Below are 144,179 nucleotides of genomic sequence, written 5' to 3'. Positions count from 1 at the left end.
TTACTTCAAGCTGTCTGAGTTGCATCACGAGTAGGCAGATTGCCTTGTGTCACTTGGAGGTCAGAAGGAGGTCAACAAAGTTTTCTTCCAGGACAAGGTTCTTGGCTATTTTCTACAGGGCCAAGTGCAGAATGATGAAAAGTATGTTGTGCTTATTTGTGACCAAGGAATGAAGAAAATGCTGAAATATGCTTTTGCAGATTATTAGGGAGATGCAGTGCATTGGCAAAAGCTGCCAATATAATTAGAGAAGATATCTTGGGATCTGATAGACTTCACTTTGATGCCACCTTCCCACCGAACTGTTTAAATAACTCAGAACCAACTACATTAAACATGCTTGTTTCAATGTTGTTGAATGGGTTTGGCATCAACAGCCTTGACTCACACTAATCTCAGGAAACTCTTACTATCTCCCAAACATTCATGTTCAACTGCAAGAAGACAACAAAATCTGTGGTACAATCCTGCCATTCTTTGCCATTTGAACCGCCACTTCCATTGTACATAGGGCTGAATGTGCACACCCTGACACGCTTAAGAAAGTTGATAACTCAACTGCACCATTTGGGGATTAGTGCCAGTTACCACAGCGTAAGGTGGAGAATAAGCTAGCACCTGCTGTTTCCCAGAAAGCACAGAGAGAAGGAGTTGTGTTCCCATCTAAATTTGGAACTGGGCTTTGCACAATTGGTACACTAGACCATTTTGATCACGACCCTTCAAACACCACTGCCAAGGGTTTTTTCAATGGCACAGGGATCCGCATCTTTCAGCCACCATCAATCTCAAACCCAGGAAAGACCAGAGAATCTATCACTCTTCCTTCAGAGGCTGAGACAAAGAACTCAACTTTGCCTGACAGCTTCACCACTGAACAAGCAGTACTGCAAGAATCTACAGTTGTGGTGCCAAAAATCAACATGACAAAGGTAGTTGTGGGAGATATGGTGAGAGCAATGAGGCATGAGAAACTGTGGATCGAATCATCTCTCCAACTGAATGAGAAGGAGAAGCTAGCAGAGAGAGACAGTCTGGCATGGTCAGCCTACCATGCTTCCCAACAGACAGAGCCATCCTTGAATGCCATTTTTCACAGCTTCTGCCTCTCTTCTATGAGAAGGCAGCTTCAGCAGCCTAGATCAAGCATGCCATGGATGTTGCTCGTCAGTCAACAGAGTTCCTCGATCCCTTGCAGAACCCAGTAGTTGCAGTGGATGCTCCTTTGTTTGAGTTGGCAAAATACATACAGTGGGAATGGCCTAAGATGCATGCAGAAGACAAGTTTGTGGTGATGTTCAGGGCCTCCATGCAGAATTAGCTGTATGGAAAACCATTGGCGTCTACCTGGCAGGCTCTGGATAGACAAAAGCACTGACACAAGCAGGAATTACATTGTCCGTAACACCAGATAATTTTCTCAGTTGCTCACATATCAACAGGACAAGACGTGTTCACCAGGGATGTGCTGCTGTTCGGAAGAAATTTTAGAGAGATGCATTTCTTATATCAAAGCCCTCAGACACTGAGGAATCAGAAGAAGCATGGAGACAGGAAACGGTCAGAAAGAGCCCAACATTTGCGTACTGGGTTGCCATCATCAGGCTTGAACTCCTTGGTCTCCTCCTGGTCAGAGCTCATTGAGAAGCGGACTTTGTTTTGTATATAGAGTCACTGAAAGCCCTGATCCCATAGTTCTTCACCTTGGAACATCAGAATTATACCTGCTGGATCCCTATCCATACATTGCAACACGGAGAACCTGCCACCATCCATCTTGGAAGAATTTGTAAAAATATGGCCACTGGGTTGTTCGTAACTTAACAAACAAGTTCTCAGCCATGCATATTGATCAAGCTCATGAACAGAACAATGAGCTGGTCAAAGGTTCTAGTGAGGCAGTTGGACTCACTGAAAATTGATCTGCGTTCAGAAAGCGGATGCCCATACATTCAGAAATACTACTGGGCAGCACACCTTTCGGCCATAAACCAGGGTACGTACAGTGGTGGGGATGATCCCGGTTAAGGGATGGACAGGTGGCTCCTCCCAGGGGGAACTTTGAGGCTGCGCTCTACTCTTAACCTAACAAATATCCCCTCATGGGACCTACAAGTCACTCTGTTCAACTCTGGCATATTGTGAGCCGCAAACTGGGATGGGCTGACAAACTCACTTGGCTACCCCGCTCTGGGTCTCCGGAAAGCTGGGTACACTGGGTCGCACAAAAGGGTTTCGCAACTGGGACCTGATAGGGATCTCCCGTATAAAAGACCTATGGGGGCCCAATGGTAAGGTGATATTTGCCTCACTACAGCAAACATACGACTTAGCGCAAACGGAATACTTTCGATACATACAGATCAGACACTCACTCCAGTCTAACATTCCACCCGGAACGACACTCCCGGAGTCCTCCCCCCTAGAGGACAGACTGCTTGACGGCCATCTACCGGAGGAGGCTATCTCCCTCACATAAAAAAGCTTATACACCGCACCCTTGACTCCTTACTTGCACGTAGTAGAAAGTGGGGGTCTTGAGATTGATGACGAAGAATGGAGAGAGGCACTTTCCTCCCCCAAAATTCAGGCTGATACAATTGAAAATATTACACCGAGTTAACATCTCTGGTACAAGACTAGTATTGATGGGTAGGAGTGGGGACCGGCTTCATAGGAGACAGTATGGGGAGGTGGGGACGTTCCTTCACATAATATGGGAGTGCCCTCTAATACAAGCCTACTGGAAGCGGGTGCACAACTGTATGCGTAAGGTCTGGGGGGTTGCGTCATAGGTTGATTTATTTAATCTTTTATTCCTTGTTCTTCTTTTCTCTAATTTTTTCCTTGGTGTGCTTCCTTGTCCATGATCACTCTCCTTCCTTGTTTCAGAACGTCCAGATATTTCCGGGGATGATAGTTCTTGGTCTCTTCTTTTGTTAACTTCACTTGTCTCACTAGCAGTCGAGATCCCTGTCTCATACATGTCTACATCAGACTCTTCAGAGTTTGTATCAATTCCTAGCGACAGTGGTTTATCAGGTGGGGGATTCAGGATTACTTGTCCATCGACTACAAGATTGTTTCTTGCATTTCCCCCGTCCAGTACTGTTGACTCCTGTGTTATTACCGCCTGCCTTAGCCCTTTATTTGCCCCAGTTTTGGGCACTGGGCTAAAAATATTTAATATGCTAGGCTGTGATGCCATTGACTCCCCCGTCATCTTTGCATTTACTTTTAGTTCTTTGATGGTTTGTAGGCGTTTTGCTTTTTTCATCACTAATTCCATCTCTTCAGTGTCTTCATAGTCTTTCTCCTGGTCCTTATGTTTCTCTTTAATTTTCTCTTTCTTTTTATCTGATTCCATGCCACTGCCTTTGCCTTTAGCCGCTTGCCTGTCGCTTTTTTTTCCTTTTTTAGTTTTTCTTTGCTGCCTTTGTCGTCCTCTTTCCCCTTCTCTTTTTCATTCTCATTCTCTTTAACTCTCTCCTTCCCTCCATCTTGTTCCTGTTCTTTATTTTTTATGTCTTTGGCTTTGGTCCCTCTTGTTTCCCGTCTTTGCGGCATTGGTTTCAAAGTATGGCCCCTGTCCTCTTCTTGCACCTTCTTGTTAGAAGTATTGGGCTCATCAGACTCAGGCTCTTCATGCTGTTGTACCTCCCATATATTCGGTCGGAGCATGGAAATATCACTGACCTGGTTCTGATCCTGTAAAACGCTTATCACCTCCGGAGTACTTTCTTGAAGATCTTCCATCCTTTTTATATCCGTTACATTCATCTTGTCTATCACTTCTTGCCCTAGACTTTGCTCATTGTTCTTTTTTTCGTATCTTTGTTTAACTGGCTTGATCTGGTTAAGGTATGGAGTAGTTAATCCCTGCCCTGTTTTTACTGAATTTGGTATGTTTGAGATGCCACAGATGCTCAGACTTATGTGTCGTTTAATTCCGTTTCCTTGGACTTTGGGTTGACAGAGAGGACACAGAGAGCTGAATCTGCTATTAACAACCTCACAGTGACATTTACGGTTATATTGCTTCTGCATATATTGTGTATATTGCCTATCGCCACTTCGTGGAGTTTTAAGAGGTTCCTGGGTCGTTATCACTGTTACTGCCACCTTTATGACCGTCTTATCAAATATTAAGTACATTTTTCTTTCTCCGAGGAAGCACTTTCCGTTTCCAGCAATACTCTTCTCGCATTCTTTTTTTTAAATTTTTGGAAGACCTTTATTTATAGAAAGTCGTACATACAACCTAACAAAAAGCCAGAGGGCTCACGAATGCAGTACATTTCAACACGACAACGGGCATATGATCAATTACAAAAGCATTGAGGTCTAATTTTCAAGGTTGTTTCTGAAGGATAGACAGGATCAGGATATCACAGAACAACGAGGTAGTTCCAGCTTCATAGGGTCAGGATAGACAAATATACATTGTGAATATGTGCCTTTAAGACTAGAGCCCCCTTCTCTTCTTTTTTTTTGTTTCCCCTCCCAGCTTGTACAAATAGCCACTGTCAGCCTCCGACCAAGTGATTGGTAGCTGAAACCAGGGGCAAAGGTCAGATCCTTTCCAGACGGCAGGGCAGAGCAGTAAAGGCGGGGCTGAGCAGAGAAAACGAATGTCAAGGCAAATTTCTTTCTATTTGCTGCGTTTTACATCAGTTTATAGGGTTATCGCGTTTTAGTGTCTTAGGGCCAGATGTAGGTGGCCGGAAATAGCCATTTACCGACCGGTAACGGCCGAATTTGGCCGTTACCGACCGGTAAATGGCCATTGACATGTAGGGGCCCTTAAATCTGCCATTTTCGGTAATTTTACCGATTAGCTACATATAGCCAATCGGTAAAGTTACCGAATCGGTAAATTTACCGATTCCGTAATATTTACCGATTCGGTAAAATTACCGAAAATGCAAGATTGAAATGTGGGTAGCCAATTTTCCATTGGCACATGGCTTTCAGAATCGGTATTTTACCATGGAATACAAATCCATGGTAAAATACTGATTCCTGTGTACATGCACATCTGTGCATGCACATCTGTGCATGTACACATGTGCCATGTGCCAGACAGACGTGCCCTTAGGGCATGTCTGTGTGCAACATTGCACACATGCCCGTTTTGGGGGTGCTAGAGGGTGTCAAAGTGACACCCCCTGCACCCTTGACAAATTCGGTATTTACCGATTCGGTAAATACCGAATCGGTATTTGAATTGAATCCTATGGACTTCAAGGCCCATAGGATTCAATAGCAAATACCGATTCGGTATTTACCGAATCGGTAAATACCGAATTTTAAGGAATCAGTAAAAAATCCAGATGTTGGTACCTACATCCCATTTACCGATTTTGAAATACCGAATCGGTAATATTCGGTATTTCAAAATCGGTAAATGTGATTTACCTACATCTGGCCCATAGTGTCTTGGCCCTAGCCTTAGTCTTTTTTTTTAGATATCCTGCTGCAGATACCTTGTTTGCTATTGAGTTATCCGATGCATGTTTTTTTTTCCCCGCTTAGAACCTGGTGCTCCTTACTCGCTCCGTGTGCTCACACCCCTCGCGCCAGCACCTCACCTTCACCTTCAGCTTGAGCTGATCAACTGAAGCGGCACCGATTAATACTTACAAGCCGGGGTAGATATTGCATGGAGAAGTGAATGGGTGAATGGGCGAAGGCAGCTGCCGTGGCAGTAAGTCCGTATCTTTTTCTTCTGACAAGCTGCTGATGGATTGCCGGCCTCCATCTGTCCAACTCGAGACGACGCCCAGAATCACAGAAAAAAGGGAAAAAAAACGAAAAGCTTTTTTTTGTGCCAGTACCGTACCGGAGAATCTCAGAACTCTTCATGAGAGGGTTCAAATAGGGCTCAATGGCGGATGTTGGTTAAAGTCAGACAATCAATGTCACTCGAAGCATCAGATAAGGTCCGGAAGGTGGGGTGTGCTTTTTCCGACTTTACAGCACCCACCCGAGCTCTGAAAAATAGTCAAGTCTTCTTTTTCTTCTCCTCCTTTCATCAGCCATCATAAGTCCCCGTTTTTTTTTCTCCCAGGTTTTAACCAAACTCAATCATCTTTATGTTCTCGCTGGAGGAAGAACGGGTTTTTTCACTGCATTTTCCCTTGATTTCCCTCTGCTCTCACGCATAGCTTATCAGGGGGAGAAGGAGAGATCTCAGTCTGCGACTGCTCCCATCGCACCATCTTCCACCAGTAATCCCCGTCACATTGTGGCTCATGAAATAAATCAACCTATGACGAAACCACTGATCAAGGAAGCAACACAGAATTGACTGATCCTCGGAAAAATTAAAATCTAAAATAATAATAGAAACAACGAAGACTCAGGAAAGTGGGGAGGAATCAATTGCGGACATTTCTGAATATGACGAGGCAGGAGAGGCAAACGAACCATCTTTGAAAGAAATATTGACTTCAATAAAGAAGTTACATAAAGATGTCAAAAAGGATACTCAAAAGCATCATTTAGCTATTCAAACGCTCCAAGGGGCGGTAAATAAGGTGGGTAGCACATGCCTGGCAATCTCTGAAAGGATGGGATCAGTTGAGACACGAACTGACCATTTAGAAAAGGATGTCACTTATCTGCAAAAACAGGAAAAAAGGCAAGAAGGCGCTATTCAGGACCTAATGATAAAGGCGGAGGAACAGGAAAATAGAGCACAGCGGAACAATCTGCGTTTCCTGGGGCTCCCAGAAGGTGTTGAAGATCACGACCCAAGGGGATACTTAATTAAACTCCTCAAATCATCTATGCCCGAACTGCAAACCTGGGACCTAGAGAAAGAAGTCCAAAGAGCCCATCGTTTTCCCCTGACTCAACCTAAAAAAACTCAGAATCAATCTAAATATCCAAGGGCAATGTTGGTATTTTTTGGAAATTTTTTACTTTGGGAAACCATATATGATTTAGCTCGCCCCACAAGCAAGAAAGAATACAATGGTAGTACATATTTTGTAAGACCAGATTTTGCCCACGCAACCGTGGAAAGGAGATGGAGGCTGAGGCAGCTATTTAATTCCTTTGAGCAGATTGGTGCTAAAGTGTATTTACAAAACCCGGCAAGACTGAAAATAATATTCAGAGGATCTACTTGGAGCTTCACTAGCGAAATACAAGCAGAAAATTATCTTAAAGAAATCTCGGAGACTGCAAAAAAACAGACCGGGAATATGAGCAAGAACGATTTCGTTTCCTATGTGGATCAAATAATAGTTGTCAAAATAAGAATGTTTAGTTTGTGTAAAATGAAGTGAGAAAAATAACAATCATTACCTACAAGTGAAATAATACACGAAAACTTTTCCCAGCGGAGTAAAAAGAATCATTGATCACAAAGACTTTTCTATGTATGTAAATAATACACTCACGCACGGCTGGGGGGGGGAGGGGCACTGAGGCGCTCTGACCATGGGCGCCCACACCTGGATCCGGTTTGGGGAGGGTGGGGGGGGCAAGGGTCAAGGAGGAAGGGGGGGGAGGGTTGAGGGGTGGGATTGGGTGGTGGAAGGGTGGAAAAACGAGAAAAAAGGAAAGTGGTACTATTTTGGACAAAGATTAGTTGAGAAGGACAATAACATGATTACATGATTTGGGATCTGAGCGATGAGATATATAAACAATTAAATGGCAAGCATTAGAATATGCACTATTAATGCGGGGGGACTGAATGACTAGAGGAAGAGGCAGAGACTGGCATTCTTAGTAAGGCATGAAAGGATTGATATTATCTGTATACAAGAAACCCATCTCCCATGGTCAAAACGCAATCTACTTTTACTGGGTGGCTTTGAGTTAATAGCTTGCTCTACACAGACGTCTACAATTCGAGGTGTAGCTATACTGATTTGAGTTCCCCTAGGTAAAGCAAGGAAAGTGAAGGCGGATAGCAATGGGAGATGGGTAATTGCTGACTTAGACCTCGGTTTCTCGTTATGTGTGGTGTACGGCTCCAATCAAGATGAGCCTGAAGGGGGAGGAGCCTAGCCTGCAGCCGAGATGGCCGCCTAGCTCTTCGGCTCCGCCGGCCCCGACGCCCTTCGCCGAGATCCTGGTAAAATCCTGTGCCTCCGAGCATCACGCTTACCTGCGCTGCACTCCTGACCACGATGCTGTGTCTCCGGTCGAAAACGGACCTGCCACGGCGGAGTTGAGCCTCGGTCACCATTCCGGCCTTTTGCAGAGGGAGCAGCCGGGCCATTGTTTGGTGGGGACGGCCGGTGGCGACTACGACGGCAGCAGCCGCTGCGGAGAGGGAGGAGCCGGTGCAACGGACCTGGAGCGCGGCGCTGGTGGATTCTTCACAGTAGCCTTTTCCCTGTTCAGCAGCCCAGCGCGACTCGCTCGCAACATTGTTTCTGGCTCCTGCTTCATGTATCCCGGCCCAGCAGAAGGGGGCCGGGATCGCTTCTTTGTTGCAGCTTGTAGCAGCGGTCGCCATCTTCTGCTACGGACGCCCTGATCTTGCCGGTGGGTCTCCCTGCGCTACAGTTACTCCTATCCTTACAGCCTCTTCCCAACCGGCTGTTCCACGTTTCCTGCACCATCGGGGCCTCGCAGAGATTTCACTATTCTCCAGATACCGATGGCTGGTGTCGGGGGCTTGCTTCCCGGGGCGCTCAATGGTTGTTTACTTAAGATGGCGGACACGGCAGCACCCTCCATCCTTGCTCCACCGCTGAGGCTCTGCGACATCCTGGCTGCACTGGGGGACCTGCGATCGGCCTTCCGCGACCTTACTGCTGAATTGGGGGACCGGCTTGAGGGGGCCCTGTTGGCTGGCCATGAGGATTCTCCAGTGTGGCGTGTTAAGCCATAGCTTCAGCCGACTGTCGGTGGATCATTCGAATTGGGGCATGGGGCGGTGGCGGGGGGACGTGTCCCAGAACCCGCTGCGGTACTCCTCGGTTCTTCTCTGGAGGAGTCTGACAATACTGCTTCCTTGGTACGGCCGGGGCTCGAGTCTCCGTCGTCGCTTCCCCCATCCCCTTTATCCTTGGGTGCCACGTTCTCGAGCATCCTCCTGGACTTGCTTCCTGTGCACCGGCCGGCTGCTACTTTGGATCTTGTACATCGTCCTGCTTCCTGTTGCTCCAACCGTGGCATGGAAATGGTGTGTCCTTTGGTTCCTTACAATCAAGCCTCACTCCAGTTTGCCTTGTCTCCTGCACCTCCACTTCTACAACGGTCTCCATGGCGGTCCATTTCGTCCAAGCTGGCGGTACTGACACTGGTTTCTGTTGGACTGCAGATTCGAAGGGGTCAAGGCTGATGAAGGGGACTTTCTTGTTGCACACTGGAACATATAAGGCTGGGACTGGGACTTGTGACTGCTGGAGGTACTTGTGGAATGGGTGTTAGGTTGGGGCCTGGGGTTGGGTGACCGCGGGTAACGATTTTGCTTGCTTATATAAATCCTTGGCCCTCCTCCGATCAACCGTGACACTCTATTTCTTTTTCTTCTCTTATTCTTCTTCTACATTTCGGGTACTCTTCTGGGGCGACAGACACACTGCTAGGGGGGGGGTAGGCCGTAGCCTCTGCATGCGTGTAGGGTGGGGGGTAGATTTCCTTGTCGGTTTTTTCTTTCTATGGGCCTCCTTTTTCTTTCTTCTTTCTTTCTCTCTTCTCTCTTTCTACTCTTACCCTTCTAGCTGGCTCTTTCCTTTCTTCTTTCTTGGGTCTGTGGGGGGAGTGGGTGCTTATGGGTAGCGTTTGGGGATCGCCATTTGATATGCTTCTTTACTATCCTGATTTTATTCAGCGCGATCGCTTGCCTTACGGATAATGCTTGCTGACCCTTCTTGTGATCGCTGCCCAGTATAAGTCCTAACTGCATTGCTCTGATTCAGATCCTTCCAGACCTGTTGCTACGGACTCATTTCAGAACTTTATTTAAAAATTAAACCTCATCATCCTGACGCTTAGCGGCACGATTGTGTATAACGTAACATGGTCTATTCGTTGATTTACTGCTTTGTCGCTGAGAAGTGTAATTGCTTGCTGATGTGCTCTTTATTGTCGAGGCCGGCCTGAGGGTTGTAGGCCCGTATTTGTCTGCACATACTGTTCAATAAAGGTTTTCCAAAAAAAAAAAAAAAAAAAAATGAGCCTGAAATATTCGACTTTTTAGAAACCGAACTTGTGGGTGGGCTACACCGTTGATAATAGCTGGGGATTTTAATATTTCGGCTGATTGGGTCGGATCTGAATCATATGCAGGTCGGAAACCCAAGGTCTTTCAATCTATTCGATCTCTTCTAAGCTCTCACGGGATGCTCGATGTATGGGGGGCCAAAAAAACCCTGGATTTTGGATACACATACTTCTCTAATCCTGCCCAAAAATACACAAAATTAGATTACTTCCTGATCTCGTCCTCTGAGTTATCGAAAGTAGACATACTTAAACTTCCTAAAGTGGTTTCTGACCACAACCCATTAATTCTATCATATAGTATATGTCAGAGGGAAAGAAAAAGTAATTCCTGGTCCTTTGAGAATAAGCTCCTTAGTGATAAAAGATTTATAGATCATCTGAAATTGGGTCCCACAATTCTTTGCAGTAAATAGGTACAGTGCGTCTAGAAACACAGTTTGGGAAACTTTTAAGGCAGCATTGAGGGGTGAAACTATTAGCTGTTCAGCAAGATTAAGAAAGGAAGATAGAAATAAGATTGAGGGTTTAATGAAAGAGTTAGTAAAAGTAGAAGAACAACATATGACAGATATAATCAAAGGGGTTAATACCACTGCAAGCCAGGGAGCTTTACTGACAATCAAAGCTGCACTGCAGATTGAAGTAACTATGAAAGTCACAGGAGAATACCAATCAAATAGGGTTAAAAGATATGAGACCGGTGAGCAGGCAGGGAGAGCACTTGCCCTCAGGTTAAGGCAGAAAAAAACAAGAAACACTAATTATGTATAGAAGAGGATGAGATCAGGTATACAGAAAGAAAGGATATTTTAAGAGCATTCGAAAAATGTTATCAGCAGCTGTAGGAGCAGGAAGAACCTACTAAGAAACCAGGGGAAGGAATAAGAGATCGGGGCCCACTTTTAGAAGACTCAATCAAAAAAAAAATTGGAAGAAGAAATTACATTATTAGAAGTATCAGTCGCATTGCAGGAATTGGCCTCAGGTAAAGCTTCAGGTCCCGACGGGATACCTTTAGAAGTCTATAAAACAATAGAAACCGAAATCACTCCGCTTCTGGTAGATTTGTTTAATGGGGTTATGTGTACAGGATCAACACCCGCCTCTTGGAAAGAAACAAATATAGCAATCTTCCATAAAAAGGGGAAACCGGCGGAAAAGGCGGGGTCCTACCGACCCATTTCACTAATAAATTCCGATACTAAGCTTTATTCTAAAATTCTGGCAAAGAGGCTGGGTAGGGTAATTGCCGATCTAGTATCCCCATGGCAGCATGGGTTTGTCCCCGGTCGGGGTACAACGGATCATACCTGTAGGGCAATATCTTTGTTTGATGCCCAGGCTGCCGTGGGGGGGGGGGATGTCGCTATGATCCTGCTCGACGCAGAGAAGGCGTTTGATCGTGTGGACTGGAGCTTTCTCTGGGCTATTTTAGAGGCGAGGGGATTTGGTCCCAATATTATAGGGGCCCTTAAAGCCATGTATGTAGAACCAACAGCTAAGGTAACAGCAATGGGCGAGAAATCAGGGGTTATACATATAAAAAGAGGGACTCGGCAAAGCTGTCCCTGTTCCCCTATTCTATTTGCGCAGTATATTGACCCCCTTATACAGTGTATTCTTGACTGCCCAGAGGTAGCCCCAGTGATATGCAATGGTTATTCAAGTTAAATACTGGCCTACGCTGACGATCTTGCAGTGTTAACAAATAATCCACAACAAACTCTTCCTATTCTAATTCAGATGACTAAACTGTTTGGGGAAGAGTCAGGCTATCTTCTAAATGAAACAAAAACGCAGGTTATTTGTTCTAAAAATATACTCAAAACTGATTATAGATTCGTCGACTCTGCCATATATTTAGGGGTAAAAATGAATGCCAATGTTGAGAAAATTGTAAGCGAGAACTATCTGCCACTTATTAAGGATATTGAGAAGGAATTAAAAAGAATAGATGTGCTACACCTCTCATTAATAGGAAGGGTAAATGCAGTTAAAATGCCTATGTTCTATAGAGTTCTCTACTTATTTCGGGCCATCCCTTTAGCAATAGAGGACAGGATCATGAAACAACTTAAATCTATGTTTATCAGATTTGTATGGCAATATGGCAGGGTAAGGCGATCTACAAACTTAATGGCACTGCCCAGAGAAAGGGGTGGGATAGGATTGCCGAATTTAAAGTTATATCATTGGGCCTGCTTGCTAACCCAAATGACTACTCTATTTCAATCTATTTCAATCTACATCTGTACCTGATATAACACCTGGGTTTGTAGATCAACAATGCCCGCCCCAGATTTATAGGATGCTATTGGGTGAAAAGACTATGTATTTCAGTGTGAATTGGAACAAAGCTTTTATAAAAAAACAAGATTGAAGACACTGATTGGCGCATGGAAGGTTTGGAAAGAAATTATGAAAATGTTTAATATCCCGAAAATCAATTCCTATCTGCAACTGTATAATTCATCTCTCTTTCCTCAACTAAAAAATGATAATAATTTGCTGATGTGGAAAAGGTTGGGGCTTAGATCCTTGGGAGATGTAATGGAAGAGGGTGAAATTCTGGGGTTCGAAATGTTGCAGGAAAGATTTGGTATTCCAGACAGTCAATGGCTGGTTTATGGTCAAGTCACCAGGGCAATTAAGGCAGTCAGGCCACAGATTTCACATACAGCAGATTTTCCACTGATTGAGTTATTAAATAGAGGTTGTAGGAAGATTAAGATTTTATATAATTGCTTATTGGACCAAATCCCGGATGATATTGAAAAGGTTGAGTCTAACTGGTCGACAAAATTAGGAGATTCTGATGTCGACCTCGATCTCGCTCTCGTATTGAATAAAAAAATATTCCGGGCATCAAACCTTCGCGCACAACACTATAAGACTATTTTTAATCTTTACCATACACCCGCGAAGATATTTGCCTGGGGTCTAAGCGAAAACGATAATTGTCCCAGATGTAATGAAAGTCAGGCTGACATTATACATATGTTTTCTTCCTGCAAACAGTTGGAAAATGTTAAAAAAGAAATAATTAAATTTATGGAGGGGCTGCTAGGTCAGTCCATCGACCTATCCCTTACTTTAATTTTACTGGGTACAGACTCTAAGTTGGTTTTAGGCGAGGCTGAAAGAGATCTAATGTTTTAATCTGTTGCTGTACTTAGAATTTTAATTTCTGCGGCGTGGAAAGCTACGGACCCTCCATCCTTTCAGATGTGGCTCTCGAGATTTCTAGGAATTTATAATATAGAATCCCGCCTCTATGAATATAAAGGCATGAGGCAGCGTAAGGAGGGTATACGCCTATGGGCTCCTGTAACTAATTGGAGAACAGATTGAAATGGATAAAAACTTTGTTCGTTTCCAAATAACTGAAACTGATTTCTAACCCTATTTATCTATTTATTTTTTCTCGTTCCCGCTACCAAGATGTATTCAAAAATGTATGTAAATATACAAAATGTTTTTTTTTTAAAAAAGGTCTGGGGGGGGGTTGACTTGCGACCCGAAATTAAAAGGTGCCTCTTGAACATCTGGGGGCCTACAGACTTGTCCGCAAAAGGCAGAATATGGGCAACGCTTGGACAGGTAATTGCAAAACGCAATATAACACGCCTATGGGGAGCGGAAACACCTCCAACGCTCAGTGCATGGAAGAAAAACATGGACTGGTGCATGCTGCTAGAGAAGACAGTCTATGTGGCCCAGGGTTGTCCCCGGAAATGGATGGCAATTTGGTGGAAATTGAATAAGTACCGTGGAAACCTGCGTGAACCTCCCTTGATCCCTTGCCTTGATGAACCATTAACGCCTTAATGATTTATGTATTGCTACCATCTTGTGCGCTATGACATCGGAAGAGGTATATTTATATAAGATTCTGTGGAGGCAACACTGTAATAACGTGAATCCCTGTGTGTAAAGACCAACAAGTTTAATTTTGAAAATAAAAAGAGTTTAAAAAAACGGATGCTAGCAGGTCCTGAACAAGCACGGCTGCTAACAGTTTGAAAACTGTTGCATCTTGGAAAATGCAAAGCATTGTCACCAGGAAGAAGGCTTCGGAACACAAGAGAGCATCAAGCAACAGGTGCTGAGCCTTACAGAGACTGGACAATCCCTTTTTACATGTAACTGAAGATCTGCTGACTTTGGATTCTCATGAATGCGTCAAACATCTGTAATGAATGCTGTGCGTACGATCAAAAAGTTTGGCGAACAACAGTGCAAGGACTACTGAAGGCAGTACTCATAGACTCATTGACTGTGAAAGGTCTATTCATGACCCAATTAGGAAGAACTCCCTCTGACTGTTCAAGTCTCCTGCTCTGAAAATCATTGGCAAACAAGCATACAAGATTGTAAATCTTAAGACAGATGTCAACCTTTTTTCAAGACTGTACATTGTCACACAACACTGGGAGTGTGATATGAATACTTTCCTGAGCCATGAAAACCACCCATTTGCACCTTCCCTGTTTGATAAAGAAAAGCTTAGTTTTGGGAATAAGTCTGACCTAATGACATGTTTGGTAAAGACATCAGAGAAAGAACTATCAAACCCACTTGAATTCGATGACAATGATGCAATTCCATTGTTGGACAACTTGGAAGAACTGGATGAAGAAGACCCATCAACAGAGGTGAACGTTCGGGATCTTGCTCCTGAGCTGATGTCTGGAAGAAACACCTGTGAACACGGATGTAGTAGTGATTCAGACAGGAAAGTTTCACCAGTTACCAGACTTTTGTCCCAAGGTCAATATCTGAGTGCATTCAGTACAGGGAGGAATTTTCCCTACATCCTCATTAATGTCATTGCTCAGATCTTGGGAAAGGAGAATTCTACAGCCTTGCTGGTGTTTCACAGCTTCGCTGGCTGACACTGGCTCTGCATTCCTTAGAAAGGGAAAGAAATCAAGATGGATGGCCTAGAAATCTTATCCGAAAGTTACAGCAGCCTTCGCCAATATTGCCAGGGATTCATTCAGAGCAGTGGACATTCAGAGTGACAGCTTCTGAATTATTGTACCAGAGAACAAGCCAACTGGAGTCAGTGAATGAATCCCTCAGAGAAATGTTTTATTTACAAAACAAAACAATGTAAGCCATCCCACCGTCACAGTCTGTTCTTCTTGAATATACATAGCGCGCTGTTTACCAACCAGTGATCTGGTCGACATGTGACGTAACTCAGCAGGAGCTACCCACTGTGGAGGGATGGGGGTGGAAAATGGACTGAGACAGTCAGTGTTGGACCCCACTCTGGACAGCACTACCAGTGTCATCTGAGGCATATGGTGTACTTGTCAAGTGAAGATACAAAGCTGCAGCTGGTTGCACAGGCAAGAGGGCTTGCAAGAAGGCGTCGTGGACCTGCACTGAACTTTGCAAGTGCAATTTCATCATAAACTGAGCTCACAAAAGGATTTTTTCTAGGACGTTTTAGGAAACACACAACATTTCTGCAGATTACAAAGTGCTGATTTTACTTTACATTATTTTAAAGTTAATTTGACACAGTAGAAATCAAAAATAAATTAGTTCTATATATAGGAGGTCTTGTTTTACTTTTCCTTTGTGTCCACTTCTGAAGTCAATAACAGAAGTATTAATGCTTACCCTGTTCCTTGTGCCTGTTGCACAGCCAGATTTCTGGAAAATGTCAAGTGACGGGATCCATGAGCACTGATAGCATGAATCCTACCAAACACTATTAGTATATAACAAAACAAATTCCTCTCACAGTTTGGTGCTTTTGTCTAACCCGTCCCCTTGTTCATGTTAAGGAACCTCACTACACCCTCAAGCGTAATCCTCCGCTTACAACCCAGAGGTTGAAAACAACTCTACCAGCAAACTGCTTTTGATATGCAGCCTAGTGAGGTGATGCTTGTTTTTTAATCCTGCCATCGCCTGCACAATGGACTGGGAAAAGGGGTGGGCCATTGAAATAATTTTTAAGGCAAAGTTCAGCATGCCCACATTTTTTTGTAACTGATGTAAAGTGACTTTTTCTTTTTATAAACAGTCCACCAATGCCCGTGAAAAATCATTCACCTTGCTCAAAGGCAATCGTGACACTCACTCAACAAAGTCCAGTTCAATGCCCAAGAATTCGATTTTTGTTGCTGGCCCAACTGTCTTACTTACGGAGCAGAGGTCCTAAGCGGCCATCTTGACTCAACGCGTGGCTCCTTCCCAGGGCATGAATATTTTTTCAGCCAGGGAACCAGGGCCAATAAATCAATAGGTGAGTGCGATTTTGGAAACAACTGGACCTCATTCCTGCTTCTTTGGTCCCCCGTCTTTTGATTTTTTAAAACACCTAGACTCTGGGTGTGAGGAGAGCCCGCAGAATGAGCACGCGTCTTTGAACTTACTGGAACCACTGGGTCTGGTGCAGGTCTTTCTATTAAAAGCTCAGCATGCTCCCTTTTTGCTGCCCGCCCACCCCCCCCCCCCCCCCCGGTGTGGGGTGTAGCTGGCCGAAAGGACTGCACCTTAGGTGCATCCTTGCCCTGGTAATTCATGTGTTTTAACCATAAAATCATATCCACCTGGTCCCATGCGAGACCTGGGTCAGATGCTTTTACCCTTCTAAAGGCTTTGTCATATTCCTTCCAACACATCCCTCCATACTCATCATGGGCACACGTAAACCTGTTTTGGTAACATACCAACTCTGTGCTTAGTCCTGAGAATTTCTCTATTATTACCGCATAGAAGTTCTCAAGGATTAGTTACTTACCTGTAATCCTAGTTCTCTTCCAGGGGTATACTCATTAAAGTCATAAGCACTGAATTATCTCCGCCCATGAGCGGGAACCCGGAACACATAAACAATATACATATATATGTGTAAATATAACCAAAAGTACATAGTACTAACCAATTATCTATACTACTATTATAAAGCAAGAAATTTGAACCTTTGAGGCGGGTAAACCCGGGAACCACAGCGCCAGTCCACACACCCGATACATCATTGTAATCATCAGGGTGTGCAGATGGACATAGGCTATATAAACTATAAAAATATGCGTTATTTAAAAAATGTACCTTAAAAAAAAGTAGTCCCTTCGAAGTAGCGCTGGTGCGCGACCTGCTTGCTGACCTCAGGAGCATGGGGAGGAGCGGCGTCCAGGAGCACGAGGAGGAGCGGCGGACATGGCGCGGGGGAGGAGCGGTGACCAGCGGCGGACAGGCGGTGAGGACTGGCGGACAGGTGGGAGGAGCGTTGACGAGCGGCAAGGAGCGGCGGAGAGGTGAACTGAGGAGCACGGGGGAGGAGCGGCGGCTGAGGTAAGGCTCCGGGGGACCCACGGACAATGTCGGGGCAGGCGGGGGTCGGGGCAGGCGGGGGTCAGGGCAGGCGTGGGACGGGGCAGGCGGGGGACGGGGTGGACGGGGGCCCAGGCTGCTGGACAATGTCGGGGCGGGCGGGGGTAGGGGCGGGCGGGTTCCCGGGCTGCTGGACAATGTCGGGGCGGGCGGGGGCGGGGAAGCCTGATTGCTCCCGGACAAGGTCGGGACGGGCTGCTAGTACACATATACATGTATAATAACCATAATATGCAGCCTAACATTAATACATAGGCTAATCAAACCAAATCTTACACACGTTCTGAAGCATGAAAATATGCTATATATAAATGCAATAAACAGGCATGAGCCTAAAATGCATTTCATAACCATGAAAAACCTTTTATTTTCATCAAAGAACCTGTTGTAAACAGTTATTAGCCTAAAAGGCTGCATATGAAAAAATGTCTGTGTACAGAAAATCAGACTGGCACCTTGCCTTTAAGGCCCCAGAGAATCTGCACACTTTGCCTTTAAGGCCTCCAGGAGAACTCTGTTCCCATCATGCCCCACAGGTGACAGTTAGGTCAGTTCTTTTGTACGGTACAGTAAACTTTTAGCAGGAATCTGCACTTAAAAACCTTCATAACACATATTGAAACGATAAACCTCAATGCTACTGCTCGCCCGGGGAGGCGGGAGGGTGCTTATGACTTTAATGAGTATACCCCTGGAAGAGAACTAGGATTACAAGTAAGTAACTAATCCTTCTCTTCCAGGGGATACTCATTAATAGTCATAAGCACTGAATAGAGTAGCGAGCTCATACCCACCAGAAGCGGGCGAACAGATAAAAGCATAGCCACACTTTTATATCATAGTGTTTAACTAGAATTAGCAAACAAATTTGAGTGATGCTTGTCCCACTTGTGCATCAGTCTGCGCATCAGAATCCAAACAGTAATGGCGTGTAAACGTATGCACTGAATGCCAAGTAGCTGCTTTACATATCTCTGACATAGCCACATTCCTAAGGAGAGCTGTGGTAGAAGCTTTTCCCCTCGTAGAATGAGCCCTAGGTCTACCTGATAAAGACTTGTGGGCTAGCTGATAAGCCAGTAAGATACATGACACTATCGATCTAGAAATGGATCTCTTGGATGCTGCCAAACCAGTATTCATAGGACCATAGTTCACAAACAGACGGTCCGTGTGTCTCAAAGACTTTGTCTTATCTAAGTAAAATTTCAAAACCCTTTTCAGATCTAATGAATGTAAAGTCCTTTCTGCCGGACTCGAAGGGTTCGGAAAGAAAGTAGGCAATGTTATGGATTGGTTAATATGAAAATCCGACACCACCTTAGGTAGGAAAGCAGGATGAGTCCTGAGCACCACTCTGTTTCCATGAAAAACTGTGTACGGTTCATTGCAACACAGAGCCTGGATTTCGCTCACCCTACGAGCAGAAGTAATGGCCACCAGGAACGCTACTTTCCAAGATAGGTGTTGCAAAGACGCTTTATGTATGGGCTCAAATGGGGGACCCATTAACTTAGTCAACACCACATTAAGCTCCCAAGGTGGAGAAGGAGACCTGACTGGAGGATACACCTTCCTTAACCCTTCCAGAAAATCCTTCACCACAGGCATCCGAAAGAAAGATATCTGTGTTGGCGATTTTCTATAAGCAGTTATTGCAGCAAGCTGGACTTTGATGGAACTAAACTGCAAACCAGATTCAGCCAGGTAAAGAAGATAAGGCAAGATCACCTGTTCTTGAAGATGAATAGGGTCAAGACCCTTACTCTGACACCAAAGGTAAAAACGTTTCCACTTAAATCCGTAGGATTGTCTTGTAGAAGGCCGCTTTGCCTCCTTAAGGATGTTCATACACTCCGGATTCAGCTGTAAGTGCCCGTACTGGATGACTTCAGGAGCCATGCTGCCAAGCGCAGGGAGGGCAGATTGGGATGAAACACTCGCCCCTCCTGTTTGGACAGAAGATCCGGGCGACATGGCAATCTCCTGTGTGGTATTATTGACAACTGGAGGAGATCTGGGAACCACCACTGGCGTGGCCATTCTGGGCAAATCAGTATCATTCTGGAGTGGGTCTTGTACAGCCAATTGATCACTGCTGGTATCAACGGTGTCGGTGGAAAGGCGTACAGCAAGTTTTGACACCAGTCTATCAAAAGGGCATTCCCTTGAGACCCTTTCTGGTGGAACCTGGACGCGAAGACGGGGCATTTTGCGTTTGCCGCGTCTGCGAACAAATCGATGTCTGGTGTTCCCCAATCCTGGAAAATGCTGTGCGCGACGTCTTCGTTTAGAACCCAGTCGTGCGCTTCGACGAAGTCTCTGCTGAGGTCGTCCGCCTGTGAGTTGAGACTCCCCGGTAGGTGAATTGCTGTTATGGACAGGTCTCGTGCAAGTAACCAATGCCATATGGTCTGGGCTTCTATGGAAAGAGTCCTGGATCTGGTACCCCCCTGCTTGTTTAAGTAATAAATTGTAGTTGTATTGGCTGTTTGCACCAGGAGGGACCGAGTCTGTAGCGATGGAGCCAGGGACTTAAGAGCAAGATGGACCGCTCTGAGTTCGAGTAGATTGATGTGATATCCTCTCTCGAAGTCTGACCATAGCCCTTGTACCTGAAGAGGGCCCATATGTGCCCCCCAGCCTTGGAGAGAAGCATCTGTTATCAGAGTCTGCGTTGGTGGGTCCTGATGAAAAGGGACTCCCTTCATCACGTGTACCTTCTTCATCCACCACCGGATGGAATCTCTTGCAGACTGTTGGAGATGAATTCGATCCTCCCAGCATCCCGTCCTCTGTTTCCACTGATCTTCCAGACACTGTTGTAGAGGACGCATCTGCAAACATGCGTTTGGCACGATGAAAATGCACGACGCCATGGACCCCAGGAGAGAGGACACTTGCCGAACAGTCGGACGTGCCGACTGAAGAAGAAGCAAACACTTTGCCTTGATGGATGACCTCCTCTCCTCCGAAGGTCACACGTTTTCTTCTTCCGTGTCCAACTGAGCACCCAGGTAGTGGATCTTCTGGGTGGGGTTCATTATGGACTTCTTGTAGTTGACTTGCAGACCCAACTTGCACATGAGTTGGAGGCATATCGACAGATGTTCTTCTAGAAGCGTTGGGGATGAACTCTTCAGAAGCCAGTCGTCTAAGTACGGATATATGAAAATCTGCCTCTTTCGAAGACAAGCTGCCACTACCACCATACATTTCGAAAATGTTCTGGGAGCTGATCTCAGGCCAAAAGGAAGCACTGCGTACTGATAATGACGAGCCGCTACTTGAAACCTGAGAAATTTGCAATGTTTTCTGGATACCGGAATATGAAAAATAAGCGTCCTTCAGATCGATGGAGCACATCCAATCCCCCTGGTGTAATTGAGGGAAGATCTGGTGAAGAGCCAGCATTCGAAATCTCTCCTTCCGAATGAATTTGTTCAACCGTCTCAAATCCAGAATGGGTCTGAACTCTGTAACTGGACCTTTTTTCTTTACGAGAAAAAATCGAGAGTACAGGCCTTGACCTCTCTGCTGAAAGGGAACTGGCTCTATGGCCTTCTTCTTCAGAAGAACGTTCGCTTCCTGTTGTAAGCGCTTTATATTCCACTGTACCATCTTTAGAGGACGCATGACAGGGGGTGGCTTCTTGAATCTCAAAAGGTACCCGCTCTGAATGATACCCAGCACCCATCTGTCCTTTGTGATCGGTTTCCACTCGTCCAGATAACACACAATACTTCCTCCAACCGGAGTGGGACACGGTTGTAGAGGAAGCCTCCGTTCATTGTTTTGGAGGCTGCTTGGTAGCAGATGATTGCTGCCTATTTCCATTGCCTCTGCCTCGTCCAGGTCGTCGCTGTTGGAATTGCGACCTCTGTTGATTCTGGCCTTGATTTTGCGAAGACCAATTCGTCTGTTGGCTCCTCTGCTGAAAAGATCTCTTGTCATAGGGACAAAAATTACCCCGACGTTTAAATTCTTTCTTCTTCTCAAGGCCTACGGCCTTAAGAGTGTCCAACTCCACTTTCATTTTAGACATCTCGTCGTCTGCGTGAGATCCAAACAGAGTCGACCCATTAAACGGTAAATTTACCATTTTCCTCTGAGCCTCCGGTTTTAGCCCCGTAATGCGAAGCCAAGCTGTACGTCTTGCGCAAACACTGTGTGAATAACCATGAGCTGACAGGTCCGCCGCATCAGCAGCCGCGCTAATGCTCTGGTTAGCCACCAATCCTCCTTCTTCCACTATTTCCAGGAAGTCTTTCTGATCCTCCTTAGGGAGTTTATCTGCAAAACGAGCCACTGAGTCCCAGAGCAGACGACCTAATAAGGCTGCTGCACTGGCCACTCGCATGACCGACCCGGAGGTATTGCACATTCTTCGCCCCAAGGAATCCATACTCTTACTATCCTTTTCAGGTGGAGCAGAAGAGGTAGATGCTGCAGAATGCGCCTTTATGACTGCCGCTACAATCAGTGAGTCTGGTGGTGGGTCAGAACGCAAAAATATTGGATCTTCTTCTGGAGCCTTGTACATCTTCGCAATCCTAGAATGACCTGAACCCACCGAGGCCGGAGTTAGGAATGTTCTCATCGCTGGTTCTATCAACCCGGGCACTAACGGCAGAAGAGGCCTGTCAGTCGTCTTGTGATGCAGGGTTTCAAAGATGACTGACGTTGCTACTTGGGGAACTGCCATTTTGATGTTGAATTTACTCGCTCCACGACATAACACATCATTAAATGTGCTCAAGTCATCCACAGGAGACACTCTGGAAGGAGGAGTAGACGATATAGTTGGAGAATAGTCTCCATATGAAGATCTTGAAGAAGACGAAGATGATTTAGAAGATGGAGTAGGGGTTCTACGTCTTCTCTGAGGAGTTGCCGATCGCTGCCTCCTACGCTCCCTTGAACGTGATTTCTCTCTCACTACGGATCTTGAGCGTGATCTTCTATGCATCTCAGTCCGAGGAACCGGAGCTCTCTCCCCCATTATCGGACGCATCTTCCAATGTCTTAGACTTTCTAGCCACCTCGGTGACAAGTTAATAGGCCGTTCTGAATTCTCAGGTGAAGCTTCAGGTGACACCTGCACAATATTCAGCCCTGCTGAAGACTTGGAAGCTCTGGAAGCTGCACTGTGTTCAGAGACCAATGAACCAGAAGGAGTCCGTTGTCGGGGCACCAATTGTCTGTCATCTGACACTTGCCCTGAGGTTGAGCCCGAATGAGCCACCACAGAAGAGTCCTGGTGCACTATATCCTGCCCCACTGCAGATCTGTCCTCTTGCTGATCATGCGAGGAAGTCTCCACTATAGGTTCGGGACATATTTCTGACCTCGACAAAGACCTAATTGAGGTCCGAGAGGCTGGTCTTGATAGTCTCGACGCCGACCTGTGTTCAGGTGGGGGAGACCTAGACACTCCATGCTTCGAGCCCGAAGCAAGCCATCGCCATTCTTCCTCTCGAAGTCGACCTTTTCCTCGACGACGATGTACACCTCTCTCTCGACCTCAGTCTATCCTTCGACATCGATCGATGACTCCCTTTCGACGTCGACACTTTACCCTTCGACGTCAACACACGATCCTTCGACGTCGGACGTCTCTCTTCCCTCGACCTCTCACGATCCTTCGCCGTCGAACGTTGCACTCCCAACGTCGTCCTTACTGCAATCGACACCAATTGTCTCGACGTCGAAAAGGATTTCGACGGCGACTGCCGAGACGCTGAACCTTGCCTCACCGGCGAAGACCTAGACGTCGACGGAGCCCTCTTCGACGCCAACTTTGCTGACAGCGATCTGGTTCTTGACGTCGAGCGCACCTTTTTTGACAGCGACGCTCCCTGGAGTCGATGTTTCTTAGTTCTACCTTCTAGAGACCCTGATCTTCGACGTTTAGGTTGAGAAGATGGCTTGGCAGATGGTAACAAGCCTTTGGAACTCTTCTCACCACGGTTTTCTCTCTCCAGAAGTCCCAGCAACCTCATTTACTCCCTTTCTCTTAAAGTCCTATTTGAAAGGTTGAGGCAGTGATAACACTCTTCCACCTTATGAGAAGCTGGAAGACACACCACACAAACAGAGTGTGGGTCAGTTTTTGACATCTTCTTCCCACAGGAAGGGCATTTGTAAAATAAAGGTGGCATTTTGAGTAAAAAACACCAACAGTTTAGTCCGAAAAGGATAATAAACCACCACCAAAGCTATATTTTGCCAAAAAATGACAAGAAAAAACCAACTTCTGACAGAAAATACTACAAATGAGCAGAGCTCAAGTTCCAGGTTCCTCACAGAACAAGCCGGAAAAAAGAACTGACCTAACTGTCACCTGTGGGGCATGATGGGAACAGAGTTCTCCTGGAGACCTTAAAGGCAAAGTGTGCAGATTCTCTGGGGCCTTAAAGGCAAGGTGCCAGTCTGATTTTCTGTACACAAACATTTTTTCATATGCAGCCTTTTAGGCTAATAACTGTTTACAACAGGTTCTTTGATGAAAATAAAAGGTTTTTCATGGTTATGAAATGCATTTTAGGCTCATGCCGGTTTATTGCATTTATATATAGCATATTTTCATGCTTCAGAACGTGTGTAAGGTTTGGTTTGATTAGCCTATGTATTAATGTTAGGCTGCATATTATGGTTATTATACATGTATATGTGTATAATTGGTTAGAACTATGTACTTTTGGTTATATTTACACATATATATGTATATTGTTTATGTGTTCCAGGTTCCCGCTCATGGGCGGAGATAATTCGGTGCTTATGACTATTAATGAGTATCCCCTGGAAGAGAAATGCCTTTATCCAATTAATCAGTGTTTCATCAAACCTTCTTTCTAGTTGGCCAATTGGCCCAATTCTGTGGGTGTGCCCACTCCCTACCTTCTTGGCCTCCTCCTTTTCATCCTGGTCTACCAACAAGGAAAATATGTTTACATATTCACAGTTCCAAATCTGCTCTTTCACATCCTGTGCACTGTGCCTAGCCAAATGCTCTCTGTTGGAGCGCACGTCCCCCAGACCCAACATTGGCAACAATTCCGCTGTACCGGTAGATGTACCTGCGTCGTCAGGTTCTGCTGCAGACTTCACTGGGGATTTCAAATCAATAGCGGTGTTCCCTGTTGTTTTAACAAGAACCTCAACCGGTGGCGATACCACCTGTGTTGCCTTCTCAACTTGTGCTATCCTGGAATCACTGCCCCAGCCTTTGCTAGCCATGGCACCAATGCCGCTAGGTTGGCTACCATGTCCTGCTGCCCTAGAGCTATATTTGGAGCGGCTGCAGCTAAAGGCTGCGCTGGTATCGCTGGCACAGGTGCCTCAGGACCCGGGAGGGCAGGGACAATAGACATTACTGTTGGCACTAGTGCCTCAGGGCCCGGTGTGGCAGGGGCGCTAGTTGCAGGTATGGTTATGGGCAATGGGGCGATAGGCATAGGTATTGCTATTGGCAGAGGAGCGCACGGGGTACGGATGGCTGGGACTACCGGCTCTAAAAGGGGTATTAGTGGCCCTGCTGGGATCACTGGGACAGCCCCCCCCCATTTCTCTGCTTTTGTTTCGTTTTACGCGGTACCGGAGGAAAAGCATCCCTGGGTGCCACATTAAGGCACCTCGGCCTGTCCTCCTCACTCATCCACCCTTCTGGTGAGGCCCGCTTCGGTCTGGCTCAAATCGCACATGGTGCGCATCATAATCTCCATCCTTACCTCCATCCTGGATGGAACCTGCCCTCTCTTTGCTTTTGGCGCCACTGCGCTAAACCCCTTGCCTAAAACCTACAGTTCACCCCAATGAACTAGTCCTGATACCTATGCACCCAAGCACGCCTCTACTGCGCACAAGTAGTACACACAGAATGCAAGTATTGACCTATATAACACGCTACCCAATTCCCTTCACACATAGACTTAGACTGACTCTGCAGCACAACACTGGTAGCGGAAATGCCCAAGCAATATCAATATCACATTTTTGAGCACACTCTTGTGCTAAGCAGCAGGTTCCCCACAATACCCCCTTACCTTCCTACATGCAGGACCCCAGAATGCAGTTAGAACCAAAGCCAATCCCACACATTCAAGAATGTAGGGCAGGTGAGGATATCCGCCAACCCGAGTTGCTCCTGGACTGTGCTTTCCGGTCCTGCGCGAGGAAGAAAAAGGGTGTAGCTCCTTTAGAGCTCCTCTAGGCCCCGGCTCCACTCTTGTCTTTCCTTTGTGAGCCTGAATAGCCTGTGAGGAAAAAAAACAGTAACAAGGGGTTAAATTCCCCATGCCCTTTCCACGTGAGGCAGAGACTTCACTAATGCGGTGAAAATGCGCCGGTCAAATCCTTCTGCAAATGTGCCTGGAGCGTGTGCAGATACCCCGGACTGCCGGCCCAAAAAACGCTCCGCTTTGGTAATTATATGCTTCCTTGCTGGCCGCTCCTGTGATCTAGGAAGCGTGCACAAGCCAAAATCCCTTCGCCTGTAGTGGGGAAAATAAAGCGAAATAATTATTTCCAAAATGCTCCTGCCCCGTGGGCAGAGGCTCCGCTATTCGGCCGAAAACACCACAAACAAACCTTCCTCGACATCGCTGCCCCGAGCCCTCACGTTGTGTGCTACACCTGCAGAAAAGCAAAAGGAACAAATCCTAGAACAGGAGGCTCCCTGGAGACCTCCGGGCGCTGGAGCTGGCGTTGGGTGTGCTGGGGACTTCCTGGCAGAGTGGTGGAAAAAGAGACTCTCCTTCCGCTCTGCCGGGGCTTTTAAAGGGGATAAGAACCCCTGAGCCGGCTAGAACTGGTCCCAGCTAGGTCCGGGACCTTTGTGTTACGTTTGCCCCGGAAGCACTTCAATCGCTTCTGGGGCAAAGGCCACTTAGCCAATAAACAAGGGTGGGGAGAACAGGATGCCCGCGCGTCACAGCGCGGGCCCCCGCCCTCCACCATTGTGAGGGACATTGCACTGGGGACCGGCACAACCACCATATTGGCTGCGTAACAGAGTTCCCCGGTGTCACCTATGTTCTAGCTTGGCGGGATTTCCCAAGAAACCAGTCACTTTATGTACAATGTTAAATCTTCAGCCCATACAAGGCCATCACAAATTTGGAATGTGTTCGGTCTGCAATTCCACTGAAGAAGGGATGTTGTTCACAGAGGGGCAGACATTGGCGCCACAATGAGTTTACAAATTGTAAATCTAAGAATGTGGTGTATGGCATCACGTCTGTGTAGAAAGATCTACATTGGCAAAACCAGCCAAGAAGTACGCCAGCGTATTGTGCACCATCGTTCTCGCCTCACAAATAAGATTCTGACTGCTCCAAAGGTGGAACACTTTGTCTCTCTGAAACATACACACAATGATTTTACTTGGACGGTTTTGTCCCTGATAAAGAAAAACAGCCAAAGAGGAGGTGACCCTGAAGTTCTGTTGACCCAGAGAAGGGCTTTTCTTATTATGAAATTTGATACAGCTTTGAAAGAACTTAACGAGCTGTCTGAGATAGCAAAATGTTAGTTTTTTTTTAGAAAAAAAAAACACCCCGAGCAATTGTAAGTACAAGTTCCAGAATGCATTGCAAGTGAGGTCAGTAGTGTTTCCCTGTGGGCGAGGTGGTCAGCTGTTTTTAAGAACCGCCCCGCTGCTTACTGCAAAGATTTCCAGTGTGATTGATTCAACCGTGCTCCCTCGCTCCAGTGATTGGACTCAGGCAATTGATATAGCTCCAGCGTTTTCAGCCGTCTAAACCAGAAGGTTGGGTGATAGAAATTAGATAACGCGACACCAAAGGGGATGATGGATGGAGCGTTGGAGCAAATCAAACACTCACCTCCAGTCAACTGATCTGGGTTTAATCCATCATAATTCTTTAGCTCACTCCACCACCCCAGTTCAGAGATGGCCATATGCAAATCAGTCTGACCCTGTGCCTCATGGGAACAGTCCAGCCCGAACTGCCAAGCCATGTCTTTCCTGGACCGGAAACAAGCATCCTGGTTTCGGTTTCTGGCTAATCAGCCGTCATCAGCCAGGCTAGCCTGAATCCAGTGACAAAATGAGCAAGGGACCCATGTTTGGGCATACCCTGCCAACTTGGGGCGAACAAAGCGATACCAAAGGGGATGATGGACGGAGGGTTGGATCAAATCAAACACTCACCCTCAGTCAACTGATCTGGGTTTAATCCATTATCTTTCTTTAGCTCACTCCACTACCCCAGTTCAGACATGGCCATATGCAAATCAGTCTGACCCTGTGCCTCATGGGAACAGTCCAGCCCGAACTGCCAAGCCAGGTCTTCGCTGTACCGGAAACAAGCATTCTGGGACCGGTTTCTGGCTAATCAGCCGTCATCAGCCAGGCTAGCTTGAATCCAGTGGCAAAGTGAGCAAGGGACCCACGTCTGGGCATACCCTGCCAACTTAGGGCGAACAAAGTGATACCTTTGCCACTGGAATCAAGCTATCCTGGCTGATGAGGACTGAAAGCCCGAACCCGGTCCTAGGATGCTTGTTTCCAGTCCAGGGAGGACCTGGCTTGGCAGTTCGGGCTGGACTGTTCCCACGGGGCACAGGGTCAAGACTGATTTGCATATGGCTGGGTTCAAACTGAAATGGCATGGTGAGCAAAAGATGGATTTAGGCCCAGATCTCTGTACTGGGTTGAATGTATGACATTGTTCTGCATTCTGTCCATCAACTGTTTTTTTTGCAGAAATGAGATGGGAGGAGCGACTAATCTGTGCCAACTGAGGGTGGCGAAGCTGCACTAACGAAATCCGCCGCTTCGCAAACAACTTCAAGGTAATGAGCGGTTAACACTGTTGAGAATTAACATTTCGCCACACTATGTTTGTAATCACCGCCACTTTAACTTCAAGGCTGAGTGATACGAGTGTTATTTGAGCTGGTCTTTTCATTGTTTGCAGGGTGAGCGATTACTCCATTACAATTAGGTCGGCGAAGCCGAACTAACGGAAAGCAGCGACTTTCAAATAGCTTTAATGTAACAAGGAGTTTTTAAACTTGACATCTCGTCTTCTGCTGTGTGCGGACTGCATCTTTGTATTTAGAATGAATTACAATTAAATGCCCGAGTTAGCACATATTAATTTTTTGGTATCGGTCATTTTAGAATTGGAAGGAACAGAGGATCTACATTTATTGAACTATATCCTGCTTGCACTAAGACTTGGAAGGTACGAAAGTAATTTCCATTCATGAAGTCAGCAGACTTCAGTGGCCTAGACATGAGTCAGAATCCGACGAGGTGCCTTTATCGTTTTTAGTATATAAACACAACAATGGTCCCTGGCAAGAAACTAGATAAGTGCCAATGAATATAGACTCAATCAGTACTATATTGGTGAAAACGTACCCAGCCGGGCAGAGGTTTTCAAAGTTTATATTTCAGTCAAGAAAATGTCAAACATATTAACACCTTCAACAAATCACGTAGGTGGGGCACAAGCCTGTACCCAACCACGAACATACATAGACAACAACATATACAAAGGGCTTGCAAGGCAAAACCAACAGTCTCTGTAAAATTCCAATTTAGAACAGAGAATTACTTGTGGGTACCATTACATAATTATACATTGAGAGTTCCAAACGTATATGGTACACAGTGGGTCGACGACGTTTCGGACCCCCTTGCTAAATAATGGGGTCCATCATCAGGACAAAGCAATGGTTGCCTTTTTTAGTTTTAAGCCTCTTTAGCCAAAATAATGCTGGGCATGCTCAAATAAGAGCGCGCTGGAGGTTCGTTATATCCGGAGAGTAAGAATCCGGGGTGTGGGATTCTTCAGGGGTTAATTACACGTTTCAAGGGTCCAGGGGCGGAGGAGGATCGTTCCGCTTGTACCTTGTGAGCCGGAAATTGCCGGGAGCGCCGGATCGCGCTGGGGTCCTGGAACCAGGGGGGGAGCCGGATCAGTCGGCAATGCTTGACTTCCTGGTCCGCCCCTGGACCCTTGAAACGTGTAATTAACCCCTGAAGAATCCCACACCCCGGATTCTTACTCTCCGGATATAACGAACCTCCAGCGCGCTCTTATTTGAGCATGCCCAGCATTATTTTGGCTAAAGAGGCTTAAAACTAAAAAAGGCAACCATTGCTTTGTCCTGATGATGGACCCCATTATTTAGCAAGGGGGTCCGAAACGTCGTCGACCCACTGTGTACCATATACGTTTGGAACTCTCAATGTATAATTATGTAATGGTACCCACAAGTAATTCTCTGTTCTAAATTGGAATTTTACAGAGACTGTTGGTTTTGCCTTGCAAGCCCTTTGTATATGTTGTTGTCTATGTATGTTCGTGGTTGGGTACAGGCTTGTGCCCCACCTACGTGATTTGTTGAAGGTGTTAATATGTTTGACATTTTCTTGACTGAAATATAAACTTTGAAAACCTCTGCCCGGCTGGGTACGTTTTCACCAATATAGCACTGATTGAGTCTATATTCATTGGCACTTATCTAGTTTCTTGCCAGGGACCATTGTTGTGTTTATATGATAAGCTCCCCGAGGTCCCTCGCTGATACCAATTGGGGTCCCCTTGTTGTTTAAAATATTTATCGTTTTTAGGTCTCGTCTGAGCCAGCGCATGCCCTGCTCTGGCGATACATTTAGTAAGTGGGCTTTTAAAATTCAGAAAACACGCTTTTGCTGACCTCAAGCTTGCAGTTACACGCGCGCAGCCGCCATCCGGCTTTCTATAATGGCTCATTAAGCCATACAGCGCACAAATGACTTTGATATCCATGCTCCTCCACCCCCTTGCTCTCACTACCCTCTCCCTTCTCCCCCTCCCTCTTTCTCAATACCCCCTCTTTCCTCGTCAGTTACCAGGAGAAATTTGGATGGCCGATGTTTCTTATTGCATTACAGTATATTTTTTTAATACTTTGGCTACAGCTTGTCATGTTTTGATTCCATGGCCTTCTTCCAAATTGTGTTTTTCAAACGCATGAGCATTTCAGTCCCAGAGTCTTCCGAATGGATGAGTTGTATCCTTCACAGTTGATTTGTGGAGTCTCTTTCTTTCATTTTCCTTTTCAGCGTTTCTCCCTGTCCGCTTGTTAGCCCTGACACTTCTATTGTAGCAACGCAGTCCGAGCCCTTCAAGGCTTTCCAGACTGCTACTTTGGCCCCAGGCCTGCTCCTTCACTCGGCAGGCGGGTAATTTCCATGACCTCACCCGGGTCTGGTCTTACATTTTTGGCCCTCCCAGGTTCCACTGCAGGACGTTTCAGAAGTATGGCCTCAGGACGGCTGCTATGTTCCTGTGTTGTTCATTGTGCCGGTAGGCCCCGCCCACTGGTGCAGCCACTTCAGGCACTTCCTGGTTGCTGAGCAACTGGGGGTTGGCGGCGTTATCGCATCAGCTCCTCGCAGCCATGGCACTCCGACTGGTGCGCTCAGCACCAGCCTATGGACGCATGCTGGCTCAACAGCAGTTCTCCCAAAATCGGTGCACTTACCCCGCACTTGGCAATTGCACAAACTAGTCTACCAACCTCCACCACTCACCACGCACTTTCACTGTGGAGGGCATCGCACGTCACCAGAGATGCACACACTCACCAGCTGCCGGGGGGAGGGCAGAGAGCACTTCCTTAACAAGCTATCCCCTCCTGCTGCTCCACACACCAAGGGCCCTTTCACCAGCACTTGTCACGTGCCTCCCAGCACAGTACAATCAGGAAGAAAGCATTCACCACGCGCTTCAGCCCCAGGAAGTCAACAAGCCTCACAAGATCACTGGGGGAGACCAAAGGGATGCACACAGGTAGGCCAGCACAGGTGTTTCCCAGGCAAAGCGGTAGTCCTTCCAATAGCCCAACAGGCAGCAGTTCAGTCCCCTGAATGCCATTCATTGAACGATTACCATATAAAATTCAGGATCACTTTGGGTTTGTTGACAACACATTATACTAGTTGTGTCTGTTTGCCTTTCTTCTTCAGTATCAGAAAGCCTGATATAAAAAATGACAATGGTTGCTTACTTTCAGCATTTCATACTTACCGTGGCTTCTCAATTAACTCCACATAGAGAGTTCAGGGTTCTGTGGGTTTGTTACCAAGCCTTCTATTACTTTACCCCATCTGCTTTGAAAAATGCCTTGCAATAGTCCCTTTAGTTCCGTTTTCATCATGGTATTTCGTCCTTCCTGTCCCTAATTTTTAGAAAGCATGATCAGAAAGAGAAGCATTATCAGTGCACGCAGTGTTACTCTGGAACAAACTGGACCACCACTTTTGAAGATCACTATGCCTTTGGATAGGCTTTGAGAAGTCTTCTCCTCGCAGCCTAAGTTTATGTTATATCAAGGCCTATGTGAAATCTGGTCAATTTAATAGCACCTAGGTGCCTTCTTTATGACACTTGTACATTCCTAAAACACATCAAACATTCCCGTTATGTAAGGCTTTCTTGCACAGAGAGGCGGTATCAAAGGCGCTCATAGAGAGCACATATGCCAACAGTAATTGTCCATGTATGCAGAGGAATTTATCGGCAAACTACTTATTCACACCGACAAGCATTGGCATAGCCAATAGGACTCGTCTTTGGGACCTTATAAGTGTTTAGCCATGCAACAGTTGGTGTTGTTGCACCAAGGATATTGTGCTGCATACCTAAATACTTTTAAGGTCCCAAATGCGAGACCTATTGGCTATGCCAATGCTTGTTTATTTTTGTAGCCCTTCACACTCAGACGATTGAGAACTACTATTCTTCACAACTAGTGGATTCATTCTACACTGTTTTTAAGGTAGATTTATTTCCATTTATATGAAGCTGTCTCATACAAGGTTGAGTTAGTCATTAGACTACATTATTTTTATTTGTTTTTTGTAGTGCTTGCGACCATGTCAGAGTCCTGAAGAGAATCCCAAAACGACTAGGGATTTGAAACAAGTTGATTTTTTAGCACGGGGGACTTCTAATGGGGCTTGCTATGAGGAATGAGCCAAATTGTGTTTCCCTTTTCTAGGCAATACCTTGATACTGTGTAACCCCCTATGCTCAAATCACAGACAGGAAAGCAGGCCGTAGCCTGGTACGAGTTAGTGTCCGCCGAGTGTCTATTCTGAAACCTAGGACTGGTTTAGCGGTTTCGTGTTTGCATATGTACTCTTTAACACAAATGTTTTTTGTAATGTCATGCGTTTTATGTTATGATAAGTTTCGTTTGACACTGTACTAAATCAGTTTTGTATTATATTTTGTTTTCCTTTCAAACATGTGCGTTTTATCTCAAGACATGTATGACTAAATGGAACTGTCTTATGTATGAAAATAATCCAAATTAAGCTGAATAAAGCTTGGAACCTTAGAATTGTTGGTCTATTTTTTGAATATAAATAGAAGTCTACCTGGACATTTTGTTAGTTTCCAATAGTATAGTGGTCCTGTCCAGGTGGCTTAAGGCCCAAGCCTTCCTTGTTTACACTGATAATGGGTGCATTGCCAAAAACGATTATATTGCCACGACTTAGAAATATTTCATGGGTATAGCAGGTGGTAAATTTGCAGAGAGCTGGACAGCGTCCTGTCACTGCTGTAGCATGGGAACAGAATAGTGATCAGAACGCTAAAGATACTAGAGGTTAAGGGACGTTTGTAGGTCTCAAGTTATGAAATATACCACCTGGCAGCACATATCCAGTGGGTATCAAAGTGGTTTAAGGACACACCTCCACCTGAGATTGAATGGACAGGTCAGGGGTATGGGGGAAACAGGAGGTAATGACAACACACCTTGGTATGAATATGTGGGTGGTTTGTGCAAAGCTGGTACCTCGAGAATATCTACTGAGCTGATGGAATCCAACAGTTTCCCACCCGGGGCAAATCCTGTATCATGGCAAGCTTACTGGCATCATGCATGCAAAGCCCAGCAGTGTTAACTGAGCCAAGTAGGAATCACGCGTTGCATGCCCTGATGACTCTTGACAAGAGAAAAGCGATCACACAGTTACACAAGTTGTCTCAATCTGATCTGGAGGTTGACTTATCCCCATTAAGGGACAAGTGGGCTTGTGACTTGGGTCAAGTGCCACTGGAATCAAGCTACAGCTGACTGATGAGCCCTATGAAGGGCAACCCCGGTATTGGAACTTGTGTTCAGGTTCAGAAAGGACCTGGAGGTTCGGGCTGGACTGATCCTATTAGAGAAGGATCAAGAATGATTTTAATATGGCTGAGTCCAAACTGAGCAAGCATGGTGTTCAAAATAATGAACTAGGATGAAGCCACCGAGTAATTACCAGTGTCATAGATTAATTAAAAAATTCCATTCTTCAGTTTTTGGTATACTTCAGTACCACACCCTAAGAGACTAGTATGCCTGATGTTGGTCCCATGCACACTGTGCCCCTGGAACCAAGCCATGCCAAACTGATGAGCCCCAATAAAGGCAAAACCGGTCTTGGGTTGCTTGTATTCCGGTTCAGGAAGGACCTGTCTGGCAGTTTAGACTGTACTGTTCTTACTGGAGCAGGGTCAAGACTGATTTGCATATGACTGGGTCTGAACTGGGATGGACTATTGCGCAAAATAATGATTGACTAGGATGCACCCTGTAGCAATTACCAGTGGCTGAGATTAATTCAAGCATTCCATCCACCATGTTTTTGTATACTTGGGTCAAGAATGGTCAGAACAAAAATTGACTTCTGCATTACAGTATCCAGCCCAAGTATGAAGTAATGTAGGATTTAAATTGCAGCAGTATAACTTCCTACACAGAGCATACCTTACTACTAAAGAGACTAGTATTGATTTACTTTAACACCACGTTTGAATCGCTCAGGTGCCAACAGGAGGAGGCTGGTTTCTCCCACTTGGCCTGGCTATGCCCAATAATAGAGGACTATTGGAAGGATGCAGTGGAGAGGGCAATGGGTAGACCTGGTCTGCTAAACCTCCAGTTCTAACTGCTGGGTCTCTTACCTCTCCCTAGAGAAAGGTGGGCAATAGATCCATTGCTATGACCCTATGACTGGTGGAGAGGCATCACCAAGTCATGGAAATAAGCACAAAGCACTAGCAAAGTGCAGTGGGTCAACGCTGTATAGTACTGGGCAAATGTAGAAGCAGAATCACTTGGATTAGAGAACAGCATTGAACAAATACACACAATTGGAGTTAAAACGTGTTTCTGTAAGTGCATCACAACCTAAATATTTTCTCTTAAAAAGATATTGATTGCATTTTTGCTTTTATTATGAATGTGGTCTAAAAGACCTTGGGGCATATTTATCAAAGTTTTGTGCCCCCCTTGCTCCACACAAGGTAACACAAGGACAATGTAGAACCTAGATGAGATCACCAAGCCCACGCAAGGCTGCCTTGCCTTGTAAATCTTCAGTAACCGCAATACAAAGCAAGTCTCTGCCTTGCATTACTCTGCCCCAAGGAGTTGTTCCAAGCGTGGGTGTTCCCAAGCATGCACCCTATGGATTTTGACACATTCCCAATTTACCAGGAGTGGTAGATGTGGGAATGGGTCAAAATGCTATGCCCTCCCAGAAGAGGCAAAAAAAGGGGCGGAAAAAGCCTCAAATGGTTGTTGTGTGCAGGAAGATGTTCCTTCCTGCACAAAAACGATTCTGCATGCAAAGCAAGCACCCATGAACCATGGTGCAAGAGTCCCTGTATTGGCGCTAGGCAGACAAAAGAGCCCCAGCATTAGGAGAGACTAAGGGGCATATTAGCAACGAAATGCGATAAATATCGCAATCCTCGTTTAGCGAGGTTTTTATTATAGCTGTCTATCGCTGGATTACATTGCCCTGTTAGCACCGTATTATCAACACGCCGCTAACAGGCGATGTAAAATCCAGCGATAGAGGTGAAAACCTGCGATAGCAGGAGAAAACCTACGATAAAAAAATAACGATATGAAAAACCTTCCTAATACTCAAGTGTAGACTTAACCATCTTTCCAATGGGAGGTGGATTGACGAGTTGAGTCATTTTTTTCAGGTGTTAAATACATGCGAAAAACGGGGCTTAGCGTGACGTTTCGCTGTGCAGGTTCGGGCTGCATTGATGATAGTGCAAATGTGTGTTAATGACTATTTACATGGAGTTCAGGTAAGGAACGCCTACTTTGCATGCCATTAGCGATGACTATCGCCGACATGCAAGGCGATGGAGAAAATGCCAGCTATCGCTTGAAAGCTTGCGCTAACGCATGTTAGTGCAGGCTTGTGAATAGGGCCATAAAAATATTGCTGCTTTTCCAGAAAAAAGTGCCGCAAACTTGCCGATATTTCACTTGATAATATGCCCCTAAAACAGTTTGATCTCAGACTAGAGCTCTTTTTTAAAGTTGAGAAACACATTATCAAGATTAATGAGTTACATAGCTGGTTCTCAGTATCCAAAATGTTGCTGGAAAGGAAGTCCCTCGTGAGAGCAACAGTTACTGTGATACCTCTAGTGGAGTAGACTCTAGGCTAATACAGGAGGTCTCCAGAGTGTCTTTCTTGGGAATGTAGCAGTACACAACAATATCAAATCACGTTATGAAGTCTCTTTTAAATGCACTAAAAGTCGGTGTAGGTAGCTCCACATTTTTCTGGATTTCCAAAATAACTCATTTTTTTTCAAGGTAGGTAGTACTCTAATGAGAGCTTGTTGACCCTTTTGGCAGAGGCAATTCCTAACAAAAAGGCACACTTGCCTTCGTAAAACATAAGCCTACATGGCCGATTTAATTTGCTTGTACTTGTAAGTTTCTTGTATATGAGCACGGTCAAAAAGAGATCCCACTAAGGAACAGGGCTTTTTAGAGGGCGTCCATCTAAATAGCACCTGCCACATCATTAATCAAGAAGAGTTCAGAAAGCAATTTGAAATTAACTCAGAGGCGGCCAAAAGTTGCTTGGGGTAAGTATGCCTTAATTCCAGTTGTTTGCAAATTGGAATCAGATGTCAGAACATCCAAACGAGTACTATTTTTAAGACTCACATCCTTCTTTAATGAAAAGTAAAATACACGCACAATCATAATGATGACTATGTATGTTAACTCAGAATATGCCCGCCTGTACTACATATGCTAGTTTTTCAGGATCACATCTCAAAAGCTCACAGTATTTAAGAGAGGTGAAAAATTAGCCCACTGTGCTGATCTAGAAGACCTGAAATATGAGGTAGCACTAGAAAATGGTTCTGTGAGAGATGCAAGATTTCCATGAGCCACATTTCACAAAGCCAAACGAAGACTGGTACTATTAACCTAGAAGCAAGAGCCTCTTGAAAATAGTCAAACTAGGGGAAATTCGGAGTTGACAGAAGATGGTACAAGAAAAATGTCATCGAGGGACTAGTTTAAGATGCGTCACAAAGTTGCCTGAGAATGTGCGTGGGTTTTCCCTGCTTGTATTCATAAAACTTAAAGGCATTTCATAGATAATCGTTCCAACAAGCATTGGCAAAGTCAACAGGTTCTGCCTATGCCAAAGTTTTGTACCAGGCTGTACAGCAACACAGCTGCCGTGCAGCATGGCGAAAAACTAATTTTAAAAAGTGCCATGATGTGCATGAGAGTTTGGCAAAGCAACCGCTAATTCGGTGCACAAGAGCCTAAAGGGGAGCCCATCTTTGATGTGCACAAGAGTTTAAATCCTCTGCCATCGGCGTGCATGAACATCTGGCAAGGCAGCCATCTCTATTGTGCACAACCGCCTGGAAGGGGGGCCACTGTTACTGTGCATTGAAGCCTTCTAAGGCCTCGGCTACTGACAATCACAAGAGCACCACCACTGGCCACTGTGCACAATAGGATGAAAAGTGAGCTACTGCTGAGCATGAATGAGCCACCCATTACCACTGTGAACAAGTGAGTGCTAAGGGAGCTACAACCAGTAAGAACCAACTACTCCAAAAGGAAGCTACCGCAGTGAACCAGAGCTTCGCAGGGAGTCACCACCACTATGTGCAAGCAACTGCCAAAGGAGCCACCAATCTGCACAGGAGTCTGACACGGATGACACGATCACTGCTGTGTACGAGAATCCGCCAACATGTCAGCTGTCACAGAGAAGGAGTTTTCCAAGTTTAAGACTTCTACAGTGCACAAGAGGCTGCCATTGCCCCCGTCTCACCTATGCACAAGGGTTTACGAAAGCATCAACTTGAGCTGTATACAAGTGTACCAAGAGAACCACTGCATTGCGTAACTTATAGCTCGTCAAGGGAGCCTGCACAATGCAAAATAACCCGGTCAAGGCCTCAGCTCCTGCCATAGAATGCAGTGAGGACCCCGCCACACACAGGAGCGTTCAAATGTGCACCATGGTTCACAGTAACCTGCTTTGGCTTCATTTGCTGCTGTGCACTGGCAAGGGATAAGGATATCACCCATGCGAACCTTGCAAAATAAGGCTCCCTACAGGAGCCACTCAGATTCACAAGACCCTACAAAGGTGCAACCCGCTTGGCACAAGAGCTGGAGAGAGGGATGTGGCACAAGGGCCAGAGCTGCCTACTTTGGAACTGGGGAACAGGGTTTGAGTCTACGTGTTAGCTCAACATCCTGTCATTCGGACAGATCACTTAATTTTTCTGTACCTAAAAAAGTTAGAAGGAGCAGACTATCACGCAGGACGTTTTTCAGCTGACATAAAGAGGATAGGCACGGAGAAAATAATCGCGTGTCCCGGGTACCTATCCGCAACCGGAAACCTCACAACGCTGTAACGCCTGAATTCATCTGAGAATCGGTATCCTGGGCCTATTTCCCTTGCCTTACCGCGTGTTTGGTGTATAATATTTTTAACCTTTCTTTCTCAGCCATTATGCTGGATGTGTCATTGAATTTGAAAATATAATAATGATTCCACCATTCTTTTAATTAGAACACTGTTTATGTCAAGAAGATAATTCGCTGGACGAATATCTCCTGCAAAAGATAAGGAGGCTGTTTACCCCTTATTATACACTGAAAGACCCCTTGCTTACTTGAGAAGTATTGGGAAACACTGTACATTTACCCTGATGAAGGCGGTTATATACTGAATATACCGCCGAAACGCGTCGATGCTTAAGGAGTGAATTTGGAATTAGAAATTAAGGGAAATTCAAAATAATTGTTTTATTTGAGTTTAGTCCTTTTTCCTGTAGCTCCTTTTTTATTGGAATGTTGATTTTATCTATTTTTGTTCCGTTTTGTATGTGTTTCCCAGTTTTTAACAAATGTAATGTATGTTAATAAATTGTCTGAAGATTTAATTTTACCATAGTGTTTTCACGTGTATTGAGTTTCTCATTATTTTTCATTGCTTCCTTGTTACTTTTGGGTATTGGTAAGTTTACTGTTTGTCTGTAAGTACCTATGTATTAACGTTAATTCGCCCAAAGGGAATTCATTTTTGACTTATGTTCAAATGTGCACCATGGTTCACAGTAACCTGCTTTGGCTTCATTTGCTGCTGTGCACTGGCAAGGGATAAGGATATCACCCATGTGAACCTTGCAAAATAAGGCTCCCTACAGGAGCCACTCAGATTCACAAGACCCTACAAAGGTGCAACCCGCTTGGCACAAGAGCTGGAGAGAGGGATGTGGCACAAGGGCCAGAGCTGCCTACTTTGGAACTGGGGAACAGGGTTTGAGTCTACGTGTTAGCTCAACATCCTGTCATTCGGACAGATCACTTAATTTTTCTGTGCCTAAAAAAGTAAAAATGAATGTGTAATGTAACTGGTGCGAATGTAAAGCACTCCAATATCTTCAGTTAGTGTTTGCAATATATGAAACTGCAGAGAAAAAAAATAGCGGACACCGCCATGCACAAAGGTTTCATAAGTCCTCAACTAATTCAATAAATAAGCAGGCTTTACTGTGGACTTTGTGGAGACAGTCATTCAGAAAAACCTGCCCATGAACCACGAACATGTGCCAGAGTCTGCCAACGAACCACCATTATGCACGTGATTTGGCTGGGCTGGCGCTGCCATGCAACACGTCAGCCATGTGTTTGCTAAAGAGCAACCATTGTGTGGGTGACTCTCCAAGCAGGTCACTGCCGTCCACAAGAGCCACAAGGATGGAGTGTGGGAAAGACAATGGGGGGTTGGGGGGCGGGGGGGGGGCATTCGGTGAAACCAAGTTAAGTGGAAGGAGGGCCGGTGCTTTGGGTGAAAACTGCCAGTGGAAGGTTACACAGGGGAGTGAGTGGAGGGTAACTCCATGGAGACTGGGTGGAGGGCAGGCATGAAGGAGGGCTACAAAGCATGCACTCTGAGTGCATGAAGATAAAAAAAAAGAAAAAAGCACAAAGGAGTATCTGCGGCCAGTGGAAGAACACTGGCCACAGGAAGCAGTACTTGGTCCATGCTCTATAACTTGGATGAAAAATCCGTAGCCAAGGAGGAAGCCGGAGGCCAGGAGGAGCAGCTGATCAATGGGAAGCACGGAAACGCAAGAGATGTTGGAACCAACCCATGGTACGTCACTAAGTAACGAGCGGGCTCTAAGCCCCATTTAAGATTTTTTATTTACAAAACATTTTACCGGCACAGCGCAAGAGCTGTGCAGGAAAAACTTAAGAGGTAGACAGAATACATTTTAAGGCCTACAAAATGGCTTTGCGTTACAAATCGATGATTTGTAGATCTCTCTGCTAGACAGTTTAGAGATTAGGGCATAGAAAGTCCAATACAAGGGTTGCCTAAAATCCCAGTAACCCTAATTGCGTTGATGATAGATGTAGGCTGTGAACATTTAGTACACATTTTAACAGCTATCCCTGCGATCACAAATGACATATGTAATAAAATTAGAACAGAATAAAGTAGTAACAAGCACACAGTGATTTGATTCAAATTATTATAATTTCATAAATTAGAAAATACAATACAATTGTTAAAAGTAACTTAAATTGTGCTTGGCAACATTATATGTCGTTATATATTGCAACAGTATGTCTTTACAAAAAAAGACAAGAGATTTTCCTTTTTAAGTGTATTTTCAATAAAACAATTTAAAACAGGTTACGAGCAGAAAAATACAACTTTCAATTATCAGAGAATGCAATCCAAATGCAGAAACATAAATAAATACACAACACAAATCATTGATGCAAGCTTCATAAAATATCTCTGCAAGGTAGAACAGCATAGAATAAACAATCCAGTATGGTCTTTGTAGCTCTTTGGGTGAATCAAGCCTTAAGTGCTTCTGGCAAAACCCCAAATCTGACAACCAGAAGGGCCTATAGTAATATTCCTGGGACATGCGCATCTAGAGAACTTGAACACTGAACAGAATTTCTAAATCCTCTACAATTTTTGTGCGCACACTAAAGAAACACGTTTGCAGCACGGTTCCAAATAGGGGATAGCAAACAGAAACAGGAAAGTCTAATTACCCATCTCAATCACTTTTTATTCACCAATCAACCCTCCCAAAACCAAATTTAAGTTAAATGAGGCATTTACAACATGACACAAATACTGCCCAGTTAGAAAGATACGAAATAATACAAACAAAATCCTGCCACCTATTGAGCTATGTGAATACTTTTTACAATACATCACTGAATACACCGCATGTGGGTAAAATGTAAACAAATCCATGAGAACTGTGTACATAATGACCTTTGCCACAACCCATTCAATGGTTAACAGGTTCATTTTTGGTTGAGAATGTGCCCCCGAACTTTATAAACTGCTTAATGTCAGCAGCAAATTATTTATGCCTTACATGTTGCCAAATCCTGCCTTCCTTTAGATCACGATCATCACGGTAGACCTAACTGGAGGTGCTGTAGAAAGAAGAACATACAACTAGGGTACTGCTGGTGGTGAGTGGGTGTAGGAAGACTATGCGTGCTTTAACATTTCTGGTGTGTTTTGAGAAGTCCCTGTGCGGCTCACACTCACAGCACTCGACATCACTGAATCAAGCACAAGAAGGCAAAGCCCAAATAACTCCAGATCGGAGTGTATTTTCACAGTCTGAAGGCCCATCGGTCTGGATGGACACCTACTAAATAAGATGTTACACAATTTCATAGAGAAACAGAACTCTACCAACCAAATGGAAAATATAGAAAAACATATTGATACTAAAAATAAAGCTCAGTCATTCAATAGAACTAAAAGTAAAACACAGTCAAAATATGGGAAGGAAGACTGTAGGGCAACTGCAGAAAAGACATCCATCTTTACCCTCAGGTCATGTGAGCGTGTAACAAAAGTAATCCCATATTGATGTATTATGGGTTTTGTGACTTGCCTGCTCATGTGTACATATGTACATATATTTACAGTACATGGCAAAATATCTGAAGGAATGATCACAAAATCAAATAACTCTACAAGGGCTGTGTTTGACAGGTGTATGTGAACAGAGGAGCATATCTCCAAGCGGTCTATATATATTCTTGCAAAATGAATCAAACAAAACGCGGAGCAGGTTATATACAGTACTTCACATTAAAACTGTAAAGGATAAAGCTTTTTGGGGGGCTATTTCCCTACAACAAAATATTTCAAGTATGTGGTTTAAAGACCAACTGACAACACAAGGTGGCAAACATCTCTGAAGTGTTATTAAAGCTTCTTTAGGTGCTTACGGCTGAATATTGCAACAAAAGGCAGATAATGTCAGTAACAAGACGAGCTATTATATATATTATATAAAAAAATAAAAAGTAAAATAAAAAACGAGTACTACAGAATTTAAAAGCAACAGATGTGAAAAAGCTTCTCAGCCCTTTCAAGTGAAGCTGCAAAATGAATGCTTAAGCATTCTAATAATTGAATATTTAGGTGAATATATGCATGCATGGTGCTTAGTCAGATTTATTTTCCTACTATAGATTATTATGGAAATAGACTTTTGTCCTGTCTCTAATGCTCTGAATTAAAATCAAAAGTAGAACTACATGGCTTTGTTTAATTAAGACGCCTGTATGCGAAAAACAAAACAATATAAATCAGGCAAGACAAGGTGAAGTTTAATTCATTCAACATCGAGTAACTTTTTAAATTTTGAATTGGCCCATATAGTGGGTGTTTAATGGTGTTGATGTCTGAAAATGCTATTTTTTCACGAGTGCACCTTATTAATAAAACCTACATTGCACACAGATAACAACAACAAGGAATAACTGAACCTTAATGTTGACTAATTTATGTAAGGCAATTATACAGTACATTTAAAGGACCGGGAATAAGCATTTTATTTAGTACTCTTGCGATGAGCAGCAAGAAATTTGCAAGGTCAATCAATCTTGCCTTCTACAAATATAAATGTTATACTGCACTTCTCTGCAGTACATTTTATATTGATAGTAAGAATACCAACCACAGCTGACCACTTTTGAAATGCACAAAAGCGAAGATTTTCATCTTCAGTTTTATTTTTGCACATTAAAATCAAAATTCCCTACAATTGTGAATGGTGTCTATTATGCTAGGTATTTTTGACAAAACACAAAAAGATACCCTGTTAAAAGGAAATAAGTTGCAGGGAAGTTGGCAAAATAAGTGAAACGGGTACATAAACTTTCATATGGTAGCTAAGGGATCTAGCAAAATCAGTACTAATTTTATGACGATTTGCATAAAACTTCACAAAAATTTTAAAAACGGTTTGTCCCAAAAAAGAGAGCATTCACTAAGTCAAATATGACAGACTACAATTTGGACTACCTTACTTCTGAGATAAATAATGGAAACTACCAAACCACAAAGGGAATGACTACAAGATATATGTGTGACTGAATGTCCGTGCTAAATTACTTGGGTAGATTCAATTCATGTTAGTGATTCACTAGAGTAAACACAATTCACATTAGTGATTCAGAAAACAGGAATGCGTACTAGTAAAAGGATGTTCTCACACCACATTTACAGCAAGTAAGTAGTTTTAGTGGAAATAGGTTGTGGTTGGGGCGGGGATAGCTGCAAAAGATAGCAAACACATAAAAACATGCAGATATGAGAGTACTCTCAACCTTTTGCAGGTAACTGCCCAACATAAAACCAGTTGCAGATGTATTCCTCCGCTTCGAAAAATATTTTCCTGTGGAGAAAAGGAGGACAAAAACATCCAATAAAAATGCCTTGATGTTTTATGTTGCCAAATGCAGAAATGTACTTTAGCTTCATGCCAGAATTCTTCAATATTTACACATCTGATATCTGCATCAGTTGTAGCTACCCATGAGTGCTCCAGAAATTTTTAGCTAATTCAAAAGCAGTCAGTCATCAATGCAGTGAATTTTAATCATTTTCACAGCAGTTATGTAATGAGTCGCAGAAAAAAAAGCAAAGAATTCTTCTTCCATATCAAAACCAAGACACAATTACATTGGTTTGAGAAACTCAAATATCTTTGGGAAAAGTCTTGGGCCACTCTTCATCTGCAAAAATTACATTTTGATTTCCTACTAGTCACTTTACTGGGGAATGGGAGATGTGCATCATCTATTGAACTCCCAGGCGTCCAATTCAATGAACGTCCACCCCAGAGACTGCATATCTGGAGTGTATTATGTATTTAGGTTTTCTGTTTCAGCGGGATTTACTAAAAAGAAGTTGTTTTTGAAACCTCATGTAATGTTCATACTTGTAACATTGTATGTAGCCTTTCTAAAGACAATTAGAAACGTCTCCCACTGGAGCTCAACACAAATGAGACAATGTTTCGGATGGACTGACTTTTTGAAACCTAAAAGATATGTTTTCCTCATTCAGTACAGAAATCGTAAGAACAATTGATCTTGAACTGTTGCTTGCCTCACCTGCTCTCTACAGTTTCGATCGGCTTACTGGGGAAGTATTTTGGTCCAAAATGCTGCAGTCATAGAATAAGGATTATGATCCCAAATTACTTTACAAAGAACAGGAAATTCAGACACAAAAAAGCAGTTTGGACCTTTGGAAAGAAGGGGTAACCAGTATATAGACACCAAGGGCTCTTGTTTTGAAATCTTGTAATGTATTGTATTTTATACTCTGGGTCCAAGGATCATATCTAGTTCCGCCTAAGTTTAGTATGAAGCTACACTTCAGAACTAAAACATTTTTTTACACGTAGACACCACTTTCAGGCAATGGTCTGCTTATGCCTCAATTTGCCTGACACTGTATTCAATTGTTGTCTAGCTACAGCCCCACTATTAGCCATTTTATTTTTATAGTAACAAAAAGGCTAAAATATGATGACACAAAACATTCTTCACAAGATAACCATAAAGTAATAAGGCAGATGTATGGGTTTTATGACAGGCTCGTACTGAAAAGAAGAGATTTATGTTTTTTTTTAAATTCACATTTTAATTTGAGGAACAAAGGACAATATTGACGTGAAAGTTAAAAACTAAGGTGGAAGACTGTGCCAAACTCCCTGTGTATTCATTACTTTAATTAATAAGTTAAATAACTGTTTAAGGCAACAGGATCTATCCATCGACTCATGAGAAGTAAATAGATCTCTTATTATTTTTTTTAAGGCAGAAGAACATCTGACGTCATCAGCATGTTCAATGACACTTAGGGTTATTTGCCAAGATGCATAGTGTTTAAGTAGTAGGTCAAACTCCCACTATATAGCACTAAATTATTTCCCATCACCAAAAGATAACGACACCTTCGCTGGAACTCCTGTGCTTCTAGGCTTGTCCATGGCATGGGCAGTCTTGACTGCACACAGTTCTGGTATTTAGCAGCTCTTAAAGAGGCAGACTCGACACCCACAAATTGGTGGCAATTCCATTCATGGTAAAGAGTCAGTGTAGGAAATTAAAACGGTTCCAAGTATGTTATTAACATAGCACTCCCCCCTCTACATGCAACCATCCAGCCTCACTTATTTTTCAAAAAGGAAGAAACCTTAAAAAAAAGATCGACCTTTGTTAGTAGTGTTCAACTCAAGCTAATGCCTAGATATATGCTGGATAAAGTCATGCGAAAACAGATCACTCTGCTGAAACTAGCAGAGGTTTTAAGAGGAGGGGTGAGGACAGCACCAGCAAAGACCATACCACTAGTGCAAGTTGTGCGTTAATTTCTTTTGAAAGGCTCTGCCGTCCCATTAAGGAGAAAGACCTTAGCCTAACATTTAACACTTGCCCAACATTATACTAGCGGAGGACTTGAGTTTGTAACCCTGAGCTAAAATCTCAAGCATGACAACAATTGCTTGAATGCTAAAATGGAAATCTACAGTGGTTTCATTGTAACTGAACCAGCTAAACCTAGAAGGCAGACATAGCTCTAGACTTGTTCACACTGATAGCTACCATACAGATCTGGAGTGCTTACTTTTCATAGCGTATGAGGTCAACAAAAGACACTTTGGCAACACTTTCCTACAGTTCATACAATATCATTTAAATGTTTTAAGATGAGTAAATGAGCCTTTATCAGCAGTGTTCTTTTGTAAGTACATTTAGCACAATGTACAAAAGTATGCAATGTCTGTGTGCAATTTCTGACAACAACTAAGTGCCATGTAAGAGACCATCTTGCTGTTAAAATTGCCAATACCAATCTATCATTGGATGAGGCATGCATCCATTTAGAACATATAAAACGGACAAGTGTCTTCCTATCCTTTCATTAGGATCAAAACAAGTTTATTTTAATGACTTAGGGGCCAAACTTCTAGTTATGAAACCCATATTTTATATCTTTCAACCTTCCAGTGGCAAAGATCTATTAATAGTCAATAACCAGAAAAGCGAAACCCAATATTACAAGTCTAATGTATGCAATGGATTACACGACCAAATGACAAAGCAGAAATGTATGAGAAACGCAAGCACAAGCTAAAGAAAAAGTATTTCACTGAAATGTACATGGAGGAGACAAGAAGCCTGGTGAACAAACCTTTTTACACCTGCAAATGTTTTGATTAGCTAAATCAGAGGGTTTGAGACCGTGAAAAAGCATTTTCATATTTACTAAAACATAACATTTACAGATTTAAAAAAACGGTTTCTGAATCAGTAAATGGGTTTAGAAATGGATTTCAGCTCACAAGTTTCGAAGGGGCGTGTTGTGGACGTCCCCTTCAAACTGCGATTATTACCCTGATGCATCAATGGTTTGCAACTGTAACTGTGGTTGCAAACTACTGACCAGCTACTGACTCTCATTTTGGGGTGGTAAGTGGTTCACAAACGGGAAGACCTATTCTTTAGCCCTCTTCCCCTTTGTGAATGCTGAAAAAGGTTTCAGGAGGAGTATGTCCAAAGGAGTGGACCAGTGCCAATTCTCAGTAAAACTTTTTTTTTTTAAATAAAAAATAAAAAGCTTTTAAAAAACGCAGTCCCGTTCCCTTTAAGGAAAATGAACTGCATTAAAAAAAAAATATCTTTCTGTAAATGTCACAGACACTGACTTTTGTAGGCCATCATTCCTGCAACTCGGGCCAATTGCAGGGAGGATGGGTTCTAATTAGTATTAATGATTAACAACAAGGCAGGTTGTTTTGCGACCCCCTATGGTTCTGTATTTTGTGAACTGGCCGATTTGATTGGGTCACAAAATAAGATTGCATTCGCATAAAGCCTGTGTGAATTGGGACCACTTTCTGAGAATGTAATATTTGTACATCAGAATTATGGTGATCTGGCCTGCCCAATATACCAACAATGATCAGGTTTGGGCCTGAACACAAACCCACAGTAAATGGAGTTCAATACAGCCTCTCAACTATACTTCTTAATAGGTCAATGTTCTCTAGTGCTTTCAACAATATTTAATTCTTTGTGAAAAACATATCAGAAGAAGCTCAATGAAGAGTGAGTACCTGAACACAAACAAGAGATGGAATTTGCTGAGGGGGGGGGGGGGGGGGGGGGGGGTCAATTATTCAGAAAAACACAGAAGAAAGATCACAATCTCAATCATGTGTATCATGCTCATTTTCCCCACAACAAAGGTACTACACATTTTATTGTAAAACACACTATTGCCAATGATGTGCCATCTTTTCATTGGAGTGAATGGGGACAAGTTATAGATTTAATGCAACAAAAAGGTCCCCCTGTTACAAATCCTAATGTTTACACTTTGTGATGGATTAAATCGCATATGGGAAATTAGTTTTTTTTTTGTTGTTGTTACAAATCTCCAAGATGGAACTTCCTCCAAGGCAAAGGTGGTGTCCTAATCTTACATAAACCGCGTATAACTTTTGCACATGCACCAAATTATAGTATTCTTTGGCAGACTTACATTTCCACCAGGAACTCAATTTAAAACAAATCTTTTGCTAAAGGTTTCAAGTATTTTGAACAAACGATCTATCCACATCCCAATACACTCAATTATTGGGGAGGTGTTAAGTGAACTTCATTCTCTGCATACCACACAAACTTTCTTATTTACTTCCAAAATTACTGTCGGATGCACACAAATTGCCTCAGCTCAAGGATATCCAGCTCCAAACATCATCTGACATCCCAACATTCCATCTTTCTTTCATACCGCAAATGGTCCTTATTTTTCATGGAGATCGTTCGAAGTAAATCTGTTTTAAAGTCTCTTAAAATAAACAAACCTTCATAAGTGACCTTTGTTTCTTTCTGCACTTCATTCAACAGGCTACTAGCTAACCGAGAGGCTAAATGAGGGAGTAAATCATAGTAAGTCTCCTTCAAGCATCTTTGTTGGTCACGGATAGCCCAGTATTTACAGAGTAACCAAGCTGGATTTTTTCTTTATATGAACAAAGGCCCTAATAAAACTTTACTGTTCCAAATTCAGTGACATTCAAATGCACTTTTAACGTTTTTCATTAAGAGCATTGCATCCATCATTACAATTCTTATATTATGTTCCGTGGCTCTTGCTCACTGTCCCTCACACTACCACCTCTTCACACTTTGTTTACCACCCACGAGCCTTCACTGTCACAAATCTTTGGGCACCTACTCACCAGACATAACGTTCAAGAAGCGTAATGGTGGGCAGGCACAGCAAACTGTAAAAATGTAACTTTTTTTTTTTTAACTGCAATAACCTACCCAAATGAGGTCACATGTCATACATAAACATAAAAAAAGATCAATTGATGAATAACAAAACAGAACTCTCTAAAAGAACACCCACTGGTAAATACATTTCCGCTTTGATATGATTTAGAGTGGTGTGGCTGATCAAAAATCATTTTATACATTTCTCGTATGGACACATTTTACAAAACAATTCCATGTCATGTCAAGGCATTTTTGTTTCCAAATGAACTTTCAATTTGTTCCTCGGAAATACAAAAAAACACTTTGTCACTTAGCGCAGTTTTACTTGGGTACATGACATGGCTTAGTTCAAGAGCTTCAACAAAAGCTCATAGGTTGCATTGATGATACCCCATGACAAGATGGAACGATGGTAGTTCAGATGGGCTCCTCTAAACAAATGAGTCAGCTTGCCATCACGCTCGGTCCAGATTATGAGAAGCACTCTTCTAAAAGACTGGAATTCTCCTCCAATCTGTGACTGCATGCGAGCTTTCACAACATTCAGTGGAAAGAAGATGAAGCCTAACATTGCTCCTAGTAACCCACCGCAGATAAAGTCATTAACTATATTAGCGCTGTAGGTTTTGGCTTCTGGCAAGGATTGCTTGATGGGCCCTCTTAAACCAAAAAATAGGGCATTGCTGGGTCCGTTGCGAACAAGGATGGGCACCAAGCCTCTGTAGTACTCCCTCATTCCATGATCCCTGAGCATTCGAAATGCCTGAAAAGTGTTTGTAAACTTGTCATGGTGCTTGTAGTCTTGTAGTAAAGTCTGAACTCTTTCGAAAGGAGTGAGGAGAGCTTCAGCTGTACCTGCCAGGACTGCTGCCATACTGCGAGTCACAAGTTCAGGAGCATTGGTATGCTGAAGAAGAAGGCTTGAAAAGTCCTCGTAAAGCCCAAACATGAGTGCCAAAGTGGTTGTCTTCTGCATCAAGGGAGGAAAGATCCCACGGTACAGGTTTCGAACTCCATCAGTTTGAAGTTGACGAATAGCATCTCTTGTCCTTAGTCCATACAGCTGCTGTCGGAAGAGGACTTTCTGAATGGGAAAGGTGATAACTATATTGGTAAAGGCAGCAAAGTAACCACAAAAGTAATGTTTTCCTGAGCTGACACTGATAATGTGATGTCTGAAGTCATTATTTGAATTGGATAATAGGAGATCATTTTGGCTTTTTTTGTGAGCTTCTGAATCCATCCTGACTGATGTGCAGTTTCTTTCTTCACAGGGAGTGACGCTGGGATGCTTCATAGCTGGAACAAATATAAATACCAATTACTGAATAAGAGGAATGCCAAATTGATCAAATAACAATTATTTGCGTTTATGTGCTACACATAACAGATGGATAACGTAAGGACTGATAGTCTACCCTTCCAAAAAGTTTCAACACAAAATTCACTTAGGCAACGAAAACACATTCTTCAAATCTATACTGTTTTTGTTTACTTATATGTTGTTAGAATCCATGACTACTGGGGCCTCAAGTAAACATTCGAATAGTGTAATGAAAATACTGTACAATCACAGCGCAGAACCTATTTTACCTTCTAGGATTACAGAATGGACCTAAAGTGTCCATATAAACAGTCAAGATGGAACTTCAGTAATCAGTTGTGGAGAAGTCTATCACTTATACTGGACTCTTAGTAGGTATTGGCGCGGCAGGTGTTCCGGCAATTAAATCTAAGAACATGTAAAGATTTAGTTGCCGCCTGCCAATCTGGGACATTTTCACTATAGTCAGCTCACTACCTGAAATATATACGGCAGGCAGTTAAGCAACTGAATGATAAAACCCTGTAAGTAGAAAAAAAAAAAAATGAGGACAGTGACAACTAATACCTCAGATTGTTAGTAGACTTGAGAGCATAAATTTAATCAATGAAGAAATTATTTCGCTATCAATTTCACATCGTTTTTACATATTGCGTTTTAACAACAAGTACTGGATTTTAAAGTTAAAAACATGTGCATTATATTTATCTTTAAATTTTTGGCTAACGTTTTAGATGAGGAATGGTAATCTATAATTGAGGAAAGTAGAAAATGAACTCTATCCAATCTACAGAACTGATTCATTTGCTCACTAAGTTTATGCACTCAGCCACTTTTAGTGCTTTAATTCATTACTAGGGCAACGCATTACTAATTATGCATTTGCCAAGTTAGTTGCTGATAAAATAATTCTTAACTCCTATCAATATATGGAATAGAGATTATTTGCGGTGTATAAAGTTCTTTTCTTTTTTGCTTTTAGCGCTTTGTAATGGTTTAAATTAACTGATACAAATAAAGCTTACTTACTCAGTTATACGCTAATCATTGGATGTCTTTAAAAAACTGCCAAATTCGATTTATGTAGGGCTCGGCATGATAGTTGCCTTTATTAGGTCAAGCATTCGAGACCGCTTGTATATACTTTAGTATATACTTATATCTTGTATATACTTATATGTGTATGTACTTTGTGGGCTCTGGAGATCAGTCCTTAGGACTCTTCTACTTCCACTTAGGGACTTTTTTCTGCTCAACTGCCTCTATTTAACGGCCTTAGAGAAAACGACCAGGAGAGGTCAGTAAAATACCAGAATTGCTTTCTCCTTTTTTAATTCTAGCAACTGCTTCTATTTACCTTTCTTGATAAAAAATGACCAGCAGGGGTCAGAGAAATACCAGAATCACTTTAGCATTCTCTAGATTCTAGTCCATAGAAATGGTCTTCCATGAGCACCCGTAGACAATAATATTTTATTTCAAATCTTATATTTACAATGATATGACCACCAAAGGCCCTGATTTTATATTAAAAACAGAGCTTTGGACTATACCATTTCTTGCTCAAAGGGAATATTTTTCACCATGTGTTCCAGTACCTGGCATGTCATGCAGTTTGGTGATTATTTTCCCTCCATGTTAAAGAACAGAAGATGTTTCAGCACCCAGGCTAATGTGCTGCATAGCTAAATACATAAAAGGTCCCAAAGGCGAGATTGATTGCATTCCAAATGCTGGTGTTATTAGGAGGCTTACTATCAAGCTGTGGGTACCCCTGCCACCAGGTGGGAGGATCATGAACTGCTTTTCCAGGTAGACGCATGTCATAACCTGTATCTGTTAACTGAAATGGTCAGATAGGCCTCATGGGCATAAGGCGTGGGGATAGGAGAAAGCTACAACTCCTGTGCCCTCTCTGGTGACAGGTTAAACTTTGCACTGGCTAGTAATCTAGTACGTTCCCAGGAACGTTAAATTCGGCATACGTCCAGGGGGAGTTTCCTGCATTGTAGAAGACACCTAATAATTGCATCAACTGTAGCAGAGCTGCCATCACCTCTTGAACCTTTTGTAATGACAATGATGCCTTAAGCACTTGGCAATGATGCGTTAAGCACACAATGTTTCTAATAGGGGAAGACATGGTAGCGCCCTCCAGAGGTTCACTGCAACTGGAGCAATGCATTTGGTGAAAACCCTGGATGTCGATTTCAAGCTGAATGAAAGCCCCCTAAAACAGAGGAAAGCCACAGATGTAAAACCTCAAGGTTTTACAGTGCTGTGCTTGGATGACCTGGGATGTGGAAGTAAATGTCTCAAATATCGTGCAGAGGTGAAATTCTCCCATTAAGAGGCATGATAGGATGCCCTTAAAGGTCACCTTTTCTCAAGTATCTTTCCAACTGCTGAAAGGCTGGGATGGGCGTCAATTCCAGCTTTGATAAGGTAAGGCAAGATTACATGCCCCTTCAATATTTAGGCATATCTGGCTGAACGATTGCATTTGTTTCCATTGTGTTCCAAATTCAGGTCACTCTGTAATTACATTTTCTCTTCGATTTCGGAAGTAACCAGTTGTGTCTCACCTTAGAATTCTATAATAATTGGCACGATCAGGTCACTAAGGATTATGTTATGTTCTTTGGGATATTGGCTGTGAGACGGTTGATTGCCGGCAGTAAAGCAGTCTGAAGCCCTCGGCCTCTTAGTGGGTGGAAATATGAAATCCATGGAGTACACCACTTTGAGAAATTGACAGCAGAGTCCGATTTAGGGGCACATTGATTCCTGATGCTTTGATCTAATTTTGATGCGACAACATTGAAGGGCAGTGTTGTATGATCCATGCTAAAACTTCTTGTTTTGGTCTTCTCCCCTTGGTTCTTTTCTTTCCTCCTTTTTAAAAGTAACTCTCTCCCCCCAACGTTTCAGGGCTTTAGGTTTGCTTTTTTTTTTTTTACTGAGTTGTGCTAGATTTTTACCCTGTACAACAAGAAATGCAAAGAGCCGCATTTTCCATATTTGTCAATTTTGTTTTATTATATACTCTGGCAATATTATATATATTTATATATTTTTTTGGTTGTAAGACTTTATTTACAGTTGACAAATAGACTTTACATCATTTGCGTGTATAAATGACATTCGCACGCCTTATACATTCCGATGTTTGTAATACACAGCTATTCAGCCGACAACCTTCCGGTCCAGCAGCATTTATGAACATGGTGCGTCAACCATTCCATCTGTACGTACAGAATAAATAGTCTTACTTTTTAATTTTTGTTTGAAGGTTAGAACAGAACTTTAGACTCATTAGGAACTATAAACACATTTATTAATGCTTCAGTATTCGGTCAATCGTCTATATCGGTGGGGCTTTACTAATGTACTATGCTTTATTCTTACCCATGTGATCCCCGTGGTCTCATCACACCCGTATCCCCCCCAGCTGCCCGTCCATGGGTATGTGCTAGTGTTCAAGCTCATCCTCTTCATCAGAGCTATCCTCCTTCTTCCGGCAAAGGGTCACACAGGTCACCTCTATACTTGTTCCATGGCAGCCAAACCCTATTCCATTTGCGAGGGTTGGCTCTTGTCTTATAGACCGCTCGCTCAATAATCATCAATCTGTCCATGTGTTTGCACCATTGTGCCAGTGTCGGTGCGTCTCTCGCCCCCCATTTTTGCGCTATGTCGCGCTTGGCCACCATCGCTCCTATCACCACCCACTGCTGCCCCTGTCTAGTTAGATTCGTCCTCCCCCACATGTTCAATAAGCAAACCCTCGGGTCTGGTGTGAGTGATACCTCCAGTGTTTGTGAAACTGTTCTCATAATGCGCCTCCAGTATTCGCTAATGATCGGACATCCCCAAAGTGAATGTAAGAGTGTTCCTTCCTCTCCACAGCCTCAGACAATTTGGATGCTCCGCCCTGTGTATTCTATACAAGGTAGTTCTAGTGTAGTAGACCCTATGTAGTATTTTGAATTGTACTAGACGGAAGCGGGCCAACACGCCTGCCTCTCTCGGGGATGCCAGTGCGGCATTCCAGTCCGTTTCATCCATTTCTCCCAACTCGGTCTCCCATTTATACCGTAGTTTGAGGAGTGGGTCCGGTAGATTATTTAACAGTTTACGATAAGTGAGTGATGTAGCTCCTGTTTGCATATAATCAGTAAGCAGGCGGTCTTCCAACGGTGAGGATTCAGGGACTTTGGTCCCTGGTTCTATGGCCGTCATCAATGCGTGTCTGATCTGTATGTATCTGTATGTCTCAGTGGGCCCTAGGTCATATTGTTGCTGTAAGAGTGTGAAGGAGATCACCCCAGTACTCGTCCACAGGTCTCCCACTGTGGAAATCCCTATATTGTCCCATTGGGTGAATCCTTTACTATGTCTCAGACACCCCAATGCTTTAGAATCCCACAGGGGCGTAAGTTTGGTTATTACGTCCCCCCATTTTAATCTAGCCTGCGCCTTATGCCATAGTAATACCGTGTGCTTTGTCGGGCCTACCAGTTTCGTCAATAGACGTTTGTTATATAGTGGTGCCAGTAGGCTGTGTGTTCCTAATTGAGTTCTATCAGTCATATATGCTGGGTCTTCGTGTGGTGCGTGGATCCACTGGTTTATCACCTTGAGTTGGGCTGCCCAATAGTATAGTTGTAAATTTGGCAGTGCTATCCCACCGTTGTACCATCCACGGTTGAGTTTTATATGTGCCACTCGCGCCGGGCGTTCTCCCCATAACAAGCCTGAAAGGACTGCTGTCACCTTCCTAAAATACGAGGGTGGGACAAAGGTCGGTGTATTCTCTAGTATATATAGAAAGCGCGGAAGTGCTTTCATTTTAAATAAAGCCGCTCTACCCAATAGCGTCAATGGCAGATTCATCCAGTACCTCGCATCCGCCTTTAAACGAGTAAGTGGAGGTAACAGATTTTGCGTAAAGTATTGCGAGGCGCCTCGGGTGACATGAATGCCTAAATATTTAAACGAGGGGTTTGCAATGGTCAACTGGCAGTCGTTGGGTATATGCGGCAGAGGATCCTTCAGTTCGTAAATCAGCGATTTTTACCAGTTTATCGTGTAACCGGAGTAAACACCATGCGTATTACACAGGTCAAGTAATATAGGGATACCAGCGGCCGGATCAGACAAGTATATCAACATATCATCAGCGTAAAGGGAGACTGTCCTCCCATTTTTCCCCCCAACTCACCCCCTTTAATAAAGGAGTGTCTCTAATGATAGCCGCTAGTGGCTCCAGAACTATCGCAAACAGCAGAGGGGAGAGCGGGCAGCCCTGCCTCGTTCCTCTAGCCAACGGCATGTCACGTGAAACGTGACCATTGGCCGTCACGTGTGCGACAGGTTCCGTATATAAGAGTTTTATCCACGCAATAAATTTAGGGCCGAAGCCCATGTGCGCCAGAACTGCGAAAAGGTATGGAAATTCCACTAAATCGAATGCCATCTTTACGTCTAACGAGAGAATGACCGCTGGTTCTGTCAATAAGGAGGCCCGCCCCAGTGCGCCATGCACTCTTCGGAGGTTAAGTGCCGTGCTCCTATGTGGCATAAAACCGGATTGGTCTGGATGAATCAGGAGGGAAAGGTGGGGCATCAATCTAGTAGCCAGTATCTTGGCTTCCACATTGAGTAGCCAGATTGGTCGGTATGAGTTACAGTCTGCTGGAGGCTTACCCGGTTTCGGGATAGCAACAACAGTGGCCATTCGTTGATCCAAGGGCAGCACCCCCCGCTCCAGGCTATCCTTGAACATCGCTAACAGTGGTTCACTTAGTGTGTCTGACATCGTTTGATACCACTCAATCGGGATCCCGTTGGGGCCCACTGCTTTCCCCGTGTGAAGTGTGTTAATCGCTGCCTGCACCTCTTGTACTGTCAGGTCTGTCTCCAGTTCATCCACCGCATCTTGGGGTAAGGTTGGGGTGCGAACCGGTTGGAGGGCCAGCGTCGCAGCAGCCGCCGTGACTTCCCTTTCCGGAGTATACACCTCCTGAAAGTGATCTGCTAGGAGACCAATTATTTCTGAAGGGTGCGAGTGTAGTGTTCCATTTTGGTCTGCCAATTGCAGTATGGCCCTGCTACCTTCTTTTCTCTTATCTAACCAGGCCAGAAGTTTACTGGCCTTGTCACCTATATCATATATTCTATTTGCCGTTGCTGTTATATTCTCCATCGTTTGCAGGCGAACATGATTGGTGTGGGCTTGTTGGCGTAGTGTAAGTGTGTGTAGTGTTTCCTCTGTCGGGTGGTCCGTGTGGGCCGTGTTTGCTGCCTCCAGGGCCAACTCTAGGTCCCTCAACTCCAGTTGCTGCGCGCGCTTATGCCCTGTTATTGTTGTAATGGCATGACCTCTCAAAACTGTTTTGTATGCTTCCCATAAAGTAGTGGGAGAGGACACCGAACCAGTATTTTCCGCGAAGTAGTGTCGGGTTGCCTTTTTTAATTCCTTCCGTATATGTGGTACCTTAATATACCCCAGATAGATTGGATACAACCTTCTGCGCACCCTCCCCGGGCATGAGATATTCAGTGTTAGGGGGGAGTGATCTGAAATACCCCTGGGCCTAATCTGCACATCACTGATTGTAAGATGACCATTCCCCAGTGTGAAAAAGTAGTCTATGCGGGACAAACTATTATGATTTGCAGAGTAATAAGTGTATTGCCGGCCCTCAGGGTTGAGGTGCCGCCAGACATCCATTAGCCCTTGTGCCTCGATAAATTCGTGAAAGCGGGACGGACCAGACGTGTGTGTTCTGGTCGGGTATCTATCCTGCGAGTTGTGTGCCACTGCATTGAAGTCTCCTCCCAACACTAGGTCACCTTCCGGAAGATCTAACAGTAATTTCCCTAATTCGGGCAGAGTGGTCGCGTGCAGCGCTGGTGGAATGTATACCGAAACCACGTTGAGGGGCTTGCCCTCCCACTGCCCAATCGCCACAGCAAAACGGCCATACTCATCGGTTCTCGTGGAATGCAGTATGAAGCGAGACGCCTTTTTCATTAGAATACCCGTTCCACGAGACCCGGAGGTAAAGTCTGAATGCACCACCATACTATAGCCCCGTCTATCCAGTGCTTTGCTCGCCGCCCCCCACTAGGTGTGTCTCCTGAAGAAGGATTAGATCTGGATTCAGTCTCTTAATACCCTGCAGGACCAGCCCCCTCTTTATCTTGTCCCCAAGACCTCTCACATTCCAGGACATCACTTGTAATGGAGGTATCGGACCCGTGCTTATGTTCTCAGTTAGAGGAGATGATCGTAAGTCGCGTGCCATGCACACCTATAATGTTTAGTTTATACATTTCAACCTCTGCTTGCCATAGTACTCGGTATACCCCCCTGTAAGCTTGCATTTCGCCGTGTTGTATAGTGTTTCCATGAGTCAAACAAAACAAGAAACCTAGAACCCCCCCCCCCCCATTCCCTGAACAACCCCCCTCCCTGCCCCCCTGCCATACGGACTCAGAACCGCCCGCCTCCCCAACGTAGCAGAGTGCCTGTCCCATTCCCCACACCAAATACTTGCTTGCGGGGTGAAGAGTCTCCGGAGCCGGCGGCCCCTCATACACTCCTTGGAAGCCCTCAGCCTAGTGTCCTGTAGCCGGCCCCCTGGCAGAATGCAAAATACAGAAACAAGATTCTGAGTGTCCTCCGCGAAGATTAATGTCCCTTGCCGGCACCTTCCTCCACCGCATCTCCGTCCTGTGAGATTTCTTCCTCCATCCTGTGAGACGTCTGCGAGTCCTCCGGGAGCCCCATGTGTTTGTCCTTTTTCGATCTATTAGATCTACGAGGCTGTGTCGCCGGTCTCCACCCATCGAGCCAGTCTCTTGCAAGTTCAGGAGTGTCAAAGAACCAAGTTTTATTGTCTGATACCACCCTCAGCCGCGCCGGAAAAAGCATGGAGTAGGGGATCTCTCTCGCCCTCAGTTCCTTCTTGACCTCCAGAAATGTCCTTCTACGGCGCGCAACTTCCGCCGTATAGTCCGGAAAAAAGGCCAGAGTAGAGTTGAGGATCTTCACCGGAGGGGACACCCTGGCCGCCTGTAAAATGGCGTCCCTGTCCCGGAAGTTGAAGAGGTGAGCCAGGATGTGTCTTGGCGTCGCTCCTTGCTTAGGTTTGCCTCCCGGCACTCGATGTGCTCTCTCCACAGAGAAAAAGGCAGACAGTCCTTTGGGTTGGAGCTCTTTTTTAATTAGGTCCTCCACGTAGAGATCAGTTGCTCTAACGCCTTCGGATTCCGGTACGCCAAGAATTCGTATGTTGTTCCGTCTTGAGCGACCTTCCTGATCGTCCAGCTTTTCACGCAGTGTTTTGTTCTCTATCGCCAAATGTTGCATCTCCGTTTGGAGCTCCGAGACGTCCTCTACAAGGGACTTCGTGACCACTTCCATCGATTTCACTTTCTCCGACATTTTCTGAAAGTCGGCACGGATCAAAGTGATTTCAGTAGATATCGAGCCCACCGTGGCCTGCACCTGGGTCAGTGTCCTCATGTCATCGTCCAGTGTTTTCTGCGCGTTCGCCCCTTCCGCCATTTTGCCGGCTGTAGCCGTCGGGGAGGACGTTACCCCACCACTGGCAAATCGATCAATTCGGGTCTGCGTGGTGCCCCCTCTCGTGTTCTTTCCAGCCATTCTTACTCCTTCGTACCCTAGAAGCCTCACAGGGTATTCCGCCCAATCGTGTCGTGGGGTCCGGTATGTAACTGGGCGACACTTGCCTCCTCTCGTGGGCCACCTCCTCCCCGCACGGCCAGACCCCAGTTTGTGATTCTGCAAGTCTTACAGCGGGTCGGTAGCTGTCGTTATTGGGCCAGGGGTCCCACTCTATAAAGTCGTTTGACGATGAGGTGGCGGTGTTCAAGGCGACCGACCCGTCGAGTACTGCGCACTAAGATGGTGGGCCAGCCCTTTGTTCTTCTTAGGTTTCGGTTTCGCCTCACTGCTGTCCGGGAGAACTTTCTTCCGACCGCCTAAAGTTTGGTTCCTTAGGCGTAGTCGAGGTTAATGAAGACAGTTTGAACAAGTCTTGCTGTTTCCAAGTTCATGAGCCACTCTCCGGAGTGTGGTCGCGTGTTTCCGGTGGGGACGAACCGCACCTCCCTTGTCTCTCTTCCGCCGATGATTCAGGACATGTCCCGGCTTCTTATGGCTGGCAAGGCCTCAGGGTCGTCTCGACGTAAGTTCCGTCTCCAGTGTCGGACAGATTCCGGAGTTGCTGCCCTGGGTCCCGCCCGGTCCCGGGCTTTCGGAACCCTCCGTTAGAGCTGCTTATCTGCACGGATAAGTGGTTGGATATTAGGAGAGGCAGTCCGGTCTACGGAGCTCCTCTTTTAGGCTGCCGCCATGCTCAGCTGCTAGCCACGCCCCCCAATAATTCTTTTTTTTAAATAAAATTCCAAATAGCACTTGGGTTTCTTTCAGCAAAAGAGTTCTTAAGATGAACTCAAAGGGTAAATAAAACTGAAATGGCAACAGCGCTGAATTGCCCAGACCTGGAACGAAATAAAGGTTCAGCTCCAAGTGGATCATCTGTATAGTCTGGTCTATTCAAATCCAAGAACATTTCCCCCGTCTGCATGCTTCACAGTTAAATGGCCCGCTAGACTTAAAACTAAACCTGCAAGCTTGTCATAAATAAGACAGTGATTCGTGAAGCAACCATATGCCACACTTTACCAATACAGGAGTAGCTTCAAGGAAAATATACTGTAAACATTAATTATAAGAACTCCTCCAGCCGCCTGTGAAACATGAAAGGCAGACAGCTAAACCGGCATACATTAATGTTCCTCCTAACTCAGCACAACCCTGGATTTTACACAAGTGACGGCAAAGCTGGTACCACTGGAATTAAAAAACTAAATCTGCAGATATTTATGGACAAAAATGGAATTTAGAGCAATAAACACAGTTACATCAAATTTTATAAGCAACTGCTTGCAGCTGTAGTTGCAGGTGTGATGATGGAGCATAGTTGTTTACTGGGGAGAAACAGGGCACATGCTGCCTTTGGGGAGACAGTAAATAAGTACAAAGTCGTAACTCGCGTACTACTGTAAAACATTCGGGATCGGATTTGCACTCAGTTTGCACATCTAAATTTAGTGTCATCAAAGGCTGTCACATCTGTGTATATTAGGGATAAATAACTGCCCTGCACATCTATAGATTACGGGGCAGATTTACAAGCCCCTTGCGCCACTTTTGCGTAATTTTCCCCATGTTAATAATGACGCAAAAGTGGCGCAAGGGGCTTGTAAATATGCCCCCAAGTGTTTGGAGAAAGCGATGTTACCACAAGGAATATATTGTCCCTGTAAAGGAAACAAAGGGGCATATTATCAAGCAAGGCGATAGAATTATCGCCGCTTAGCGGCCGAAAACGGCTGCTAAAGCGGCGATAATTGCCTATCGCCTTATCAGCAAGCTGTCGATAACTAATGTTAGCGACAGCTTTTAGGTGATAGCGAGCGGTTTGGGGCCCGCTTTGCAGGTCAGCGATGTTTATCGCTAATTACATGCAAAGTGGGCGCACCCAACCAGTTAGCAACTGAAAGCAGTCATTAACGTCGCTATCGCCTATTAGCAAGGCAGGCGTAGGGATGGAAATATTCACGCTAAGTGCGAATATCTCCAAATACTAACACCTGCCCAGACCAGTTCTTAGCCATGTTATCCAATGGGAGTTGGATAACATGGCTAAGAGCATTTTGTCGCTAATGCGTGAATATCACTGTATTCTCAGCGATATTCACGCATTTCGCAGCTATCGCTGGATATTTTAGCACAATGGAGAAAAATGTTGCTAATAGCATGTTTTCTCCGCTAACATATCCAGCGATAGGCAGCGTTGAAAAAAAACTGTGCTAAGCGCATTTTGCGATAAATATCGCTATTCCTTAGTAATATGCCCCAAGTTTTAAAAAATAATACAAGGCAATGTACCTTAAGTGCAGTCCTCCAGCAGAAAATGTGCTCATCAAGGGCCATATGTATCAAGCCTTTTTTGATTCGCAAAGGCCGAAATTCGCCGAATTTCGGCCTTTGCGAATCAAAAAAGGCTAATTAGCATGAATTGAAATGTATCAAACAATCGCATCTTAAGGAATCGCAAATACTTGCGATTCCTTAATTTGCCATAGAATTTAAGGAATCGCAATTTTGCGATTCCTTAAATGCTATGTATGAAGCATTTTACTGTTGCAAATTTAGCTTAAGGAATCGCAATTTACCACCAACTTCCAGTTGGTGGTAAATTGCAATTTCTGTTCAAGATACACTAATTTGTATTTTTGATTGTGGCATGTGACGCACATACATGCCCATAGGGCATGTATGTGCGCCATATGCACACACATGTAATTTACAGGGGTGCAGCAGGGTGTCCTTGACACCCCTGCACCCTTGCAATAATTCTCAAATTGAGATTAGCAAATTGCGAATTCGCAATTTGTGAATTATTTGGAAATCATTCCTATGGGCCTCCTGGCCCATAGGAATGCATTGGAAATTATTCCTTAATTGCGAATTCGCAAAATGCGAATTCGCAATTAAGGAAGATTAAGGAATCGCTAATTAAAAGCGATTTTCTTCATACATACCATTTTGCAATTCCTAAATAGCGATTCCTTAAAAATCGCTATTTAGGAATCGCAAAACGAAACTATGATACATATGGCCCTGAGGGTTAGGCGAAAGCATAGAAAATTACAATTTGGGCAATTTCAAAGCACAGTCCCGAGGACTTTCGTGAACCCGGCAACACACACACACATACGCAACCTAACGAAGATATGAAAGAATGGCAAACTAACGAAGATATGAAAGAATGGCAATGTAAATGGCTCGCGTTTGAAAAAGCAGAATAATTAGGAACTGGTTTAACTAAAGGACAAGACCTGACATGAGACAGCAATAACTATAAGTGAACACCGTGCATGGTACAAAAATATATAAGTTTTATTTTATTAACTTAAAGCGGTTTCTTTGTGGTTAAAATACAAACATTTTTACTTTATTTTATGTTTTTCTGTGTGTATGCCTCCACTATACATGTGATGGTAAATCTACATATATACAGTAATATACAATTTTGTTCACGGTACAGTTCAATACATTTCAAAGACATTCATTATTTAGGAACTGTATGGAAGCTTATTTAGACACACTGATCGTTGTAATTTAAAAACATGGCTAAATGTTACATTTTGCTTTAATTTAATAAAATAAAACTTATATATTTTTGTACCATGCACGGTGTTCACTTATAGTTATTGCTGTCTCATGTCAGGTCTTGTCCTTTAGTTAAACCAGTTCCTAATTATTCTGCTTTTTCAAACACTGTATCTATCCCGAATTAGGAACTCTAGTCGGGGATACCCCTTCCCTTTTTGCATATAATGTAAATGGCTCGCACCCATGCCCTTTACCCGCTCTAAACTAAGGGTCCTATGAAATATAGCTAGCTGTTCAGACTCTAGTCACCAAAACCTCTCTGATGGACATGCCATGGAGCACGTTTTTACCCCCAAATCGTGCAAAGGCGCCAAACGGGGGCACCCCATTACCTTTTTATCCAGGACTTGTAGGAAAAAAAATACCTTCCGTCTAGAAAAATGCTGAAATGGCATGTATTCAAACCCTATCCTCGCTACCGTAACCTATTCCAAGAGAGGAAGAGAGCAACAAAGGCGCTCAGAGGCAATTCAGAATGCTGTCGCGGTTTCTTAATTGCCGTCAATGAATTGCATTGTTCTTTCTTTTACTCGGGTGTGCAGCGCTTTAGGATTGCACCTGGATGAATACATCTCGTTTATCCGCCCGACCTTCGCCTTTATCTTTTTGCTCCACCTTTGTACATATTAGAAACTGGAGAGACCTTTGTTAAAAGGCTTTAAGATAATGTCCCTGCTCAGCAAGTTTAACCTCAACGTACGTGGTGTCCGCTTTCACCTGCTGGCAATGATCCAAAACACGAAGGTGGAGAAAGAAGTGTTTACAGTCTATGCGGTATTTGGCCTGGGGAAGTCAAATGTCTGGTTCATGCCGGATTTGTACACTTGCAGCCACTTCGCTGAAAGTTGGCAGTCTTATTTTAACTGGGAAATGTCTTCGAAAAGCAATTTCACGATTTTCTGCAGTAGCCTTCGGATATTAGTTTTCTTTCCGGCCACATGCAGATGTACACAAAACACGTTTCTGCAAACAAAAGTGGAATCTTAACTGCAAGTTTTAATCACAGCAGCCTACATCCAGATAACAGGGCGACGGAATATGCAGACACAGTTACTTCCAAAATCTCAATGAGGGTGCAGCAGCATTTGCATTTTTTTATTGTTCGTGTCAAAACGTTAGCGTAAGCATTGATCCTAAACCTAAAGTCTTAAAGATTATGTACGTTCGTGAAAGAAGAACGTAGGTCAGTGATCTGCAAAAAAATAAATTAAAAAAAAAAGAGAAATGTGCTGCATATTTCATTTCTAACTAGAAGCAAGACGACAGTTGCGCGAAGGAGTCTTCCTCAGGTGTATTGCAATGTCTAGGGTACACAGTATTCATACAGCACAGAGTGCTGCATGTGTTGCAATATACAACATAGAGCCAGTCGATCACAAAAAAACATGAAATCACATGTAGCAATTAATTTACAAGAATTTAGAGAACGGTGTCAGAGTAATGAAAAATAAGCATCAAACACAGCTAGAAGCAAGATGGATAAAACACAGTAAAATGCATAAGTAAATTAAAGTACCAAACAGCGTCTGTAAGAAAATGCGATATTCGATGCAAAGGATGGGAGTCCTTTTCCAGTGAAACGTCAGCAACTTCTCTTTACTGGGAACTAATAACCCCATTACAGCAATTCAATCTCTCAGGGTAGCCAAGTAGAGCAATCTAAGGCCTACTCAGAAGAGGTGGTGTGGGCTAGTACCCCCAGCTTGCTGGTATGCACCAACATTCAATAAATCATTCCCCAGTCAGTGATTTCTCTTATAAAAAGGAAAAGTACTTTATTACAGACACTTAAATACTCCAAATTAATTTTGAAATATTTACAAATTAGGTAGATGGAAATAACTTTGGTGACAACCTCAAAACAGTTGCCACCCCTGTAAATCATAACCATAAATCATAGTATTTCCTATACATATGCCTAGGCATAGGATCATAGGGCGCAATTATAAAAAGTCAGGCCTACTGGCACGGTGTCACCACAATTATAAAGATAGAACTATCACATCCATAATAGCACACCACATCAATAACATTCTCTGATGGTACCATCTCTCAAGGACATTCATTCAATCAATCAATCATAACATCTGTATAGCGCGCTACTCACCCGGAGGGGTCTCAAGGCGCTGGGGGAGAGGGGTCCGTTACTGCTCGAAAAGCCAGGTCTTGAGTTACTTCCTGAAGGAGAGATGGTCCTGGGTTAGCCGGAGGTGGATGGGGAGGGAGTTCCATGTCTTGGCTGCCAGGTAGGAGAAGGATCTTCCTCCGGTGTTGGCTCTGCGGATGCGTGGAACGGTGGCGAGGGCGAGGCTGGTCGATCGTAGCTGGCGGGTGGGAGTGTACAAGGTCAGGCGGTTGTTGAGGTACTTGGGGCCCAGGTCGTAGAGAGCCTTGTGTGCGTGGGTGAGGAGTCTGAACGTGATCCTCTTGCTGACGGGGAGCCAGTGCAGGTCTCTCAGGTGGCCGGAGATGTGGCTGTGTCGGGGATGCCCAGGACGAGTCGTGCGGAGGCGTTGGAGTCTTTCCTGAAGTTTGGCTGTGTTTCCGGCATAGAGGGTGTTTCCGTAGTCCAGTCGGCTGGTGACTAGTGCCTGGGTGACACTCTTCCTGGTTTCGGTGGGGATCCACTGGAAGATCTTTCGGAGCATGCGCAGGGTGTTGAAGCACTATGATGAGACGGCCTTGACTTGTCTGGTCATCAAGAGGGAGGAGTCCAGGATGAAGCCCAGGTTACGTGCGTGGTCCGTTGGCTTGGGAGTGGTGCCCAGGGCAGGGGGCCACCAGGAGTCATCCCAGGCAGAGGGCGATGATCCCAGGATGAGGACTTCCGTCTTGTCTGAGTTCAGTTTCAGGCGGCTGTTCTTCATCCACTTGGCGACATCTTTCATCCCTTCGTGTAAGCTGGTTCCGGCGGTGGCGGGGTCGTTGGTGAGGGAGAGGATCAGCTGGGTGTCGTCTGCGTAGGAGATGATGTTGAGGTTGTGTTGGCGTGCGATGGCTGCAAGGGGGCTCATGTAGACGTTGAAGAGGGTGGGGCTGAGTGATTATCCTTCTGGCACGCCGCAGATGACTTTGGTGGCCTCGGATCTGAACGGGGGGAGGCGGACTCTCTGGGTTCTTCCGGTGAGGAACAAGATGATCCACTCCAGTGCCTTTTCTTGGATTCCGATGTTGCTGAGGCGCTGGACTAGGGTGCGTGGCAGACAGTGCTGAATGCTGCAGAGAGGTCCAGGAGGATGAGGGCTGCTGTTTCCCCGTTGTCGAGCAGGGATCTGATGTCGTCAGTGGCTGCGATGAGGGCGGTCTCGGTGCTATGGTTGGCTCGGAAACCGGACTGCGAGTGGTCGAGGGATCCGTTCGTCTCGAGGAAGGTGGCAAGCTGTCTGTTGATGGTCTCCTCAATGACTTTGGCGGGAAAAGGGAGGAGCGAGATGGGGCGGAAGTTTTTGAGGTCGGTGGGGTCCGCTGTTGATTTCTTCAGGAGGGCGCTGAGCTCGGCGTGCTTCTAGCTCTCCGGGAAGGTGGCGGTGTTGAAGGAGGTGTTGATGATGTCCCGGAGTTGGGGTGCGATGATGGAGTCGGCCTTGTTGAAGACGTGGTGGGGGCAGGGATCGGTTGGTGATCCGGGGTCGGTTGGTGATCCGGAGTGGATGGTGTTCATCGTGCGGGTGGTGTCTTCGGCGTGACGTCTCACCGCCACTGTCGTTGCCATCGCTCTGCCTAGCGAGTCGGTGGTATCCAGCCCACACCGGATAGAATACTTGGCTGCATCTCGGCCCTCCACAAGGGCTTGGCCGAGTTTAGCCCATACCTCCAACGAACACTCTGGCAGCACTTCCGCCACCGTCTCCCACAGAGAGTGGGTGTAACGGCACAAGAGGCATGCGGTGTTGGAAGACCGCAGTCCCAAACTAAGGGAGGAGAATATCTTCTTTCCATAATTCTCATACCTCTTGGATTCCCTGTCCAGCGGGGCCGACGGGAATGCAGTCAGGGAATTGGAGGTCTGGATGACCAGACTTTCGGGGTTGGGGTGGGTGGACAGGAAACATGGGTCGCCGGGGACCGGGCGGTGGCGTCTGGCCACGTTCCCATCTACGGGCGAACCCGTAGCGGGCCTGGACCAAGTGCCCAAAAGAACATCGGTCAAGGCCTCATTAAAAGGCAGCAGAGGCACGGCCGAGCTGGACTGCGGTTTAAGGACCTCAGTGAGGAGGTTAGTCCTCACGGCCGCGACGGGGAGCTCAAGGATCAAGGCCTTGGCAGCCCTCATCAACACCACGCTATAGGTTGCCCCCTCCTCCGAAGCCACGGTAGGAGGGGAGACAAAACCAGTGTCTGGAGAGGTGTCCAGGCCACTGGCCTCCCCAAGGTTCCTGCCCAGTCATAAGACTGACACTCCCTGGTCAGAGGGTCCTCAGACCCCTCCCAAACCTCCTCATCACCCATCTCCTGGTATTCAGGGTTTTCAATCAATGGGGCCGGTTCGTAGAAGTGAAAATCTCCAAACGGCGTCGGATGCGGCACCCAGCGGCGCAGCTCCGACGTCGGAACCGGAGCAAAGGAGGAATCGGGGGCGGCGCCGCCCGAGGACGGCACCGGAGGCGACACCTGACGGACCGACGCCGGGGGGGTCGTGAGGTCCACCGGTGACGATCCAGAGCTCGAAGAAGGTCCAGCGCTTGACTCTGCGGCGCCGGGCCCGAAGGCGCTGGCGGCGTCGAAGCACCTGACGGCGTCAGGGCCGAAGCCCCCGACCCGCAAGGGACCCCAGGCGGGTCCGCTGGGCCCGAAGGCGCCACGGAGCCCGTCGGAGGAGAAAGGGACCTCATGGCCATGAGGAAGCGCTCAATCTCCTCCGGCGTCGCGTCTCGCCCAGGGACCGGATGGGTGTGGGGCGGAACGCGACGCCCGCGACTCTGAAGGAGCCACGTGGGCGGTGTGGTGGCTCTGTCCCCACGACCTGTCCCTCGACCTCCCGTGTGACCGGGACCTCACGCGGCGCGGGGCCGACTGCCGGAGTTCGAGTCGCCTGCGGGACCGCTCCTGCCTGGCTTTCGAAGAGAGGGCCCGGCAGTCTGAGGAGGCCTTGTCGTCGTGGTCGACGCCTAGACAAGTTAGGCACAGGTGGCGAGGATCCGTGACCGTCATCGTGCGGTCGCAATCCTCGCAGTGCTTGAAACCAGGCATCCCTACGGCACCGATCGGAGTCGCAAGACTTCGAGAAGGATCAAAAATTATCTCAAAAAGTTAGTCAAAAATTGACTGGGGTTACTGCTTTTTCCAGATCTGAGCTGGCTGGCGCGGAAAAAAGAAGAACTGACGTCAGCACGCAGAGGCGGCGACCAAGTACTCAACGACGTCATCACGGCGCCGACGACGGAAGCGGAGCCACCGACGACGCCTATCGACATGCAAGGGTACTGCTACGCAAAAAGTTTCCGGATCCAGTCTGACGCCTGGGGATATTCTAAGGTAAGGAATCTATCACTAACGTGTCTCTTTCAGATCTAATTGTACAAGTCCAATCCCGTACCTCACCAATGTTAAAAAGAGAACATAACATAGTATATAACGTACATCCAGTTACACCTAGCATTAGTTCTATAAATTCAACATTTCCCGTCATGCTCCCAAGATAGGTCCAACCTGTGTTCACCAGTGTAAACCGGAATCATTCTGCTTCTGCAAAGCCCCTGCTTTCACCAATTATTCACCAGTAGGCACCCATAGGTACATCTACTAGTCGACAGAAACCCCAGGGGGGGTCTGCATCCTCCTGTGTACGTGTGCGCGCCCAAAAAGGGTTCCCATATGCCTTTTGGACTGGATGCCGATGGCATCAACTCCAAGAACGTGGATAGTTGCGTGTGGCTAAATGCTACATCCCAAGTCCATTCCTTCATGGAGGGGGGCCCCCTCCTCCCACAGAGCATAGCCAACCTCCTCTTGGCAAGCAACTGTAACTTGGCGTGAAACTTACGAGTCCCAGTTGGAGTGTTTTTTTACGTATCCCAATAGTCCTAGTACGGGGATTCGGATCGCTAGGAGTGCGGATGATCTCATGTATAGTTGTGAAAATTGCAGACCAAAATGTGTGTAACCTAGGATAACTCCATGCCATATGCAGGAATGTAGGTGGGGCAACGGCCACATCTCCAGCAGCCATCATCTGCCCTAATCCCCATACAGTGAAGTTGAGAAGGGGTCCTATAGAATCTATGGAGAAATTTAAAATTAATCAGGCATAGCTTATAATTGAGGGACAAGGCCGTTAGTTGATTGCAACAAAATTCCCACTGTTCCTCGGTGAGCGCAGTTTGCATTTCTGTATTCCACGCCTGAAAGGCTTGTGGCGTTAGCAAGGGGCGGAATTCTGCATGTTGTAGATCCTCATGATGAGTCTGCGAGGACTCAGTCTTGAGTTTTCAAGGGCAGGCAATGTAGGTGGGGGGGTTGGGGAATGCATCATGTAGTGCCCTACATGTGGCCCCTAAAAAAGGTCAGAAAAGGAGATAGTGCTCTCCTCCACTTGCTGGGTGGGGGGGGTGGGGGGAGGCATGTCCCGGGTAGAGGTCTGCGAAGTTGCGTATTCCCATCTTCTGTGCCAGTACTCTACTTGCTCCCTCCCCCATAGTAGGAAACATGGGGTTGTGTGCTAGCGGAATGGACAGAGCATATAAGATTTTTGAATGCGCTCTTTCCCGTAGTTTATCCCACGCCCACCTCAATGTTTCCACAGTGTCGATGTCTCCTCAGCCCTTTTATAAGGCTCAGAGGGTCGCGTGAAGAGGGGTGGGAGCCACAACATCCATCTCCACAGCCGTATGTGGCTGAATAGGGGTTGGGTGGGCCCAGTAGTGTAAAAGCTGTGCTTGTGCACTGAAAGCATACAATTGGATGTCCGGGGCACCAATACCACCCTGGGACAATTGTGTGGTCAGAACGAGATCCACACCTGTCGGCCCGCCCAGACCAAGGAGATTAATAAGGAACGTATAGTTAAAAAAAAAGTTTGCGTAAGAGGAATCGAGATGTTGACAAATAGATACAGCAGTTTCAGCAGTATCACCATTTTTGCGATGGCGATTCTCCCAGCCAGAGACAGAGGGAAACTGGCCCATGCAGTGACCCCATCTTCCACCCAAGACACTGTATGCCTGTAGTTCATGTCCCAGACTTCCTGCAGGTTCCTGCTTAACCAGGCCATAGGCCCACTTTAATGGGTAGTCAAGTGGAAAGGAGGTGGTGGTGGTATCAGTCAGGGGAAATATGGAGGATTTCGTATAGTTCACAGAGACACCATTCATAATGCTTTCTAATAGCCATTGCAACTTTTATCAAATTTGACACCGCAGTACAAATAGCAGAACTGGTCAGTGATTGCAGCTATCTGAACCCATCAACATATGTACAGGGCCGATTATTCTTTAATAGTGGTGCCAAAAATCTTATCCTTCGTTCCTTGTAAAGTGAGCAAAATAGGATAAAATGCAGCATACTCTGGGTTACAGTGTTGTCACAAAGACAGGCGATGATTGTCGGTCCACCCAGATTGTCTTGGAAATGCCACTAGAAAGTGCACAGTGCCTAAACTAAATCTTGTTAAAAAAAAAAAAATCATGTCAGTATATTAGTAATGAAAGTTAGATAAAATTGCTATTTAGCCATGAACAAGCAACTGGGACCAGTGGCCTCACGATGCGTGTGACGCGCGCTTGCCCAGGTGTGATGCGCCTCTGTTATAATAGCCTTAGCGTTTGTTGTGGATACTCGTCGGAGTCTCAAAAGACTCCCCCAAACCAATCATAAATAGCCTTTCCCTCACAAAATGAAGCCAGGGGGATCATCAATGACTTGTCCAATTTAATGCAATCTTCAATCCCCTCCCTAGAAAATGATAATTCTTCTGACACCCATATTTTGGCCCATAAGAGAAGGGGGGAGGGGGGGGGGGGGAGGGGGGGCAATGTCAATGCGATCTTCTACATATTCCATCCCCAGTCTCGATGACGCGAGTATTGCGGTGCTATTTGGGGTCATCAATAGTCTTTTTGTAAACTTAATTTCCACAACTTGTGCCTGGCGACTTATGGTAGCCCCACACTCCTGCCCCATAAGACGCAACTGACAAACATTTAGCTTTATATAAATTAACTAACTAAGACACCGGTTTGTGGCTTAGCTTATAGGCAAAACGGAAGAGCCCCTCCACAACCCTGCTGGTCTGCTGAACTCTTTACGTGGCCAGTGGTTCCCACTTCATCTCATTATTAAACATATTTCCCAAATATGTAAAGGTTTTCAACTTTTCAATATTCTTCCCCTTACACTGAAGTTTCTGTTTTTTTATCTTTTTAGGGTCACATACCATTACATAAGATTTTATAAAATTGACCTTTAGATCAAGGGCAGAAATGAAGTCTGTAAAGGCATCAAGTGATTTTTGTATGCTGTTGGCCGTCAGGGCCATAATTATGGTATCATCCGCATATGAAAGTAGTGGGACTGGTTTCCCTCTACTATAGGGGAAATCAATTTTCTTTCCCAATAAACCACTGGTATAAATCAAGAAAAGAAAAGGAGCTAAAATACACCCCTGAGGAACACCTTCTGTGGAGACAATGGGCTTGGTCCTTTCCCGCTGTCGGCCATATCTTATGGCCATGGTGGTGTTTGCGTGATGCCTTCTTAGAAGCAAGATCAATGCTTCCTCTATGCCCATATCACCCATTAGCGCCTACAATTTCTCCCGGTTGACAGTATCAATAGCACTGGACAAGTCCATGAAGGCAAGGTGGATAGAACCCCTCCATGCCTTCATGTACTTGCCCATGATCAAGGATACGTTTAGGCACTGCTCTGTGGTGCCCAAACCACTGCGTAAGCCATATTGGGTTTTTAAAATGAAACCCTTACTAGTTGCCCAGGCCTAGAGTCGGGCAAGAACTACCCTACTCCGCACCTTAACAGTTGCGTCGGTGAGGGAAACTGGCCTGTAACAGGCGAGGTCATTTCTATTCCCCTTTTTATCAAAATCAAATGAGGGAGGTAGAGCTAGTCGTTGGATTCGTGCTCCACAGGAATAGTTACATAAACAAAGTGAATCCAACAGGGGAGAGGGACAAGAGTGATCAAAAGTGATTGAAGCACTCAGAGTTTTGAAAAATACCCCTCACACACCAAAAGGCCCCTTGGTGTCATGCTTCATCATCGGGGTCTTCGCACCCCTCTACCGGGATGCGGCGTGCTGCGACCTGCGACTACGCGGGAGCACTTGCAGTGTTGACTATGTGTGGTGTCCAGTGTGTGGGGTATATTAAGAGTGAGTGGGGGGTGTGTAGTGAGAAAAAATTATTAAAAAGTACCTGGCACTAGAGTATGAAAGAAAAATTTATTCTGGACTCTGGCTGGTACTGTTAAAAGAAGTGCAGATTGAGGTCTAAGTTGTATAATGAACAAGACCTCTGGTGTGCGTTGCTGTCGACATGTTTCGGAGACAAGCTCCTTCCTCAGGACGGGGGCACAACCTCCCCTCCCTACTCACGTCTTGTTAAAAATGTGTGTATTTACAGAAAAGTGAAATTTTAAATTTAATATTAGGCTAAGTGTGCCTACAGCGGTCCGCTACAAGCACAATGACTTGTGAAGCTTTCTTGTAGGCTTCATGAGCATAGTCAGGACGCCGGGGTGTTGCTTCAATGGCTATAAGCACAGGACTCGTTGGTCACCGTCTTACCCCGCACGCTGCTCCGGGTAAGACGGTGACCAACGAGTCCTGTGCTTATAGCCATTGAAGCAACACCCCGGCGTCCTGACTATGCTCATGAAGCCTACAAGAAAGCTTCACAAGTCATTGTGCTTGTAGCGGACCGCTGTAGGCACACTTAGCCTAATATTAAATTTAAAATTTCACTTTTCTGTAAATACACACATTTTTAACAAGACGTGAGTAGGGAGGGGAGGTTGTGCCCCCGTCCTGAGGAAGGAGCTTGTCTCCGAAACATGTCGACAACAACGCACACCAGAGGTCTTGTTCATTATACAACTTAGACCTCAATCTGCACTTCTTTTAACAGTACCAGCCAGAGTCCAGAATACATTTTTCTTTCATACTCTAGTGCCAGGTACTTTTTAATAATTTTTTCTCACTACACACCCCCCACTCACTCTTAATATACCCCACACACTGGACACCACACATAGTCAACACTGCAAGTGCTCCCGCGTAGTCGCAGGTCGCAGCACGCCGCATCCCGGTAGAGGGGTGCGAAGACCCCGATGATGAAGCATGACACCAAGGGGCCTTTTGGTGTGTGAGGGGTATTTTTCAAAACTCTGAGTATTCCCCTTTTTAAACACCAGTACAACAATGGGTTCCTTCCAAGATGCTGGGATTGGACAGATTGCAATTAATTTAAAAACATTAGTCAGCAGGGGTGCCCAGGGATTAATATTTATTTTTAAGAAAATCTAGCGGGACCCCATCTGGTCCTGGGCCCTTCATGCAGATTCCTTTTGCTAAGCCTACATCAACCTCTGCCACTGTAAATGAGGCACTGAGGTGAGAGGCCAGTGTTGAATCGGCGGGGAGATCATCATTACTCGCTGTTCACTCCAAACAGCTTGGAGTAAATATAGTCGCAAAGTGGGATTCGCAGATGTCCCCCAGGTTCAATGAATTCATCTTTTTCGCCCCCTCCGTAAATGGTGGTCGATTAATAATAGCCCAGAAACCTTTACCATCTTTGAGGGCACTTGCGCTCTCCAGGTCGTCCCAGGCTCAACGCCTCAACTCGTCTTTCCTTATATTGATGGTGCTTTTATACAATCGTCTAGCGCATTTGATTAGTGATCTATTGCGAGGGGTGGACTGGAGGGCAATTAAAAAAAAAAAATTGTGGGCTCTGGAGCATTTAGCGTTAAACCATTGCGCCTATTGAGGCTCCACCAACCTAGCCGGGGGTGTTAATCTATTGGCTACATTTGTGCAGATTCTTTCAAAATTTTGAACAATCATGGCTGAGGAGGAATCCAGTTGGAGGCACTCCATTATCAGGTCATAATTTGATTTAACTGTTTCAGCCTCAAATTGAGAAGGATTTATCTTACCCCTTTATTGGGGTTATAGTAAATCCGGCGACCATTGCCCACCCCTGCCTCTGCCATTACATTGAGGAAGAGAGTGGGTTGTTGTCGCTCGAAGAATTAGGTTCCATATTGAAATCATAGACAAATAATGAGGAACTCCCTAGAAATAAACAAAGTCAATAAAACTTTCCCTACCCCCGCAAACAAAAGTGGGTCACTGGACTAAGGAACTGCTAATCAAGCTATCTAGGTCATTCAATGGAATGTAATGCCTCGCCCTGCGGGGTATGGATAAAATGCGCCAGCTGCTGTCCCTCTGTAGCCAACAGGCCCAATACTGTGCTATGCTCACAACAAGTACACTCACAAAACACATAATGGCTGGCACGTCCCAAAAACATTATTAATGTACGTCTGTAATGCTTCTATGACATGCACTTTGAGTCAAAAATGTTGTAATACCAGTTTACCAGTAATACCCTGACCTGCATCAGGTTCCAAATCACAATCAATTAGAATCATGGTGATGAAATTACACAGTGGGCTTTTATAGAACCATATTTAATTCTGATTAAGGTCACCAACTCTACTTTTGCCCTCCGAGCTGGTAAAGGGGTGGCAGGAACAAGAAAAGCATATTAGCCATCCAACGCAATGCTCTTTAAACTGCGTTTCCTGCAGACAGATGATATCAAATCCTCCGATATATTCCAACCAAGCCTAATCTGATAATTTAGGGAGAATACCTGCAATGTTCAGGAGATTAATTTAAATGAGGGAGTGAGATGACCCTGATTCGTGTCCGCTGGTGTGACAATGACAGCAGACATACTAAAAGGAGATATCTGATCCGACCCTCGCAATTGACCTTGGTGCTTCCATTTATGAGATGGGAACAAGTTATAGGATTATTCGTGTGCTCCTTTACTGTATGATCAGTGAGGTTTAAACCCGGGGATTCTGGGGGTTTTATATTGGCAAATACATCTTTGTTTGGTACTCCCCCTGGATCGGCGTATAGGAAACCCTTACTTCTATTATCAGCTAGACATCCAGGTTGTATGGTCAGTCAATCCATCTCAGTCAGACCCGAGAGGGCCACAAAGCGATTCAGATGGTAAAAGGAGGGCAGAGGGAAGGCATATATATTTTGTTATATATTTTGTCTTATATGGATAGGCCGCTGACTGATAGTAAAGACCTGGTTGGGGGGGGCTAAAAAAAAAAAAAAAAACAATGGCAGAACCTTTATCTGTTCGCCAGGTGAGTCCCTAAGATGTTGTAGAGCAAAAAGAACACACCTTGCGCCACAAAAATTTCAGCACTACGCGCTCCCCTTGAATGCTTTTAGTCATGCGACCCACCCAACTCACCCGTCTAGCCATGATAATATAATCAATCCAGTTTAAACAAGGGGGAGTTTTCTTGGAGCACCAATGCACTGATTTATTAATGAGGCTCTGGCAGCTTTTTTGTTGGCCAGGGTGTAATAACCGGACCACCGTCACGATCAAAGTGTAGGGTGTACATTCTGGGGGCAGGTTTAGTGTGTCATTAACCCCCGCCCACTTAATAAACCATCTGGTCGGTTGTATGACATTCTATCCCCAGGAAGGGATTTACCCCCCACCCACTGGATTAGATGTTGTTTGGTACAAAGCGCCATGACCTGGGTGTGGGCTATACACGGGGGGGGTCCTCCTGGGGCACGTGGTCCTTTGGTATCATGTTCTGGGTACTGATATTAATAATATAGATATGATCTTCAGAGGGTGCTGTAGTATTTGAATTAGATGTTTCTCTTACAGGTGCCACCCAGTTCGGGGAGGCACCAGAAAAAACTACACCCTGCCCTTTGTCTATGTAACTTGATGGGATTTCCCTTTCTGCTCATTTATTTGCTGATGGGCTTTTCCACTAGCACTAGAAGAACGTGGGCAAGTTGCTCCTCTATGCTAGTCAATCTAGTCAAAATGGGTGCCATGGCCTCCTGGACAAATTTAACAAAAAATCCAATTAAGATGTCAGACCCATACTGTCAATGTTGCTTGCCCCTTCCATACAAGATTTACAAACATTTCCTGATATGTGAGTTGGTTTGGTTCTCTTTTGTCTTTGGCGACTGGCCATTCAGCTTATGAACGACCCCTGTACTCTCAGTCTGTTTCCTCTTTCCAACTGATGGGGTCGGTGGTCCAGCCTTTGCTGTGGTTGAGCATGTGAGGGGCTCACCTTCATCCTGTGTGGCATGAGGCTCACCCTGGCTCAAAGCGGTACAAAAGGGGGTGGTGATGGACGGAGCATCTGAATCAAACACTCACACCCAGTCAAAAGATCTGGGTTTAATCCATCACCGTTCTTTAGCCCACTCTGCCACCCCAGTTCAGACATGGCTATATGCAAATCAGTCTGACCCTGTGCCTCATGGGAACAGTCCAGCCCGAACTGCCAAGCCATGTCTTCCCTGGACCGGAAACAAGCTTCCGAGGACCGGTTTCTGGCATTCCAGCCGTCTTCAGCCCGGCTTACTTGAATCCAGTGGCAAAGTGAGCAAGGGACTCACGTCTGAGCATACCCTGCCACACTTATGGCTCAAAACTGTCACAGTGGGAGAAATTGGGGGTTGAGGTCTGATCAATAACAATTTCAGGAATGTCCATTTGGGGTTCACTGTTAGAGGGAAGTAAAAGTGAATCGGGAATTGGTGCTGAAGAAAGTCTACCCTCAGCGCGTTCTACTTCTCTACTAATGGCTCCTACCGCCTTTTGGAGAAAACCATCAAGATTGGTATTGGTTGTTTTTGGGGCAGGTGTGGGCTTCCGTTTTCCCATACTGCAAATGCCCTTGCGTTTCTTCATGATAAATGAGATTGGGTTACCTTGTGTCATCAAGTAGCTTCAGGGCAGGATTTCACCATCACGGATCCAACTACAAGGGGCAGGATTAGCAGAGCCAAGAGAATGGGCCCAGCCTCTTCCTGGCTCTGACGGGTTCGTCCTTGGCCAGAGCACTCTTATGCGCCTCCGGGCACGGTTGCTGGCGTTGGCGCCTTCTGCCGCTATGGATCTTGGGGATTGAAGCCCCCCCCCCCCCCAACGTGGAAAGACTGGTGGTGGTAAGAACGGGCTCTCGCGCAGTGGGGGCCCCGAGCACTCTTATGCGCCTCCAGGTGCGGTTGCTGGTGTCAGCGCCCCCTGGTGCTATAGATCTTGGGGATAGAAGTCCCCCCAACGTGGAAAGACTGGGAGGTGGTGGGCATGGGTTCCAGCGACGCGGGAGCCCGAGCACTCTTATGCATCTCCGGGCGTGGTTGCTGGAGTCGGCGCCTCATGGCGCTATGGATCTTGGGGACTGAAGTCCCCCAAAGTGGAAAGACTGGCGATGGTTAGAACCGGCTCCCTTATTAGTGGAAGCATATTAAAAAAAGCATTCCAAATTCAATCACGTGGACATTAGTCCATTTTTTATCTTTATACTGCTGCCACTGCAGCTTTCAGATCAATAGGGGGTGTCTCCATTCCAGAGACTCTTTAGAAAGGCATAATCTTCAAGATTGGCAGAAAACAAATTAACTTCTCCAGGGGGTATCAATCTAACCCTTTGGGAGACTTTGGTCTACCTTGAAGCGGAATCTTCAGGGTGGCTGCTGAACTCCCGGAAGCCCCATAACACTTTCAAAATCTGTTAGTGGTGCCCCTGCCCTTCCTGGGGTGCGACAAAAGCTAATAGAAAATTTCTGGAGCACCCCGGAGGATTTAGGGGTTCCTTTCCCAGAAACAGTGAATTTCTCATTTGCGACTTTGCAGGAGGATTTTATTACTATAAGGCCTTCACACAACGTTTTCTTTTGGTTTCTGTGTCCCAGTCCCATCCCAGGCTATCACATGCCTATTTGGTTGGGGCTGCAGGGGAGACTAAATGGCCCCTGTCAGCTTCCCACATGTGGGACACCCCTCCTGGATAACAACAGGGGCCAATTCCATCACTGGCAGGGCAGGGGGTTTGGGGAAGGTGCAGGAGGGGCACCCTGTCTACTCCTAGCTTTGGTCCTGAGCAGGTAGGGTCCCCCTGGACCATCCTGGTTGTGTCGGGTCCAGGAGATCAGCTGTACCACCTACTCTGTGAGAGTGGCACTCCTGAAAGAACTGGTGCGCACAACTGGAAGAGCCCATACATGCTGCCTGAGGCTGTCTAAGGAAATGTGCGGAGATCTAGTGCAAATGGCCCAACTACTACGGACTGGATCTAGGAGACATACTACAATAAGTAGATTAACCAAAGACATTCTGAGGACTGGTGTGGATGGTGCATGTTTCGCCACTCATACTTTTGTTCATGCTATGAAAAACCAATAAAGTTGATAATAAAAAAACACATATACATATATATATATATATATATACACATACATATACACACTCCACTGCAGGCATAATTTAACAAAACCGGCAATTGGTGTTCAGATTTCTTTAATGTCCTTACGTGTTTCGAGGCTTCAAGCCTCTTGTTCACAGGTTTTCAAAATGCACAGAGAAGCTGCAAGTATCATGTGTCCATTTATTATTCAAGGCCCCCAAGTGAGAATCTCTGGGACATGTAGTGCTCTACATTTATTTCCCTCTGGTGAGGTTTGTGCAGATTCTTTTTAAATTGTTATCCAGCCCTCCAGTGGGCCTCCGAAAGTTACCACATTGCACGATGAGTTTACTTTCTTCTGCAGTCCCGCAAATGATTAATGGGACAAACCCAAACCTGCAGACTCTTCCCTTTCAATGAGCGGTGCGTCCTTCTCCGGCAAAGGAAGCCGGATACACATGTTTCCAGAGAGTTCTCCTTTTCGCTTGAAAGCGCACTCCACTGCAGGCATAACACATACATACATACATACATACATATATATTTATTTATTTATTTATTTATTTATTTATTTTTTTGCATTTGTACGGCGCTACAGCTACCCAAAAAGGGTTTCCCGGCGCCTGTGACATTCGATTGGATAGAAGGAAGATAGCTAATTGTGGTAAATTACTGCAATTGCTTCTGGAACAGCCAGGTTTTTACGCATTTTCGGAATTTAATATAGCTTTCTTCTTTCCGAATCTGCGGGGGGAGTGAGTTCCATAGAGTGGGCCCTCTCACAGCAAAAGAGAGAGTATGTATGTATACACACATACATACATACATATACATATGGTTCCAACCTCGCCTTACTACTCCAATAACCTTGAAAAGACCAGCGTGGACCCAAGATTTCGTCAGTGCCTTATTTTATTTTTGCCAATGCCGCCATGATGCGTTTCGGGAGATCCCTCCCTTGGTCACATGACAGCTCATTGATTTTTCATGTATATACACACACACGCATATATACACATTGGGGTTTCGGAAATTAACCCTGGCGCAGGAATTGGACTGTATGCGCCGGGATCGAAGGCAGACTCTTCGCTCTGGTGTCAGAAATGCTAACAAAAGCAAAGCGCAAACAGGAAATGCTGCGCAAGGCGAAGAGGTCATAAACAACGACAACGGGAATACAAAGCCAACATACAAAAAGCCGCACAAACAATGAAAGTTCAAGTTTGTGATAATATATTGTTGAATGGCTCACAGACTTGTCAACCTCATTAACTTAACACTTTCTCAAAAAGAGAACAATATTTTGGCTTTAGGTCTCTCATATAGCACTAGGAGCAACTTTGACTATGCTGGGACCCGTGTTGATATCTATGAGTATGTCCGCAAACTCAAGCTTCGCAATATCATACACTACATAGGTCTGAATCAATGGTACCGCCTGTTCCACCGAGTCTAAGTCCCCCGCTTCTTACTGTCGGTGATGCGGAGTTGTTCAAAGATGTATTACAAATGCAGGTGGAGAATACGCAGGTGCCATCTAACCTGGACCAAGGAAACAGGGTGGGGACAGCACCCACAACATTTAAATCTAACTCTACGTTCTATCCTTTAATGTTTAAAGGTAACATCGACATGTTCCATGAGAAGGTTGCTCAAGATCTTAGGCAGTTACACCTGAAGGGGGTCAAGGACCACAAAAGACGCCAATACCACGATTTGGTTAAAAAAAAAAAAAAAAAATCACTAAAGAATATTAATGTGGACATCCGCCAGTCTGACAAAGGCGTGAATGTTGTACTTTGGCCGAGAGAACTGTATATGGAGGAGGCCCTCGACCAATTAAACGACAGGATCTGCTATAAGAGATCTACATGGCGGATGCCAAGGTGGCAAGGAATTTGCTGTATACCAACTTGATGGCATGGAGAAGTATGGGCATTATCTTCATGAATGAATACAAATTCTTGAAAAACGAACATCCTGTGATGCCCATCGTTTATTTCATCCCTACAATTCATAAAGACACTATGAAGCCACCTGGGCGTCCCATTATCTCGGCCTGTAATTCCATCATGGAGAGCACCAGCAAATCTGTAGACTTTTTCCTCCAGGAGCATGTCAAGAGACTCTTCCTTAATTTTGGATACTGGAGATCTATTACAGAAATTGCAGGGAAATACAAAGGCAAACAGACCATCTTCTAATTTCATTAGATGTATCCTCCCTCTACACAAGTGTCCACCATAGGGATGGACTGAGAGCAATTGAGTACTATCTCAATATGAGATTAATCAACCTTCCTGAACACAACAAAATGTTATTGTCCATGATCAGAATGTGTCTGGAAAACAATGTTCTTATTTTCCAACCAGGTGTTCCAGCAGGTCAGGGGTGTGGCTATGGGGGCCTGTTTCTCCCCTAGCTACGCCTGTCTGCACATGGGGTACTGGGAGGAACAGGTCCTCATACCTACATTCCCTGACATTATTCCCAACAATGTTGTGAAATGGTTCAGGTTAATAGATGACCTTCTGATCATTTGGAAAGGGACCAAGAGTTATGCCTTGCAGTTTATCGATAATTTGAACATTAATTATCTGAATTTGAGATTTACAAGTGAGATCAGTAACAATGCAATATGTTTCCTTGATGTTGAGATTTTTATTCAGGATGATGAATTAAGAACCAAAATGTACCGTAAACCAACAGCTGGCATTGCCATATTTCATGCCTCCAGCCACCATCCCGCACACTTGATCAGAAGCATCCCATATGGAGAGATGCTCTGCATTACAAGGATCTGCAGCACTGATCAGGGTTGTGCTGAAGCTCGGAATGAGTGTAGGGATAGATTCCTGAGAAGAGGCCATCTGCTTGAACTGGTGGACAAGGCAATAGGGAAAGCCAAGGAACACGGTACATCAAGGCCATTGGTAAGTACATACAGTATAGTATGTTTTCCATGTTTATTATATGCTGGGAAGTACGTCATTCACTTGCACTTTAAATAATTTTCAACTTCCTCACTCATGTCATGTGATCAAGGCCCCACGTGGGCTGAAACGAGATATGGCGGTGGTGTCGGGCATGGAATAAAATATATGCACCATCCATTGGGTTCGCCTAGTCTACTTTATAGAGCGTGATTGCATCTGAAGGACGATTCCACTTCATATACACACACATACACACACACACAAACACACATATATACACACACACACACACTTCTACATACACACACACATATATACACACATACATGTACACAAATATACACATATACACACAAACATACAAGTAGGACAAGTAACACCCATTTTAAAAAACCTATGGCAGACTGCTTTGATCCAAACAACTACTGACCAATCTCTATCTTTACTCTGGAAAAATGTGTCCAGAGTCAACTCTGCAATCACAGACAAATATCAACTCCTCGACCAACACCAATCAGGCTTCTGTCAAGATCACAGCACTGAATCTGCACTTACTCATATAGTGGATGAAAAACTAAAAATACTGGATCAAAATGAATCAAGCCTACTTATTGCTTGATTTATCGGCTGTCTTTGACACCCTCGAAAATGATAATCTATTGAACTTACTGGAACAAAGGATGGGCTTATCAGGGGTCGTTTTACAATGGTTCTCTTCATGTCTCCAACACAGACCCCCTAAGAGTTAAAATGAATTAATCTCTGTCGAAGTCCAACGCGATCACTCTTGGCGTTCCTTAAGTATCTGCTCTCTCACCCATTCTGTTGAACCTATTCCTGGAACCACTGGCGTACCTTCTAAAATCTTTTAACATCCAATACTGTATGTACGCTGATGACACTCCGCTGTATCTCAACGATCCTCCCCAGAGGACATTATATCCCTCAATTCCATCTTCCAAAATACACACCCAAGGCTCCAGGTTAACCATCTGAAACTCACCGCTGCCAAAACCGAATTTCTTCTTATCTCTCCACCAAACTATAGCACCAAAATTGATCTATGGTTGAAACATCTTACAGCCCTCAAATGCTCTCTCCACATCACATCATAGACACCGCCAGATCATTAGGCATTAAATTAGACAAACACCTACATATGCAGGATCACATCAGCGCAGCTACCAAAGGAGCTAACTACCAACTGAGCATTCTGAGGAAACGTAAACCCTACCCACCACATGAGGACCTAAAACAAGCAGTCCAAGACCGAGTATTAACCAGACTGGATTATGGTAATGCCACACTAGGTGGCTTACCCCATACAAATTGGCCCCTCTAAGAGCATCCCTAAACGTAGCAGCCAGACTTGTCCTCGGAACAAAAAGAAACACACACATCTCACCGGCTCTAAAATCCTTAAAGTGGCTACCGTACGAAACAAGAATCCAACTGAAAATTGCCTGCATGACGCATTAAGCGTTACATTTTAATACCCCCAGTTACACGGCTCAAAAGCTTGAAAAATCAGGGAGCAGCAGATCCTCACAAAGTGCGCTCATCTTGCTTCTGAAACCCCAACGAACCCACAAAAAGAAAACTGGTTGCAGAGCATTCTCGATGATTGCACCCAAGATATGGAACTCTTTACCATCCTAAGGTTTGCCTAATCTCCTCTACCTCCGCCTTCAAAAAAGAAGCCAAATCTTTGCACCTGAGTTTTTACCTTAGACCATATATCAGCAAAACTGAAAATGTATAGCTACCAAACTCTTATGGGGATTGACCATCCAATTACTGTCTTTATTCAAGACCAATCCGTGTGATCCTATTTTACTTTCTGATTTGTTTGGTTCTCAAGCATGTGTTTCCAGTCATGTAAAGCGCAATGATACCCACTAGGGTCATGTTCGTGCTATACAAATATATATATATATACACACACACACACACACACACACACACACACACACACACACAAAATCCGGGATGTAGTCGGTGTTGGAGTATTAGAAGGGCAGAGAGATGGCGCTGGGAACCACGAGGCAGAGTGAGAGACAGTGAGGCATTCATGAGGGCAGCAGAGGATTGATAGCCTACAAGTGGAGGTGGGAATTAGAGAGGGAGGGACAGGACATTGTGAAACCAGTGAAGGAGGAACCATTTGGCGGGAGGGGAGGGTGTCGGGAAGCTGCAATCATTGTACCTACTCACGGACAGTCATCCTCAAAGGTTGTAGGATTAGTATGTAATGGGATGGCAGCAGGCCCGTCACAAGCCCCACAGCCTGAGAACTTCACAAGCTTGACAGAAACATCTGATCCAGGCCTGAACAAAATGCAGTAGCCATCTTCAAATGGGGAGGTTTCTCCAGATGGCAGCCAAGAAGTACACAGCACCTGTCTTGTGCGAATAAGGCTTTCGGGATGGCCCACTTGGGCACAACTAAGCTGCACGAAAATAAAGTCATTAAGACAGTTATTTTAGAGTCACACTCGAGTGCTGGCAAAAGCATTGAAAAATGCCTATTGTAGTGCAAAATAATTTAAAAAAGGATTGATTTGTGCATACAATGCATGGATGAGATGTGATGACAGACTGGACATTTCCGAAATAAAAATCGATCTTTATGCACTCCAATGAAGTAAGAAAGATAGAATAAAACTGCCAACAGAAAGAAAAGGAGCTGAAAATACTCATCTGAGCGGATACAAAATGTTATAGACATCTAGCCAACGGTTGAAGGTTCCTTACCCAAAGAAACCAATAGCTGATGGTGAGCACAATACATTTTGGACATTCTCCAAGGGCTTTTAGGTTAGCCTCCAAGAATGGCGAAACTGTCATTTTTGGTTAGCACTGCTACATACATTTGAAAAGTTCCTAGATTACTTTAACAGACTAAGAGGAACTATCTGGTGGAAAGTAGTATATAAAAATTCTGTAAATCTAAGGGAAATAAGCAGGCAATGCAAACTGTATGTTTAGCTGGGTAAGCACCTTCTTCAAACGATAGTTAGGAGCAGTCCAATTTCTTGTCAATTTATTTCACCTGGGAAAAAAAATCTTTAGGGGATATATTGGTACCACATTCACACAATTTAAACAATGACTGAAGGTCCACCAGTGAGATTATTCATTTATAAAAAGGAGTATATGGAACTAAGGCAGACACTAGATTAGCAATTTTCTTTAGCATTTTGCCAATAAATTAATTACAGGATTCTCTTTATCATGTGTTTGTAGGACTTTGTGTGTGTTTATTGTTGCACTGCAGCGACCACCATGACGACCAAACACTGAAATCAAGCATGTGAGATCAAGTGTCTTTTTAGATCAATCCTAAGCTTTTTTAATCTTTTCTGCTTGGTTTTTTTTTTTTTAAACAAATTTTTATTATTTTTCAGTGTAAGAAACATGCACGTTAATCAATATGACAATAGTTCTGCGAAGATCTGAATATCTAGTTGCACATTAACGGAGTGTATAAGTACAGTACCACGTGAGGTAGTCCATTATTTAGTCTACTGTGGTTAGCAGGTCAGTTGTCACATTCCCATTCCCCCTCCTCTTCTTCGTCTGAGTTGGCGTCATCTTCTGGTAACGGGTCACATAGTTCTCCCCTATATACATTCCAACTAGTCCAAACCTTGTTCCACTTATGAGGGCAAGCCCTAGTTACATACACCGCCCTTTCTGTAAACATCAATAAGTCCATATTCCGGCTCCATTGCGCCAAAGTGGGTAATTCTGCGGCGCCCCATTTTTGTGCAATATCCCGCTTCGCCAACATCAGGGCCAACGTGCCCCATATTAAACCATACCTGTACAAGTCATTTGGATCCCAAAAATTCAAAATACATTTACGTGGCTCTGGTGTTAGTGACACCTTTAGTTTAGAAATCGTGCGCATCACTTGAACCAAGTAGGCAGCTATAAATGGACAGTCCCAGAGGGTATGCAACAAGGTACCCTCTTCACCACAGTTCCGAAGACAATAAGGATGTGGAGCCCGCTGGAGTCTGTGTAGTGTGGTTCTAGTATAGTATATGCGATGTAGGATTTTTAATTGCACCAGCCTGAACCTAGCCGAGATGCCCACCTTCCTCGGGGATGCCAGCGCTTCGTTTCATTCCGTATCATCCATATCGCCCAGCTCCTCCACCCATCTCTTGCGGAGTTTCAATGTAGGGTCTGACAGGTTATTTAATAGTTTTTTGTAGGTGAGGGAAGTGGCACTACGTTGCATGTAGTCAGTGAGTAGTCTATCCTCTAGTGGGGAGGACTCCGGAACCTCTGTATCTGTTGGTATTGCCTGCAGTAGTGCATGTCTGATCTGTACGTACCTGTAGGTTTCGGTCGGACCCAGATCATATTGTTGCTGGAGTTGGGTGAATGGGATTACTGTCCCCCTGTCCCATAAGCCTCCCACTGTGGATATCCCTATGCTCTCCCATTGCGTAAATCCCTTACTCCTCCGCAATTGCCCCAACGCCTTAGTGTCCCAGAGTGGGGTGAGCTTGGTGATCGTTCCCTTCCAGCCCAACTTCGCTTGCGCCATGTGCCATATCGCGGTTGTGTGCTTCGTGGGTCCTAACAACCTCGCTGCCTGACCTTTGTTATAGAGCATTGAGAGCATGCTGTCCGCGCCTAACTGGATCCAGTCAGCCCTGTAGGCTGGATCATCCCGGGGTGCATGAATCCATTGGTTGATGATTTTGAGCTGGGCCGCCCATTAGTACAATCGCAGGTTTGGCAATGCGATCCCTCCCTCATACCAACTTCTATTCAGTTTGGTATGGGCAATACGCGCAAGTCGGTTATTCCATAGCAGGTTAGATACAAATGAGGTCACCTGCCGAAAGTACCGCGGTGCGACTGGGTAGGGTGAGTTTTCCAGGGCATAAAGGAACCTTGGGAGGGTCATCATTTTGTCAAGTGCTGCTCTACCGAGGAGTGTCAGTGGCAGTTGCGCCCAATGCTTCACGTTGTTTCGTAGTCGGTCTAGTGGCAGTTTCAGGTTTTTGTCATAGAATTCCGTTAGACTGTCGGTGATATTTAAAGGAGGTCGTGGCCCTCCTAAGCGGACATTCCCTGTCAAGCGTGGGCGCTGGCCCCTTTAGAACATACAAAACTGACTTTGACCAATTTAGCATGTACCCCGACGTTTTCCCGGAGGCGCCGCATATTGCCAGAAGTGCCGGTATACTACTCTCTGGATCAGTCAGATACACCAACATATCGTCAGCGTACAACGACACCCGATCCTCCCACCCCTCTCTCCAGTCAATGCCTTTCAATAAAGTTGTACTCCTAATCAGTGCCGCCAGCGGTTCTAATACCAGGGCAAATAACAGGGGCGAGAGGGGACAGCCCTGTCAGTTCCCCCTCGCCAACCAGATCGTGCGCGAGATGTGCCCGTTGGCTACAATATGAGCAACTGGGTAGGCGTATAGAAGGCGTATCCAGGCTATGAATTTGGGGCCGAATCCCATGCGGATCAGTACTGCAAATAAGTGCCCCCATTCTACCATGTCGAACGCAATTCTAGCGTCTAGTGACAGGATTACAGCTCGTTCTAGTAATAACTGAGCTCGTGCCAACACCCCATGTACTCGTCTGAGATTGAAAGCGGTGCTCCTGTGTGGCATAAAGCCTGATTGATCAGGGTGAATCAATAGCGGGAGATGGGCCATCAGTCTAGTGGCTAACAGCTTTGCAAGAATCTTTGCTTCCGCATTGATAAGAGATAGGGCGGTACGATTCGCATTCTGTCGGTGGTTTACCTGGTTTCGGTATCGCCACTATCGCGGCTATCCGTTGATCCCGCAGGAGTTCCTCCTTCGTGAGACTTTCTGCGTACATAGCCAGCAGTGGTGGGCTGAGTGTATCTGGCATTCGTTTGTACCACTCTATGAGGATCCCGCTGGGGCCCAAGGCTTTCCCGGATTGTATCACCCGTATAGCTAGTTGTATTTCATCGACAGTAAGGTCAGCTTCTAATTCTCGGACTGCTACCTGTGGAAGCGTCCTGGTCATTATGTGGCTAAGGGAGTCCAGGGCTGCGCTTTCTGTGACCTTACGGTCAGGGGTATATACCCTCTCAAAGTGATCTGTCAGTATGTTCACAATCTCCTCAGGGTGCGTCTGAGGTTGTCCTTCAGTAGTGCATAATTGCTGTATGCCCAGATTGCTTCCTCACTTTTATTCTAACCAAGCTAACATCTTTCCGGCTTTATCTCCCACGTCGTAGACCCTGTGGGTTGTAGCAGAGATATTGTCAAGGACTTGCATTCGGATGTGTTCTCTATACCGCTGCTGGTGCAACTGCAAAGTGTGCGCTGAGGCTACAATGGGGTCCGCCATATGGGCTACGTTCGCCGTGTGCAGGGACAGTTCTAGTTCTGGGAGTTCCCTGTGTCGTGCCCTTTTGCGTTTCGTAATGGAGGCTATCGCTTGTCCACGAAGGACTGTTTTGTACGCTTCCCAAAGAATCGAGGGAGAGGTCACTGACTCTTCATTTTCGTTGAAGTAGAATTTGGTCGCTTTCTTAAGATCTTTCTTGATTTTGGGGACTTTCAGGAAATTAGGGTAGATTGGGTATATTCTCTTCCTAGTCTCCTCTCGGCTGGAGAGAGTTAGCACCACCGGTGAATGGTCCGATATGCCCCTAGGGAGGATTTCTTTTGTGTCTACGTCGTTCATCCCATTTCCCAGCATTAGGAAGTAGTCTATATGGGACAGCCTATTGTGTACTGCCGAGTGATAGGTATATTGTGTCGTAGTGGGGTGTTTGTGCCTGCAAATATCGGCTAGGCCCAGTGCTGTTAAGAAACCCTGGAAGCCTGAGGGACCAGACGCATGGGCCCATACTGGTAATTTATCTAATACCGGGTCTGCCACTGATTTGAAGTCTCCCCCAATGATAATGTCTCCCGCCGGGAGATCCAGCAGAAACTCTCCCAGTGCCGGTAGGGCCACTGTTTGAAGTGCCGGTGGTATATAGACTGATACCACATTTAAAAGCCGGCCTTCCCACTGCCCGTGTATCGCCGCAAAGCGTCCTTGGTCGTCTATTTTGTGTTGCAAAAGAACGAACAGGGAGGTCTTCCTCATCAGAATACCTGTTCCCCTGGAGCCAGATGTGAATTCAGAGTGTGCTACCATTTTGTAGCCCCGTCGGTCCAGCGCTTGACATGCCCTCCCCGTGAGGTGTGTTTCCTGTAGTAAAACTAGTGCCAGGCCTGGTCGTTTGAGAGCCTGCATCACCAGCCCCCTCTTGATTTGGTCTCCCAGTCCTCGTACATTTCATGTCAACATTCTCAGGGGTGGAACTGTGGTTTGGTGCATCAAGCCCTCATGGGCGGTGGATTGCGAGTGTTGTGACATATTGAAGTGGTTTGGGTGAGACTACCCCATCAGTAGAACACATCTGCTGCCCTGTCGAGTGGTGTGTGTTTGTATCTTGTCGTATCGTGCCATAACATGTGGAACATGAATAACAATTGAACCCCCCAACCCCCCTCCCTGCTCCACGGACCTATAACCGCCCGCCTCCCCAACTTAGCAGAGTGCTTGTCCCTGTCCCAAACCATTATACTTGCTTGCGGGGGTAAGGAGTCTCATGATGGCAGCGGCCCCATCTGCCCTCTTTAGCTTCTCCCGGTCAGAATCCAAAGGCAACACACCCTTTGCAGTGGATAATAGTCATTGTATCCGCTAGTACCGGTCTATTAGGGGTCTGGCTGACGTTTGCCATTCTCAGAACCCATCTCCGACGGGTTTTCCAGATTGTCACGCCCCGACGCCTGTGTTTCTGTAAGGAGCTCATTTCGCAGGTTGAGTTGTCCCTTGTTGTTGCGGCGGGCACTCCCACTTGTCGCCAGCCCTCCAGCCAATCCTGTGCGGCCTCAGGTGTGTCGAAGAACCAAGTCTTGTTGTTGTCAACCATTCTTAGCCATGCCGGGAACAGCATCGAGTAAGGTAGTTCTTTCGCTCTTAGTGCCTTTTTTACCTCCGTGAAAGTTTCCCGACGACGGGCTACTTCCGCCGTATAGTTCGGGAAAAAGGCAAGTGTTGTGTTTTGGATCTTGACTGGTGGTGAAACTCTCGCTGCTTGGAGTATCGCATCTCTGTCTCTAAAATTGAATAGTCTGGCTAGCACTGGGTTTGGCACTTGGTCTTGATCAGTTCCTCGATATATAGGTCCATCGCTCGATTTCCTTTGGATTCCGGCACTCCTAAAATTCGTATGTTATTTCGTCTCGAGCGCCCCTCCTGATCATCCAGTTTTCTTGCAGTTGTTTGTTGACTGCTTGCATACGCTCCATCGCCAGCTGCAACTCCGAGGTATCTTCTACCAGGGACTTCGTGACAACCTCCACCTGCGCCACCCGTTCCGTCATTTTGTGAAAATCTGCCCCCAATACGCTCACGTCTGTGGAGATCGATCCCACCGTCGTCTGTACATTGGACAGCGTTTTCATTATGTCCTCCAACGTCACTTTCTTGGTCCCCCTCTCCCTCCATGCATTTTCCTGTGGAGATGCGTCCATCTGTCTGCGGCGGGTTGCTGTTGTCATAGGCATATTTGTCCAGCTTGGCTTGTGTCGTGTTATTCCTAGGCCCCCTGCCCGACATGGTATTTGTTACAGCGAGTCTTTAGGGTGTGGGTGGCTTCTCACTAGTACCTGCACCGATTCTGTCACTCCACGTCTCTGCCACTGCGAATGGAACTGCTCAGGTACGCCCTTGGATGAGGCGTGATGACCTGCGTACACAGTATAATGTCCCTGCAGTCCGTGCTTTCAGAAAAACGTGGCAGGTCCGTCTCCTCTAGAAGTAGGTGTTATGGCCTCACCGCCGGGAGGTGCTCACCCCGCGCCCCTTTTGCCACTGGAATTATGCATTCCACTGCACTGAAGTCAGCTTGTATGCCTCATCGAACCCAGGGTCGCGTGTAGTGTCCCTTCGTCGCCCTCTCTATGGGCCTTCGTGTGGTTTCTCTTCGTTGTCCTCCCTATAAGCCCTCCAGCAGACTTTATCTCCTGGCTCCTCCACCGGCCTCTATGGCCTATTGCATGAACCGGAGCTCCGCCCGTGTGTCTTGTATTTCCCCTGCAGCCTGGTTGCACAGTGTGGGCACGGGCCGATCAGGACGGGCCAGCGGAACAGCACTTCCCCCACAATGCGGGGGCGCCCACTCTTCCCGGGTCTTTTGCGCACCTGCAGGCAGTGGCCTCGCCGCGTTTCCCTACAGGCTGTGATCAGCGGGGGGTGGGGGGGGGGGGGGGGCGGCTTCCAGTGCAAGCGGTGATAGTTCTTAGATTAAGGAGCTTCCGTCGTGTCGCTCTTTGCAGCTAGGGCCGTATGTCCAGACCACAATGGCGGGTCTCAATGTATGCCTCCGTCGCGTTTCAACAATTTAGCAGCCGGCGGGTGCTTCAGACTCCTCTGGCTGGAGTCGGGTGTATGACGTGCCTTTACCGCCCCGGATCGTGACCCTCAGACGATTTTCCTCGCCACTGGAGTCCGGGCTGACTTCCGGTCGCTGTCCCTGCTGTGCAGTCACTTCCGCCCAGGCGTACGATTACCCGAGACCGGTGCTGCTGGGGTGGAGTTAGGCCGCAACCTGACACTGTATGGCCTCTGACGTTGTGGGCCACGGAAATCCACTGGGATTGCACCGGACGGTGCCGCTCAGGTTCCGACTTCGGGATCTGCCTCCAGAGTCTGCTTTGTGGCGGATTTTAGGTACGGATTTATAAATTGGGACCGCTTCGCCCACAGAGCTCCTACGCTACCCAGCCACCATGTTTGGCTGCAGGCCACGCCCCCTCCGTTGCTTGTTTTCACTTTTTTCCTTGCACTCCGAAGGCATCGGAGCGCTGGCTGGAACCCGGTTCTCCAGTTTCAAAGTCAGCTGCTAACCATTATACCATCTGCTTTTCACTGCTAGCCATTACGCCATATGCTTTTCACTGCTGCGTTCTGTCTACTCCCTCCCTCTTCCCCATCACAGAATGTTAAGCCTCCCATCATACTATAATCCTATATTCCCAAACTCCAAAGCCCTCCCAAGCGCCATTATTTTTAAATCTCCCCACTTGCCCTCGTTTTAGAACTTGTGCTGTGGACTCATTTAAAGCTGCTCTCAAATACGATTAACTTCTTTCCGTTGACCCTCAGAAATCTTTGGGTTCAAGCTGAATTAGCCAACCGAATTTATGGCCTTTGGGCCACATGCCTCTCCTTCAGTCGTTTATTTCACTCTGCTCCAGAGTCCTGTGCAGAGGAGCCCATTCCCTCGCCTGTATGGCTGCTACTGCCAGCCACAAGGACATCTCTACTTACAGTGCCAATGGGCTTAGAGCAACTGTCTATTACGGACAGAATCTAGTCCAAACTGTTATCAGCTGTCCTGCTTTCTGGCCTCTCCTTTCACGCTCTAAAGATTATAGCTAAAGGTCTAGCGTCAACAGCCAGGAACCATTGCTACAAACCTACAGGCAGCCAACCATGTTCTCATATTTGCTGTGGAAACAGATCGCATTGCTCAGAGATTGCACAAATATGAAGCTACACATATGGCTTCTTCCTCCCCTGACCTGGAACTGGAAACAACGGCTCTCCCAAGTGAACCTGCAACTACTCATTTACGGTGAAATCTCTGTTGGTGTGATGAAACAATGTGTGGTGTTGTGGCATAACCAAAGAATTCAGCAATAGGAAGTACTGAAAAGGTAGGATCCCCAAAAGGACACTCCAGAAGCAATGTTTTTCCATTAGATCACGCATCTCCAACAGCTCCAGTGAAGATCTCTAGGGGTCTGCTTGTTTGCAAAAAATTGTGTGATTACATCTTGGAACGCTCAATTATTAAGCAGTAGTTGGGGATAGGGCTGCATGGAGCCTAAGTACATAGGACAGAGTCTGCTCAGGGCTAACTTGTAAGGGCGTAACTGGACCCAAACTTCAGGAGCAGGAGAATGTAGGTGTGGAAATTGGAAGTGGGGCTAACGCTTTAAAAACATAGAGCAAAGTTATCCTTACAGACAATACAAGAAGATGTCGGCTGACCACGTCGCCCACAGGGCGAAAATAGAGTGGACAGCCTCTTTGTATTTCCCATCATCCTATGAAGTAGGTCTTCTGTGGCCACTACATAGAAATCTAAGCTGGTGCGGGAGCTGCTATCCAAAGGAGCAGTGCACTAATCACACCTGGCTCTGATTCCATGATAATTGGAATGGGGGCTATGTAAGTGGGCTTATAGCTGCTGCTTGCCCTTCCCCCCCTGTGAAAGAAACCAAGGCAGGGCAAGGCCGCTCAACAAGTGCATTTGTGTCGAGTCACTGCTACCCAAGGTAGGACAAAGCAGTTCTAGCATAGCACCACAATAAAAGAGAGCATTACCATATTCAACTGCTTAGCACTGTAGGCCCGCTCCAGGATTTGGAATTGGAGAGGACCACGAGGAAGCATGGGTGGGCCATGAAGATTAATAGAAATACTTAGCATCTCCCTGGTGTCCGCAAGCTGGGTCTGGGCATGATGGATGATCTTTATGTGTGTGTGGGGAGGGGCGTGGTACGCTGCATACCCTACTTTTGTGCTTTATTTCTTATGCTCTTGCTGCCTCATTTTACCCAGTCTCTGCCTCACCCACCTTTGGATCTTTCACACTTTCCTTTCTCTCCACCTCAACCACCTTTCCTTCCACTTCACTCTGCTCTCCTGCCCACCTCTCCCCCTGCATCCTCCCACTTCACCCTCTTTTCTCTTTACCTCAGCCTCCTCTCACTTCACCCTCCTGCTCTTTTTCTACCTCATTCTCCTCACCACACCATCCTCATCATTCTATTGTCACATTACTGTTCTCTCTCGGAGTCGCCCTCCTCGATTTCTGCACCACCAGCCTCCCTTTCACCATCTTACCTCCAGCTTCCTCACTATCCTCCCTAGCTTTGCCTCGCCCTTCTCCAATTCCTCCTCACTCGTCTGCGTATATTCCTCCACAGTTTTTGTGCGAACATGACTCTCCACTTCATTCTCTTGTCAGCCTTCCATTCACTACTACTTTGTGTTGTGAAACGATTTTGTGTATATAATGAGACCTGGAGCTGCTTCTATACATCTGGTTCTGCTTGTGTGGGTGCAAGTAAATCAGAACTTGCAATCCTACTACCCTGTCTCGGTTCTTCACTGGCGGTTCCGCAACATTTTGATCAGCACCAATGCCTGGATTATGTATGGGGTGTATTCTTGAGTATACAGACGATCTACAAGAAGGGGCTGGGGGGGGGCATTCGGAATTTAAAGAGACAGTAATGATCTATGCAACTTTAAGACTGTGGAAAGTGCCCATTGAGTTTACTCCAGATAAGTGCAATAACAATTGTAAGAGCAATCAAGTTTAGTAACTTGAGCAAAACCTACCAAACATGAAAGGTGAACATGCTTCTCTCTTTAACTGCCCCCTGTGCCAAACAGTTCAGCTTCTAGCACGTACAACTGGACTTTTAATTTGGTGTTTAACAACAATGGAGGAGTACCCCCTGTGGGTGAACCAAATACAAAGAAGAGAATCCTTCTGTATCAGGAGCTTAAGGCTCTGGTTAGCAAAAAATTGCCCAACCATTATATAGGACAGTAGTAGTCCTTAGAGAAGACTACTCACTCACCAACCTGGTTGGTGACATGCTTCATCATTGGGGTCCCACCCTATAGGCCGAATGCCCATAGGGTGTGCTGCGACACCTGGTTACAGTGGAGCGGGTTTCTTTGTTTTTATATGTGCAAAGTAAAACTGTGAAAAGTGTTTTAAAAAGGGTCAAGTCTACTCACACCAAGAATTTATTCCGGAGTGCTTGAGCCCTGTTAAAATATATGTGTGGCACCAGTGCCTAATTAGGAAGGTTTTGGTGCCTCGAGACGTGTGAAAAACTTAAAAATAGCCAAGGGTGCTATGTGAAGTAGTTAAAAATAGGTCTACATGTTTCAACCATCTGTAAGATTTTTTGGTTTTCGTCAGGACCGTGTGTTGAACGGGGTGGTCCACGCACGCTAAGGCGTGTCCAGCCCTCGTTCAAATACAGACCATAAATAGTGGTCTGGTGTAAAAAAGTGCTTTTTCCTGGGTCAGGAGAAAAACCTGTAATAGAAAAACAGATAGAAGGTTGGGTATACGAACTGGGGTGACAAAACAAGGGTATACACTTTGAAAAATATTGTGCTAGGTGAATGCACCAACATTCAGGTGATTGTAAAGCACCTAACGTATCAGGTCGTACCCGTGGTCTGTCTAAAGAACCAGACTGTGGTGCTCAGGCGGAGATTACCGGAGCGTAGATGTGCTAAAAAATGAATCCAGCAAATAGTTTAATACACTAGTTAATGGGACACGTGAAAAGGGAAGTGGGAGAGCAATCGCCACTAACTAGTGCGGCGTCACAACACGCCCAGGCATTACTGGAAGTGCACGGTATCTAAGGTTAGTACCGACTGGAGTCATAAACCGATGCTTACACCAACCAGGGCAAGAACAGAGCTCAACAACCAGGACCGAGCAATCTGAGAACTTAATTACTAACCTCTCCAACAGACCAGTCACTAAAGAAGAGGAATCAGTACTCAACAAAGGGCTAGGCTTTGTACCGACCGCAAATTTGGACAAGTTTAAACTCCACTGCGAACTGGCTTCCTTTTTCAGGAAATTGAGACTCAAAGCTTTCTTCGAAAAGAAAACCTCTACAGAAGAAAGCACCGATGCCAACGAGACGGGGCTACGGAACAAGTCCACATTCATGCCACCACCACACATGGTCCCCGTAGAAATTTCTACATTTGAACAGGCCGTTTTCAACGAGGTGGAAAAAATATCCCCCAAAAAACCGTTTATGAATCTTACCAAACAGGAAAGTATTGCACTAAGAAACCTACAGAACAACGACACTATTATCATCAAACCCGCTGATAAGGGCGGAGGGATAGTCATCCAGGACAAATCAGCGTACCAGACTGAATGCCTCAGACTTCTGGGGGATCATCTGAATTACCGCAGACTACCGACGGACCCCACAGAGGATCTTAGAGGTGAGATTACATCACTTGTGGAGCATGGAGAAGCAGAAGGCTACCTCTCCAAACAAGAGGCTGATTTCTTGTGTAAGAGTGAAGGGAGGATCCCCTACTTCTACACTATCCCAAAGATGCACAAGAACAAAATTCCACCACCTGGGAGACCCATTGTCTCGGGAATAGGCTCACTGCTAGAGCCCCTTTCTTGTTTTTGTGATGTCTTTTTCAAAACTATGGTTCAAAAGACGAGCACCTACTTACAAGATACCAAGAGCGTACTTCGACTCCTGGACCAACTTACCATAGATGATGACATCATCCTGGTAAGCTTTGACATTGAGAGCTTATATACAAGCATTCCTCAGGACGCTACTCTTGAGGTCTTAAAAAGGGCGCTGGATAAAGAAGACTGGACCTCGAGAACCCCAAGAGAGTTTCTTAGAATGCGCTAGACTGGCCTTGAAGAAAAATTACTTTCAATATGAGGACAAGATCTATCTCCAGATCGGGGGCACTTCTATGGGCAGTACTTTTGCTCCTAGTGTAGCAGGCCTTTACGTACACGACTTTGAAGAAAAGTACATCATGAACCAGCAAAATCCCTACAGTTCTAATATCTTACTCTGGAGAAGATATATAGATTATGTGCTGACCATCTGGAAAGGCAGTGAAGACACACTATCCTCCTTCTTCAACTGGATTAACACACGGGATGAACATTTGAAATTCACCTACGTGAAGGACCTGAATTCCTTGGTCTTCTTGGATCTCACCATAACGAAAGCCAATGGTAAACTATCCACTGCCACCCACTACAAACCCACCGCCAAAAATAACTTACTCCGCTTCGAAAGCTTCCACCCAAGACCTCTGCGAGAGAATTTACCGTACGGGCAATGCCTACGGCTGCGCAGAAATTGCAGTGAACTTGACGATTATAAACATCAAGCCCAGGATCTAACAACCAAACTGAAGAATCGTGGTTACCCTATGAAGATCCTAAATAAGAGTCAAAAGAAAGCCCGTAACCAACCCAGAACGGCTCTTCTAGAGGATACATCCAGAGCAGAGGAGGAACCTCCCTTAACATGTGTTACAACGTACAACACAATTTCCAATGAGGTAACGAAAATCATAGGAAAACACTGGAGCATCCTCAATGCCGGCAATCTGCGATGGGAAAAGCCCCTCTTTTCATATAGAAGGGCTAGGAGCATCAGAGATGCGGTGGTGAATACTAGACCGAAAGTGACTACGGTGGAGAACGAGTCAGTCCTCAACACTTGGGGGCTACCCAAAGTGACAGGACACTACAAATGCGGCAATTGCAGCGTATGCCCTTTCACCCATAACACAAAAACCCTACAACTAGAGCCTAACAAAATCTGGACAATCAGGGGTCACACGAACTGCAACAGTGAAAACGTAGTGTACTTGCTAACATGCCCCTGTGACCTACGTTATGTGGGCATGACTAGTAGGAAAATTAAAACACGCATTGGTGAACACAGAAGCACCATCAGGTGTAAAAAGGCCAATACAAAACTTACCGAACACTTTCTGTCGGTAGGACATAATGCTGATGACTTACACTGGACAATAATTGAACAATTAAGACCAGGGACTAATGTGAACCAACGCCTTTTTGAAAAGGAACAAAGGTGGGTTTACAGACTTGCCACCCACAAAACGGGGCTTAATGATAACATCCCATGGAACACAGTAATGGGTTAACCGACCCTTGCCCCACTAAACTGGGCTTAATAATACCATCCAATATAATACAGTAATGGACTAACCACAGGCACCCTACATTATAACCTCGGCCTGTACACAAGTCATACTATCCGGTATTGAAGCCCTTCCTTGTAGCTCTATAACAATTGTTTTCCCATATGTTTATCAATCGAAATCAGGCCAAAACCCTGAATTCCAGCTCTCTCCCATGGGGCGCGGCTATTCTAGGAGTTCGGATCACCCACCAGTTCCCTAGACAACCGCTAAACACTGAACCCCACGTGACCGCCGCGTCAGGCGTAGCGTCATCGGGCTCCGCCCCTGAGCCGCGCTCTGATTGGTCCACAGGGATCGTCCGATTGGAGCCACGCCCAATGAGGAAGTAGCTAACAATCTACTTCTCGGCGCGGCCACCACATCGGATCACTCCACGGGGCAGTACAGAGTTAGAACCAAGTAGGTTTGTACGCCAGACGAGCAGAAACGCAAGTAAGTGCCCAGTGATGAGATTTAAGACGCGGAGTATACGTTTTGGACCTAGAAGCATCCACCTTAGGCAACCGGTTAATTGGATGCGCGCCTTTCTCTTTTTTGTCATAATTTCTAGGTGACGGATACTTGCCGTCTTGGCCAACTCGATGCCCATGAAGCGCTAATTATCGCTTCCAGTGTAAGCATCGGTTTATGACTCCCTTCGGTACTAACCTTAGATACCGTGCACTTCCAGTAATGCCTGGGCTTGTTGTGACGCCGCACTAGTTAGTGGCGATTGCTCTCCCACACCTCCCACTTCCCTTTTCACGTGTCCCATCAACTAGTGTATTAAACTATTTGCTGGATTCATTTTTTAGCACATCTACGCTCCGGTAATCTCCGCCTGAGCACCACAGTCTGGTTCTTTAGACAGACCACGGGTACGACCTGATACGTTAGGTGCTTTACAATCACCTGAATGTTGGTGCATTCACCTAGCACAATATTTTTCAAAGTGTATACCCTTGTTTTGTCACCCCAGTTCGTATACCCAACCTTCTATATGTTTTTCTATTACAGGTTTTTCTCCTGACCCAGGAAAAAGCACTTTTTTACACCAGACCACTATTTATGGTCTGTATTTGAACGAGGGCTGGACACGCCTTAGCGTGCGTGGACCACCCCGTTCAACACACGGTCCTGACGAAAACCAAAAAATCTTACAGATGGTTGAAACATGTAGACCTATTTTTAACTACTTCACATAGCACCCTTGGCTATTTTTAAGTTTTTCACACGTCTCGAGGCACCAAAACCTTCCTAATTAGGCACTGGTGCCACACATATATTTTAACAGGGCTCAAGCACTCCGGAATAAATTCTTGGTGTGAGTAGACTTGACCCTTTTTAAAACACTTTTCACAGTTTTACTTTGCACATATAAAAACAAAGAAACCCGCTCCACTGTAACCAGGTGTCGCAGCACACCCTATGGGCATTCGGCCTATAGGGTGGGACCCCAATGATTAAGCATGTCACCAACCAGGTTGGTGAGTGAGGGGTCTTCTCTAAGGACTACTACTGTCCTATATAATGGTTGGGGCAATTTTTTGCTAACCAGAGCCTTAAGCTCCTGATACAGAAGGATTCTCTTCTTTGTATTTGGTTCACCCACAGGGGGTACTCCTCCATTGTTGTTAAACTATACCTTAGGGGACCAGGAGTTCCCACCTCACATAGACTGTGCAAACTTCCCTTACTCTCTCCTTTGTTATACACACACTTTTAATTTGGTGGCCAGAACAGCTTAATGTGGATGCCTCAAAACTGAACTGCCTTTTCTGGCATGTTCCCTCCTCTTTCCCATTCTCTTCCTTTCTCCCACTAGAACATTCTATTCAATTTACCCTCACCACTTATCTCGCTCCTCTTTCTACTATTCTTCTGCTCTGCTCTTAACGGTCCTTCTCCCCCCTAAAATGTTTCATCTGCTCATCATATTCCTCTCCAATCACCATCATTTTTCGTCATCCTCCATCAACTTAATCTTCCATCACCATTCCTCTACTCCTATTTTATCGCCCCGTCAGTACATGCCTACCAATCACCCCGCTCCCATCACAAAATGTGTTCAGCATTCTTCTGTTCCATCTTCCTACTTCCTCAGACTCATCTTTCATTTTCCTTTATCCACCCCTCACAACATCTTTATCGACTTCTCTACTTTAACACATGCCTCACCCTCCTACTCCTCTCTAATGGACCATCTCAGTGAGGATACTTTCTCTTCCTTTCTTGTCACTCTGTTACTTTTATTTCATGCACCACTTTCTTTACCATTCTTTTGTCTTATCCATCTTTTTCTTATTCCTTACCCTCATCATTTCTATCTGCATGCTCTCCTGTAATCATGGTCTATTTATCATCACAGAGTCACAGCACCATTACCTCTTGCAAAGATTGTACAATTGTTGATTCTGTTTGCTACCCTACAAACACTGGCAGAGGAGCAGTGCAGTCCTGGCCCGGCGAGTTGGGCTGCACGCGTTCACATGTACAGTTCCTAGCAGGTGCAGACTCGCTCTCCTGAGCAGCACTTACCAGTGTCCCGACAATCGAAGAGGCTCCAATTCCAGCCTCATGCAGTAAGGCTTGTTCTTCCTTGCTTGGGGATGAGGGCAGTCTCTTTGCTCCAGCGAGGAGACGACTGCAAACACTCTGTCCTCAGTAACCCTTGCATACAAGGCCTCTCTAGTCTTGGTTGTAGCAGCAATTTGGGTCATGGTCAAGGACCCAAACCTCAGGCCTCAGCTCTTCGAGTGGCTCCTCCTAGCAGACAGTGTCACTACAATGAACTACACTGCCCTCAGCTTGCGTGTTCTGCGGCCCCCTCCTGGCCTACGGGGGTCGCAGCAACTTTCTGCACATGGGCGACGGTCCGATCAATGTGGCACTTTCTTGGCACACGTGCCTACCCCTGCACATGGGGTCACCAATATCCACAAAGCTGCACACGGGCAACAGCTTAATCAATGCAGCACTGTCCTTGGTGCTCAGCAGCCCCTCCTGCCATACAGGGTCATCAATCTTCACAACTCGGCACATGGTCAATGGCCCGATCGGTGAAGCACAGCTCCTCACATCTTGCTCAGGAGCCCCACACGTCTGGGTTCCTCTCTGGATCTCGCTTCTCTCCCTCACGGTCACATCGGTCTTGACGAGCAGGCAGGTACTGGGGCTCCAGACTCCAGGGCAGATTATCTTGGTTTCCCTGGTGAATGTCCCCTCACCCAGCAGGGAGACTAGCAGGCTAGACCCCTAGTACTAGTCACAGGCAGAAATCTTGCAGGGCTTCCCCCTCCTCAGGTAGCCTGGCTGGCTGCTCAGTAGATGACAAAGTATGAGGTCTCAGACTCCCCTACTTAGTTATTTTTCAGACACAAAATGTGATTTAGGGTCTGGACCTTTAAAGTTTTACGCTGGGGTTCCACTTCTTCGAAATGGACAACTCTCCCCTTTTGTCTTCCTCCTGAAGGATTTCTGTCACAGCAGGTGGACTCTGAAGCTGATTAACCCACAACAAAATTCATGGGAGTGACCAGATTTCATACCTGATGTCAGTCACAGTGATCTGTGCTCAAAGGTTAATCCTGGGCCCTCAGTCCTACACTTTAAGATTCTCCTATCGGGCCCATTTCCCTCTTCCTGCTATGTGTCAAGGCCCTTTCCCTGTGATCTGTTACTGAATCAAAAAGCCCTTTGGAATCCACAGGGAGAGCTGGGCTTCCCCTCAACCAGTGCTTGTCCCACCCAGCTTATAGGAACGCAGCAATATACAATTCTGTCTGGGGGAGATTACTCTACTCATGTTATCACCAGGTAGGCCTTGGCTTCCCAAAAAGAAGCTTCCGCACTTGTACATTCACCGCACACTCCTCGGTCTAGTAGGGCAGTGACCATGAACCCTGCTACCACCATTTCCACATGCAGCACAGACACACAGTTGGCGCACACTGTTCAATACTGCAGTCTCTCTGTATTGCACCTGTGTGTCACTTTAAACACCCTCTGCCAGTACAAACACATTTACCATGTGCACACTGCACCCACTGTGTAGGGTACGTCATGCGCACCCACATGCACTTAGCACATCTTTTCACCATCCACGCACTGTATTTTCAACTTGGTGTAGGCCAAGGGTGGATTAAACATACAGCAGCAGAACTTTTAAAAAGGTGAGTGAGCCTCTAGGCCTCACTCGAATGACAAGGTAAAAAAGGACCTGGTCACTACCACTGATCATCATACAGTATGTTGCCACCACAGCGCTTGTGCTGTTGGACTCCTGGGTTATCACCGGAATCATAAAAGCGAGAGGAATTATGTTGAGGTAACACCACCACCGCAGGATCCCCTCACACCTTTAATGAGGCCGAGCTGGGATTACAATCAAAGCAAAAAACATAGGTTTCTATTTACCTAGAAAACTATTTTTCTTTGACCCATAATTTACATAGGGTTGAATGGATAGCGTATAGGCGCATTATTACAGTGGAAAGGAGTAGACTACAAATTCCCTGGCAAAAGTTGTTTTGAGACTATATAGGCTTGGCGGGAGCAGTCATTTCACAGTGTTCACTATAATTCAGTAGAAAAGGGAGAGTAATTATTTCAGATAACAGCAAACGCTTGCAAAAAACTACTCACATTTTATAGGAGGTCAGTTTGAGAACATGAACAATGCAGGTTTTAATCCACCCTGCAATGGTTGGTGGGAGCCGACATCGCAAGTTTCTATCAAAGAAAACCATCGCAAAAGAGACGGGAAAAGTTTCAGGTGACAAAACATCCAGTGGCGTGCTCTGGAAACAATCTTTAGATGAGCCGTAATGAGCTGTGATTGGGTCTCCCTTTACAACCAGAGTGACTACAGGATTGCAACAGGCACCAGACACACATAATGCCTAAATAACCCATAATCAGGGTAAGAGATGTTGGTATCCCTATTTTAATGCATGAACGATGTTTCCCATGGCTTTTAATAAACATCACACGTGATTTCCGGGAGGTGTGTCGAATAATGGTAAATAAATGTTTTACACATCGTCAAGGTGTTTAAAAACGAAATATGACTAGAATATTTTTATTTAAGTCATACATTCTAGAGTATACTTGAAAAGAAGGACATACTGCACGTGGTACCCAGTAGTTAAATCGTGTTTTGGGGGCACTAATGAAAAAGTGTCTAATAACCTACCCCTTTTTTGCCCTCAGTCAGAATCCACAGATGTATGTCCTAACAGCGGGTGAGAGCTATAGGCTCCTTACACTCACAAGGAATAAATGTTTAGTCGTTTCAAGCAGGGATGAAACTCTAGCCCTGTAGAAGGCCCCAGATCCGTTTTGGACTCACTGTGAGGGCAGAAACATGTTGGCATTCGATTGACTCAAGGTTAACTAAGTTAACTCTCAAAATATAACCTTATTCCAGTTATATTTTTAACCATACCACCTGTACCCTACTAATAAAAGACTTTCTTTGAGATTTACTGTGAGATATTTTTAGCTCACGCTCTACTACTCTTTTCTGGATCCCTGCTTTATCCAGCTTTATTTTACCTAAGAACTCCCAGAGACAATCTTCTGGTCGAGTCCGCCCTGGTGGTATCATCCTACCAGGGTGTGGATAGGCGCAGATGATGAAGCATGTTACGATAAGTGAGTGAGGCGTCTATTCCAAAATCTCTGGATACCCCAGGGAGATTAGAGAGTTCTACTGGGACCCTTGTCCCTCCCTTTTCCTTCCTCTGTCTACTTCTTGGCTCAGTTGCCTTTTTGTGAAAAAGTATGACTTCTGGTGAAGGCAAAGTAACCTTCCACCACTAGGAGGGTAGCATTTTGGGCACCCGTCCCAGTCCAACAGGACCGCAATCCAGGAGACAGGCCGATGTCATGGCACTCACACACATGACCTGTGCTCGCCTATGACAAAAAGACAACAAAATAATCTCCATTAGGGATCCAGAAAACGGTACAGTTGGGCACTCAGGGCAGGGGTACACATCTTTACCATGCAGAGGACTTACTGTCCCAACAGCTTATTAGGGACACAAATTCTTGCTTTTCAAGGCCTCCTCTGGTAGTCAGTTACCCATAGATTTAAAAAGTTTGTAAAATAGATTGTAGACAGACTACTGATATAAAATAGCACAATAAAAGATAACCAACATGCAAGACACCATGTCTAGACCTGAGAAGCTTTGAAAATGACTGGGTGTACTTTAGCAAACCTCTGAAGAAATGAAAAACGGCAATGGGCAAAACAAATCTACTTGTGGAAAAGGAGAGACGTGGTTTCCAAGAAATGTGCAGACCGTGCCTCCTTCTCACTTCAAGAATAGAAAATGGCAGAGTGTAGATTAATATATATTTTTTATTTTTTTTATTTAGCAGTAGTGTTGACTGCACTGTAAATTGTAATCCTCCATTCAAAAATACTGCAGAATACACATACTGTGCTTCCAAAATAGCCAAGGGACTGGGGGGGGGGTTGGTTTTAACCATCTACGGCATGCACACTTCCATAAATAGCTTAAAATGACTCCTACATGGAAAAAACATTATAAATTACAAATGTATTTCACACGATTGGGCCACCCTTACTCTGAACAGGAGGATTCCTACCAAAAAGAACGCAACAATAAGTGAGGAATGTGTGTGCGTAAAGGCTTCTGCAAGTAATACAATACTTTTGTCAATGAATGGGTACTAAGCAAGGCAAAACAAAAACAAACCATAGAAAGACTTACTTTAAGACCAAATTCTGCTTCCATGCCGCTGGTGCTTTGGTCCAATAAGGAGGCCTTTATATGACTTCTTTGAGGGCAGCCTAGGTAGAACATAGCAAAGTTAACAAAAACACTGCTTTTAGTACTACGCTTTCTACAAACATTTTGAATTCATAAACGAATGGCATTACTAAAGTGCTTGTACATCAAAAAGAGTGTCCTGGGGTCTGGAACGGTCTCTTTCACAAAACACCCAATCATGTTCCACACTTCTGGGTCTTTAGTAAAGCAATATGTCAAATAAAAAATTTCTGCAACATATAGTGGAGATATTAAATCTATACAAATGTCAATCTAAAAATAAGGAAAGCATAAGTATAATTGTATCAAAATCGGCAGGTGTTCCATTGAATATTAAAAAGACATCTGGAATCCGATATCCTATTAGTTTTGTGGCAGACTGGTGAGTCCTAATATTTTGCTGAAACAGACCACGTGCACCCTAAAACTTCCTCCCGGGAGCTAATGGCAGCATCCCTTGTGTGCATTTTATGTCTAACCTACTGAGCTCAAAAGAAGAACCACAAAGCTAACAGCCATAGTGGTGACTGACAAAGTTGAGGGACCTTTGCATATCAAGCTCAGGTAATAATAGTACCGGAATTCACAACGGTTTGGAACAGCAAGTTCAATCAATGTATTTGGTTCATTTTTAACTAAAACTAGTTTTTTCAAAATATAGAGGAAGGCGTTTTTAATTCTGTAAGGTGGAGGTTGATTATTTGCGCACACAGTAAGCACTGTACCTGCCAATACTGTTTTTTACCTTTGCTGTGGTTGAGGGAAACTCACCACAATGCTAACCATACTGCACCTATTTATCGCAGAAGCGAACTTCGCACTGCTGCTAGCTAATGTAAGCACATGTGCGTGTGAGAGAAAAAGAGCGAGAACCATACTTATGGGATGTTGCTGCCTGGGCTTCAAGTCGGATGTAAAAAAAAAATAGAGTGGCGTGTGTGTGTCTAAAAGTGGCATGACCCATGTAATTGTGGCTTAAACACAAACTAAAGTCTTGTGATTCCCTTATTGTGCCCCCTCAAACTGTTATTTTGGTTCCTGTCTGAGCTCTACTATTGCAGATAACACGTAACCCACACCTAATACAAGCCAGGACTATTGGCTTGGTCAATTGTTGTTAGCTGTTTAAACTAAAAACAAAGATTTAGTTGTAAATAATTAATTTTGAAAATGCTTCAATTTTGAAATTGTGAGACTCTGAATTAAACACCACTGAGATCTGTGAAAGGGATAGTATTCTTCAGAGTGTCTCAATCACGTCTGTTATGCTCACTGTATGTTAGACATGAACACCCTTTTTCTCTTTACATCTTGTCCATCTGCATATCTTATACCTCATCTTTCATTTTCAGCACCCTCTTTTAGTCTGTCCTGAATCCACTTCCTCGCTTCTCCTTCACCTCATTCCTTAACACAACGCATCCATCTACCTGTATGCACTGCATTTTCTTTTACTTATGTCTTGTCAATATTTTGACAACTGTATACTTCCTTCACACACATTTACACAGAATCACATATGTAGCTAGTATACGTATCCATTGCTCTGTGTGATTTGCAGAGAGGTGAAGGATTGGATGACCAGGTATTTTGAACACCTTTCTAACTCATGGACATGCATTGTGAGAAAGTTGCACTATTTTCAGCCTGACTTCAGAGCTCTCACTAGTGACCCATTATAAACACCTGGAGGCGATTCAGTTTGACGTATGCACTGAACAAGAGTAACATGATACACAAAAAAAAATACAGAAATAGCTAACACTCACATCGGATGCAAAAGTATGTAAAACATGAAACATAAAACAGAAACTACATCGCTGACCTGAACTACCTTCACATTTTTACATTCATAGTTCAGAACTCCATCAGTGTTTTTGCCAGAAAAGCTAAGGGCATGAATATAGGGCCCGGCAGAGACCAGTTTAAATGTTCGTTTTTAATTACAACTGGGTTTGAGACCCAGACGGATCTGTCCCACTTAAAGCCCTGCCAGCAGCTCATAAACACTACTTATTGGAATTGCTTATGAGCACATTTTTGGACTTTACCCTGGAGCAAGGAAAAAAACAGAATGGAATGTATGAATCAAAGCAGTGAGGCTTCATCCTGAAGCTACGGTGGGTGATGTCCCAAGGGCTCAATTTGTCATGCAAGAGGCTGCACTAGGCGCAATTGTGGCTTGAGCTATGCGTTTCAGGGGAGCTATTCCTTTGGGGAGCTACAGAAGTCAATGCGCACCCTATACATATATAGGCGTTTTATTTTAAACATGCAAAATCCCTCATCAACATCGGCATACAGCAAAGCACCCTCAAGTTGATTGCATCTTTTCTAACAGGTCGCCCTCAGGGCATCCAAAAGCCCCCTTCACCTCCGCACCCAAAGACATAATTTGCAGAGTACCCCAAAGATCATCCCTCAGCCCCACCCTGTTCAAAACTTCACAGCCCTCCTCACAAACGTCAGAACCCATGAATCAGCATAATCCCCTACACTGACGACACTAACTTATCCTCTTCCTCACCAAGGACCCCGGCAACACCAAACCCAACTTTTGAAGCTTCATGACCAACGTAGCCAATTGGATGAGAGACAACTGCCTCAAACTCAACTCCGACAAAACAGAATTACTAATCTTGGGGAAGAATGCCTCTGTTTTGGAGCACAGCTGGTGGCCAGCAGAACTCAGACCAAACACCCACACCCACAGTCCATGCATGCAACCTGGGCATCATCCTCGACAGCCAACTGACTATGAGACAACAAGTCAACGCAGTCTCTTCCTCCTGCTTCCACACCCTTTGCATGCTCCAAAGAATTTTCAGATGGATCCCAATCAAAACCAGAAAGACTAACGCAGGCCCTCGACACCTGCCGTCTCAATTATGGCAACGCCCTCTACATCGGAATCTCTACCCAGCAAGTCAGAAAACTCCAGACCATACAGAACACCACAGCCACTCATCCTCGGCCTTCCCAAAACAGACTTGCATCACCCCCCACCCTCAGAAACATCCGCTGGCTCCCCATCCAGAAAAGAGGCCAGTTCCAGATCCTCATGCATACATACAAAGCCCTACATGATCAAGGACTGTCATACATCAACAATCAACTGAATTTCCACCTGCCAGCAAGACACCTGTGCTCCACCTCATGCGCCCTCACACCCCGCAGCGGGGGACACAGCTTCTCCTACATCGCCACCAAGTCCTGGAACAACCTGCCCCTCCACCTCCGAATTGCACCCTCCTTGGCAGACTTCAGATAGAAACTTAAGACGTGGCTTTTCGACAGAGACTCTGCACCCTCAGCACACAGATACCCTCAAGGGTGACAGTGCTGCACTGTACAAGTACCAATTGAATTAGTATATTTTCTAGAGTACATTACAGTGATTACTCATGTGCACCAATACATATTCATGAGGGACATTCATATGACAAGGGTAAAGATATTAATATGACAGAAACAACTGGATAACGTTTAAAAAGCATTTACTACCAGAGTTTTAAATGGGCAGGTACTGTCTAGTACGGAGTCCCTGAATTTCTTTAATTTTTGAGGGAGAGCACCAGCACTTTTCAGCACTGTTGCAATACAGTTAATGGAAGAGGCCCAGCGCTTCTCGAAGCAAACTGGTACTCAATATAGCGAGTGCCTGTACTTCTATATTTCAATTTAAAGCACGGTTTACACATTGTGGTACTAAAGGCTGTGATGACTCAGGATATAGTGTCCAAAAGAATAACATCTACGGACATTATCACTTTCGTTCTACCACAACTCTAGGCAATGTGTACATCCTTTTCATTCTTCCGATAAAGGAACAGTTCCCACTTGGCCAAGTTTTGTGATTCCGTACACATCACTTGGCTTTCTGTGCCTCTTAATTCTGCTCCTTTATTGAGAAAGTTTAACTCCCTCTTGTTTGCATTGTCCACTAGACTATGGCCACCACAACCTTCCCATACCTCCTACCAGTTCAAGATGAACGAGGCAGCAGTAGCGCACATTATTTTGCCAGTTTTACAGACAAACAACGAAATTCTTTTACTGTCCAGCCTTGCATAATAATGTCACCAACCATCTGAGGTAAAACCGTGCCATTCCCAGCACCTTAGATTCTCCCAAGAATGGATCATCTTTGATAAGTTCCTCTTTAATTTTATTTTGGAGCCAGGACATCCTGCTAGAGAACCTGCGCGCTTAACAAATAATTTGTTATCATGAATACAAAACTGATTTAGACAGGGCAATCATTTGGCCAAGGAGCGACAGGTGTACTTGTAAGGAGAAATGCATTAAGACCGGTAAACGAAGGATTGCGGATGTTTTACAGCATCGGTGGTGCAAGAATAATAGTTTACTGTGCTATTTGTCAGGTTTTTTCACATTATTCGAAAGGAAGTAGGATATGGGAATAGGTATTTGTTACTTTACTATATAGACTATCTTCCCATGTCACATATCGCTATCGCATCCAAAATAATTCATATTCGGGGAAATGCAGTATATATTATTTACACTCACACGAAGTAAAAGAATTTTGGAGGCGTGGATATATATTATAGTTGTTGAGAAATGGTGCATATTTCTTGTTCGCGTTATTACACTCACTTACTTCGTGGGTATTAAAAATCAACCTTACCTACTTTACAGAATAGTAATCAGTTTATAGCATCAATAAAAGCTTCAAGTGTGTTCTAAAATCCATTCGTGACTATCAGGTGCTTTCAGGGTGGTATGACTATTAAAGGAAAACACACCCATTTTGCTAAAAAAAAAAAAAAACTGATTATAGCTGCAATAAAGACCCGAACAGCGTTAAACGTTTTAAAAATTCAAGGCTGATGACAGTTCATAAACGCACATCTACAATTATTTAACGGCGCCATATAACAGATTTTTAATTCCTCTACGCCTTGGGCAGATACCTGCACCACTATAAACAAATACTACACGGTACAGTTCCGACTTCAAAATTGGAATCTGCACACCTGAAAGTAGTCAACTGTCTGCTCCTTACACCGGCCGTTCGTAAAACCTGCCAAATGTCTCTCGTCCGTTGTTGATCTTTTACGAATGTCATTTAGCCTTCATTTTACCACTTCCGGGTCGCTTGACAACCAATCCCACAGCCGTACATTTTCCGTGAGTCGACTGGGAGTGGTAGGCTTTACTTATATTTAAGGGGACCTAGGATTGGACCATTGAGGGTATAATTAGCCAATCTAGTGGCTACACTGATTTCGGAAGAGGCGATTGGCTATTGTAATCCTCACTGCCTACTTTTGGAGCCGGCAAGGTTTAATTTGATGTTCGGCAGTCAGCAGAGGTGATTTAGACACGGGTTGAAATGGCAGTTGTCCTCCTGACCCTAGAGTCCGAGTTAGGCTGTAGCTGTTTCCCGGTCCGCAAGTGAGGGGAAAGAACGAAGGGTGCAGTGTGGAGTAGCGCACTAGATGATGAGATTGCGCAGTGGTCTGAGCCCTGTCACGGTCTATTTATGACTGACAGCTTTTTGAGCTGCCCCAGTTCTTGGGACTCCGCCTGAGATTGATATTCCTCTACGGGGTGCGACCAGGGCTTGAAGGGATACTTGTTTACAGTTCTCCTTTTTTCTTTTTTTTGCAGTTTTATATAGTGCAAACTTGACCCAAAGGTATTGGAGCGCTTTACATAAGCCCTAGTTACATCACACAAGGACACATTCATTGTTTTAGGCACAGAGAGATTAACTGATTTTCCCAGAATCGCAGAATGTGAGACTTGAACTCTTGTAATAAATTAAGCTGTAATCGAGATGTGATGACCTCTGTCAGAACCAGGCATCCACCTAAACCCTCCCGAGCACCCCCGCATAAGTACAATATCCCGATCACCCTTCAGAGCCCAAGGGCCCCCGTCACCAAAACAGTCTTGAGAGAGCTGCACTGTCTGCTCCACAACTGCAGATCTGCAGTAAAACACAAACTTGAAATCTCCATTACAGGCCCGGCTCCAGGAATTTTTATTTGGGTGGGCCAATGGTGCATTAGGGTGGGCCACTGCGGCACTCGCGGCCGGCATGACTCGCGGGGCAAGGGAGACTGGGCATGGGGTTCACGCGGGGTGGAGGCACGCGGGGTGGTGTTTAACTTAACAATAATTATTATTAAAAAATATAGCTTACCTTTCCGTTGGCTGGGACCCACGTCTTCTCGGCTCCTGCTCTCCTGCCTCTGGTAGGAACAAGATGCAGGCAGCCTGGCTCCCTCCCCAAAGCCAATCACAACGCTGCAAGCAGTGTTGTGATTGGTCGGGACACCGCCCAGCCAGGGCCTTATGTGGAGGCCATGTTCTCTATGCAGGCTGCATTGCAGCCTGTATGGAGAAAGACAGAGTGGGCATGACTAGTTTGGGCAGCCCCAGAGGGCCGACCAAACAGTCTGTGCACTCATAACCTGACAGCTAATTAAATAAACAAAAAACGAAAGGGGATTGACAGGGACGGCTTTAGCACTAATGCGAAAGTCTTGTTTGGCGCCCCACCAATGACCTCTTCATCCGTAGATACCATTACTACCACTCCTCAACAGTGCCCTTCATCCCTCTGTAGCCCCTCTCTCGTATGCATTTCATTTGTTGTATAGCGCTACTCATATCAGTGTAGGGTGTCACAGTACTTGACATCACACACACATTATACAGAGATAATGAATGATGCAAGTAGGTAAATCAGTCTATAGGGAATGTCCCATAAGCCAATGAGGATTAGAAAGTGTAGGACTCGTGTCATCCATACTGGTGGGCAATTTATTCTAAGAGGGTATGGTCTGGAGAAGCAGAAACTCAGGATTTAAAGCATACCCTAATGGTTGGTGGGTGGGCTATACTAATAAAAATGTATATCTGCCCAAGATAACTCTTTTTAGCAACATTAGAATAATGAAAGACTGAGGAAGTTCTAACTATATCTCAACACAAACAAAATGTGAAGTTCTAACTAAACCATTCATGTTTGCATGCAGCTCTTTGATGACAGTTCATAGGTCACTATTCTATGTTAGGATTGTAACTTCTGAGCTGTTAGTAAAACAAGAATCACTGTGACAAAGACAGTAACCCACTGAGCTATCCACATAAAATACAGTTGATCTGCATTTCAAAACTACCAACAAAGGATTGCTCTCCAGTAGGATCAGTAATCATCAGTTATCTGGACATTTTTATTGTTGCCTTGGATCCATGGTCAATATAATGATAACAAGCATTTACAATGCAATAGGTCTCGGGATAATTAAATTTAAGCTATTGGCATTGCTAAATATATAAATTGTAGGCCAAAAAAATGTGTATGTATTTATGTAGCAATGGTGGCATGCTGCGCTTTAGATGAATATGTTTAAAAGTAAAGTGTGCCATACTGCGATTGCTACAATAGTTAATTGTGGATGCGTTAACAAATTATGTGTGCACTAACGGCTGTTGGTGTGTGTGCCTGCTGAAAACGTGCACCTCCTACAGCACCACTCAACCCCCAACGCCTACATCACCACTCAATCCCCACCGCGTACAGCACCGCTCAACTCCCAACGCCTACAGCACTGCTCAACCCCCACCGCGTACAGCACCACTCAACCTGCAACGCCTACATCACCACTCAACCCGCAATGCCTACAGCGTCACTCAATCCTCACCGTGTACAGCACCACTCAACCCACAACGCCTACATCACCACTCAACCCGCAATCCCTACAGCGCCACTCAATTCCCACCGCGTACAGCACCACTCAACCCACAAACTTCTGAATGCAGGGTCTCTTCCCGTGTACCCTCTCAACTCACCTAAAAGGACATCTGCATGTAAACAGAGGCCAAGTTGGCTGAGGTATGGGGACTAAGGCACCCATTTTGCAAAGACTTCCCATACCCTTTGGTAAAAACAACCGTCCCAGATGTGTTTATGGGTACCTGGAGGTACCTCTGTGTGTGAGTTCAAGGAGGGGGTCTAATGTGATTTCATTTATGGAATAATTTGAAGCATCATGATGACAATGTAAGGTTGTTGAGTTTTAAAACGTGTACTTTTAATGGTCATAAAAAATGTCTGCAATAGATACAGTCTGGTTAGCTATTACTGCTGCTAAAGCACTTGTTTTATCTGATACAGGGCTGCTGGATTTATGCGATTCTGCATCTGTGACATTTTTCACATAATTATGTATTTGCCACATAATCCACCACGTGCAGTATAACATGCAGATTTAAAAAACAATTGAAGCTCAAATGGATCAAAAGTTACTACAAAACATGGTGACGTGTTTGCGCGCATTGGAATCCCTTTTCAAAGGGTAACTCGCCAACTTTCAGTAGCCTATTTCTGTATTTGGCTGTTAAATTGGTACTAATGGGGTGAAATCTTTACCCAGACAGTTCTACCAAGTAAAAAAAATCAAAATAATTAACTTATACTAGTTAACAATGTGCTGCATTATACTGCATAATTTGTCTATGGTGCTCCCTTTCCACATAATTCCATTGGCCCTGATCACATAATCATTGTGTGGCAACCTATGTTATACAGTGTTTATTACAATTCTAGAATAATGCCCTACATATTCACATTGCTTTCTGTTTGATGCTGGGACCGCAAAACTATATAAATACACGTCACTATTATGCACTCCACCATCCTGGATTCAATTTTGTGACTGTTCTCATACAGACATCTTCGGGTATCACATTAACCAAGTTTCATGATGTGTGTGTCCCATCAATTAGTTTAATGTGCATTTATTTAACACCTCTTTACTCACTTGTAGGCGTGAGCATTATTTTAAGTGCAGTTGCTGAACGTGAAAATACAACAAAATACTTATCAATTATTGTGTTGTTTTTAGCAAAGCTGTTGACTTTAAATGAAGACAGCCTAGAAATGCAAAAAAAAAAAAAAGTTGCTCTTCCAGGCCATCTTCATTCTTCAGTACTTAAAGAGGCATTTGCACCCTCCTGGGACTGCCGCCACTGACCCACAGTTTGAAGACCTCTGCCCTAAGGCCAGGGCCGGAGCTCCCACCACATGCTGTGCCTGCTGGCTTTGGCCCATTGTCATTCTATATGTGACAATGGGCTGCGATAATCTGTGCTGGGCTGTGCAGAGGCTGCAGCAGCCTCTTGAATCTGATCAGGAGAGCCAGCCTGAACACAGATGGGTTAAAAAAACGGCTCACATCATGTTTGGGTGGGCCAGGCTCATGTTTGGGTGGGCCTGGCCCACCCGGCCCACCCTCTAGAACCGGGCCTGCTCCAATATCATCACCTTTCACAATATTGACATGCTCTTCCTCACAGAGACCTGGTTCAAAGACACCTCTCATTCTATGTTTGATCTCCTATTACCCACAGGCTATTCTATATTTAGGAATGACAGAACTGATAACAATGGGGGAGGTGTTGCAGTCATCTTTAGAGACTCCCTTCAACTTAAGGCTTCTCCTATCAGCTCCTTCCACACCTTTGAATGCCTTTCTCTTGAGCTTCAATTGCACCACCGCTCACCCCTCAGATTCCCTGTCATTTACTGCCCGCCTGGTAGTGGCCCTTCATTTATGGAGGAACTCACTGACTTCATCAGCTACTAATATTCGCGAAGTGTCAATCAGACCTTCGTGGGTAACTTCAATCTCCACTGGGGTGTACTGCATGACACTTCGGCCACCTTCCTCTCTGCAAACGATCTTATCCAACACTGCACAGAATCAACACACTCTAAGGGTTCAATCCTGGACCTTGTTATTTCTAAAGCAGGCATGCTCTCTATCACTACCCCCATTCAAGTAGACTGGTCCGACCGCCTCCTCAACCCATTCTCTCTTCACCTATCGAATCCTTTGCTATTCCCTCTGCAGTAGGTGGCCACGCATCCGGGGGCGTGTTGATCGCCGCAAAGAACACACTGGACGCAAAATTGGTTCCACTCTACAACGGGAAGGGCGATTATATCTTTCTCAGTATTGAGATCAAGAGCCACGATAAGGGGAAAATAAGGCAAAAAATCATCATCGGCTGCGTTTATCTTCATCCTGCAAAAATCCGCAGAGAGGCAACTTTAAATACTTTGATTCCTATAATAGAGGACCTGGAAGCTCTATTTCCAAATGATTTGCGGCTGATAATGGGAGACTTCAACTGCAACCTAATGGACCTGGACCCAACCCAAGCCTTCCAAATAGCTCCAGGAAATGAAGAGTGGGCAATTCCGGAGATAAAGTTTCAATACCAACGGAAGGAAGTTAGCGGAATGAAGCTTGCAACAAAATTAAACCAATCTGGTCTGCGTGCTCTTAATGGAAGGTTTCCCACCGACAATCCTGCTGCGTATACTCATATATCCCCTTTCCGCATGGCTACTCTAGATTACATCTGGATATCTCTTCTCGCCTTCCATTTGGTGCGCCACTTCTCGGTAATGCCTTCTATAGACAGCGGCCATGCCATCCTAGAATGTAACATCGCCCTCTGGCCTCAACATCGCCCAACAATTCCCCTGATTGGACGGGAATCAAATCTTCAGAAGGTAAAAAAACTGAGATGGTCCGAGGAGAATTGTGAAGTCCTTGAAGCAGAGATTGATAATCTTCTTTTTGAACACTGTCATGATGGGGCTGACTATTCGGCAGGTCTCTCCTGGGAAACAAGACTGAGTAAATTCAGAGATCAGTTGGCATTAAAAATAACAAGTAGCCCTCTGCAGGTGCTACCGGCCTCGTCTAAATTGCTGGAGCAAAAACAAGCTGTAATTCTCTCAAAGAGTAAACTAAATAAGTTGCAACGAGCCCATACGTACAGCGAAAGCCAATACAAATCCCTGAGGAGCGATATATCAGCGGCTAGAAAAGTCTACAGGAAGGCCAGATTCGCCTTATTAAGACAGGAAGAAGAGCTTCACTGGGCGGCAGCATTCGAGATAATTAAAACCAAGGACCAAAGGAAATTTTGGAACTGGGTGAATGAGGCATCCAAAGCTGCCAAACCTCCGACTGCAACTAATATCTCCCCCGCTGATTGGGAGAAGTAAAAAGAGCTGTATACAACATCGGGCGTCCCAATTGGCAGTAGGGGCGTTCAACTAACACCAGATCAGCAAGTCGAGGAGGAAGACATGTCCTGTCCTATCAAGATAGCCACAGAAGAAATAGCTGCGGTAATAAGGAAAATGCGCTCTGGTGGTGCTCCAGGCTCCAATGGAATTCCAACTCAGGTCTTTAAAGCAGCTGCACAAAAATGGGCTTTGCTGCTGACTCCGCTATTTGAAGATGCAATACTGGGACGCACCATCCCACATACGTGGCAAGGATCACTTTTAGTACCTTTCCATAAAAAAGGTTTGCGCTCCGATCCCGATAACTATCGGATGATAGCTCTACTCGATGTGGACGGGAAAGCCTACGCAAGCATATTGTTGAAAGAACTTACAACATGGGTGGAATCAAAAAATCTAATCCCCATCACCCAAACTGGCTTCCGAAAAGGCTGCCACATCGAAGACAATCTGATTTCGATAGTCCACCTGATGGAGACTTCCATAGCTGCAAAAGGCAAATCCCTGTACATGGGATTTATTGATTTCCGCAAAGCATTCAACAGTGTTAGCCGTCCCAAACTATGGGAAAAACTGTCAAAATGGGGAATCCCGCGGGCTCTACTAAATGCGCTAATAGCCCTTCATACGGACACATGGGTTAAGGTCAGAGTAACATCAAAATGGACCACCTCTAATAAAATTTATACAAATAGAGGCCTTAAACAAGGATTGAACACTCGCACCATTACTTTTCAATTTGTACCTCGCTGACCTACCCGAATGGTTAACTGGATCAAGAGCCTTCACCCCTGGAATCGGCCAAAGCAAAATCCAAATTCTGCAATATGCGGATGATACGATTCTATTAGACCAAACTCAGGTGGGCCTCCAATGGCTGTTCAACTCTCTTGCCCAGTATTGTAAAAACAATATGCTCGAGATAATTGTAGGTAAAACCAAGGCGATGGCAGTCTCACCTACGAACAAAAAAAAACTCCTGTGGTTCATAGAGGGGAAACAACTGGAGACTGTGCCTACATATAAATATCTAGGTGTCTGGATTGACCACAAAGGTAGATGCTGGGTGCATACAACTGAGATGCTGACAGTGGCTCGCCTTCTTGAGGGGGTCTTTATGAGAACAAAGAACGCTTTACACTCCCAGGATTTTGTTCCATTAATAAAATTGATAAAGGCAAAACTTTTGCCCACAATTGCCTTTGGAGCAATCATCTTCAAGGACAAACTGAACAACTGGCTCGATAGAGCGCAATCATCATGCTATCGCCGGGTCTTTCGACTTCCAAATTCGACTTCCCATGCCCAAATACGGAAAGAGCCCTTGGGAGGAGACCTTCGTGGGACGTGTGTTTTGTTGGAAATCCGCCACAACTTGCAGCACCCGCTTCGCGGGTGCCGCTGCGAGGACAGGGTCGGTGCCTGGAGCCATTGCTGTGGATCCTGCTGAGCGTGTGGGCGGTGAGGCTTGCCATCTAGCACAGGTGTGTAGCGCCGCAGGGACTCGCTCTCCCAGGAGTCCCTGCCTGACCTTTCACAGCTGGTCTGCGCGCACCCTGTCAGCCCCGCCCACTGCCCGGCATACTGCACAAATTGGCCTCTTTCTCTACTGCAAGTGGGAGCCCTTGGGAGGAGACCTTCGTGGGACGTGTGTTTTGTTGGAAATCCGCCACAACTTGCAGCACCCGCTTCGCGGGTGCCGCTGCGAGGACAGGGTCGGTGCCTGGAGCCATTGCTGTGGATCCTGCTGAGCGTGTAGGCGGTGAGGCTTGCCATCTAGCACAGGTGTGTAGCGCCGCAGGGACTCGCTCTCCCAGGAGTCCCTGCCTGACCTTTCACAGCTGGTCTGCGCGCACCCTGTCAGCCCCGCCCACTGCCCGGCATACTGCACAAATTGGCCTCTTTCTCTACTGCAAGTGGGAGCCCTTGGGAGGAGACCTTCGTGGGACGTGTGTTTTGTTGGAAATCCGCCACAACTTGCAGCACCCGCTTCGCGGGTGCCGCTGCGAGGACAGGGTCGGTGCCTGGAGCCATTGCTGTGGATCCTGCTGAGCGTGTGGGCGGTGAGGCTTGCCATCTAGCACAGGTGTGTAGCGCCGCAGGGACTCGCTCTCCCAGGAGTCCCTGCCTGACCTTTCACAGCTGGTCTGCGCGCACCCTGTCAGCCCCGCCCACTGCCCGGCATACTGCACAAATTGGCCTCTTTCTCTACTGCAAGTGGGAGCCCTTGGGAGGAGACCTTCGTGGGACGTGTGTTTTGTTGGAAATCCGCCACAACTTGCAGCACCCGCTTCGCGGGTGCCGCTGCGAGGACAGGGTCGGTGCCTGGAGCCATTGCTGTGGATCCTGCTGAGCGTGTGGGCGGTGAGGCTTGCCATCTAGCACAGGTGTGTAGCGCTGCAGGGACTCGCTCTCCCAGGAGTCCCTGCCTGACCTTTCACAGCTGGTCTGCGCGCACCCTGTCAGCCCCGCCCACTGGCCGCCCTTAGACTAAACTACAAGAGCGATAGCTACTAGCTGCGCGGGAGCGCCCGGGGCAAAGGGCGGGCCCTCTGTGGCCCTCAGAGGCCAGAGGAGGTCGGGACGGGCCACCTCTCTTGGCTTCACTGCAGAGAAAGGTATAGTACTGTATACCATTCACAAGACTATTCACGGACTTCTTGGTTACCCTATCACTATTTTTGAACATACCATACCATTAGTGATATATAAGGGTGCGTATTAACTTTCTAAACTTTCCATACTACGGCAAGAGAATGGAAAAGCTTATTCAGAGCTACACATCACCTACCACTAGCTGTGACACAGATATTGATGACCGTCGCCAAATGTTATCCCCGTCACATACCCCCGTTGGTTTGCCATCTTTATCCTACTGGGAGGAACTAAACGCTCTGTGCGGGACTAAATTTATTCCAGTAATATCCCCCTCCCCCGTAAAAGGACTTTGTATTAAGAATCCCCCTGGCAGACCTTGTGAACTTTCCCCGCCATCCAATGAGGATAACATCCAAGCTACTGCTTTGACGCTGGGCCAAAGTGTAAAAAGGAAACGTGACGGGGCAAATAATTATGAACTCCAACCAAAAATGCAAAAACTTTGCATCAATCCCCCTTCGTCTGTTATAAACTCCATTACATCCAGGGGGGTCGCTGAATGTCTGGATGATAAAGTACCATCGGCTCAATTACAATTACTTCCTCAGCTTGAACTGTTGTTAAGCTCTATAATAGCACCCTTGCTAGAACGAATTACCGCTCTAGGGGATAGGCTCACAAGCATAGAGTCTGCTATTAAAGCCAACACTTCACCCGTTACAAAGATGGCAACACCCATTTGTTCCATTCCACTAACTGCACTTGAAGTGCCCAAGTTAACTGACCTAAACAAAATTGTTTCACCTGCTACCAAAACCGCCCATAAACTTTTGTCTAATACAAGGAAAAATGTCCTGATTAAAAGACAGTCTCTTAAGAGTCATCCCCCACTGGTTACTAAAACTGCCCCTAATCCTTTGTTAACAAATTACTCTGCTGTTAGAGCAGAGTCAAACAGAACAGCACGTATAGACCTACCTCCGGAAGCCGCCCCCTTTGTGCTTGTTCTTTCAGGAGTACCAGTTCCCACCCACAGGAAACCTGAGAGCTCTCAGGACCTATTACACAAGGTCATTTTCTGGCTAGCTAAAAATAGACCCCTGCCACCCAATAAGGATGGTGGTATCCTGAGTGTCAGAAGGGTGGGCTGGTTAGGGTCACTACCTAAGGACATTCCTGGGGACTTAATCCTTGTTAAATTCAGAAATAGGAACATCGTCCCCTATTTACGGTCCTCCCAGCCCCACGAAGGTGATGGCCCCATCTCCATTTGGGATTTGTATGATTTTTATCCATGTACCACACACATCCCCCTATCAAGAAACACAGCAGCATACAATTACTTGCTAGAAAGGGGTGGTATTAGCTCACCAGCCCCCCATAGATATGACCTATTCTATAAACACCGCAATGTTTGAGTAGCTATTATTAAGGGCTAAGTTTACATTTTAACCCAGTCAGTAATGTGGTTTTTATGTAGTATGTTCTTAAGCGAGGAAAAGGCTTCTATAGGTTGGGCATATGTCTCTTCTAACTCCTTTAACTTGTATTATATGTACTTATGAGGAGCCAATAGCTGAGTATCAAACATGTTAACCTATTTTTCCTGGGTAGCATTCCCGAATTGATTTTTTTTTATACCTGCATTAACAATGACATAAACGTCTTTTCTATGCTATTTAATTGTTTTTTTAAAACAAGATTCCTGACAATTTTAATTGTTTGTACTTGAACATATTAGCCGTGTGTTTTGTGTATGTTTTTTTTATGCTTGTCTTTTATGAAGGAAAACTTCGAAATAAAGACGTTAAAAACTGAACTGGAAAGAATTCTTTCTATCTTCCATGCGTTGGATCATGGCTGCAAGATTCGTTACATATTGCTTAAAAGCGAAGCAAGCAAATTCTCATACGCTAAAGAACTGTATATGGCTGGTCTTCAACAACCCGCTACATCATGGAACAAATATCTAATGTTATGCCTCAAATTGCTTGAAGCGGAGGATATATGGCTTTCTTCTCTGCCCAACGAAACGAAAGGTAATCTCCTAATCAAGCAAGCAAAAATCCTTTCAAACCAATCGGACACACAACTGGTAGGTAAGCTTTCTCACGGTACCTGGGCCGCCAAATTATATGCTCCGAAAACCCTCCCATCCTACCTTGCATCAGCAATGCAACCGCATATTAAACATCAGCTAATGAGATTTCGATTTGGCCTAATCCCGTTGAAAGCATACAAGTTTGGGCAAGAATATAAGACAGGAGCCTCCTCCCAATGCCGGTTTTGTAAACAAGGAGAGGAAAACCTAATTCATATTTTGTGCATCTGCCATCAACTGCGGCCACAAAGAACATTCTGGCTGAAACCAATCTGGCTCCTTCTAGGCATTAGGACATGCCAAGAAGCACTTGAGGAATGTACGAGGGGGGATTCGCCTCAAATGGCGACCCGCTTTGTCAAATTCATAACTGAAATTAATTCCATGACTTTTACCTCTGTGCAAGCCTGAATTTAATTTCCTCCAAGTAACTGATTTTTGACGTTCCTTGTCTTTTTACTTTTCTTTCCCACCCATTTACCGTTTGAGCTTTTAACAGTCTCAAGTGTTTTTACTACCGTCCTTGTATATTCTTGCATATTGCAATGATTTTAAATAATTGTGCAATAAAATCATTTGAATTTTTTTTGACATGCTCTTCCTCACAGAGACCTGGTTCAAAGACACCTCTCATTCTATGTTTGATCTCCTATTACCCACAGGCTATTCTATATTTAGGAATGACAGAACTGATAACATTGGGGGAGGTGTTGCAGTCCTCTTTAGAGACTCCCTTCAACTTAAGGCTTCTCCTATCAGCTCCTTCCACACCTTTGAATGCCTTTCTCTTGAGCTTCAATTGCACCACCGCTCACCCCTCAGATTCCCTGTCATTTACCGCCCGCCTGGTAGTGGCCCTTCATTTATGGAGGAACTCACTTACTTCATCAGCTACTAATATTCGCGAAGTGTCAATCAGACCTTCGTGGGTGACTTCAATCTCCACTGGGGTGTACTGCATGACACTTCGGCCACCTTCCTCTCTGCAAACGATCTTATCCAACACTGCACAGAATCAACACACTCTAAGGGCTCAATCCTGGACCTTGTTATTTCTAAAGCAGGCATGCTCTCTATCACTACCCCCATTCAAGTAGACTGGTCCGACCGCCTCCTCAACCCATTCTCTCTTCACCTATCACACTCTATAACCCTTGGTCAACCTAAGAGGGCTACCTCCTGGTTCCGTGATGCAAAAAATATTGATGTTGGACCCCTCTGTGAATCAGCTTTGTTATCACTTCCAAAGCAAGACCCGAACCTAGATGTGGACAAAATCATCTCCCAATGCCTCACAGTCCTTGCAGCCGAACTCAATAATGTTGCTCCACTCAAAAGCAAAAAGTAAGGCCGACTCCCTCAGCTCCTTGGTTCAACAAATCCCTCCATGAAGACAGGAAGCAGCTAAAACTCCTGGAGAAACAATGGAGGCAAGTGCCCTCCACAGATAATTTGGCCACGCTTCGCTCAGCAAGATCCAAGTACCACAAGCACATCTTCCATGAGAAAGCATTGCACTTCAAAACCCTTCTTGACTCAGCCATAAATAGGCCCAAAAAACTATTCGATCTCCTCAAGATTCCTAACTGCTCCCCCCCAACCTCCAAGTTGGAGGATTCTACAAAGCAAGCAGCGGATTTCGCTATATTCTTCGATGAAAAAGTGAAATCACTTGTGGATCAGGTCGCTCATCCTACCCCATTTGGCAGAACTTTGACCCCATCTCTGAAGATCACTTCTTCAGGTGCATCCGCGAAACAAAGCCCTCCAACCATTCTCTGGACCCCATCCCCAGTGCCATTGCCATTGACTTCTACACCCATTCCCTTCCCTATTGGACCACTCTGGTCAACCTCTCCCTTTGTCAAGGCTCCCTTCCTGTCTCCTTCAAAACTGGGCAGGTCACCCCTCTGCTTAAAAAACCCACTGCTGATGCGAAAGACCTCAACAACCTCCGCCCCATCACTAATCTACCCTTTCTTGCGAAGATCACAGAAAGATGTGTAGCGAAACAGCTCTCTCGTCATATCAAGGACAATGATCTTCTTGACAATTGTCAGTCCGGCTTCATCCAAAACTGCAGCACTGAAACAGCCCTACTGCAAGTGGTTGATGACGGCTTGGAAAAAATTGAGGAGGAGGAGGGAAAAAGGTGGATTGGCCCTCCCAGACTTGCAGTACTATTCTTGGGCATACCAGCTTTCCCACTCAAGAATGCTCTTGAAGTCACCAGATCTCCCTTCAAATGGGAATTTATTTAAAGCAATGCTGGTAGGGGCAAACCTCCCGTTAGATGGGTTTCTATTTAAGGTTGGAGATCGAAAGTTTTTCAAGAAGGTGAGGCTGAAGACTCTACTAACACAACTGAAGTCATGGGTACAAATTAAACGTAGAGTGGGGTTGGCGTACTACTCTAATTACGCTCGGATTTGGGACTCCCCTGGGCTTCCACTGTGCCTGCAAGATTCTCTGGCAACCCCCCTAATTACAGCTGGGCTTTCTAGATGGGGTGAACTGTTATATGGAGGCATCTTGATAGGGTGGGAGGACCTTAGGGAGAAAGTAGAGCCGACACTATCAAGATTTAAATACACACAAATCAGTAGCTGGGCCAGAGAATTAATCAGGAAAGACCCTAATACCGGGAGACTTAGTCCTCTAGAACAACAGCTAGTCGAAAAACAGACAGGAGGTAAGGAGGTGGCTCTTTGGTATTGGTCCATATTGGAAGAGATAGATGGGGATTTTAATCTCCCAACGGAGCTATGGGGTAGAGAAATTGTGGCACTAGATGAGGACTGGTGGATAGAATCCTTTTCCCTTTTGTATAAATTGGTTAAGCCCGCCTGGCTTAGACAAAACCATTTGTTTACTTTACATCGGGCATATCTCTCCCCTTTACGTTTATCCAAATATCAAGAGGGGAAATGCTGTAATAAATGCCAACTGTTAGCAGCCTCCGATATACATATGTTTTGGGACTGCCCCCACATATCTACTTATTGGATGGAGATCAAAGCAACTTTGGATTCAATTATTAAGACCAACATTTCCCTAACTTTACCACTTGTCATTTTCGGTTTTGACCAGAATATCACTGGGGTAGTGCGGTCCTTTTTATTCTATGCCATCCTGTTGGCAAGATGGCAGATATGCATGCATTGGGTGGATACCACCCCCCCCCCCCCCCACTCACTCCGCATGGCTAACCTCACTTTATGAAACTTCCAAGGTAGACTTGAAAAGATCATGTAGAGTCCAGAACCTCACATTTTGGAAATTTTTGAAGAGTGGAAGTGAAGCTTTTTTTTTTTTTTTTTTTTTGCCTTCTTGGGGTATTTTTTTTTTTTTTGTTTTTTGTTTTTTTCCCCAAAGATCCGATGATTAAGCCCACCTACTCTATGGTTCAGTATTGTGGTCTGCCCTGATTTCGATATTCACATACTGGCTTTACAGGCATGAAGTTGCCTTGAGATCGTTAACAAGATGCATGGTTGTTCCCACCAACTCATAAAAAGTTCTGCCTAGGTGTGTAGCGGCTCAATTTCCAGGGCCTTGCTCCCAATGGCAGTGAGCTGGTCGGGTTGTCTTCTTTGCATCTAAGGGACGTGTGTCGGGCAGATGAGGATTTAAAAAAAAAAAAAAAAGCAAGCAGCGGATTTCGCTATATTCTTCGATGAAAAAGTGAAATCACTTGTGGATCAGGTCGCTCATCCTACCCCATTTGGCAGAACTTTGACCCCATCTCTGAAGATGACCTCTTCAGGTGCATCCGCGAAACAAAGCCCTCCAACCATTCTCTGGACCCCATCCCCAGTGCCATTGCCATTGACTTCTACACCCATTCCCTTCCCTATTGGACCACTCTGGTCAACCTCTCCCTTTGTCAAGGTTCCCTTCCTGTCTCCTTCAAAACTGGGCAGGTCACCCCTCTGCTTAAAAAACCCACTGCTGATGCGAAAGACCTCAACAACCTCCGCCCCATCACTAATCTACCCTTTCTTGCGAAGATCACAGAAGATGTGTAGCGAAACAACTCTCTCGTCATATCAAGGACAATGATCTTCTTGACAATTGTCAGTCCGGCTTCATCCAAAACTGCAGCACTGAAACAGCCCTACTGCAAATGGTTGATGACGCGCTGGGATACTCTATTCGGGGGGGTCCTGTCTTCTAATTCTCCTTGACTTTTCTGCAGCCTTTGACACTGTCAATCACAACACCCTCCTTAACACTCTTCAACAGAGAATGGGCTTGGGGGGCACTGTGCTTAGATGGTTTGCCTCCTTCCTCTCAGATAGATCCCAAATGATCAAAATAGAGAACAATCTTTCATCTCCTGTGGCGGTAGGTCAAGGTGTTCCGCTAGGCTCTATACTTGCACCCACTTTGTTCAATCTCTATTTAGAACCACTGGGAAATCTCCTAAGTAAATCCGGGATCCACTATCATCTCTATGCAGATGACACTCAAATCTACCTCAAGGTCGCCTCCACTCACAATCTCTCCATCCTAAGCTCCACTCTCGATTCCATTCAAAACTGGATGACAACTCATCAACTGATTCTGAATCCCTCCAAAACTGAATTCCTCCTCTCCTCCTCACTCTCTCCTCCCCCGGTTCAATCATGAATGGATCAGATGAATCTACTTAACAATAAACCCATCATTGTCAACAGCGCAAAATCCCTTGGTGTCATACTCGACAAAAAACTCAATCTAATCTCCCACATCAATTCCATTGCAAAGCCTGCTCGATACCAATTGCGCCTTCTTTGGGGAATTCCTCGCTTTTTCCTGGAGCAGGACCTTAAAACCCTGGTGCAATCGCTGGTCCTCTCCAGACTGGACTACTGCAATTCTCTTCTCACTGGCCTCCCCAAATACCACTAGTCCCCCCTTAGATCTGTTCTCCATTCAGCAGCTCGTTTCATTTATGGGGCCAAAAGAAGCGACCACATCACACCGATGTTATCCACCCTCCACTGGCCTCCCATTGAGGCTAGAGCTATTTACAAGACTTCCTGTATTACCCACAAAGCCTTGCACTCCTCCTCTACTCGCTACCTGGCGAACAAGCTGAAACTCTCTGGAGGCTCTAGACCTTCACGTAATGCGGAAAATCTACTGCTTGAACCTCCCACTTTCAAGAAGGAAAGATCGATGGCCCAATCCTTCTCAGGCAACGTGGTGAGAATATGGAACTCACTTCCGCCTCAGCTCCGGACCTCCACCTCCTCCCAGGTCTTCAAAACGGACCTCAAAGTTCTCCTCCTCCAAAGACACCTCCTAAAGTAATTCACGCCCTCTCTATTATCTGAAGGAAGACCTCCCATCACTGAAAACTACTCTCCATGACTATGGAAGTGCCTTCCCAGTGTGTTCTTGTGGTCTAAGTGTATGTCATTTATTGCAGTATTATCCTTCTACCTGTGTTTGGTTCTCTTTTGTAACATGCACACGCCACTTTTCTCTTGTAACACACTGTTTGCTACCTCTCACATTTTGTTTGCTTTTGTTACTTGCACAAGTGCCACCATTGCCTACGTAACGTTTGTTCTTGTGCCTCTGTGTCTAGCATATACTGCAGCATATTACCTCTAAATGTACTTTGTTTTCTCCTGTAACCTGCACACTTGTCACTCTTTCCTCCTGTATTGCACTGTTTGCTACCTCATTGTAACAGGGTGAGGCTGAGTAAATCCGAGGAGTGGTGGACACCCGGAAATGACCCCGTAATCCCTCCCTCCTTCCTTACAGACGGACACATGGGGCGCAGGTCAGGACGGGCTCGAAGAAGAGGAACACGGCGCCTTTAACTGGGCGTTCACGGAGGAGGAGGACACTCCTTCTGTACACGTCAGCGATACCGGATTGGATAAATCTCAGGAAGTGTTGTACATGGCGTGTGACATCACCCCGGAGGAGAAGGCGAGGAGCGGTGTTGGAGAGCGGGCGATTGGAGTTTGCAGCAGCGAAGGAGTACGAGGAACAACCAAAGAACATCCCGGAGGAGAAGGCGGAGAGGAGTCCCACGGAGAGCCAGGAGGCCAACGACCCCGTGAGCCGCCGTGCCACTCTCCCGGGGGAGGAGCGTGGCTAACCCAGGTACGGCGGTGTATGGCGGCTTGGGTGGGAAGCAAGCGTGTATAAAGTGTGACATCACCCCGGAGGAGAAGGCGAGGAGCGGTGTTGGAGAGCGGGCGATTGGAGTTTGCAGCAGCGAAGGAGTACGAGGAACAACCGAAGAACATCCCGGAGGAGAAGGCGGAGAGGAGTGCCACGGAGAGCCAGGAGGCCAACGACCCCGTGAGCCGCTGTGCCACTCTCCCGGGGGAGGAGCGTGGCTAACCCAGGTACGGCGGTGTATGGCGGCTTGGGTGGGAAGCAAGCGTGTATAAAGTGTATCCCTCACTGTCTGGAAACCCGACCCACTTCACTGACTTAGATTTACGTGTTCACCGGTGATACCCCCATCTCACTACACACGGCCCCTAGGTGCAACTTCCCCGGTAGACAGCGGAACTAACGGCTCCCTTTCTGTTGGTATTTTTGCATGGGAAACCGGAGCTAAGAGATTGCCTTAATGACCAGACCTTGACCAGACCTTGAGGTGCACTGCTACAATCAGACGGCCAAGAAGAGGAATACCCGAACGCCAAAACGGATCCCAGTCAGTTTGCCAAAGAGAGACTCACTTTCAGAACGAGGAGAACTTTAATGTTAAGATCGAACCGTGGGATACCAATAAAACCTTCTTTAACCCCACGACCCGGTGTCGTTCTCGTTCTTGACCAACAACCTGGTACATCTTCCACCCCCGGTCCAGAAGCCCAGCCCACAGTGGGGTCAGAAGTGGGATCTACTCCCTCAGAGCAAGACCCGAACATGGAACAAGTCATCCAAACGTTAATCGACGGGCAACAGAAACTGGAATGGGCTATAGGACAACAAATTAGCACCGCAGATGCAGACCGAGCCCTGTTCCGCAGCACAATGACTCAACAAATGGACAATCTTCAAAAAGTAGTTCAGACCCCAGGGACCGCTGTTTCAGTAGACTGAAGGCCTTTCGGACCTCACCCCTCGGGGGTAGCCTTACAGAAGTATGTCATAGGCGAAGACCCAGACGCCTTCCTGGTCAATTTCGAGAGAGCAGCCTGCGCTTGTGGGTGGCCGGAAGAGAAATGGCCCTTCTTTCTCGCTCCCTTGTTGACGGGAGAAGCACAGACAGCATACCAGGTCGCCAACCATTCGGGTACCTCCACATATACCGAGATCAAGGGGGTGATATTGGATCACCTTGGTATGGATGCAGAAGCATATAGACTGAGGTTTCGGAAAGAAAAAGGGGTCACGGGGGAAAATCCGAAAACGTTGTATCTGCGTCTCAAAATGGCCGCGGAAAAATGGTTAAGACCCGAAACCAGGAGCAAAGAAGACGTAATGACGAGCATAATCCTTGAGCAGTTCATGGAAGCCCTGCCCTATGGTACTCAAAGGTGAGAAAGGCAACATCCAGGACTGACTGCAGCCCAGGCAATTGAGATGGCAGCGAATTATACACCGGCAGCACCTAGATCTTTTCCATGGGAGACAGAGAAACCCTCAAAGACATCAGCCCCTCCACCTAAACCTGAGAAAAAGAAGGCCGTCTTTGAACCCCTGAAAACACGGCCCTTCCGCCCGGACATGACTCCTATAAAAGGACCCCAGTGCTTTGAATGTGGGGAGTGGGGCCACAGAGCACGGTTGTGCACCAGGAGAAAACCAGTTGAGGAACCCATGGAAGTCGGATATATATCCAAGGCCGTGATGTATACAGCAGAAATGGGGCCTTCATATTATGTAAGGGTACGGGTGAATCACACACCTGTAAAAGCTCTCCTAGACTCGGGGTGTAGACAATCAGTAATACGAGAAAAACTAGTGTATCCCTCTCAGATAGGGCAGGAGGGCGAAGTACACATCCGGTGTGTCCACGGGGACGTCAAGACTTATCCCATGGCACGCATTACTATACACCCAATAGGGAGGGAACCCTGCACAGTGAGAGTAGGGGTGGTGGGGTCCTTGCCCGAAGAACTGATTTTGGGGGTAGACAACCCACAATTTCTGGCCTTGTTTAAAAGAGAGTTAGATCAATCAAAGACATTTATAAAGCGCACTACTTACCCGGAGGGTCTCAGGGCGCTTGGGGGGGGGGGGGGGGGGGGTGCTGCCACTGCTCGAACAGCCAGGTCTTGAGCTTCTTCCTGAAAGAGAGGTGGTCTTGGGTCAGGCGCAGGTCGGTCGGGAGGGAGTTCCAGGTCTTGGCGGCCAGGTAGGAGAAGGACCTTTCTCCTGTTGTCGTTCTTCGGATGCGGGGGACGGCGGCGAGGGCGTGACTGGCTGATCGGAGGTGGCGTTTGGGAGCGTAGAAGTTGATGCGGTTGTTGAGGTAGCTCGGGCCTTGATCGTGTAGGGCTTTGTGTGCGTGGGTGAGGAGACGGAAGGTGATTCTTTTGTTGACGGGGAGCCAATGCAGGTCTCTCAGATGTCCGGAGATGTGGCTGTTTCGTGGGATGTCGAGGATGAGTCTGGCTGAGGTGTTCTGGATCCGCTGGAGTCTCTTCCGGAGCTTGGCGGTGGTTCCGGCGTAGAGGGCATTGCCGTAGACCAGTCGGCTGGTGACGAGGGCCTGGGTGACCGTCTTCCTGGTCTCGGTGGGGATCCACCGGAAGATCTTTCGTAGCATGCGCAGGATGTTGAAGCACGACGAGGAGACGGCGTTGACTTGTCTGGTCATGGAGAGGGAGGAGTCCAGGATGAAGCCCAGGTTGCGTGTGTGGTCTGTCGGTTTGGGTGCGGTGCCCAGGGCGGGGGGCCACCAGGAGTCGTCCCAGGCGGAGGGCGAGGAGCCCAGGATGAGGACTTCCGTCTTGTCTGAGTTCAGTTTCAGGCGGCTGGTCGTCATCCACTCGGCTACATCTTTCATCCTTTCGTGCAGGTTGGCTCTGGCGGCGGCGGGGTCGTTGGTCAGGGAGAGGATCAGCTGGGTGTCGTCGGCGTAGGAGATGATGTTGAGGTTGTGTTGGCGTGCGATGGCCGCGAGGGGGCTCATGTATACGTTGAAGAGGGTGGGGCTCAGCGAGGATCCTTGAGGGACGCCGCAGATGACTTTGGTGGCCTCTGGCTTGTATGGTGGTAGACGGACTCTCTGTGTTCTTCCGTCGAGGAAGGAGATGATCCATTCCAGTGCCTTCTCCTGGATTCCGACGTTGCTGAGGCGCTGCACTAGGGTGCGGTGGCAGACAGTGTCGAATGCCGCGGAGAGGTCTAGGAGGATGAGGGCCGCTGTTTTTCCGTTGTCCATCAGGGCTCGGATGTCATCGGTGGCAGCGATGAGGGCGGTCTCGGTGCTGTGGTTGGCTCGGAAGCCAGACTGTGAGGGGTCCAGGGATCCATTAGTCTCGAGGAAGGCGGCCAGCTGTTTGTTGACGGTCTTCTCGATGACTTTGGCTGAAAACGGGAGGAGCGAGATGGGGCGGTAATTCTTGAGTTCGGTGGGGTCCGCTGTTGGTTTCTTTAGCAGAGAGCTGAGTTCGGCGTGCTTCCAGCTCTCCGGGAAGGTGGCGGTGTCGAAGGAGGTGTTGATGATGTCCCGCAGGTGGGGTGCGATGACAGCGTCGGCCTTGTTGAAGACGTGGTGAGGGCAGGGGTCGGTCGGAGATCCGGAGTGGATGGAGTTCATCATGCGGACGGTGTCTTCGGTGCTGATCGGAGTCCAGGCGCGGAGGGTGGTGGTGGGGGGCGTTGCTGCGGTCGTGGCGTGCGTCGGTTGAATGCTGAAGCTGTTGTGTATGTCCGCGATCTTGTTGTGGAAGTAGGAGGCGAGGGAGTTGCAGAGGTCTTGCGATGGGGTGATGTCGTTGTTTCCGGCGTTGGGGTTGGAGAGCTCTTTCACGATGTTGAAGAGTTCCTTGCAGTTGTGTGCGTTGTTGTCCAGCCGGTCCTTGTATGCAGTTTTCTTGGTGGCGCGGATAAGTTGGTGGTGCTTCCGGGTGGCAAGCTTGAGGGTGGTCATGTTGTCCGGTGTTGGTTCCCTTCTCCAGACTTTCTCGAGGGCTCAGCAGTTCTTCAAGGAGCTCTTGAGTTCGTCGGTGAACCATGGGGCTTTCTTGCTGCCGGGTCTGCTGGGCGGGGTCTTCAGTGGGGCGAGTTCGTCCGCGCAGTTGCTGATCCACTTCGTGAGGTTGTCGGCGGCCTGACTGGGGTTCGATGAGCTGGCGGGAGGGTGCTGGCTCAGGGAAGCGGCGAGCTGGTCGGCTGTGATCTTGTTCCAGCTTCTTCGGGCAACCTGTTGCTGGTGGTGGTGGATCGTCGTTCTTCTGAAGGTGAAGTGGACGCAGCTGTGGTCCGTCCAGTGGAGTCCTGTAGCGTGGCTGAAAGCGATGTCTTTGCTGGATGAGAAGACGGCGTCGAGTGTGTGTCCGGCGAGGTGGGTGGGGGTGGACACCAGCTGCTTGAGTCCGAGGTTGTCGAGCAGGGTGATGGTGTTGCGGTCGCTGTTGTTCTCCAGGTGAAAGTTGAGGTTTCCCAGGAGGATGTAGTCAGCGGAGGGGAGGGCATGCGGGCTGACGAAGTCGGCGATGTCCTCGCTGAATTGTGTGCGTGGTCCCGGGGGTCGGTAGATCAGGTTGCCTCTGAGGGTGGTCTTCGGGTCGGTGTGGATCTGGAAGTTAGACAGTCGTCCTACAGAGGCTTTCCTTTCCACCGAACCATGGGTCATAGACAAGGGGTTTAAGTTCGCACAATCCAACGACCCTACCTTTTTGAATGCATGGGAGGCCGCCCATATTGCACAAACTACGGACACATCTCAGACATACCCCCGCTTTAGCGTTGAAAATGATCTGCTGTATCGGGAAGGAAAGGAGGGAGATCCTAGACAACTGGTGGTGCCGAAAGAATTCCGAGAACAGATATTGTTCTATGCACACACTCATTTAACAGCAGGACACAGCGGCGCAGAAAAAACCACCCTTAAGAAGCTATTGAGTTCTGAAAATAAGGACTGGGACAAAATGCTCCCGTTGGCACTTTACGTGATAAGAGCACAGGTCCAGAGTAGCCTCGGATACTCCCCCTTTGAACTTTTGTATGGCCGGAAACCGAGGTCCCTACTCGAAATAACCAGGGAAGCATGGGAGAAAGAAGAGGCTAACGAACAGAGGTCCCTACTAGACTATACCCAGCAGTTGAGATCCCGATTAGGAAAACTGAGGGATTTAGCCTATTCCAACTTGAAGTCAGCCCAAAGTCACCAAAAGCAGTATTACGATAAGGGAAAACGATGGAGATCACTGAACAAAGGGGACTGGGCTCTAGTGTTACTCCCTTCCTCTACTCAAAAGTTTAGGAGTGAATGGAAGGGACCGTATCAAGTACTAGAGAAATTCGGCAGTACCACCTATAGGATACAAATGTCGCCCAATCGCAAGCAAACCTTCCACATAAACCTCCTAAAAAAATGGTTGGGACCAGTACCTCGAGCTTCCAATCTGGCACTACCTGAAGATAGTGCTAAGTCAACCCTAGCCTTCCTACCCCTCAATCCTGAGCTAACCGATATGGAGAAACAGGAACTACTGAAAGAACTCCGCCCTTTTTCCCCCTTGTTTTCTGACATACCTGGGTGCACCCACTTGGCAGAACATGAGATACATACAGCTAAGGGGAGTATAGTGAAACAAAGAGCATATCGCATACCAGCCGCAAAAAGGGCAGATGTGAGAAAGGAAGTCGCTAGCATGTTAGAACTTGGTGTCATCAGACCATCGAAGAGCAACTGGTCATCCCCCATAGCCATGGTACCCAAGCCTGATGGGTCCACCCGGTTTTGCATGGACTTCAGGGCGTTAAACGCCATTTCCACCTTTGATGCGTTCCCCATACCCAGGGTGGACGAATTAATAGAACGAATAGGGGAAGCCAGATATATAACGACTCTGGATTTCACCAAAGGATATTGGCAGGTACCCCTAAGGGAGGAGGACCGCCACAAAACAGCGTTTGCCACAGAGGAAGGGTTATATGAGTTCAATGTCCTTCCTTTCGGCCTCCACGGGGCACCTGCCACGTTCCAGAGACTTATGAATACGGTATTAGCCCCACATTCCAGTTATAGTTCTGTGTATCTTGATGACATCGTCATTTTTAGTCACACATGGAAAGAACATCTTGAACACTTAACCAACGTAATGGCCTCTTTGAGAGATGCCAGACTGCATGTTACTGCTAAGAAATCTCGAGCAGCATTCTCAAAAGTGAAATACCTCAGGTTCATGCTAGGAGATGGAGTAATAGCACCCCAAGAGGAGAAAATAAAAGCCATTACGGAGACTCCTTTTCCTTCTACAAAAAGGGATCTCAGGGCCTTTCTGGGCCTCATGGGCTACTATCGGCGGTTTATAAAGAACTTTGCCGATATAGCCACCCCCCTGACTAATTTACTTCAGAAGAATGTCAAAAACAGTCTACCTCAACCTCCGTCCCAAGAAGCCAGGAATGCCTTCCACCTATTGAAGAAAGCCATTACCACTAGCCCTGTGTTGCTACCCCCAGATTTTGAAAAACCATTTACACTAGCCACAGATGCTTCAGAGACAGGTATAGGAGCTGTTCTGTCACAAATAGGGGAGGACAATGCAGAACACCCAATATTATATATAAGCCGGAAGCTCCATCCTCGGGAACAGAAATATCCCACCGTCCAGAAAGAGTGCCTAGCTATACGTTGGGCAGTGGAGAAGTTGCGTTATTACCTGGAAGGGAGGGCGTTCACACTCTACTCAGATCATGCCCCTTTACAGTGGATGCAAAAGAACAGGACACAGAATGCTAGGATACTACGGTGGTTTCTGTTCCTCCAGCCCTTCGCCTTTACGGTAGTACACAGGAAGGGGAGGGACAATGGGAACGCTGATTTTCTTTCTTGCATGCCCATTCTCCCCAACCGGGAGAATCCAGGGGGGGAGGAGTGTAACAGGGTGAGGCTGAGTAAATCCGAGGAGTGGTGGACACCCGTAAATGACCCCGTAATCCCTCCTTCCTTACAGACGGACACATGGGGCGCAGGTCAGGACGGGCTCGAAGAAGAGGAACACGGCGCCTTTAACTGGGCGTTCACGGAGGAGGACACTCCTTCTGTACACGTCAGCGATACCGGATTGGATAAATCTCAGGAAGTGTTGTACATGGCGTGTGACATCACCCCGGAGGAGAAGGCGAGGAGCGGTGTTGGAGAGCGGGCGATTGGAGTTTGCAGCAGTGAAGGAGTACGAGGAACAACCGAAGAACATCCCGGAGGAGAAGGCGGAGAGGAGTCCCACGGAGAACCAGGAGGCCAACGACCCCGTGAGCCGCCGTGCCACTCTCCCGGGGGAGGAGCGTGGCTAACCCAGGTACGGCGGCGTATGGCGGCTTGGGTGGGAAGCAAGCGTGTATAAAGTGTACAAAGCCCGTGTTTGTGTTTCCTCGTCTTCCCACCCTCTTGTTTCCTTTACCCCGCGTTTATCCCTCACTGTCTGTAAACCCGACCAATTTCACTGACTTAGATTTACGTGTTCACCGGTGATACCCCCATCTCACTACACACGGCCCCTAGGTGCAACTTCCCCGGTAGACAGCGGAACTAACGGCTCCCTTTCTGTTGGTCTTTTTGCATGGGAAACCGGAGCCAAGAGATTGCCTTAATGACCAGACCTTGACCAGACCTTGAGGTGCACTGCTACAATCAGACGGCCAAGAAGAGGAATACCCGAACGCCAAAACGGATCCCAGTCAGTTTGCCAAAGAGAGACTCACTTTCAGAACGAGGAGAACTTTAATGTTAAGATCGAACCGTGGGATACCAATAAAACCTTCTTTAACCCCACAACCCGGTGTCGTTCTCGTTCCTGACCAACAACCTGGTACATCTTCCACCCCTGGTCCAGAAGCCCAGCCCACACTCATGTATTTTGTTTGCTTACAATTGTCACTTTTACCTCATATACCTTATCGTATGCTTTTGTAATTTGTTCATTTGTAATTTTCTGTTCCTATTGTGAAGCGCTCTGACGCCTTCGGGTAAAGTCTGTGCTATATAAAAACGCATAAATAAAATGAATGTCTAAATCACAGAATCATAAAGGCCCCACCATACACCAGGCATCCCACACATTCTATCATTACATCACACACTCCAACATTCCACCATTCATCCACACAGGCTGAGCAGCAAGACAGGTAATCGGGGAAGGTACATGGCATCCAAACCAGAATACCACAACCCTTTTCCTCCGTTCCAAAAGTCGGCAGCTCTGGCCGTCAGGCTACATGCTCGCTCCAGACCTGGCGCTCCGTGTGGGCAGCTGCCTAGGGCCCCGCTCCTGTTCACAAGTAAGGGGCCGCACTGTCTTTCAAAAAATGTCAGTGTTATTGAGACCCAGGTAGTGGTACAGAGCTGCGTGGCCCAAGGGAGGTCTTCAGAAATGTAATCGCTGCATTTGCATAAGCGGTTAGATGGGTACTTGAAGTGCGAAGTGGTTTGAAGTAAGCCCTGTGAATGTAAAGCAGTGTGTCCTTCAGGATGGAGAAAAGGGAAACAGGCATCATCAAAATAAAGAAAATATATATTTATTTAACACACAGAAGCGTTTTACCTTAGTATGTTGAACTATTTAACTGAATTTAGATGTATTTAGTAAAAGTGAAAGTTTTTAAACATGAACTGAGAAACATTGCTGCCTCTGCCCTAATGATCATGATATTAGTGACGTGAGCAGGGCCACTTGAATTATAGGGCAAGAGCTCACCAAGTTTGGTGGCAAGGTTAATTAACTTATACGACAAGAAAAGGCAAATTATGTGGCATAATGCATCATATTTTGTGATTGTATTACCTCACGATTTTGTCATTCACCAAAATGCAGTAATAAGCAACAGTAAGATGACCTGTTAACCTTAGTGCAGCAACAAGTGTTGCTGTGTTTTTAGTAACCTTTGATCCGTTTGAGTTATAAACAACATTTTTATTTTGTAAAAAGCTGCAGATTATTCAGTAGATGGCTTATGAAACAAATTCATAATTATGTGGAAAACGCAGCGACCTCAACATCAAATAATTTAAGCGCCTTGGCTAAGAGGCCTCTCAGGGTTCAGGTGTACGCTATATGAGGACTACTGTATTATTAAACATGCAGAAAAGGTATGGTCTATTACATCAAACACAGGAAGTGTTGTAAAGCAAACACCCTGACTGCTCATATTTGAATGTGCGCTGATGTGCAATAATGAACAAAAGGGAGGTTGGTAAAATAAAGCATTTGCCCAGGATCACGCCATTTGTACAAGCAGAGAAGCCAAGATTTATCCAAGATTTTCAAGTTTCTCATTGTCCAAATTGGCCCCTACGTGGGTATCTCTTTATGGCATTAAAGCTTAACACTTCATCTTTAATTCTTGGAGTATGAGACTATAGGATGGGTGATAAGCAGGGTCCACATTGTATTTCAAACAGTTTTACACAGCACAAACTTTGCCCATGGAAATAAGAGCGCTTCAAAACCAGGCAGTCTACAGCAATTTTTTTCCAGCACAGAGATTTGCCTGGATTCACAGGACGCTGATCCAAAACCCGGATTGAAGCCTGGCTCCCCTTGATACATGGTGGCCAGCTGTAAGCCACTAGGTCACGTTGCCTTCTGTGAAAGATCGACTCATTTTGGGCTCAGGGTTCCAAGAGGATCTTAAGCTGAGCAAAGCCAGGCCTCTGGCTCAAGTTTTCAGTGGCTTGCTCACATATAATAGTATGCAAAAGAGAATAATGTTAGGAGGGGAAGAATTCATGTAAAAATGCTCGGAGAGCGTGAGTCTGGAACATGGGCGTCAATTCATCAAAAAGCTAGGGGAAGTGACCTTAAATGTCCTTTATCTACCCAGATGACATCACAGGAAGTGATGTCATGTAACCTTTGACTCTGGTGACATCCCAGGAAGTCACATCATGTGGTCTTTGGACTGGTTAGCCTTACATGAAGTGACATCACTGAACTTAAAAACCTACAATAAGTAATCATGAAAAAGGATACTAAAGTAGCTAAAAGTGCATTTTAAATCCCATTAAAATACTGACTAGAACACTGTTGTGATATCTCAGTGGTGTACTTACAAAAAGCCAGGAGCACAGCCATCAAAGGCAAGGAGAAGAGACATATTAGGTCAGCGTCAAGCATCGTATTCCTCAGCATAACTTCAGATTCCCAGGCACAGCCTTGAATACTCAGGCACGGACATCATTTGGCAATCAGAACCATGATATTCCTACACACAGCTAGAATATACTAGAAAAAGACTTGAATGCTCAAATACAGCCTCAAAAGCCCATGCAGAATGTTTAAATGCAAAAGCAAATCCAATATATGCTCAGGCAGAAACTCATATGCCCAGTAATGTCTTGTAAGAAAATAATCATTAAACAGAGGGTGGCCCTGAATGGAGCACAAGTGTAGTCTCCATATTTTTTATTTATTTAATGCGATTTTATATAGCGCAAACATTACCCGAAGGTGTCAGAGCGCTTTACAAAAGAACCAGGTGCGATACATAAGGACTTAGGATTACATGAGTTACATAAAAGATAGAAACAGAAAAAATTGCAAATGTACAAGTGGTAAAGTCAAACAAGGAAGAGATACAAACAGAGAAAATTGCAAATGTACAAGTTGTAAAGTCACTCAAGGAAGAGATACAAATGGATAAACTCTAAGAATCACATAGGAATGATAGTGAGTACAAGGGTCTGCTACATATACTATTGGTTAGAGTTATCGCTATATACATATATATACAAATAGATTTTCCCAGGATTTTTGGTGAGGGAAGCAGCATGCTGGATACAGGTTGTGCTGGGCCGAACCAAGTAGGCAGAGTACGCAATGGTTAGCAAGGGGGCGGCCGATGCTCTCCCCCCTCCGATCCCTGCTGTTCTAGATAATAACAGCGCCAATTGCTTCTGGGAGGGGGAGGCTTTAAGTACGCAGATCCAGTGTGGGCGTGCAGCCGCCATTTTGCAGCCAGGCATGTTCCAGAGATAATGTAGCAACTTGGCACATGTAGGAATCATATACACAGACTCCACCCTTTCAGTCCCAGGGAAACATTACTCACCAAAAATGCAATTGCTCATCTCACATACAATTTCCAGTTCTTCGCCCTTCGTCTGTTACAAATACCTGCCTGCACAGGAAACCCGGATGCCTATTCTGGGAGGATTCATGTTTAGTTTATTAACAGATTTGTGTGGCCAACATAGGTCCAAGAGTGTTTGATCTTTGCCAGATTTTCAGAATAACAAGTGACTCTCTAAATAAATTGCATTTAGATTAATTCCATGTAAATATATTTTATGTGACTATCATAAAAAAAATTGGAATGGATCTGGTACGGGTCTAACATGCATGGATCTTTCATGGACACTGTACTTACATTATTTTACTCACATGTAGCACTCAGCCATGTCTCACGTGTTATACACCTACACACCCAACTCTCTCTCTCTTACTGTGGGTACCTAGATACCCTTCGCTTGTGTGCTCCTTCCTTACTGACATCTATATTAACTAAGCCACATTTCCCTTGTTTACATGGGCTAGCCTTATTTGTGTGCCCGTAAGTCATTAGCTACATCTCACCTGTGTGCACCTATCTACCTCTCACTTGTGTATACTTTGCCTCTATTAGCTCTGGGCAACTCCTCATACCCCCTGCCTTCAACTAACACCACTCACCCATGTGCACATAGAAATCCCTTACTTACCCATATGCACCTTTTCCCTCACCTGTGCATGGTGCTTTTTATAGCTTAAATAACTAGCATAACAGATTAATACTAAACATGACAATCCAAATGCATGTTCTTTTCTCAAATAAATTACATTGATGGAGCGAGGTTGAAAAACAACATTTTGTATACCCCTCGTAAAGTCATTACCTCCTCATCCTGTCTCCCCGTCCGATTCCTTACAAGTGAGCAGCTAGTCTGCTCCACAGAAACCTAGTACCTAGCAGAGCTTTTTGCCCCTCCCCCAGTATGGCGTCACCATCATGTGACAATAAAGGGGGAGGAGCGGCAGAGAAACTTCCTGTTCTTTTTTTTCTGCGTTCGCAGTCTACTGATGTCCTAGCAGGAGCTGTTTGGGGGTACGTTTTATCTCTGTTTTGTGGTTCTTGTGGCGGCCTGCTTTAGCGGCCGCCTTTTTTCCTTTTTGTTCCATGTGTGACTCCCAGAGGTTTGATCCCTGCTCTTTTTTGGCTTCGCCTTCATGTACTTGTTTGTGGGTGCGCGGGGGGCCTGTCACTTGCTCGGTTCGCTCTAGCGGCTGGCTATGCCTCCTTTTTGGCTGCTGCTTGCTTTTGGGACATATGGTTGTGGCGTTGTGCTTGAAATCCGATTGGGTTTCCCTGCGCAGGTTGGAATCCTGCTTGCAGCGTCTTGTGGTTTATGCCTCCTCGGCCTGCACTAGCGGCTGTTCGTCTCGATGCCGATCCCGATGCGCCCTGCTATAGCGGGCGGGGTTTTCAGCTGTGTTTCCTGCAGGGTGCTCAGCTCCCTGGGGATGTTTTTGGGCAGCCGGACACTTTTTCAGCCTCCGCCACCTGTTTCCCGTGTAGGGACAGGGACTCAGGACTTCATGCCTTTCCGGGCGGGTCTCTTTTTCTTGGGTCCCGTCCTCTGTGGCTGCTTTGTGTCCTCCTCTCTTGCGTTGATGCCGTGGCGCTGGATGCCTCTTCACCTGCAGCCTCACATGGTTGTCTCAGTGCACAGTCATCTCTCGCGATGTACTGTACAGCGCCTTGTTTGCCTCCTCCACTGCAGGCAGTGTGACGGTGCTCTCTGCATGCACCTCTTTGCATCCTGCTGCTTTCCGGGCTCGGCTAGCTGTTGGTGGATTTGTTCAGGGTGCGGAGCTCTCTGACTTGTTCATTTGTGTGCGCTCTCACTCCTGGTTGGCGTTTTGCTTGCTAGCCTTTCCTCATGATTCTTGTGTGGGGGCGCCCTTCCTTCTGTCGCTGTGGTGCACTGGTTGTTGTCCCTCTGTGTGCCACTGCGCTGCTTATGCTGCTTCGATTGCTGCGTGGTGTCCCGCCTGGATGCGTTTCTGGTTGGCTGGGTCTTCTCAGTGATCGGTCCTGCTTGGGTTGCCCTTTGTGGGGTCCCATGGCCGTGCTCATGGTGCGGCGTGCTTGTGGCTCCTGTCCGCCCTCCTTCTTGGGGACGTGGGTTTGCCTGCCACCGTGCTTTTAGGCCTCTGCTCGGGGTGCTTCGTGACCCTTTTTGTGGCTGGGGTTGTGGCCAGGGGGACCATGAGGGATCCAGGTCCCGTGTCCCTACCGGCGTTGCTGCCACCACTTCCTCCTCTTCCCTTTGCTTTTTCTGCTTATGCCTGTTTCCGGTTGCCTGGGCGGTTCTGTCCGTGTCGGAGGGTTGCTGGTTGGAGTTTTCCTATCCTCCCCCTCCGGGTTTCATTCTGACTCCCCTGCCCCGTCTTCCTCTGCGTCGGAAGACGTTGCTGGCGGGTGTACGGCTTCTGTTGGGGAAGGAGGCTGTTGTGGGGATTCCTCTTCTGGCAAGGGGCAAGGGTTGCTATTCGGTCCTTTTTCTGGTCTCCTAGAAGGATACTTCGGATCTGCGTCCCTTTTTGGGTCTGAAGCGGGTCTATCGCTTCGTTCGTCGTCATCCTTTCCGGATGGTGTCTCTGCTGTCGGTCCTGCCTCTGGTGCTTCCGGGTGGCTTCCTGGCAGCCCTGGATCTGATGGATGGGTTTCTGCAACCGAGGAGCTGTGGCTCGAAGGTAAGTCTTGTACCCTTGGTGGTGCCCGCTCTCGCTGACCAGGGTTCGTATCCTCTCAATGCTGTAGACGTATCCCCAGTTGGTATATTTTGGGATTTTCACCATGCTCTTGGCCCCTCTGGTGGGTGTTCTTCATTCAAGGGGGCTTCAGGTGTTTCCCTTTCCAGATGACTGGTTGTTTGTCTCTCCTTCTTTTTCTCAGGCTCTGTCGGATGTGGCCCAGGTGTGTCTTCTCCTGGGTTTTTTTGGGTTCCTCTTCCACCGCCGGAAGTCCTCCCTGTTGCCCTCCCAGTCCCTGTAGTTCCTGGGGGCTCTCTTCCGCATGGACCTGGGCTTGGTGTTCCTCTCCCGGGAGCCAAGGTTGACTTTGTTTCGTCTTGGCTTCTGTCCCAGTCCCGGGTGTCTACCCGTCTCTGGTTACGGAATCGGGGGGAGTTGGCGTCCGCTTTGCGTCTCCTTCCTTGGGCCGGGTTACATCTGTATACCCTGTTGTGTCATGTCCTGTCGCACTGGGTTCCTGCCTTCCTGGCCTACAGCACTCTGATTCCTGTCACTCCAGGGATTAGGGCGGATCTCCAGTGGTGATTGTCCCCTCAGTCTCTTTTACGGGGGTTAGGTCTCCTTCCTCCTCAGTCTGTGGTTGTTTGTCCACGGATGCCAGTGCCTTCGGTTGGGGTGCAGTTCTGGGTGCCTCCAAGGCTCAGGGTCGGTGGTCCCGTTTTGAGTCCCTCCGGTCCTCGAACTGGAATGAGTTGAGGGCAGTTTGGTTAGCTCTTCAGTAGTTCTCTCCTCTCCTTCAGGGTCAGGGGGTCTCGGTGCAGACCGACATCCAGGTGGTTCGTGCTTATGTGGATCGCCAAGGGGGCGTGTGTCGGTCTTTGTTTCTCCTGTCCCAGAAGGTCAGGCTTTGGGCCGAGTTGTGTCTCCGGGGAAGACACAATGGGAAGGTGAATGGGCCTGCGGTTCTTTGGGCAGGGTGTTCCCCTCCTCGGTGTCCCTCTGTCTGTCCCCGGATCTGTTCGATCTGGTTGTGCTCCGGTACCGCCGTCCTTGGCTGGATCTTTTTGCCTCGGAGGGTCCCGCCCTTCTTCCTCTGTTTTGCTGCATAATTCCCTCTCGGTTGGCGTGGGCCACCGATGCTTTCTCGTTTCCATGGTCGACAGGGCTGCTGTTTGCCTTCCCTCCGTTTGCCTTGATTCCGCGGGTCCTCCGGGTGATTCGGTTGGATCGGGCGGAGGTTCTCCTACTGGTGCCGGAGTGGTCTTGTCAGTCTTGGTTTCCCCTTCTGCTGCCCTTTTCTGTTTTGCCCACTTTGGTGGTTTCCCCTGTGCCCCTCCCCTCTGCGGGCTCCTCTTCTTGGGTTTGCCTCCCTACGCTGCCTCCGGCTGGGGGTTTGGCGCTTGAGAGGTTGAGTTTGCTGGGTCAGGGTTGCTCTGTGGAGGTTGCACAATGTCTCCAGCTGTCTCGGCGCCCTCCCACCTTGGAGTCCCGTGCCCGTCACTGGAAGGATTTCTCCTCCTGGTGTCTTGGGTAGGGTCTCTCTTCTGTCTCCTGTGAGGCTGTGAGGGCGTTGGACTTCTTGAGGGTTAGTTTAGTCTTGGGGCTTGCGGTTTCTTCCCTGCTGACGCTGTGGGATGCCATTCTTGATTTTCGTGGTTCCTCTGTCTCTCTGTTGGTGGCTCACCTTCTGAGGTGTTTTTTGCTTCAGCGTCCTGTTTCCCGTTCTCCTGTCCCTCCTTGGGATCTCCCTTTGGTTCTCCAGGCTTTGACGGGTCCTCCTTTTGTACCTTTGGACTCCGTGGCCCTGATGTTCCTTTCTGCTAAGGTTCTTTTCCTGGTGGCCGTTGCTTCTGGGCGGAGGGTTGGTGAGATTGGGGCTTTGATGGCTTCTCCTCCCTTTTTGCGCTTTTGCGCTGACAAAGTCATTCTCCGTCGGAGTCAGTTCTTTCTTCCTAAGGTGGTGTCTTCTTTTCACTGTCAGGAGGATATTGTTCTCCCGGTGTTTTTCCGGCTCCTGCCTCTCTTGAGGAGGTGCTCCTCCATTCGTTGGATGTGCTGAGGGCTCTCCGCATCTCCTTGGAGCATACGGCTGGTTTCCGTAAGGTTGATTCCTTATTTGTCTCCTATGGCCTCTCGGGGCTGGGGCTCCGGCCTTTTTTGTCCACCTTGTCTCGTTGGGTATGGGGCACTGTGGTTTCTGCTTACAATTCTGCCCACTGTCCTCTGCCTTCTTCTGTTCAGGGTCGGTCGACTAGGAGCGTTTCGTCCTCCTGGGCCATGTTCGAAGGGGCCTCCTTGAGGGACATCTGCAATGCTACCACTTGGGCTTCTCCCCCTGCTTTCGTTTCCCATTATCTGCTTCAGTTGGGGATGCTGCCTTTGTGGCTCATGTCCTGTCTGTGGTACATGATTTGGGATATGTACTGTTTTTTCTGTTTGATTAAAATGGACCTGTTTTCCTCGCACTTTTTGGTCTGTTTTTTTCTTACAATCACTGTGTGTTTGGGTATGGGCTCACTTGTAAGGAATGGGACGGGGAGACAGGACGAGGAGGTAATGCCGGGTTACTCACCGGTAATATCCATTACTCTGAGTCCTGGTCTTCCCGTCCCATTCCTGAGCCCTTCCTTCCCTCCCTCTTTTTTGTTTTGGGGTGATTGTTTCGTTTCTGTTTTTTTTTCTTTGGTATTCTCAGGAAGTTTCTCTGCCCTCCTCCCCCTTTATTGTCACATGAGGGGCAAAAAGCTCTGCTAGGTACTAGGTTTCTGTGGAGCAGACTAGCTGCTCACTTGTAAGAAATGGGACGGGGAGACCAGGACTCGGAGTAATGGATATTACCTGTGAGTAACCAGGCATTTTCTCTTAACAGTAACATGAACTAATCGAGTGGTTTGAAAACTAACCAACGTAGAATAGAATACACACACACAAGTACACGTGGGAAACTAATTTGCTTATTTGGCAACCATAAACGACTAACTAAGTGATGTTGTCTCGTTCAAAACTAAGGCAGAAGCTTTAAACTAACTAAAAGCGGCATGAATATGCTTTCTGTGTATGTATTTGTGGCAAAATCATGAAGACAGGTGAGTATAACGCTCATATATGTAGCTTATTTGCTAGGTAAAAACTAACAGGGATACCTTAGTAAGGGGGGAAGGTAAACAGAAGGGTTATAATTCAACAATTAACGTTTAATAGTGTTTGTTTCTATAATAGTTCCCGTTCTGGCCTGTGAGGCCTAAAACAAGATGTACGTTTTCATAAACTCCGAGATTGAGATGCAGTACGTATACGCATGATAGACAAGGCTGCAATTCGAGCTTCCTGTGCCCGAGCGGAATGGTTCAAGGACAGTGTGCCCTGAAAACCTGATTGACTGCCAACAAAATGGACATTCGTATTGAGAACCGTGTGAAAGGAACTGAATATTACAATTTAAAGGACATGAACAAAGTAGACAATGATGAAATTTATTGCGCTGATTTAGCAGAAAATAAACAATAAGATGATGAGGTTATGCTCATCCACCCCTTGAATGAACCAATCAAAACTGTTGAAGACCCCAAATGTTTTAGAATTTAGATAGATTAGCTAGAGAAAAAGGGTATAAAAGAGTATGTCCGGACTTTAAAAAAACCTTGCTTCTTCGATTTCCATCTGTGTATCCTGACATGCTGCCGGAATGCTGAATTTTCCTGAGGCGTAAGAACTTTGACATTTTTCTGCACTTTAACTTTGCCTGAATGAATACGGAGTCTTCAGATGAGGTTAATAGCTAGAGAGAATAGGGAGGTGAACTTTGGGAACTATTATGTCTTTTGCTAAATTCATGTCTTATAATCTCAATAATAATGTGCTAATTTCTCAAATTTTTGAATTAAACTGAATAAATGTATGAGTTAAAATTCTTTCTTTTCCTTAAATCTAGTTTGCATTAAACACATTTAAAAAATGAATAAATAAAGGTCATACTAGAATTTTTTTTAAATAAAAATTAGATAAATGGAGAATTAAGCTGGTCTTGTTCGTCCTTAACCTAATTTTTTACTAGCAGATTCATCGACAAACAATGGTGGTGTGTCTGAATAAATTGTCGTGTTGACAAAACCATGGTAAAAACAATTTAAACTGCAGGTGTACATATTATAAATATTTTGCTTAATTTAGACACTCCACTATGATCCAGCAGCTCTCCTTTGATTCACACCAATCTATGAAGTAGTAAGAAAGTGTGTATGAGTGACTCTCACTGTTATGTCCCCCACTGGTGAGTAAATGTATATCAGTCAGTCAAAAGTACTTTATTCGGGGGGGGCGTGGCTTGGCGGGCGAAGATGGCGGTCGCAGCCTTGTAGAGCTCCTGCCGGCCCGGACTTAATCCGATCATTTATCCTGGCCCCCGAGCCCGCTGTTGATACCCAGTGGTTGGCATCGATCTGGTGAAGTCTCCTGTCTGCTTTGGTGTATCGATCCTGCATTTCTCCCCTTCCTGTGATCGGAGGGAGGCGACGGCGACGTGCGGCCTGGTGACCGGCCGGAGACCGGGGTCCTCGAGTTTCGAGACGCCTGGTGACAGTTGCGGTCTGGCGGGTGCGGGTGGCATCCACTGCGCCGCCCTTGGCTCAACTCTACAGCTACGGTCGCTTGTGGATCAAGACAGCGCCACTTGCTCCTACTCCTTGGGAGGACGGCTCTTCCCCTGTGTGACCAGAAAGAGGCGACGACACTGCGAGGCCTTGTGACCGGCTGGAGACCGGGGTCCTTGGGTTCCGAGGCGACCGGTGGCGGACTGGCGGACGGTGGTGGCATCCGCTACACCGCTCTTGGCCCGGCTCACTGGCTGCGGCAGCCCACGAATCACGGAGCCGCAGCTTATTTCTGAGCCTTGGACGGCCGCTCGTGACGACGAGTGTGGGTGAGGCCTGTCCCACTTGGGTGAAGCCGGGACCTCGATTTTCGCGACACCGGATCTGTGCCGACCGGCCCACTTTCTCATTTGGGACTTCATTGCTGCTGTTCCATTCAGGACTTGTGACAGCACCCAAGGGTTCCTGAGCCTTGTCGGGGGTGGTATCCGCCCTGCCCAGCGTGTGCCATGACCAGGGATAGGGGAGGTGGCCCGCCTAAACATGGCCCCATCGACAAATTCACTGGGCCGAGTGGCGGCTCTGGGGCGGCCGGTGGCAGCGGTGGCCCTGGGCCGGACAATGCAGCTATACTGGCGGCCATCACCCAGTCCCGGGACATGCTGGATGCCAAAATTGGGGCGGTCGGGGCGGATGTCACGCTACTGCGCCAGGACCTCCGCAACGCGGTGGAGCCGATCACCGGG

At 46.1% G+C, this 144,179-nt stretch overlaps 1 protein-coding gene across 1 annotated transcript; it reads right to left on the bottom strand.

Annotated features, from left to right (window-relative positions):
* Positions 1 to 47,420: 47,420 nt before the first annotated feature.
* SLC25A51 (solute carrier family 25 member 51) lies at positions 47,421 to 108,265 on the bottom strand. The gene is made up of 3 exons (XM_086961864.1): positions 108,183 to 108,265; positions 103,123 to 103,202; positions 47,421 to 49,836 (listed from the first exon to the last, which is right to left on the bottom strand). Exon 3 carries the CDS (start codon positions 49,832 to 49,834, stop codon positions 48,881 to 48,883), a length of 954 nt encoding a protein of 317 aa, XP_086817990.1. The 5' UTR covers positions 49,835 to 49,836; positions 103,123 to 103,202; positions 108,183 to 108,265; the 3' UTR covers positions 47,421 to 48,880.
* Positions 108,266 to 144,179: the final 35,914 nt, after the last annotated feature.

The sequence above is a fragment of the Lissotriton vulgaris genome, chromosome 3_1 (assembly GCF_964263255.1).
Source record: "Lissotriton vulgaris chromosome 3_1, aLisVul1.2, whole genome shotgun sequence".
NCBI classification, from domain to species: Eukaryota; Metazoa; Chordata; class Amphibia; order Caudata; family Salamandridae; genus Lissotriton; species Lissotriton vulgaris.
The sequence above is the reverse complement of the archived record's forward strand: the minus strand, read 5'-3'. Positions and strand labels throughout refer to the sequence as shown.

Coding starts and splice junctions, on each gene's coding strand:
- SLC25A51 (XM_086961864.1), bottom strand. CDS start 49,834: ATGAAGCATCCCAGCGTCACTCCCTGTGAAGAAAGAAACTGCACATCA.